Genomic DNA, 116,058 nt, shown 5'->3' with positions numbered 1-116,058 from the left:
ATTTATTGGTGTAAACCCCAAAAGCCCACAGAGCTACGCTTCGAGAACATTGATTAAGTGAGGGAATTATGCCAGTATCATTCAAATTCCCACCTGCAGAGTCTGATATCTGCACAGGGCAACATCAGAGCACAGCACAGCTACTCATCTCCATTTGGGAAATAAGCAATGCAGCAGTGAGGCAAAGGACTGCTGTGGGGGTCAGCCATTATAGAAATCAGAAAAGATGCGTGGAACACACTGAACCTCCTTCATGGTTGTGGAGCAGCAGGAAATGGCAGTAAACAAACTTTGTGCTCATACAGGCCTACGCACAGGGAGAGGAACGATTGAATTATGTAAACAAGACCATTATCTTCAAGTGAAGAGATGAAGCTACCGCCCATGCTATCAAAAGACCCAACATGGTTTTTAAGGGGAAAACATTAAGAATTAATACATCAAAAACACACAGTACTGCAAATTAGTCTGAAATATGCACAGTCCATACTTACAAAGCAATATTTGTCGAGATCATTAGAATGACACTATTAACACTCCTCTCAATTTACACTACTGTTCAAAAGTTTGGGTCTGTATAATTTTTTGGTTTTGTTTTTAAAAACGCTCACCAAGGTTTATCTGATCAAAAATACAGTAAAAATAGAGGTGTAACAACACACTCATGTCATGGTTCGATACTCCAAGGTATATCGTAAAAGGTTAACTTTTTTTTTACTGATTTTAGTTGATTAAAGTCCTAAACTGGTGATACAAGAATAAATGATTCATGATTCTAAATCTGAAAATACGGAATTATTTTAGATGAATATACTTCGCACTGTCATGGACTAGATATATTTAAAATAATGTTGGCCGCTGACCCACAAATATTCCCCCATTGCATTATTATACATTATATATAGTAGTTTAATGTAGTACTGACACTAAAAAAAACCATTTGGGGTGAACTGTACACAATACAGATTGTCACTATCCACAATACATATTGTTGCACTTTTGTATTGCGATATATTGTGACACGATATGTTGTTACACCGCTAGTAAAAACTGAAATTGTGAAATAGTATTACAAATTTATTTTAAGATACTTTAAAATGTAATTTATTTCAGTGACGCAAAGCTCATTTTTTCAGAAGTCATTACTCCAGTCTTGAGTCACATGATTCTTTAGAAATACTGCTTTCCTTTTTAGAATTGGTGCTCAAGAAATGTTTCTTATTATTATTGTTGAAAACTGCTTGATATTTTTGTGGAAACCATGATTTGTAATCAGGATATTTCAGGATACCAACATTTATTTGAAACATAAAATATTTTTTATAAATGTTTGTAATGTCATGATTTAATGCCTATTTGCTGAATGACCCTTAATATGTGTTGTGTTTGTGGCAAAAAAGTATTAAAAGATTGTTGCATAGATCTTGCATATTATTACAGTTTTAAAAAGGGGAAGGATTCGTGCTCGACTCACTAGTGATTCAGAGATGTGTGACTTAAACCCTGCTGATCCCTTTCCTAGATAGTATAATTTGTTTTTAAAAAAAGAGCTGCCCAGACAGTGTTGGGGGTGGAGTGTAGGGCAGCAAAGGGGGACAAAGAAGGATGGGGAAAAGAAAAGCCAAACCTTAGAGAGGAGGTGGAGTCATTAATTAGTAGGTCAAAGTAATTAACAGCAAGACACGGTTCGTTTAAAAAGAAAGTGTCCAAACCCAATGACATGATTTATTTCTGTCAAACAGTGAAACACGATTAAAATAATGGCAGGGTAATTACCATACAACCACTCTTAGCAAAATAAATTCTCAAGACATTGGTAAGCACACATGGGGAAAAAAACAAAAACAACTGCGCCCTTCCATTTAACCATCAAATAAATGCACTATCCACAATACATTATATTGTCCGTTTATATTACAAAACGCCTCACTGTCGAAACAAAGATATGAATTATGCAAAATAATTCAGTGTAAGCTGAAAACCTTATCTGAGGATCTTGATGAGGTTTTCTTCCCCATTAATGTCACTCCCACTGAATGGTCAGGTGTGACTTCTGTAATTCAGTGGGTTGTAAAACGAGGTTTCTGAGGAAAAAGTCCTTGAGAAGGCGAATCTTGAGCGGCTTCTGTTATGTTGAAGAACGCATGCAATATAAGGAATTGTGGAAGAAGAAAAATATGGTGTGGGTGCTGTCTATGATCAAACATTTGATTGAAGGCAGACCAGTTTTTGGAGGGCTGTTACAGGCCAGATCTGAAAAAAAATGACAATGAAAACCGAGTGTATGCAGGGTGTGCGTGAATCTGGGACAGTCTGTGTTGTGATCAGTGAATGTGTCTGCTCTCTCCTCTTGTCACCGTTTCATGTTGTTCAGACGCACGCTCTTCTCCAGCTCAAACTGCCGCTGGTCTACTCTCTCTAGGAAGTTCTTTCGCTCCACGTACCTACAGACACATGAAGCAGAGAGCAGAGACAGTGAGGACACCGAGATAATGGTGAAGAAAAATAAAGCACGCAAACAAGCACTTGGCATGAATGGCAATGACACAAACACTGGGTCTTGCTCTGTTTCTTGTGTCTGGGAGTTCAATGACTGCATTGCCTACTTTGAATATCATCTTTCCCATTGTGTATTGGAACGAAGCACAGCACCAGTGAGTGGGGACAGTGGGGTGTTGGTAAATGTCAGCCTTTTCTTTTCTTTTTGAGGCACTCAGGTGGTAAAGTGATTTCACACACATTTATTTCTTTTTTAGGCATGCTCCCTTCACAATGCTACTTCCTGTGGTTTGCAACTGTGAAGGACCACAGAACATTTTAGATGTCTTCCTTACCTGGCATACCCAGTTCAGCTTTTGTAATGTATTGTATTTATTTATTTATTTATTTAATAATAAAAAATAAAAATAAACCCATATACTCACCTTGATGTTGTTCCAAAACTGTGTGACATTAGTTCTTCTACAGACCACAAAGAAGATATTTTGAAGAATGCTTCTGTTTTTGTCCATACAATAAGTCAATGAGATCCAATTTCATTGTATAGAAAAAAAACACCATCATTTTTTTAAATATCTTATTTTGTGTTCCACAGAACAAATTAAGTCATTTAGGCAATGCAATAAAGGCAAGTTCAAAACAATTTGCCAAAATTAGTTTCTTACAGAAAAATAGTGGCTTTAGTGAACCTGCATCCATTAGATGTCAGAGGTTATACGTGCATATACACAGCCTCCCTCTTTTTTATCATTATAAGACTCGCTGGTACTCAAGGTAAAAGTTGAGGACAAAGAAAATAAAACAGGCCTTTCAGGCTGACATCATTTGGTTTTGTGGTTTTCCTCATAATAGTCTGGGTTCATGTTAAGCGGTTGGCTGATAATCAGCAGAGAAGGGCATCTCCTACACAAATTCTCCTAGACTTTACGTGAGGTCTAAATAAATTGTTCTGGAGAGCAGTGTGCACACTAGGAAAACCCTTAGAGCAGCCATGTGATACTACGGAGCAGAGACTGAACATTTTATTAGATATCATATCACGCTCCAACCAATGATGAAAAGACGACAGAGCAAAACCTGATTGCCTGTGTCTTATATGAAGTCCTAATGGGATCTCTGTGAAACACACACAAACACCCACATACTCAAAACACAATCTGGTTTGAGCTATATGGTGGTAGAGCTACATTTTCTTTCAAGTAAGCGTGAATTTAAATTTTACCTATTTCTAAATGCTTTTGATCTTATTGTGAACCACATGTTTAATTTATTTATTCATTTGTAAATGTTTTGCCCTCGTGATCATTAATCACAATATCATAACCAGACCTTTCCAGCTAAACAAAATACTTCTCTCTATGTGGGTCTCCTCCAATGATTTAGTCAGCTTAGACGCTGCCCCTGCAAGCTCATGTTCATATACCTCCATTTTCTGAATGCAATAGCCACATCTCGAAATCCAATCAACTGGTGACCTGTCCTTGCCCAACATTTTTCTTTTGCGATATTTGGTTTCTATTTGATTACTGGATTCTAAACAACATAGAAATGCTGCAATTTATCAAGACCTCAAAGCCAGAAAAGAGGGAGGAACACCCAGAAACACCTCTTACGAAGCCGCTCCCAAGTATAAGGGGCTTTCCTTCCCCAAACCGCGCCACACTACTTCCATGTGAGGATCTGCAGAGCAGTAGGTGCTACACATAGCCAGGAAAAGTCCATCCAGTGTTTATGAATAATACAATGTATCATACTGTTAATGAACACAGAATAGCCATCTCTGAAAGGGTAAATGTGTCTTTTTCTACTCAGGAAGTTTTGAAACCTAAACATTATAATATGTTTCAATAGTAGACTGAATATTTTATAATTATATTTTTTATTAAGAAACTTAACTATTTAAGTAAATAAATTATAGAATATTTATTTTTCATGGTTTGACCCATTTAAAAACGATGTTAGTTTTGGATTTACCCAATTAAATTCCGTAAACAATGTGCTTCAGGCCTGCAATGTTTGACAAGCACAATCTGTCACATGGCTGCTCCACTTCCCCTAAATCCCAGCAGAGGGTCACTCTCCCCAGTGTCTCAATCCCAGAATGCTCTGGAAGCTCTGATGCCAAACCAACCGTTAGCCTCCAGAGACTTGAGACCCTGGGTTTACCAACTGTGTGAGCTCTGACAGATCTGGGTGCATTTGTTGTCCTACATTTTGTGAAAAAAGAGAGAGAGTTCTGCGACCATCAGTCTCACACTGAAATCAGCCTTTACAGTCCTCTGGGCATACAGTTTGGCCTAGCGGCCTGTACACTATGCTCTTTTCCAGTATGCGCCTCCTCCACACCCTTCAGCAACCCTCCTCGAAAAACCACATCCCTCTCAGAGAAACAGAAATATGGAAACAGTGGCAGACCATAATTTCTCCTGCTTTATTTTTAAACCCCCAGGCCAGGTTTTTAATTTAGTAACTGTTCCACTCCCTACAACTGTCTGATGGAGAACAGTTCTTTTCATCTATGTATTATTGAAGAGGAGCATCAGGCTCAGTCTAAGGAATAGTTTAAATAGCCGGGTTTCCATTACAGATTTGCGCAACATTTGCAATAAACCACTTTTTTGCAAAATGACGGTGTTTCCATTAACCAAATATTAACTATTTTCCTCTCACAATAAGTTATTCCAAAAATAATGGCAACGGAGGTTGGAAGGTTTACGTATAAAGCACAAGCCATTAAATTGAATTAAATTAAATTTTAATTAAATTAATTTAAATTGCGCAATGTGAAGGTTAATGGAAATATGGCTATTGACAAATATTGGGGGTAATCACTTGTTTCAACCGAAATTCTTCAGTTTTGGCACATGTAATGAAATTCAATGGCATCCAAAACACAGACCCAATTCACTTTTATTGTATTGTAGTGATGTCCGGTTCGCGAACGAATCGTTCTTTTTAACCGGATCTTTATAGTGAACCGGTCGAACCAGTTCACCAAATCAAACTGAATCGTTCTGAACGGTTCGCGTCTCAAATCAGGGCTGATCCCACAAGTTACTATAGTTATTAACTTTCTGACATGAGTGACAGTCTCTCAAACTAGAAATAAAACTAACATCTTGAAATAGATGTTGTAACTTCAATCGTTAGCTGAAGTGAGACATGTTTTGCTGAGAGATCTGATGAGCTCACGAGCAGCCGATACTGAGCATGCGCGTGTAACCGAACGTAGCGGCTCTCGGATCCTCAGTTCAGCAGTACAGAATCGAAAACCGTTTCTGACGGACACGTTCGATACTGAGAACCGATGAGCTGCACATGCGTGTTCTTTGTTCAGAGGAACAAAATACAGGTTAAGTGTATAAAACTAGTCACGTTTTGGAAACATCATAACAAAGCTGTCTCATCACTGTATTATTTTAAAGTTTGGAAACAATGGATTGTAAAACGGTCAAATTAAACATTTATTTGTTTTATCAATAATGCATGGTATTTTCAGGAACAGCTTTTATCTTATTTAATTTCTAAGTCGATACACATTTTAAAATGTAATCAAAACAGTAGGTTTGATATAGACTATTCAGCTTGCAGCAGTTCGCGGCTCAGCACCCTAGCTCAGCACACACACACACACTGATACAGCGGTTCTCGAGTCAGATCGACAGGGTTGCAACGGATCACCAATACAGAATCGAGAACCGTTTCTATCGGACACGTTCGATCTTTCGGACATGTTCGATTCTGAGAACCTGTGAGCTGAGATACTGAGCATGCGTGATAGCGTCGTAACCGAACTGTTTCTCTCGGACTGGGACAGCTGATGCTGATAATACATGAACACGGCTGAACTGAGGATTTGTGTAAGTAGTATGTCAATGTAAGTTTATTTAGTCTGTGTGAAACATCAGTGTTTGCATGACAGTGACAGTCTCTCAAACTAGAAATAAAACTAATATAGATGTAAAGTAGATGTTGTAACAATCGATTCAGTTCGATTTGGTGAACTTGAGTGCTGTTGCAAAATATAAATGATGATGATGATGATGTCAATAATAATTATTACTATACTAAGTTTTGATTACAAATACTTTATAGGGATGTGTTTGAATGTATTTTCATCCCCCGGGATGATAGAAATGATGTCATTATGTAAAGACGTAAAAGAACCGGTGATCCGTTTTTTTAAACTGGATCATTGAAACGAACTGTCCGAAAGAACCGGTTCGCGGAAAAGAACCGAACTTCCCATCACTATTGAATTGACCAAAAGAAATAAAAATAATTCTAAATATATTTTGTGTGTTCTCCACATTTTTAAAAAAGTATTACAGGTTTTGACCAACGTGAAGAAAAGTAAATAAAGGGATAATTCACCCAAAACCAAAATATTAATCTCTAGTAAAGCAGAGATACATGATGTCATTGTATATCATTATCCCTTCAGGACAAGATGCAATGACTCTCCTCCCTCAACTCCCTACTTGTTTTTACACCTAACGCATCTGGGATCATTATATCCCAGAGGAATGTAGGATAGGTAACTAAGGTGACAGGTTAAGTATAATGGGGTACTCACAACTCAGAGGAAAACAAGACAACAACAACGTTGATGCACTACTGAGATAATCTTGAGCATGAAACCCAAAAGAGACCTTGCAATTACTCATCTCCAGAAACAAATGCATTCATGAAAAGCTTATTTAGCCAAAATATTTCCTTCTAAAAACTCACTATGAATGAAATCTAATAATGAGTATGGTGCAGAGAAACAAACTAAGTGTGTGTTACTCAGTTATGGTCTCGTTTAATTTCCGAAGCCTTCTGTAGTCTAAAAACTGATCTCTAGATTACTGGTACTACAGTCAGTCCTGACAGGGTAAGTATACTTAATCTATAAACTTTATTTTCAATCCCTTAAACATAATAATTTGTATCATTATGTTGTAATTTGCCAGAAAAGACCATGTATTTAGGCTTGTGGTAGTATCCCTGGGGACGAGCAAAAATTAGCTGGCTATGTAAAGAAACGGTCTATACAGGGTACTGTTCAATCTCAATCATCTCTATATGTACCTACTCTCCATTACAGCTGCTGTAAACTTTTTCACTGCTGACTTATTAATTATATATTTGAGATGAACGTGTTGTGTTAAGAAGATCGATGAAGGGGCATGTCTCTTGGATCAAACTGAAATCTTTGTTCAGAAACCATATCCTTAACATTGGGGAAGGGAGGGTGAGAAGTACATTTATAAAATGATTTTCCTCTGGCATCTTTTATTTATTACTATATGGAATGAAAAATAGTCTGTTCATGTGTTCAGAATCGTGTTTCTTGTTAGTCTTCTGCATATGAGCTCGTGTAGGAGAGATGTGGGCGAGAATGTGACCTCGCAGTGTCTGCTCGCACACTTCTGATTGGTCGATTAGGGATAAACCAAAACTCTATGAAGATACAGTGGAGTTCAAAAGAGTCCACTTGTGACAAAGCTTCTATAATTAGCATTTTCATATTAAAATGGGGGTTTTCCATTACAAATGATTTTTTTTCTGCACAAGAATTTGGCTAAAGTTTAATTAAAAGTTAACATGAATTTCAAAAGGTTCTAGTATGTAGTTTGTCATTTATTTGGTTCAACGACAGCAGCACTTGAGCTGCATGAACACTACAAACCTGATGGTCATGTTCTCCAACATGATCTAAGAATGATCCTATTTTGAGCTTCAGTGGAAGAACATCTGACTGTCTGTACAAAGAGTCACATGATATCACAAATGTACTTATCTGATCATTGAAAGAATCCTAAATATCTATAAACACTTTATGGGTTTTACATACTGGTTTTAAACCCACTCAGCTACACTCCGTTTCCAAACAGGAACTATGATGAAGCTGCTCTAATAAAAGCAAGAAGTCAATATTTCAAAATTGCACTTCCTGTAAACACTAGTTCAAGCGTTTTAACCCTTCTTTGTATGAGCTTTATGATACAGCTTTGCATCATCAGCTTTCGAGTAAAGCTGAAATCCTACTCCTCACCTCCTTCTCCTCCAGATAGCCATCACAGGCAAGATAAGCAGGCTTAAATGAAGTGCTATTGGCTTAGCTCCCACTCCATTCATTCTGCTGATGTACTGAATACTGATCCAAGACCAGTCAGGACAGGGCAGTGTTAATACACATTTGTTCTTTGCTCTTTTCATCAACAATATCGAAGATGAGAAAGAAAATGATGACGATAGCATATTTTTGATGAACACATCGTGTTGTTGAAAATATGATGAGAAAAAAATAAGTGCAATATATTAAGTGCACACGCATGTAACACAAACATGTAACCAATCCTGTCAACATGCAGGACGCAGCTTTTCTCCACTGATTTTCTAAGAGCTTTAAGGATGCTGATTTTTAGAAGGCAGCTGTCTGATTCTGAGATGGTGAATAGTGAACATGGTTTGTGTAACATCAGCAAAAATTAAATAAGACTTGTGAAGGTTTTGTACATCAATAACCTCAAGCATTCTGTCGCTATGTAATCGTTCATCGTAAAAAAATGCTTTAGCGATAGGTTGACTGCTTTTTTAACGCAGACAAGTATGGCTTTTTTTGCAACAACAAACTTTTGCCATTGCAAATGAATAAAATCTCTTATTTTTAATCTTTACAATAATAACAGCATCATGTAGTGCTAATGTTTTATTGTAATGGATGTTTTACACATGCTTCTGGAATTGACAAACGGCCCAACTGTTTATTCAGCAGTATAAAACTTCAGATCAGGTTTAAAACGTATTAAACGTGTAGAACGCCACACAGCAACCTCTCAGCATTGAACCAAGCAAAAAATCAATCGTAATCATTACAAAGAGTAAACATCAAGGGACTAACAAGGTTTAAGCGCATTCATTACAATAGCTTGTTTTCTCCCACGGCATAAACGGATATGACGTTTTTGTGGGCGTTCCCAGTAATGCGGACCATGCAGACTGGCGTATACAAGGCTGTAGAGTTACATTCAAACTAATTTTGTAAATGGAAAAGGCTGTTTTAGATTAGTAAAAAACATGTTTCTTCATGGAGTTCATTCCAACGACCAATGAGTGGTGAGCAGACCAGCACCCAACACATGAGCATGCATGCAGAAAACCAACAAGAGACAACACAGTTTTTTGTTGTTGTTGTTTTTGTTTGTTTTTAACAAAGAAACAGTTATGAACCATCTTATAATTTGGCCAGAACAGAATATACCAACTTTCTTGTACTTTACAAAATGTCTCTATAAGCTCATCCCTAGTCAACCGCAAAGGTCAGCATGTTAATCAGATGCATGTGCAGCATATGGTTTTACCCCAAATACATTCATTTCACTGTCCAGTTAACTTCAGTGAATAATTAATGAATTGTAATGTATGATAAAACTTGCAGTGAAATACTATATGCCAGCACGTTGTGGCTTTAAGCACTTAACACACTTAATGATATTTATTCAGCTCTGATGAAAATCTCAGAAGCTAGTGCGAGACACTAATGGGAGATAATATGAGATGATGTGTTTGTCTGGGTCACTAATGAGGCTTAAACATACCCTTCTTTGCCTCGATTATGGATTGCCAGCTCATCAGCAATGCCCTCCTCCGATTTAAAGGCATCCCAGTCCATCTTAGACTTCTCCAAAGTGCTCATCTTCTGCTTTTTGGTCCCGATGCGATTCAGGATGCTCCCCATGCCCGCTGGCCTCTTCACACTAGAGGGAGGAAGGTAATAAAACATTTTGGATCAGGATTTTCAAATATTATAAATGGCTGTTCTAACCAAAGGGGTTAAATTGTGTTTTTAAATAGACTGCTGGATTTTAAAGTGGAAACAGATCATCTGAATCAAAAAAATGTTTTTTAATAAATGCAGGAAGATTTACTAATGGACAGAAATGAAAGAGATAAGATATAAAAATAAAAAAAATAGCAATAATTAAATTGTAATAAATAATCTTTAGTGTCTTAATATTATCTAAGTCTTAATAGCGGGGGTAGAGGCAATCTTATGCTGGCGATAACATAGCTGGTATGTTTCTCGTAACATGCTGCTGGAACAAAGATGTGTTTTGAACGTTACTAAAGTCATCTTGACACTGAGGTTGCGCTCGGCTGCAGTAATGAAATGTTAAACGATCTGTGGAATGAAAGAGCTGGAGAGTCCAGATCTGTGGCCCTCCCTCCTATATGTGGGTGCCAGAGGGAGTGAGTGTACTAGGGGTCTGTAGGGGAATAAGGGCCGGCAATAGGACCATGGGGTGCATTAGAGGGTGCTGGGGTGTCCAAGGACAGACGGTTTCACGCTCAGGCGGGTCATAGGAGAAAGTCTGCCATGAGGAACGAGAAGGAAAATTGTGTGGATGTGCGTACAGGAAGATGGTACAACTGTTTTCAGAATACGAAATGAATGAAAATCTAAATTTTAAAAAATGTGGTAAGGAGGTGTTGCTATATCAGTTTAAAAATACAGAATAAAAATCACATCGTCATGTCATTAAAATTCCTTAGATAAATCAGTAACACAGCTTCAAGCTGAAAATGAATGCTGTGAACTTGTAATACTTCACGGCAGGATAAAAAGACTTCATTACTTTCTTAATGAACTGCAAGTCCCCGTTTCCTCACTGTGATCAAGTCGATTTAGCAGGACTTGTGTGTTCAACACACACCGTACATGCGCGCGCAGAGGAATGAGGCGACCCACAAACAGACACACATGACTAATATCTAAAGGTCTGACAAAATGCATCTGCCATCTGTGCGAACATGGTTAACATTATTCAAGGAGCAAAACAGGAAGGAGAAACGGAAAAAAGAAAAAAAGAGGAATGGAATTTTAACACATCTGCAGGTTTAGTGCAATGCCAGTTCAATTCCTAGAAGTAAAAAGGTGGTCAGGAAATCCTTCTTTATTACTACTATTTTTCACATTTTACAATAATAATACATTTAAACATAAAAAATGAACATGTTAAACAAAAAAATAATAAACAAATCAAACCTGTCAGCTCATTGCATTCTTTGAAATAATTTACTTTTATAGATGGAAAAATAGCCAATGTTTTATACATTATACATGAATATCATAATGTTTTAATACAACATTGTTTCATATAACAGCTGTTTCAGTGCAGTGCTTTTCACAAGGTTGTCGCCGTCTGGCCAGACAACACAAAAATAATGTTGGGGAGCAAAAAAGGCAGCGAAAAGTAAAAATCAATGATGGCAAAATCAATAATGTAATTATATTCCTTCCATTATAGCTGCATCCACAAACTTCCAAATTTCATATGGGGAGAGCTCGCCTGATTGCTGCCCGACTGAAGGCTTATTAAAGTCACAAATATTGGCATAAAAACAATCACAAAAAGATTTTAATATAACCAACTCAGCAATACTTATATGACACTGACTCTGAAATGCTGTAATGTTTATTTATGTGGAGGTTAGGCTCATTTCTTAAACTTGGCTGGCATCCAACGGTCTTTTCAGAGACTGATGAAAATTCAGTTTGAGTAAAAACTCAGCAAGATACAAAAAAAGCATCTTATTTTTAAAATATGTGTTTATTTTTGCCATGTACGTCTAGTTGTATTGGACAGTTTGGCACAGCAGTTTAACATTTTAAAAGTAGGAATTCAGAAATTACGAACAGTAGCACTGCCCACAGCAGAATCTCATTGGTCAAAAATTCTCCATGTATCTGAACAGACAAATTACTGTAGGTCAATCACTAGAAACCTGTTGCATCTTTAGGATACTGAAAAAAATGTAGTTCTAACAGTGAAAGTGTTAGCTGCAGCTTAACAGCTTAGTCAACAGAACCAGTATGTACACACAGAGAAGCAGGAACCCTGCTTAAACCTATCCTGACAGGGAATCAATATACAATCAGGGCTCAACTGATAGTCAATCCTGTGTGCCATGCAGCAGCGTCGATGTAAGTGAGGAACGTTGGGCTGGGAGCCAGACACGAGGACACAACGTTGGGGCGGAATGCTAAACGCAGACCCAAGGTGACTGTATCCTGCCTCATCACGCATAGTGCTCGAACAGAGAAAGATGAGAGATGATGTAACAGATATACATACAACACACTCACAGGCTAATCAAATTCAATATACTGGATTATACACCAATACAGGCACCTAAAATGCAAAATTGGCACTGAAGTCTAAAGGGAAACAGGATGTGCAGGGCAACACAGTAGCCCAGATGTCTGTGGATTCAGTTGTTTATTTGCAGTCAGAGTTCTCCCATGACAAAAAAAGTCTTGTTATCATCTCATTTAAAGGCACACACACAGAGTCAATGTGTCCCAGCGCTTTCTGTAAGCTGGAACGTTGCGATTCCTTTCAAGACAGGAAGTAGATTCCCCAACCTCATTATTTTGGTTCATGTCATCGTAAGTTCACGGAGTGGCTCATAAACTCACCATTGAACAGCAGTTGGTTGACAAGTCTCTCCATCGCCACTCTGAGTAATTACAGCCTTTGTGACATCATAAGAGAAGACACAACAGGCCATCATGGGAGACGGAGGCCAGCTAACCCAGAGCGCTTCATCTCTATTATCTCAGTAGCCTGCTTGCTCGTACTCATCTAATGGCCTTTTTCCGCCTGAGGCACGGACACTGGCCTAGTTGCAGACCAGCTATTTACGAGAGAGCGCAGGAGTGGGCCTGTGAACCGCAGCTATAAACCCCAAGCACACGTCCTCCATGAGACCCCAGTACAGCTTCACTGACCCACATTCTCTCAGACAAGCGGAAACTGAAAGAACAGCCAGAGGAAAGACTGCAGGGTTACACAATACACATAAAATCACACAGCGTTCACACATACATAACTCCACACGCCATATTTAAACGGCTAATGCTAATGTTTTCACTCGTATCCACACACTTCAAAATGTATACAATAAAAAAAAGTCACTCATGCGCATGTAAATACACAGCAAGGATACGATTTTAGTTGCTATTAAAAACTTCCAAAATCAACTGAACTCTTTTAGCAACATTTAGCTCATCATGAGGTCTATCATAACTGGAGATCTGTTAGCGTTTATCTCAGTGGTAACTGGTGTAAGGATTAATCTTTGATCAAGAGTTCAAAGATTAATCTTGGGCACTCGAAATACACTAGTCTCTTATGCTCCCCTAGGCTGCATTTAAACTAAAATAACCGTTTAAAATAAACTTTTTTTTCTATTCAAATGCGTTTTAAAATGCAAATTATTCCTGTGATTGCAAAGCTGAATTTTCAGCAGCCATTAATCCAGTCTTCGGTGTCACGTGATCCTTTACAAATCATTCTAATATTTGGTGCTCAAGAAACATTTATTATAATAAATGTTGAAACCAGATGTGCTGCTTAACATTTTTGTGGAAATTGTGACTTTTTCAGGATTATTTGATCAATAGAAAGAACAACAGACATTATAAATGTCTTTACAGTTGATTCATTGAATTGTCCTTGCTTAAAAGTAAGGCGAAGTTGACTACGCTTATCTAGATTTATTTAGTTTTTTCAGTGGCATTGCTTTAAATAATGAACTTAGAGACAGGGATTCAGGGTCAGCATTGTATAGCTCTTGCTATAACTGCTATAAGGGAAAGCTAAACCCGTTTCAGAGAAGTTGCATCTCTAATTCCTCTCTAATAAAGCACAGATGGTCAACATAAAACCACCAATTGTAACAAATTCACCACATTCAACTACAAATTTCAAGACAAATCCTGTCAAGGCTTCAGTTCGCCTTCTGTGAGCAATGCTACCATTATTACCCACGATCAACAGGTCTCCATTTGTTTGTGTGGACTACGATAGAGTTGCATATTAAAAAAGATAATTATTGAGGTATTTAATTGTTAAACAATAGTCAGTAAACCTAAAGGGGGGGGGGGGGAATGCTGTTTCATGCATACTGAGCTTTTTACACTGTTAAAGACTTGGATTCCCATCCTAAACATAGACAAAGTTTCAAAAACTAATGTTGGACGTTTGATGGAGTATTTCTGTGTTAAAAATACTCCTTCCGGTTTCTCACAAGTTTCGGAGAGTTTTTTTCGAGTATGGCTCAGCTTGACGTGAACAGAGCGGAAGGTCCTTGTATGGGCTGTACGGGCTCTTCTCCCGGTAGGGTGCGCGTGCACATGACTAGAGCGAGAGAGGAAATGCACACCCATAAACACTCTTTCAAGGTGCAGATCCAGTTGTCCGTGAACACTTCTGACGCGCCCTATGGTTGCGCCGCGCTTCACTTTATTCCTATGGGTGACATCAAGCGACTTCAACGCTTCAGCACAGCATTCTGGGAAGGCAGCGCTGCATTTGAACCGATTTGAACACAGAATGACGGGAAGCTTCACAACATCGCTTCAGTCGCATCGCAAAGTGGATCTCCACCGTTCACTGCTGTCAGGACTTTACCAAATCATACCAAAGAAGTGTGTTTTTGACGGAGCGGTCCCAGCGATAAAGGTTCGGTCCTGCTTTGGAAGCAGGCGGTGAGTAAAACTGCTTCAAATGTCTGTGCTGTTGGCTATCGTCGTGTGAGTAAACATCAGTAAACGACACGATCGCGTGTTTCGTCATTCAAATGCGCTAACGGACTCCATTTTTGTATAACGTATAACCAATGAGATCATGTATAACGTTACACTAGTCTGACGTGCAAAACCATTTTGCTTGCTACTGCTAAGGTTTAGTCGCATACAATAGTCCATAAACCGAATCATGTCCTCATATACCACGAGTAAACACACACAAATGTTGACAGGCCACTAAATACAGTACATACCACAGAGACGGACGTCCTGCTGTTGTTGCTTCCCCTGTTCAATTTATTTCAGCCTCCAAATGATTCTGGATCATATCTGTATTAGCTGAGATCGATAGCGATGGGCTTCTCCTTGCTTGAGGAAGTCACCACTTTGCGCTCGTCAGTCTTTAGCTCCGCCCACACGATACGCCTCCAGGCGCTCAGTTTTTCCCGGAAAGACTCGGTACAGCCTATATTTATTTTATAAATATAATAAAACTAAAGACTTTTCGGAGATATGAAGGATGCAATACTACTCTATAGGTACTCAAGATTGACATGAGATTGACTGAAACTGAGTGCCCCCCCCCCCCCTAAAAAAATTAGGAAAATGATTTAATGTAATATTTAATGATTTAATGCTTAGATTCAATGTACTACTGTTAGGCAAAGACAGAGATATTTAAATGTATGCTTCATTACAGCATCAAACTGTGTACTGCAGCATCACATTTGGCTGTTCCCTGTGAAGAGCACAACCTAAAGCCAAAAAAGCCCAATTTGTAAAACGAACCAGTGTGGAGTGGACCATGCAAATTCTACACTGTAATTTGCAAAAGCCTCATTTCCTGTGAAGGACGGTCACATACAAATGAAGTACTGCCGGAGAGATCAGGCATCAAGCTCTCTCTTGGTTTGTGTGTTTATTTTAAATATGGTATCTTCCCTACTCTATCAAATCCCTCTGGTTTTTTATGGTCCTATTTTCTTTCTGGTTTTGATCTTCAAAGAGCAGTTTAGGTTGGAATATGAGGCTCTGAGCATCTCTGCTCCGCCCCTAATACGATGAGCTACAGATTTACATCCTGTGAACAATGAGCAGCACACCTGCTCATAGACGACTAATGAACATACACTCGTACATGTAAACACACCTGCAGAGCTAAGACCTAGAGTTCAAAGACCTTTTATGCTCTAGGCCCCTGGCCCCTGTGATCAGCCACCTGGACTTAGTGACACTTAAAGCCCCACCTAGTCTCTAAGCTGTGATTTGTGCCTTTCATAAAAACAAACAAACTTGCAGTGTCTCAATGTTTGCTTAAAACACTCTTTCACATTTCTAAAATAAAAATTAAAAACTACTCTAAAGGCTACGGTACTTGCTGAAAGCCAGTAAAAAAAAAAAAAAAGTACAGAAAATTGTGTAGTATAAGAAAGACACAGAGGATATCAAAAATGTTTAATATTTGGAGCCGATTTTAAAAAGCACATTGGTTTTCATTTTTAACGCTTCTTATAGCAGTGAGAAGTGTTTCTGCAAGAGTTTATGTTCGGAAAGACCTGAAAGTCTGGTAGTGTGTGATGATGCAGTTTTTCTGTTCAGATCTTAAAATTTGTACCAAGAAATCTAAAATAAATCAAATCAAAAGTGTGTTTTTTGCCTTTTTGTATGAATATGCTAGTCATACTGTTATCTAACTAGATAGTGTGCTGAAACTGACAAATTTTACATTTAAAAGATATTTACATTCAAAACATACTGTATCTCTTTTCTGCCAATATGGATAAATGATTTTGATAATCACCCAGCACTTTAGCCTCTCATCAAATTTTCTGTCCAATCAAATGCGCTCTAGAATCTGAAGCATCCTGCACCCTACAATATAAATAGACCCTGAAGCTGTGGCGGAAATCAGTCAGTTGTTCGCACATTTACTATTTTTACATGGTGAATGTCACAGTGCGCTATATAGAGGATATGGAACGATTCAGACAGTGCTTGACATTGGTGCGAATGAAGTCTGCTTTCACATTAATGTCACACGAACTGCTTCAGCACGCACACAGTCTGATCCGGTCCAGAATATACGATAACACAGAGCAAATCTTATGCGTGAGTCGGAGCAGACCACAAAACGTTAGTACAGTCATGTTTGTGTAGCCTGACAAGGAACAATAGTAGTAAACAACTATTATAAATCGCACAAAGGGGCTTTCGCAGTAAAGGAACCACTAATAGCGGAAGTGCCAGCTTTTTGGCGTGTTCACACCGCAAGAACTGGAAATGATTTTAGTTCTAGGAACTCCTTTTTGGAGAACTAATTTAGGTGTGTTTGTTTAGAATATTTAACAAAATATATATCAGAGTTGATTGTGATGGGGTAAATTAAACATGATATACGGTGACATCACAATAGTGTTGGATTGTTGTACCTGAAGCTGCCTCTACATCCCTCAGTCAAAATCAAGGGAGCGAGGGTCTGTCTAAATTAACTTTCCTCGTCCACTTCACAAAGTGGAGCGCACTTTAAAATGGCGGCATGCTCAGGGAAGTTTGCATGTGCGTGTCTAGAAGTGGAGTGAAATGCAGCCCTGGTGCGAAAGCCCCTATCGTGCACCGGTGCTTAAGACAACCAGAGCAGATCTATGTGACGACATAGGAAATTATCAATTCAACTTGTCCAATGTTCACAATTTTAATTTAAATATGAAGATTAAACTACATTATAGAAAAAAGTTAAGCCTATGCCAATTTAGATATTGCAAATAAAGCAAATGTGCTCTCATTTAAAAATAAATCAAGAAAAGAAAAAAAACTAATTTTAAAGCCAGTGTATGTAACTTTGTGGCCAAAACTGGTACTGCAATCACTTTCACATTACTAGAGCGGTGTATTCCCTCTCCCCTCCCCCATGACCCAAGGTTGCCAGATTAGCTGCAGGATCCAGCAGGAACGTTTGTATCTGCAGCTGTGGTAACTAAAGCAGAGCTGGCAACCCGGATGCAGAAACACTACTGATTTCATGATTGGTCGATAGGTGGAGGGTGGAGCTTTATGCCAAAACACAACATGACAACATCAACATTAGTCGAGGGCAGTAACAAAAACTTTTAAATTACAATATTCTGACCAGACTACTGTTGTCAGTGATCTAAGTATTTGAAATTAACATGATTTCTTAATGTCTAGTGAAATATCAGGGCCATTTTTCATATCAGGGCCATGATTAATTTAAATACATTTCTTACATACAGTTCCTTTAAATTTAATTAAAGGGGGGGTGAAACACTCAGTTTCAGTCAATCTCATGTCAATCTTGAGTACCTATAGAGTAGTATTGCATCCTTCATATCTCCGAAAAGTCTTTAGTTTTATCATATTTATAAAAGAAATATAGGCTGTACAGAGTCTTTCCGGAAAAAACAGAGCACCTGGAGGCGTATCGTGTGGGCGGAGCTAAAGAATGATGAGCGCGCAAAGCGGTGACGTCCTCAAGCGTGGAGAAACCCATCTATCTCAGCTAATACAGATAATGATCCACAATCAAATCTGAGGCTGAAATAAATTGAACAGGAGAAACGGCAACATCAGGATGTCCATCTCTGTGGTATGTACTGTATTTAGGGGCCTTTGTGTGCAGTTTATGAGGACATGATTCGGTTTATGGACTATTGTATGTGACTAGACCTTAGAGGTAGCAAGCAAAACGGTTTTGCACGTCAGAGTCAGAATAGTGTAACGTTATACAGAACAACAATGGAGTAACCGTTAGCGCATTTGAATGACGAAGCACGCGATCGTATCGTTTACTGATGTTTACTCATGCGACGGTAGCCAATAGCAGAGACATTTGAAGTTGATTTACTCACCGGCATCTTCCAAAGCAGGACCGCTCTGTCAAAAACACTCTTCTTTGGTATGATTTGGTGAAGTCCTGTGACAGCAGTGACCGTGGAAATCCACTTTGCAACGCGACTGAAGCGATGCCTTGAAGCTTCCCGTCATTTCTGCGTTCAAATCGGTTCAAATGCAGCGCTGCCTTCCCGGAATGCTGTGCTGAAGCCGCTCAACGTCACCCATAGGAATAAAGTGGAGCACGGCGCGCCACATAAGTGTTCACGGACGACTGGATCTGCAGCTGAGAGACTGTTTACAGCGTGCATTTCCTCTCTCTCCCTCTAGTGACGCGCGCGCACCCTTCCGGGAGAAGAGCCCGTACAGCCCATACAAGGACCTTCCGCTCTATTTAACGTCAAATAGACCCATACTCGAAAAAAACTCGCCGAAACTTGTGAGAAACCGGAAGGAGTATTTTTAACACAGAAATACTCCATCAAACGTCCAACATTAGTTTTTGAAACTTTGTCTATGTTTAGGATGGGAATCCAAGTCTTTAACAGTGGAAAAAGCTCAGTATGCATGAAACAGCATTTCACCCCCCCTTTAAACATTTTGGCCTCATGTTTTTTATTTTATTTTTTACTTAAAGGGTTAGTTCACCCAAAAATGAAAATTCTGTCAATAATGTCGTTCGACACCCGTAAGTCCTCCGTTCATCTTCGGAACACAAATGAAGATATTTTTGTTGAAATGCGATGGCTCAGAAAGGCCTTCATTGACACCAATGTCATTTTCTCTCTTTAAAGACCCATAAAAGACACTAAAGACGTCGTTACAAAGCCCATCTCACTACAGTGGCTCTACAATCATTTTATGAAGCAAAGAGAATAGAATTTGTGCGCAAAAAAGAAAAATAACGACTTATATAGCGATGGGCCGATTTCAAAACAAAGCTTCGAACCGTTATAAACAAGTGTACCGAATCAGGATTCAGATCGCCAATGTCACAATTTCAACAGTTTGGCAATTTGACACACGATCCGCATCATGAATCGATAACGATAATTATTGACAGAAGTTTTTTTATTTTTGGGTGAACTAACCCTTTAAATATGCAATTTTGGTGTGCCTTCGAACCCAGGTTTGCAAATATACAGTGTAAAATATGTTAATCCAAAACTATTTACATTTAATGAATATTTATTTAAATTTTTTCAACCAATGAGAAACCAGTTCCTTCCGAAAGTAACACTGCAGATATTTTCAGGTACAGGTACATACTGCCCGTACAACAAAGTGTTGAACCCAATTGTGATTTCAACTTTGCTCTGCAGGAGAAAGATGCAAGGAAATAACACCTTACTCCTCAAGCACACACAGACGGGGTTTATTTTTGCATGCTCACTAGTTGCTGGGGAAACTATCTAAGAAACATATGTGTGGTTTGTCCTTCGAAGCTTCTCCGAGAGTCTGTGACATTTATGTGTGCACACAAGCCTGGCCTTGAGCTTTTGGAAAATAACCTTTAAATATTCTGTGGGTCTGGGCATATCAGTGTATATGTGCATCATGCATGTCAGGGGCATTTTCTCTGTGGAGAAAAGGGAGACAGTCTCCTCAAAAGAACTGGATGAAAAAATAATATATTACAAAAATAAAACAACGCAAATATTACAAAATGTGACCTTAAAAAGAGGTAAAAGTAACTAGTAACACTGTCCAACAGCGACACCCGCAGGTGAAGTTACAACGGGAAGCTTGCTTCTCCTGAGCCCATTGACTTTTAACAATGTACAGTTTCCAGACTGAGTTGCCGGGCGAAATCAAATCACCGGCAGATCAGGATGAGTTTACCCAGTCTAGGATATGATTGATTTGTACAATAAATCCAGGATCTTTTTGTGAATGCTCACAAATCAGCATGAATGAAGAAAATGGAATTAATGGGAAGACTACTTAAACTCAGTCACCTAAGCAGAGTTCACACTGCCCGATTTTAGCCCCGATTTTGACTCTCTGACAAATGCCCGAGATCATAGGCAAATTGGTGCTCATGCACGCGTGTGACAATCACGCAGTGTGAAGGATCAAAGACGCGATCAGAGAGAATTGCAGACAAGTCATCGACGCCCACGAGATATTAGACATGCTAAATATCTGGACCTGTCTGTGTCGGCTATTCAAACTCCTGCTGTGTGAAATGAGTTCCCAGTAAACACAGAACGTTCCTCTAACGTTCCCATATGGTTTGGTTATTTTTGTGGGGAACCAAATAAGAATGTTCTGGGAATGTTCTCTATTGGTTGTTTTTGTAACCTAAAGAGAACCTTCCCAGAACATTCCCTGCAGGTTATTTTGGGTTTTATTTTAAAACTTACAGAAAACCTTCCCAGAACGTTCCCTGCAGGTTAGTTTATAGATTACATTTTTTATAATATATATGCAGGGTATTTGTATATTTCGTTGCTGCATGCATCTGATCTGCACGGGTGCACGCGCTTTCTTCTGTCTTCTACAGAAAGAAGCGCACTTGCATAATTTAAAAATATTTTTATACTGTGTCATTTCGTGTTTACCGACTGACTGACATTAGTTTATCAATCTTTATTGATAAGTTAATAAGTTATATTGAATAAATATACGAGTGTAAATAGTGTCATCTCAGAGAGATTTTACACGTAATCAAAGAACATGATGTTAACCGAGAAATTTTTGTTTACTGACCAAAAGAGAGAAGTTGGCTACGTCCCGTTAATTCAGTTGTAAGAAATGAATGAAATGTTATCAGAGAGGGAGTTGTCGGCGATACTTCCTCTTGTACAGTCATGCAGTGTTAACCCCTCTGTCGCCGATCCATCATGCAGTGTGAACACAGCAGTGACTGAATGCTCCCCCAGACTGTCATGCAGTGTGAAAAGAGCAGTGACACGACGAGTTTGAAAATCATGCAGTCTGAACTAGGCTTTAGACATCACCACTTTATGTCCTGTCAAAAATCAAACTTGAAATTGCATGAAAACATAATTCATAATTTTTTAGTTAGCACATCTGCTTGGGGAAATAAAAGGCACATTTTTGTGTCTGTGTCTTAGACAAGATGTAGAGTAGAATCAGAAAGACTGGAATGCCGAAAATACATCCTCGGGATACAAACAAACTGGGCAATAAGGGTGATGATTTAGACAAACTCATTTAAAGTCTTGCACACTCCTAGTGCAGAATTATCTGTCTTTGCAGTACTCATACTACAGTGGCAGAGCCAGGATTTTTTTCTAGGGCTGGCCGGGCAGGAGCCAGCAACCATTCTGATATCTTTGTTATTTCAACATAAAAATTTGTTTAAAAAAACTTTTACTGACATATAGACTGATAAAATCTCATCTGACCGCAGATATTGAATCAGGGCAATGCGATTCTCTCGGAACCTAACAGAAGTGTCACCAGTTTCCTCACACGTCTTTCAAAATAACGATGGCATTGTAAAAACAGAGAATTACATTTTTTATTGTTTCTTTGACCACACAACAATGTATGTGACTCACTAAAAACAGTCTTGCAACCCACCAGTTGAGAAACATTGATGTAGTCTATTCACTGTTGTCCTGCTGAAGCTCATTCAGCACCTTTTCCGCACTCGTTTGACTTGCGCCTGTCGCTGAGACGATGTTGGAGTGCGCGTCTAACAAGTCTCACGTTTTTTGTGGCATTAAAGAGACGGTTCTGCATTTAAATCAACAAAAATTCTTGTCAAAAAAAACAAAAACATATGCACAGCAGTTGTGAGCGGGGTGGCCAAAGAGGTGGCCAAGCTTAGGCCGAGGGTGGCCGCAGCCCCCCCTGGCCACCCCCTAGCTCCACGGGACGACTATTATATTTACACAAACACAGGCAATACACAAAAAAACGTGAACACAAGAGTCGTGCCAAAACTGCTTCCAAGAGGCAAGCAGGTGTTCTAGGAGAGTTGCCAGGATTTCGTAGCAGTTTCGTAGCAGTTGATATCATGTTGCTAGGGGGTTCACTTCCTTGTTTTTTTCTAGAAAACTTGTATAAAATACAGACTGGCATGGGAAAAAAGTAACCAATGATGCCACAATCTCCAAAAATGCTCGTATAGAGAACTGTGTACAAACTAAATGTACAGACAACCTTGAAATCCCTCATAGTATCAACCCAGTACCTCGTACCACAATTTTGTTTTAAAAGTTTATAAAAGAGGCCAGAAATGTCATAGTCGGCCAATCAGATTAGAGCTTGCCAGATCAAGAAAATACTTTCTAATTCTGTCAGCGAATAGGCTGTAGGCAATGTGTTGGTTAAATCCATTTTAAGAAGCAATGTTAAAAGAATAATTTAAGATTAAGTCAGCACTGAGTGTGCAGTTTAGCTGTCACTCGTCTGTCTCTGCCCTGTGAACACAAGTCTGTCACACTTTGTTCACCTTACAAGTGTCCCAGTTCTAAGCTGTCAGTACATTTCCCATCTTCAGAGCCAACGCCTGCTCCCTGCTTTTAATTTCTTCCCTCACTCACGCACAGCTCCAATCCTCATTCTGCTCACTTATTAACATAAGAGGCAAGTTTGGTAGTTGCACAAATCCGTAAAGCTTTCCTTAGCTAATTATGGCCTTATTATATCTGCATAACCGATAAGAGTGAGTTACTATAATCACTTCCAGCCATTTTGCGTCTAACGAGCCTAATTTCCTTCCTGAAAGGGTTTTCTCTTTGTATTTCAAGGGAAATCGGTAGGGGCAGTGAAATGTGGAAGGGGGTCTGGAGTGGCCCCGAAAGTGACTTTCCCCATCTGTTTCCACAATATTGGAGTGGAGAGCATCAGCCAACTTTCCCCTCAACATTCAGACAATTGAGGTTCAGCAGCTGCACATCAGCGAGGACGGAAATACACTTCCTGGCATAAGCAGAGGAGCCGTCACAAACCATGGTTTGAAGATGAGGCCCGACGAGGGCTGAAGTGTTCTAGTTGTGTCTCATTGACAGGCTGAATGGAGGCTGATGGAGCTCTCAAGAACCACGGAAAAACAGGAGGGAGGTAAAGTGTCTAAACACCAAGGGCTGATTTGACATTTTAAAAGTGTCTGTGGTGAATTCCACCCAAAAAGTTAAGAAGTGCTTTGGATATTGAAGTAAACACTCTTAATATTTCATGTGTGATTCTGCATTCAGAGCTGAAGCTTGATTGTAGGTCATAGAAACAGTTTGAACACTTGAAGGGAATATTAAAAAAAGTTTTAAAGAAACATTGTTTGAATGTCTCATGGTGTCAATACAGTTTTTGGACAAATCAGCTCTGTAAAATTACCCATTCATAAAGGCAGTAGCTGCATCTGAAATCACACACTGTACAGTTAATTTGGTTTGAACTTTAATTCACAACCATTAAAAAAAAGTATGTTTTATACAGTACGTAGACGGATAGTACGAATGAGATTTGGACATAATACATCCGTCATGTTGTCGCTGTCACATGACCTGCCAGTGTCAGTTGCATCACTTCTTTGTCATTTACAATTCTTCTTAGGAAAGTAAAATGCCAATCGAATGCACACTTCAGAATCTTTGTGGAAGTAGTTAGCCTGACAAGCCAGACCCACATCAAGATGTTTGGTCTGGAAACTCACCATAGACAGGGCTCAATCCATGGGGGGGGGATAAACGGTTGTCTTTCAAACTCCCTCTGCACGTGATAGGATAGCGCTACAACCAACCAGAGCAACGAAGGTGAAACAGAGCTCGCTGACAGACTAAACATTCACCGTATCCGGTCGGCTAAACTCCGAACACATCTTCCCTTTTTAAGAATGACTTCTTGAAGTGCCGTTCTTTGTTCTTTTCTCAGAGAAAAGCTTAACTCCAAGTCTTCCAGAATCGCGGTCAAAGCTGATTCTAAAGACCGCCGCCGTTCGCCAGTTTCTGTGTTACTAGAAAAACGCAAACGCAACTCGGCCGTCGTCATTATGGCCCCGCCCGCCGACTCTATACACGATGTGATTGGCCCGTCCAGATTGAGAGGAATACAGCTCAGAAGGGTATTAAGAGTTCCTAGACGACACTTGCGGGCAGATTAAATTTGCTGCCGCTAGGGTGTGTCTAGATTTCTAGGCTAGGAAGTAATAGCTCCTTCAGGTATTTTTCGCCAACTGTTATTAGAATACTATTTTTGTACTGTTTTTCCACATACTTTATAATATAGCACTCACTTCAATGCTGAATGAATCATCCATTTTTGAACAAATGGCTTAACTCAATAGGTGCATCCCAATTCTTATTTGTGCATCCTCGTTTCCTTTCCTAGCTTCCTTTCCTCGCACCTTAGCTCTACCCCTTCAGGATGCGAGGAAAGGACGAGAGGACGGAGGAATTGAATCAAGTGAAATGATATCATCGCTCCCTTTAACGTCACTTCAAAGCGTCGTCAATTAATGATGCATCTACACCGCTGGATTCAGTCGGGATTCTTGAACATTAGAGATAACTATTTATAATGTGAGCTTCTGCCTCCACCAAATACCACATTTGTATTAACATTACCAGCTATTATTAACAACGAATTCCAGTTATTAACTGCTTTTTATTCGTTGTATAGTATTAGTTTCTATTTGTTTCTCTATTTGTTTCTTTCTTATAATTCTGCAACTGTCAGGTGTTATTTGACAAACATTTGTGTATTGTACATGTAAACATAATAATAACGCATAAACTGTGGCATGATACGAAGGGGGAGGAGAATTAATGCGTGCGTCACGTTTAGTCGATAAAACACTTCCGCAAAGGATACTCTAGTGTATCCACGCTCATGACTCCTCAGGAAGCCTCCTCACTCCTCAATTCTCACCTCCTTGCGGTGCAATTAGAGAATTGAGATCTCCTACAAGATGGCTGAGCTCCATCGGTTTCCGGGTCATAGGATGGAGGACGGAGGAGCGAGGAAACGAGGAGGGATATTGAGAAGCGCCCAATGAGTCCCTCATTAAGACAATGAATTGCAACCACCTACTGGTGGTTTTAGTTTTAAATTTAAAAGAGTATTTGATTTTCTTTTAATTAACAACACACACAACACTCAACAAAATATAATCTATTATTGCTATTGACAAATTCCCAGAAAACATTGAGCACTGCTTTGGATATTGAAGTAAACGCTCTTAATATTTAATGTGTGATTCTGCATTCAGAGCTGAAGCTTGATTGAAGGTCATTGCAATGGTTTAAACAATCAGAAATATTAGAAAGGTATAAATAAACATCAGCTGAACGTCTCAGGGTGTCGATACAACATCATCAGGTGCAACCGCAGTTTGCTGCCACAGATTTACCGCCTCCCGAGACGATGCCTTTCTGCAATCACTTGTTTAACATGCAGCCACTTGGGAGGATATCTGTTTTGGCAGGAGCACACACACTGACATACAGGAAACTGTGTGGCCCACTCTCTTTCGGGCCACGGCACATTTTTAGATGCCAGGGGAGTGAAGAGTGGCCTGGTTTTGTCAGAAGCATTAGCTGGGAGACAGAGCACAAAACAGCAGTGCTCTGATGTGTCCGGCGGTGAGGGGGGCGTAATATCGAACCCTCACTTCAGTTAACATGCATTCGTTATAGCGTGAGGACCGGCTGACACAGTGTCCAGCTGCGAGGAGATAGGGAACAGGTCATTTAAGGTCTGCTAATGAAATCTAAAGTGGCCTTCTCCATTTAGACCAGAGCAAGCTTCCCTCTGCTCACAGCGACCTTATTATGGGTGGATGGAATGGAGAAATATCTGAGCTGGTAACAGAAAGATTGTTGAACTCCATGCTGAGAGAGTCATTAGCTCAGTTGGTCAAAGCCAGTTTTCAAACTTTTTGGAGCACCAAATGTAATAATCCTTACCCCCTTTGTAAAATATAAAATGCAGCTTTATAAAAGTATATAATGATCCATGTACACTACCGGTCAAAATTTCAGAACGGTAAGATTTTTTTGAGCATCATTACTCCAGTCTTCAGTGTCACATGATCATTCAGAAATCATTCTAATATGCCGATTTACTGCTCAAGAAACATTTATGATTATTATATTTTCAATGTTGGAACAGTTCTTTAATTGAATAGAAAGTTCAAAAGAACAGTATTTATCTGAAATATAAAGCTTTTGCAACATTATAAATGTCCATACTGTCACTTGATAAATGCATTCATTTCTTTAAATGAATAAAATTCTTACAGACCCAAAACATTTAAATAGTAAAATGTTACAAAAGCTTTTATTTCAGATAAATACTGTTCTTTTGAACCTTCTATTCATCAAATTAAAATTTTACACAACGGTTTCAGCATTGATAATAATCACAAATGTTTCTTGAGCAGTAAATCATCATATTAGAACGATTTCTGAAGGATCACGTGACAGCTTAGCATCAATCTCTTAGTTTTACAATCTCTTTACGAACGTTTTGAAGCGTCACCATGGTAGTTGTGTAGCTGTCTATGAAGGGACAGAAAGCTCTCAGATTTCATCAAAAAGAAGATGAATGAAAGTCCTACAGGTTTGGAACAATAAAAGAATAAAAAATTTGGGGTGAACTATCCCTTTAAATATTGTGCAAATAGTTGTTTTGATATTGTTATAATTTTTCTACCCCCAATTAATTTTAGAAGTATAGAACGTTATAATAGTTTACACATCTAAGAGGATTTTGCTTCATATATATAAAACTAAAAATCTTTTTGTGATTACATTTTTTTTTTACTGTACGATAATATACAGGTGTGTATGTATATTTTTTTATATATATATATATATATATATATATATATATATATATATATATATATATATATATATATATATATATATATATATATAATTATTATTATTTTATTTTTTTACAATGATATTGTATGCATGTACATAATCTCACATTTTTAAAGGCCCCATAGCACTCACTGTTGGGGTCCCTCAGGCTTCTGTGTTAGAGCATGGTGTTAATGATGTTAGATTATGGATTTCATCAGGCAATATGATTTTGGTGATGTGGAATAGCTGAGGGCTGGTAATGTTTCTATATAAAGAGAGCATCGTGAGCCATCACCAGCAAGCAAGGCACTTAGCCCAGGTTTCTAAACACAGCCCACGACATGAGGCATTGATGCATTACAGTATGTGACATAAAACTAAAAGAATTATGATGGCTGAGATAACGTGGCATTTACCTGCTGTATGGATTATTATGAAACAGCCAAGTTTTATTCATTGGCATCTAAACAGAATCTGAGGAAGTAATTACTCACTCACTATACTGCCCTTTGCGTGGGAAAGACTGAGAACTAGAAAGCATGAAACAAAGAGGTTCAACTCATGCAAGTTTCACACTGCAATACACACGGGGTGGGGCTATTAATATTACTGCTCAGACCAAAACACTTCTCATTTTGTGTGAACTTTTACAGTATATCATCTAGAATAACAAGTTTTCTATTTAAGCAAACCGCATAAGAAACAGTTGTGGTACAGTTCCCTGCAGTTACACACACACACACACAAACACACAAACACACACACACACACACACACACACACACACAGTGTAAGAGCTGGTTTTGGTTGTTAAAAAGGCGAGACGCAAGTCAGTGGAACGGAAAAAAATTACCGGGTCTAGAGACGTGATATATATTTAAAGGTTGAACCTCGTTTAACTTGAGCACCACATTTTTAAAATGCCAAGTCATGTGTGAGAAACTACAAAAGATGCGAGACATTTAGTGTGAATTCATTAAAAAACAATGGAGCTAAACATAGCCCTAAAAAAAAAAACAATAATAATAAAGTTTGTCAAATTAAGGTTAGTCTCTAGTAACTAATTCACTTTTATATATAACATTTTAAATAAATATATACACACACCAAAGCTGCATTTATTTTATTGAAAATACAAAAAATAATATTGTGAAATATTATTAAAGTGTTAAATAATGGTTTCATATTGATTACGTTTTAAAATGTGAATTTTCAGCATCATTACTCCAGTCACATGATCCTTTAGAAATCATTCTAATATGATGATTTGCTGCTCAAGAAACATTTATTTTTATTATAATTTTGAAAACTTTTTTTCAGGATTCTTTGATGAATAGAAAGTTCAAAAGAACAGCATTTATTTGAAAGAGGATTGTAAGTGGAATCGTTTGTTAATTGAACGGAGTTTACTTGAATTGAAGGGAGGTTTTAAGTTTGTTCACACACATACACAGTGTACACATATGGCTTGACCCGGCAAAGACAGTGTGTGACTGTTCTGTAAAAATGAGGAGGAAAGTCCTATTTTTAGGGTTCTAGAAATGAGGATCTATAATTAGAAAAGCAGAGCTGTGACTGGTGCATGTGGAAATCATTAGTTTAAGTGGACATTCACACAGGTTTCCCAGAACCACTGTACGTTGTGTTACTCACTCAAGTACAGCATGCGGACGGGAAGCCAAGTGGAACAGAAACAGGAAGATAGAGGGCGGATTTCTCTCCGACTCCGTTAGCGCGTTGTGCAACTGGCACTGAAAAACGTACGGAAAAAAGCAAGCTTTCATTTCATTTCCGTAAAGTACAGATTTGTTTGTGTGTTTCTGAGCGATTACATGGAGCTCAGCCTCAACGTCAGTCAAGTTCTGTGATAAGACCACAGAGACACTAGACAATCAATCAAGCCATCACTGGAGCTCAGAACAAGCATCAGTAAATCTGTCTGGTTCTGTGATCGATAGCACTTAGACAACACAGAACTACACAGCGCTGCGCCACACTTGAACCACTAGCAGTGAGGTAACGTCAGTCTGTGGGGTCCACACAAACCGTGCTTACAAATTGTGTGTCCAAAAGGTCATCATTCACACATTAATGCAAACTTGCAGTGTCCAAATATTTCACCTGCAATGACAAATGAATTAAAAATTTTACAGGTCTTAGATATTTCTAATTTAAGTAATTCTAGTAATTCTAGCAATTTAAGCAAGAACGATTTCGCAAACTATTTATGCTAAATGTAGCTTCTTTATCAAATTGATAATACAAATAATAAACGCAATCAACTAAATTTTAAGATTATCAAAATAGTAGTTAGTTGCAGCTGTAGTTTTTTGGGTAGCACTTTACAAAAACATTATAAAAATTATTATTATTAAATATTATTATAAATTATAATAGCATTAAAGGTGCAGTGTGTAATATGTATAAGGATCTAGTGACATTTTATGTCATCAAAATACATCAGTGGTGTATAAAGACCTCACATAATGAACCGTTATGTTTGTATTACCTTAGAATGAGCCATTTCTATCTCCATACACCACGGGTCCCCTTATAGTGAAGTCTCCATTTGCACCGGCACATGCACTGGCATGTTTCATATGGAAGCCCTAAACGGTCAAACTGCTCTACAGTGCTAGCTGCTCTCTGGTGTCTCAGATATCTTTGTCCTGTGTAGGACACCATAGCTTCTCTATGTGCTTTGACAGGGAAGGGTGAGCGTTGGACGGTTGCAATTCATGCAAAATCTTTCATTTCTACATTCGCTTCCAATCAAACGATAAAAAAAACTCTTATGCTCACCAAGGCTGCATTTATTGGATAAAAAAATACAGTAAAAAAATATTAATGTTATAAAATCGTAAAATAAAATCGTGTTTTCTAATTGAATATTTTCTAAGCTGAATTTTCAGCATCATTACTCCAGTCTTCAGTGTCACATGATCATTCAGAAATCATTCTAATATGCCGATTTACTGCTCAAGAAACATTTATTACTGTCATCAATGTTGAACGATTTTTTTGTGGAAACTATGGATTTTTTATGCATTTTTTTAATGGATTCTTTGATAAATAAATGTTCTATGCTAAAAAAAATAGGGAAAAATTCCTCTGCCAATTTTCTGAATGGTAGTACTTTTTTATGTTCGTTAATGTATTATAAACATACATAACTTAACAGGTGAACAATATTATATTTGTGTATGCATATTATACTAGAATAATAAAAGCTGTAAAAGCCGTCGTTCATTGTCACTTTGTGGTACCTAATAGATTTAATAATATAACAACTTACTGTGAAGTGTTGCCATTTTCACAACTATGCTAACCTTTCTTACAAGAGAAGTAACAAAGTAAGATCTGCCTGAATGGAAAGGGGACAAAAATGCAGGAGAAGGAAGAAGCGTGTGTATTACTATGGTCAGCAGTTCTGTGTTGAGGCGCAGTATGACACTGTTAAGTAGAGAAACAGAGAGCCACTGTATATGTGTGTGTGTGTGTGTGTGTGTGTGTGTGTGTGTGTGTGTGTGTGTGTGTGTGTGTGTGTGTGTGTGTGTGTGTGTGAGTGTGAGTGTGAGTGTGAGAGAGAGAGAGAGAGAGAGAGAGAGAGAGAGAGAGAGAGAGAGAGAGAGAGAGAGAGAGAGAGAGACACAGTGCTGACTCAAGCCCTCTAACCTCACATCACACAAAAGAGGCTTAAAGGAAAAGGGAAGCGAGTGAATATTGGAGACAGGTACCCTTTGTGTTTAGGCTCTTCTGTGCCTAGTTTAAGCAGGAACCCTGCTGTGCTGGAGCGAAACAGCCACTGGAGTATGGAGAGGCTTGATTTAAAGTCACACTGACAGAGCAATGATATTCCAGCACTTAAAAGCCATCAAAATCTAAACCAGATACAGAATATAAAGTATTTTTAGCGTGGACATTAAGTGGACGTTTGGATGATAAAGGGATGAGAGAGGTGGGGTTCAAGCCGCTTTCCTGCTGCGCATGCCAACGCCCCATACTGTATATCCTGTGCAGGAAAAAAATATGACTTCCTGTTCAGCAAATATTCACAGTCTCAGAGGACAGACAAGAGCATCTGTCCAAAATAAACGTATGTAAGGAGCGTCGAAGACCCAGAGGAAGATCACAACAATGATTCAATCTTCCTTAAACGAACACAACCTCCATAGACGTCCTGTCTAGACTATAATGGCCATTTTTGATTGGTTTAGTGGAAAATTAGGGGAAAAACAACTCATATACACACACATCTGTGCCCACTGCGGCTGAAACATACTTGTGTGTTGCTGGTTTTCCCTACAGGCAGATATGGAATTAGAGGATCAGACTCGCTATCTCAGCTGTCAGAGATCAATGACACGTCTGACATCCCCTCTAGTCCTGCACGGCAAACACACACGGATGTCTCCATCCGTTCACCAGCACCAACCACGCTGAAGGAGATCACATCTAATTACTGTAATATAACAACATCAATAACAAAGAATTAATTATAGTCAAGCGCTAATGAGTTATTCACTTCTGCGTGAGTGAAACACAAAACAGAACCATTAAAAACCACTTTGTTTCATTAATTAACTGACACAATGGTTGTAAACTGTAATTTCACATGTACTGAGGAAGATCGGAACAACAAAACGCAGGACTAAAGGGCTGCACTGGGGTGGTACCTGGATCCAGAGGAGAGCGCTACGGATGGCCGTGGCTCAGATAACACCGACTGCTCTTCTATCCCTTCCAACGCCTTCTCCTCCTTCAGAAAACTCTTGGCCTCCCGTGAGTCTGCGTCCACCTCTTTGGTGACCCTGCGGACCACAACATGACATTTAATGCTCAAAATCAACACACTGTGTGTTTTAAAACAAATGACAAGATATACATTACTGTTCAAAAGATTGGGGTACTTTTTTATTGGAGAAATGAATACTTGTATTCAGCAAGATCGCATTGAATTGATCAAACATGACAGTAAAGCAATTTACAATGTAAAAAAAACCCATCGTATTTCAATAAGTTCTTTTGAACTTACCAAAACAAATCAGCATATTAGAATTATTTTTGAAGGATCATGTAACAAGACTGGAGTAATGATGCTGAAAATTCAGCTTTGCCATCACAAGAATAAATGACATTTTAAAATATATAAAAATAGAAAACAGCGTAATAATATTTTCACAATGTTACTGTTTTTACTGTATTTTTGATCAAGTTGAAAAAAAAGCATTAAAAAAAAGCATAAAGCAAAATATAAATTCAACATTTTCTTACATTATAACAGTTTATTCACTATAGTTAATAAAATAGTAATAAAATATGACAAGAACTCAAGATTTAAACAGTGTCAGAATAAATTAATCTTGATAATGTCAGATAACTTTGATAGAAAGGTATGTAATGGATCATAATCAACCAATCATGTTAGCAGTTAAATTTAAGTGCACAATTAGATAATACTAATTCAGGTCAACCAATTACCAAGCAATGCTTCATTTTGTTCAGTCTGTGGTGTAAAAGGTCACATTAGCAATTAAAAAACATGGTCAGGTCAAAGTGTCACATAGTCCACTGTATGAAGAATTTGTGCGTATAATATGTCACAGTTTACTTTATTTTGCTATTATCTCTTACGTAAAAGAACTATAGTGTCCTGCACCCACTAGTAAAAAATTATATCTGAGGTCTGAATATTTTTTGTTTATTGATATGTAAAGAAAAGTAAAGAAAAGCATTAAATAGAATATTTTCTGGTTGTCTAAAATAAATGGATCATGTCCATAGTTAAAGTGATCTGAATGAACGTCTGTATTCATTTGTTTTCACTTTTGGTTTAATATGTTGTGATTTGTGCAATTTTAAGTATCAAAAGTGTCCCAATGTTTTTGAGGCCACTGTACTCTTTTTATAGAACAAGTCTTATTATAAATCATGTCTTTCGTTCATCAAATGAGTTCAAAGCTTATCAGTGCTTTGTGCTTGGCGGGATGTGAATATTTTACTGGCTCAGCTTTGCGTGTGTGACTGGCTCATAAATACAATGTACTGGAATTAATTATTAAAAAAACCAGCAAGCAAGACAAGCTAAGATGTGATGACAGCATTGTGATTAACTGTGACAGCATTCACTGAAATGACCTAAATATTCCTGCACGTTCTGACTTTATTAATGACACGCACATACAATTAAATGAAACTACCTCTCACCACTTTGAAAGGAACATGTTTCTGAAGCATTGTGTCTAAAAAGCAATCGCAGCTAGGTGTTTAGAACATGTTCAGCTCTACATCTAATGAATGCATGCTGCCATCTGGTGGCCACATAAAAGACTCACAGTCACACAAGACCTTCTCACTTACCGAACTTCTTCTCCAGCAAAATCAAACACCTTGGTAATTGTGATTTTGGAAGATTCTTTCGGTTTTTCTTTCTGCTGCTGAGACGCTGTAGACGGTTTAATGGGCTTGTCTGTGCTGGCTGTAGATGTAGACTATAAGAGATACAAAAAATGATGCACATAGTTAAATAAAACGAAAGCACAAAAATTCTATAAAAATGTCATTTTTTGAAGAATGTAATGCATTCTGACTGTAGAAAAAGACTATCAAGACACTGAACCACATGCATAACACAAGCTAAATGTTTCATCAGCCCAAATTAATAACATTTTAATAAATAAATGGTAAGAAATGACACATGTCAGTACGAGAAAATTAAATAAACATGAAATAATACAATTGTAAAACCGTTTTTTTGCAAAGCTGTAAGCATGCATGCAGCATGAAATTGCATGCAATTCCCTATTCTAATGTTTTTCCAAGTGAAACTACTTCACAAAAAAAGGTAAAGAAAGTTGGGCGGGAATAGAAATTGTCCATCAGGTATTGATTGGATGGGTGGATGGCTGTGGTTTGCTATTGGTCAATCTAATGTGAGTGACAGGTTGTCCAACCCTTACACCAGTAAACATGTCATCAGAGAAGTGAAAAAATGTTGTTACAAGTGGAAGGGTAGGTTATTCTGATTAAAGATTACAAGAGCATATGAATTTTAAAAATGTGCAGCGATAAAGCATGTATAATACATACAGAAAAAGAAATGTCCATTTTCGATTTAATGATAAGACTTACAGGTTTTTCCAACACACACAAATAGCAATTTTCTCACAATTTACAAATAGTTGGAAACATTTGGGATATTGTAAGAATTCAACTGAATAAAACATATAACACTAGCCTAGTGGTTTTTGGATATTTTACTGAAAAAATGCTGCATAGTGCACCTTTATAGGAATAGCTCACCCAAAAATAAAAAATTCTGTCATTTACTCACCCTCAAGTTGTTCCAAACTTGTATGAATTTCGTTCTTCTGCTGAACACAAAAGAAGATATTTTGAAGAATATGAATAACCAAACATTTGATGGACCCTATTGACTTCTTCCATCAACTGTTTGATTACTGACAGAAATTATGACAGAATTTTAATTTTTGGGTGAACCATCCCTTTAAGTTTCTTAAGTTACCTGCTGAGAGCCTGCACTCGAAGCTGATGCTTTGGGTGGAGTGCCGACATCACTCAAAAAACTAGCCCAAAGATCATCTGCTTTCTTCTTCTGCTGATCTTCATTGTTCCCTTTGGCCTGAGCTACAAAATGATCTTCTTTTGGCTCATCTTCATCTTTCTGTTGGTCTGTCGAACCACCCTCGCCCTCTTCGACCAGTTTGAGGCCTCCTTTTTTCCTTTTTCTTTGGAAATAAGGGTAAAGTGAGAACATTTTACTTACGCCATTTAGTTGGGTTTAAAATATACGTCAGTAATATTATACCTCATAGGAATGTCTGTTTTAGTTTTCTTCTTTTTCTTCTTCACATCTCCGGACTTTTGCTCGTTGTTATCCTCCCCTTCCAGTGGGTCCTCCTTTACACATTCATTCATGTCATCCTCGCTCAGATTATCATCTGATTAATAAAAGGAAAAAATAAACCAATGTGAATGGATCATATTTATGACCTTAAGAAGAAATAAACATATACCAACTTAAGATGCATTTCTGTATTAAAACTAATTATTTGATTATTGATGCCATTATAGAATGGCATATTCGGATCAGGCTCTCTGTGGGACTTTTATATACATCTTGCCTGAATATACATGAATGGATCTAAATGAATCTGTCCAAGTCACTACGTTCAATGGTTGGATCTCCTCTACCCACTGAAGAGCCTTAATCCAGTGCTTCATTATGCAATTTATGGCATTTTTAAGATAAGGACTCCTGGACAGGACCATTAAAAGACCAGCAGGGGTTTTCATCCTGGTCATCACTGTCACAGCCAAATAAACATCTTTCAGAAAGGAGTAACGTATTAATCGTTGCTTGGATCTGATCACATAAAACACCTGAGATTTTTAAAGAGGGATATAAATTAATATAATAATTTATAATATAAACTCTAGATAATACTGAGATATGTAATTGTGTAGATAAGTAACATTATGTATGAATGAGCAGTAGCTAGGACACTTTTTTGCAATTGTGCTTGCATATAAGGTCAGGTCACTATCAAACATGTAAAATGTTTATATATCAAAACTGAAGCAGGCTGTGTGTACATATATAGAGCACAGACGACTTAGCTACAACTGTGCTCTTGCTCGTATACAGCCATGCTAACACGTCATGCTAAAATCTCTTACCAGAAGGAACATAGTCTTCATCCGCATTTGAGGAATAACCATCCGAGTCGTAGTCCGAATAATTCATCCTTATTTCTCTGTGTGGTGTGCTGTATCAGCTGCTAAATCAGATAAAGACACCGGGAACAATCAAAAGAAACACTGTGGCTAACCAGCTAGCTTTACTAGAGCCGAGCGTGTTAGCTTGCTAGCATCATCTGATCTATAAAAGACTCATCAGCCTCCAATCTCCCAACTTCAAATTCTTTGTTAGGTTGTACTAACCTTGTGCTAAAAAACTATGACAGAAAATATTTTTAAAAACATCAACAACATAAATAAAATAAAAAGAATAAACTATTATTAAAGATAATTAAAGGTAAATGTTATTATTATTATTATTATTATTATTATTATTATTATTATTATTAAAGGTCATTATTAAAAGTATTACAATAAAAAATGACTATATTTCTCCCCTGCTTATATTCGATTACTTTATTTATTTACAGTCCATGATACCAATCCAACAGTGACAGAATAAAAAAGAAAACGTATTAAAACCAACAACAAGGACCTTAGTCATTTTAAAAGGTAATCAAGGGGGAAATTGTATAAAAATATCGTTATTAAAATTAATAATAACAATATATAATATTCTGCCTGCCTGCCTGGCTGGCTATTTTTTAAACACTGCACAACTAAAAAAAAAAAATTCTTGCAAACGACAGTCACATTCTGTCCATATGATATGTGAATCATGTTTTATGGATACCGCGAAGGGACATGCGCTACAACCATACAGGCCCCGCCCACACCACAAGCCTGTCGCAAATCGCAGGGGACAGCTAGATAATCTCAAACCCGACACAGTTGTGGTCGTTAAAACCATACATTTAACGGTTTATCAAAAGTGTTACAGAGCGTCGGTAGTGCTTTTAGTTTAATGAAAGTAAATCCGCGCACTCAGCGCACTTCCGCAGTTGAAGTGGACGTTCATGCAGATGGATGAGCATCTGTGCTAAAAACAAACGCTCTGCTCTAGCCCACATTCCTTTTCTAATGCTGTTATTCGGATTTGACACTTTCTTCACGCATGATCGCAGTGTTGATCTTAAGAGAAATGCAGGACGTGGAGATAGGATTCGTCAAGCAGATCCTCAGTTTGAATTTGGTGCCGAGGAAAAATGCCACCAACTGCGGGAGGAACGACACCTCTCTGTGCGATTTCTCCGGTGAGTCTTCACGCAGTAGCCGACATTATTCATCAGTTCAGGCAGCTCATGTTTGCGCTGCTATAAGATACTACGATCATGTTGTATGATTTGCATTACAGTGAAAAGGTGCTCACGCTTTCAGACTGGTGATGGGTTAGCAACTATTGCTAGTGTGTTAGCTTGCCCGGCTAATGTTACTTGTGTTCGGTGTTTGTGTTTGCTGAAATGATAGTGTAACTGAAAGATGGACGTCTGTCTGTCTGTCTGTCTGTCTGTCTGTCTGTGTCATGTCATGTCATGTCGTCATGTCATGTCATAGAAACGCCACAGAGGTCCATTCTTTAAAATAGCCGGCTCATAAAATCTATTTGTTTTTAAAAACCGGACTAAAATGGTTGTGCTTTTGAGTCACTGGTTTATAGGAGTCATATGTTGAGTCATGATGTCTGTAAATCTGCATCCAGAAAGTATTGACTCAGCTCCACTGTTTTGTTACAGCCTCATTCCAAAATGGATTAAATTAATAATTTTCCTTAAAATTCTACTAACGATACCCCACAATGAACACGTGAAAGAAGTTAGTTAGAAATCTTTGCAGATTTATATATATATACCAATACCATCCACCATGTATATACCATTTGGCAGCCAATACCATGGTGGCAGCATCATGCTGTGGGGATGTTTTTCAGCGGCAGAAACTGGGAGACTAGTCAGGATCGAGTGAAAGAAGAATGCAGTAATGTACAGAGACATCCTTAATGAAAACCTGCTCCAAAACACTCTGGACCTCAGACTGGGGTGAAGGTTCATCTTTCAAAGGACAATGAACCTAAGCACACAGCCAAGATATCAAAAGAGTGGCTATGGGAAAACTCTGAATGGGCCAGCCAGAGCCCAGACTCGACCCCGACTGAATATCTCTTGAGAGATCTGAAAACGGCTGTGCACCGACGCTTCCCATTCAGCCTGATGGAGCTTGAGAGGTCCTGCAAAGAAGAATGGGAGAAACTGCCTAAAAATAGGTGTGCCAAGCTTATAGCACCATACTAAAAAAGACTTGAAGCTAAGGTGCTTCAACAAAATATTGAGCAACGGCTGTGAAATATATCCATCTATCTAACATTTATATTCTATTATTTGATTTATCTGTCTGTCAGTCAGTCTGTCTTACCGCGTCTTTCTAGCCATCTGTCTACCATTTCATTCATCCATCTATCGACCTGTCTGTCTATCTTCAAGTTGTGTGACAGAAATAATGGAGTTAAATATTTAATTTACAGGACTATAGGCTTGTAATATAACAAATGATGCTGCTTCACTAACTATCCGTCTTAATTTCCATGATGCCAGTCATTTAGATCTTTTCTTAGATTCTGTGGGAGATGTTTACATCACAGGCGTGGGAAGATTTGATAGACTCTGTTGGCTTTGAATGTGTTTCTTCATGCCACTGTGTGATGTCTTTCTTTTTTTCAGAGATGTGGTATGGGGTGTTCCTGTGGGCTGTTGTCTCCTCGTTGGTGTTCCACCTGCCTGCCGCCCTCCTTGCTCTGTCAACACTACGCAGACATAAGATGGCACGATTTTTCCCAATCGGCATCCTGCTCATGGCTATCATCGGCCCACTCTTTGGAGGGGTTCTCACTAGTATGTTGTTTTTTTGTCTAGTTACATCTGAACAATTTCATATGCAAAATGCGTAGATTAAATAGTCATTGAATATTTTACATACAGACTGCATATATAAATGGAAACATTTTCTTACAGGTGCAGCTATAGCAGGAGTCTATAAGGCGGCTGGGAAGAGTATGTTCTCCTTGGAGGCGTTGGTGTTTGGAGTGGGACAGTCGTTGTGTATTTTTATCATTTCCTTCTTCAGAGTGCTGGCGACCCTGTAGCACTGAGACATTGGCACACCAGGCTGCCGTCACGAGGAGAGGAAGCTGTTCAGTCACCTGGGCGTCATATGCAAAACATGGAGGCCTTACTTCCCAAACAGTCCCAACAGTTTCCTTTGATACAGAACAATGGTATTTTTTTTTCTCAGATGGATGATGAGTGCATTGAGTAACACAGGACTTTTAATTTGAAAATGAAACATTACGAGTTACCTTTAAAGCAGCGCTAGTCTTGCGTTACAGGTGGAGTCATCTTGCACATGTGTATTTCTTATTAGTTGATCATTATAGATGATATTTTGTTTAATTTTCCTTTCTTAAAGGGTTAGTTCATCCAAAAATGAAAGTTATGTCATTAATGACTCGTCCTAGTGACGTTCGACACCCGTAAGACCTCCGTTCATCGCCGAAACACAGTTTAAGATATTTTATATTTAGACCGAGAGCTTTCTGTTCCTCCTTTGAATGTATGCACACTATACTGTCCCATTCCAGAATGGTAATACAAACATCATCAAAGTAGTCCACATGTGACATCAGTTAGTTCATTAGAATCTCTTGAAGCATCGGAAATACATTTTGGTCCAAAAATAACAAAAGCTACAACTTTATTCAGCATTGTCTTCTCTTCCGTCTTTGTTTTTTCAATCTGCAAACAAAGATTTGAACGGTTATGAATCAGTGAATCGATCGAGATTTTGAGTTTGACACGCGATCCAAATCATGAATCAATACGCTGATTCATAACCGTTCGAATCTTTGTTCGCAGATTAAAACAAACACGAAAGAGAAGACAATGCTGAATAAAGTCGTAGTTTTTGTTATTTTTGGACCAAAATTTATTTTTGATGCTTTAAGAGATTCTAATTAACCAACGGATGTCACGAATGGACTACTTTGATGATGTTTTTATTCCCTTTCTGGACATGGACAGTATAGTGGGCATTCACTTTCATGAAGGAACAGAAAAGCTCTTGGACTAAATATAAAATATCTTAAACTGTGTCTGAAGATGAACGGAGGTCTTACGGGCGTGGAACGACATTAGAGTAAGTAACTATTACTTAGAAGAATGAAAGAACTTTCATTTTTGGGTGAACTATCCCTTTAACACTAACGTCTTTGATAAAGGTAAAGACTCATAAAATGTACATATACTAAAGCCCATTCCAGCTTGCTCTGAACTTACGCTTAAGAGGAACAACTTGCATTCACTTTGCACTGATTATATGAATCCTTTAGGCCAAAGGCTAGACATTTCAGTTTGTTTCTTTTCTTCACACTGTTTTCTATATTTCTTTGCCCTTGATTGGGGGCGTATTTGGAGAGATTACAGTTGAACACACTTGGCTGTGGACTTTGACATTGTAATCGTTTCAAAGCACAAGTGGCTTTTGTTGGTTAAATTTTATATTTGTGACCATTCAAAGTCTTTAAGAATTTGTTTTCCAAGTGGGCTCCAAGATTTGGCCTTCACATTGAATATTTCTGTATATATTAGTGATATAATGTTGCTTTGACACTTGTTTGCCCATAAGATTCTGTATGTGGCAGCCTCACCTCTTATGCCTAATATGCGAATGTAAACCATATTTCAGCTATATAGTCACTTAAATCTTCACCAAAGAAATGATAACACTAATCTACAGCTGTTATACGTTTCAGATACTGTTATTTTTAACGACTAAATCAAATCAAATTACTACAGAATGTACAGAATTATAAATAATATCAGAAACCCAGGTTTATGTGCAGAAGTATATAAAATAATATGCTCAAATTGCAAAGAAAAGTATACTCAGTCATATAGATGTTCTCCCTTATTCTCGTTCAGCAACTACAATAACAGCAAGAGGTGTTGAAAGGGATATGAATATGATCTTACAGTCACAGAGTCTTTAGACGAATCTGAGGAGTTATCAGCCTGACATCTAAACCAAATTTAGTTCTCAAATATCAGTTTTACATTTCTTCAGTATGAGCATTTGTAGACTTGTGTTCTCCCATATTACAAGCCCTCAGGAAGTTCTTGTGTTCTGGAAGTTTCTTTTACGATTGGAGCGCTAACATTCGTGGGACGCACTGAAAGCTATGCTTTATTCGTCTGAGCCTATGGTCTCTCAATTGCACAAATGGATTTATTTTTCTAAAGTCCAATCATTCATGGTGGAGTGACTGCTCATTGTTTTTGTGGTTTGTCTTTGATTGTATGGTCTTCTTGAGAAATTGGATTTGCTCTTTACGACGTGATACTTTCCATTTATTTTTTTTCTGGGCAAGTTTAATTTTCTTACTGTATAATAAGTGCCAATTGCTAGTATTTTCATGAAATAAAATGGTTTAGATTATAATAACTCCACCTTGTTTTGATATCGTAATTTGCTCTCTTTCTGTTTGGGATGTTATATGTTGGATAGGAGGATAAACGTGTGCCGTACATGAAAATAACAGCTGAACGAGTAGTAAAAGCAATTTGGTTTCATTCCAAATGGAGGGCGGTTTACTCATGCCACTCTCATCTGTGGTTTAGTGATGCTTCTGTGTTCTCCAGCACTTCCACACTCACAGATGGCTCTCCTGTGTTCCATTAACATTCACCGGCCAAATCTGCACAACCGCCACTTGCTGTGTACTAAAGAGAGTAATGTGCTGCAGAGCGATGACTCAAATCATGTGGGCTTTTCTGCTAACAGAGGCCCGGTTCTGGATTGGAATAAAAGGACATTGTAATATGAACAGTGAAAACACTATTTTTAAATAGAAAATAACCTTTTTGTGTTTGCTTTACACCAGCATCAGATTTGGAATTACTGATTTTGTGTTATCACTTTGCATAATTACCTTAAGGGGATAGTTAACCTAAAAAAGAATGTACTTACCCTCAAGCCATCCTAGATGATATTCTTATTTCAGACGAATATAATCAGAGTTATATTAAAAAATGTTCTGACTAGTCCAAGGTTTATAATGTCAGCCCAAAACTGGAAGCTCACAAAAGTGTATCCATCCATCATAAAAGTACTCCACATGGTTAAGGGGGTTAATAAAGGCCTTCTGAAGCAAATCGATGGGTTTGTAAGAAAAATATCCATATTTAACCTCCTGAGCCGTGTGGAGCAGTCTTATTACAGACAGATGCATTTTTATGGACTTGAAAAATGACCCAACAGTCACTGCCATTATAAAGCTTGGAAGAGCCAGTCCATTTTTAACTTGTTGGTCCAACACAATCCACATATGCTCAAATAGACTGAGATCTGGGGGATTTTGAGGCTAGAGGAACACCTTGAACTCTAAGTAGTTCCTCAAATCGTTTCTGAACTATGTGTGCACTGGTGCATTCTCCTGCTAAATGAGGCCATTTCCACCAGGGAACATCATTATCATAAAGTGGGGTGTACCTAGTCCACAACAATGTTTAGGTAGGAGGCACATGTCATATTTACGTCTTCATGAATGGCCGAACTCTTGGCTTCCAAGCAAAACATTGCCCAGAACATCAAACTCCATCCACCAGCTTGTCGTCATCCCACAGTGCATCCTGGTGCCGTCACTACCCCAGGTCAACGGCGCACACATACACAGCCTTCCACGTGATTTAAAAGAAAATGGGAGTCATTGGACCAGGTGACCTTCTTCCATTGCTCCAAGGTCCAGTTCTGACACTTGGTGGACAGGGGTCATCATATGCACACTGATTGGTCTTAGGCTATGCAGCAGCGTGCTGCACTGTGTGTTGTGACACATTCCTCCCCAAACCATCATTAAAATTTTGTGCCAGACCAGATGGGATAGCCTTCATTGCCCACATGCATCGATGAGCCTAGGGCGTCCTACACCATCACCGGTTTGTGGCTTGGGATCACTGTAAATTCTCACCACTGCTGACCAGGAGCAACCACACAAACGGTTGCCTTTTCGGAGAAACACAATTGCCTTGCCATATCAATTTGGCCCTTCTGAAAGTCGCTCTGATCTTTATTCCTGGCCATTTGTCCTGCATCCAACATGTTGATTACAAGAACTGATTGTTTCTTTACCATCTATTCTACCCAGACCTTAAAATGTGGCCTTCTTAGGAGATGATCAATGATATTTGCTTCACCTGTGACGGGTCAATGTTTTGTAAAACAAGGAGTCATCTATGATCTCAAAATACATGATTTAAAGTACCCTTCAGTTTTTTTTTTAAGCCATTGTAGAACGTGTAGAATGAACCCTTTCTACAATAAAATCTTGAATATATGTGATGTAATGCGAATGTTAAATCAGAAATGTTTTCTTCAAACATGCAGGGAGCTAAAATTTCTGTGCCAATAACAATTCATACAGATGGAGGTATGAACTGTTGTAGAGCTGGGGTGACTTCAGAATATTTCATACCTTCAGATTTACTCTCTTTTTACATGTTGTAATGTAGGCAAGTTTAATCAAACCACTGGTATTGCCAAGCGTCCTTTGATTCAAACCAAACTGAAGCTGTGTTGAGAAAGAAAAGAGGGATAAATCCATGAAAAAGTCAGGACTCATAATGACACAACAGAATTCACTTTTTAATCATTATTAACAAGTATAGGTATTGATTTACTCTTTTGTTTTTAAACGCATTTGTTCATAATTCATTCTTTTGTACATAATCTGGCGTGCAAGGCAAAGGTACACATAGAAAATAGATTTGCGCAGGGTCAGTCCATGTGTGTCTCAGGTGAGAGGGATTCAGTTCTTTGGTCTGATGTTTCTCCCTGCGTTGTGTGCTCCTCTGAGACTGTCTCCCTCCTCTCCTGGTTGGTCACTTGCTCGCTGGGCCCGGATGGGCTCTGCTCTGATTTGCTGTTTGTGACTGTTGTGCTGTCCGTCTGATCAGTGCTGTCCTCCTTCTCCCTCGATTTCACTGTGAATGCACACGAGGAACACGTAAGTAAGATGTCTAATTGAAGGACTGCACAAACCGTAGATATATAATGGTGTCGGAGTGGAGTTCATCTCTTCCTCCGCTCACCTTCCTCACCCTCTGGTAAATCCTCGGAGCAGGGCGTCAGTTCCCCCAAATTCCCTCGCTTTCCCCCCGGTGACCTCTGCCTTCTTGGCAGCGCAGCCTTTAGCTCTGAAAGAGGACATAATAACACCTGCCATCATTGAATGGGTACATACAGTCGATTTTTACTTTCAGAATGAAAAAAACTCAATTGCAAATGGAAAATAATTAGCTTGTGTTTTAAATGAAATAAAAAGATATGAAATCAACATTTTTGTGGCTTTGTTAGTCTACAACCTGTAGCTTTTAAGTCATCTACACTACTATCCAAATGTTTGGGGTCTACAATTTAAAAAAATAATAATAATAATACTTAAAGGGTTACTTCACCGCTTTTTCATATTAAACTATGTTATTCCCTTAACTAAAACGAGTTGATACATACCTCTCTCGTCTCAGTGCGTGCACTTAATCTCTCTGACGCGCGGTGATGATCTGATCAGTTCTCTAAGCCCAGTTCATTCACTATGGAACCAAACAGAGATCAAGTTAGAAGTACTAAACACCTCCATCTTTTCCCTATTTAAATACAGTTACACGAATAGTTGAACGATCAAGTATGGTGACAAAATAAAACGTGGTACTTCTCTAATCGGATTAAAAAGGAGAACTATAATGTATGGCAGATTAGCACTTCTGAGAGTACTTCGGCTCGGCGCAGTAAAAAGTCCCGGCCGAAACATCTTTCCTCACACCTCCCCCTCACTCTCTCATTTCTTTCCATAGGGAGATGTGAGGGAAGATGTTTCGGCCGGGACTTTTTACTGCGCCGAGCCAAAGTACTCTCAGAAGTGCTATTCCGCCATACATTATAGTTCTCCTTTTTAATCCGATTAGAAACGCGCCACGTTTTATTTTGTCACCATACTTGATCGTTCAACTACTCTTGTAACTGTATTTAAATAGGGGAAACGTGGAGGTGTTTGGTACTTCTAACTTGATCTCTGTTTGGTTCCATAGTGAATGAACTGGGCTTAGGGAGCTAAGCTTAATGCTATCAGTTTGTCACTGCGTGTCAGAGAGATTAAGTGCACGCACTAAGACGAGAGAGGTATGTATCAACTCGTTTAAGTTAAGGGAATAACATAGTTTAATATGAAAAGGCAGTGAAGTATCCCTTTAAGCCGCGGTCACACTAGACGTGTAGGATGCCAATTTTCTTTAGACACTGCAACGGTCGTCATATGACGTTACGTTTTGAAGCATCTTTTTATAAGCATTAATTCAACATATAACAAATGGTTATATACTTAAATGTAAAAAATACACAATATACTCGACTTTACTGCAAAAATATAGTTAAGCCAAGAGGTCCCACCATGACGAATCATTCTTCTTATGGTCATACGTCTTGACGTGATGCAAATTAGCAGATCAGAGTTCACCAAAATTTGAACTTTTGGAACGCAACGCATTGCAAAACTTTTCACATGAGGTTGAGTTTCCGGTCTGATGCATTCGCATGCGTGTGTATGGAAGTCATTGTAACGAAAAGTGTAGTGTGACCGCCCCTTTATTCAGCAGGAATGCATTAAATTGATCAACATAAGGTTACAAATAATTATTTTTCAAATAAATGCTGTTTTTTTTACTGTATCATGTTTGGAATTAAAGGGTAAGTTCACCCAAAAATGACGTTTATATCATTAATGACACACCCTAATGTTTTACCACACCCGTAAGACCTCCGTTCATCTTCGGAACACAGTTTAAAATATTTTATATTTAGTCTGAGAGTGTATGCAAGTGTAGACACTATACTGTCTATGTCCAGAAAGGGAATAAAAACATCATCAAAGTAGTCCAAATGTATCAGTTATTTAATTAGAATCTCTTGAAGCATCAAAAATACTTCTCTTCTGTGTTTGTTTTTTAATCCTCAAATAAAGATTCAAACGGTTATGAATCAGCGTATTGATTCATGATTCGGATCACATGTCAAACCGCCAGAATCATGTGACATTGGCGATCCCAATCACGAATCAATACACTGATTCAGAACCGTTCGAACCTTTATTTGAGGATTGAATAGAAACAAGGAAAAGAAGACAATGCTGAATAAAGTCGTAGTTTTTGTGATTTTTGGACCAAAATGTATTTCCGATGCTTCAAGAGATTCTAATGAACTAACTGATGTCACATATGGACTACTTTGATTATGTTTTTATTCCCTTTCGGGACATGGACAGAGTAGTGTGCATACACTTTCATTGAAGGAACAGAAAAGCTCTTGGACTAAATATAAAATATCTTAAACTGTGTCTGAAGATGAACGGAGGTCTTACGGGTGTCGAACAACATTAGGGTGAATCATTAATGACATATATTTCATTTTTGGGTGAACTTACCCTTTAACATTGGTAATAATACCAAATGTTTCTTGCGCAGGAAATCATCATATTAGACTGATGTCTGAAGGATCATGTGACACTGACAATTCAGCTGTTTTTTTTAATATTTTTTTATTAGTTTGTACTGTAGTTTTAATCAAATAAATGCATCCTTGGTGAGAATAAGAGATTCTTTCAAAGTCATTAACAAATCTTACCACACTAAACTTTTGAACAGTAGTGTTCACCTATATGCTAGTTGCCTCCAAAAAGTAGTTTGACATTACTTTTTTTTTTTGGGGGGGGGCATTTTTTTGGACATTACGGATAATAATACCTGCAACTGACTAGCAATAACATCATCAGATCTTCTTCAATGTGTAGTCAATGTCACACTGACAGTTAAATAAGCATTACATTATTATTCTTCAAACATCTCCCTTATATTACATGTGTGGAATTATTCAAAAACACAAAGTGGATGCAAGTGACATATTGTGAGTGACAGTTGTGAGACATCAGAGGCTCACCCTCAGGGTCAAGCATGGCGGCGTGTTGGAGGAGAGAATCCTCGTGGACAGACACGGCGCGGCGCTGGGGAGAGGGCTTCATGCGGGGCCGTGGAATAGGGAGGGTCTCTACGAGAGGAAATACGGTCAGACTGTGTCTGTTCTTATAAAAGACATTAATACAATGCCACACAATGTCTTTTATGCCTTTGAGTATACAGGACAGGGAGTAGGACTGACTGTGGGAATGGGTGGAATTGTGGAACATTACAGTCGGCATTCAAACCTGTGACCCTTTATGTCATGAGCGAGCGTATGAGCTGCAACAAAAGGTCCTTTACAACAGATTCACAAATATCTGCATCAGGATGTATGGATGTAGGGTGGAACAAAATGAAAATTAAAAAAACATGACAGGCCGCTCACTGTCCACAGAAAATACTGACACATACGCAACACTTGACACCGCCTGGGGATGTTCATCTTATCACATGATCACAATATTCATATTCTCACTTAGTGTGGTTATTGCACTAAGATAACATTTGGAGCGATAAAGATTATTTTGGACAAACACTCAAAAGAATGAATGCATTTTCATCAGGGCCCATTTGCTTCAGTCTCAGAAACATTGAATTACAAGACTGATGGGATAGGGCTAACTGAATTGTGTTTGGCTGAGCTCTGGAAGAGAAGAGCCGACAGACTCTGAGAGCGTTAAGATCAGCCAACGGGGGAGGTGTTGAATGAAAACAGACACTAGTTGAGTCATTATGTGGCCCTACTTTATTATTATAAATTAACAGTGATGGATATCATGAAGGCTGAGTGTGAGTGCACGCATGAGACAAAGTGAAAATCTATCTATCTATCTATCTATCTATCTATCTATCTATCTATCTATCTATCTATCTATCTATCTATCTATCTATCTATCTATCTATCTATCTATCTATCTATCTGTCTGTCTGTCTGTCTGTCTGTCTGTCTGTCTGTCTGTCTGTCTGTCTGTCTGTCTGTCTGTCTGTCTGTCTGTCTGTCATGTCATGTCATGGAGACGACCAAGAGGCCCATTCTTTAAAATAACCGGCTCATAAAATTGATTTGCTTTTAAAAACCGGACTACAGTGGTTGTGCCGTGTGCTTTTGATTCACTGGTTTATAGGAGTCATTTGTTTATGGACTGGGCTCGCATTTTACAGTAATTTTGCATGAAGGCCATGAGGATAACTCAATAAAAAAGAAATTTCTTGTTATATATAATTTTATATATACAGTTCATGGCCAGTTTAGGTCTAAAGGTAATGAAATTATATTTGGTTGTGAATTCACTTTTAATTTTTATTACCCATAGCCCTAAACAGTGAAAAGCGGTACAGGAAATAACATAAACGTAGTTGACATTATTTATGCGCAACATTTCAAATAATTTGTAAAGTCGCTATTAACTGATAATCTTGCCCTTTCTAAAATAAGATGGAGTGTGTTAAAGAGTTTGAAAGACTCCTTGAGGGTGAGAAAGTAGTAAGAGAATTTTCAGTTTTGGGTGAACTATCCCCTCCTTACAACGAGTTTTCATAAGCCCAATTTGTGAAAACTGGCCATCCAAAGCCTGCATGCTGCATCATCCCCACTAGACTGACAAGGAGGCAAACCTTCAGTGACAGATTGTGCTCTCTCTGCACGCTCTCTGATATCCGTGCTGAGAATCCTCCGTGGCGAAGGGGCTGGAGGCGTCTCTTTGCGGGGAGATGGGGTTGGAGGTTCCTCCTGGGGCTGGGACAGAGAGATGGTCTCGGACACCTCTGCCTGACCATCCTGAGCGGGGCTGGGGAGCTTGGGAGTGACCGTGGCTGTCCGTGCTGCCTCACTAGTGGGAAGAATTATGGGTTTCATGGCCGGTTTAGGGGGCAACGGGCCGATAGGGCGCTCTGGAAGTAGAGGCCTTTCTGTACGCTGGAAGTCTGTAACACTCTGGGTCACTCGGGTTGGTCGCCTGGTGTCTGGAGAAAATAGGAGGTTTAAAGTCAGCATGAAATCTATTTACTGAATGCTTTTTTTATATAAAAAAGATCATACATTGATCTTCTGTTGAAAACTACTAACTTCTCCATTCATTTAGTCTGCTTAAACTCCACCCTTTCTTATAACTGACTGTGAATTTACATTCAGATTTGTCTCAGCTCAATCAACATCTAATGGATATGGAATGTACATGTATGAAATATACATTTTCTTCACTCAGATGTACATCACAATACAAAAGATTTTTTTTGTGCAGTTTTATTGCAACTTTAACAGTCATTACTATGAAGAAAACGACTGAAGATGGGTGATTCTTACCCGATGAGGTGGACATTGTGCGAGGTTTCATAAATGTAGGCGGCGGCTCAGGTTTGTCAAGTATGGCCCCTAAAAAGAAAGCAAAGTGTACTGAATAATAGAAGAAATGGCTTGACAGACCCATGCAAAAATGCTTCACATAAACACGAAATACATGCTGAGCTGTGCAAATGCATTGAAAAGTAGCTTAAGGTAAAGGATTTCATGGCAGAACCTGCAGAAAATGAAATTTTCTCCTTTAAATTGGATTTAACACAATGCTTCAGTATAGTTCTTGCTGTTTGTTTGTTTGTTTCAATCATAAGATTATGTGCAGACATATGGTCTTTGGCTAGACCAGACAAACACATGTACTGTAGATATGGTATGTAGATAAATAACTTCACTATATTTTGCATCTCACAATCAGTGAATGGCCTAACCACACTGGAAGCACACAAATGCCACACCATCATGAGACTCTCTAGCAGTCACACCTGTGATTGTCAAAACTCAGATGTGCTGACGCAGCACTACCAATGCGGCAAATTCTCACATCCCAGCACAAGAGATGTGAGAAATGAGAAATGTGTCTTACCCTCAGAGTTAGCTTTCCTCAGCTCCTCATCCTTGCTCTGTAAGAGGATAACACTGGTTTAAATCAGATGCCTAGTGAAGTAAGTGTATAATCTCTAATTCACCCACACCCTTCATGTAAGCGATTATTTTGATAATGCGGTTTTAGCAAAGTAGGCGAATGTTACTGGGGGAAAGGTGTTTTTGCTTGATATGAGGCATTTATGCAGCCCCAAATCCAATAACAATAAATTATTTTTGACCATTAATAAGGTTTAAAAGGTCTTCGATTAATTTAGTTCCAAGGGGTATCCGTTTTCACAGTTGGACTGTTTGACAACAACATACTACTCAAAAAACACATTTCTAGCATCCCAGATGGACAATTGGAAGCATCCATGAAAGACACACTGACCTGGATATGCTTGGTGTCAGTAGGAGATGTTTTGGTGACTCCAATGCGGTGAAGCATAACATGGAGACGCTGTTCAAAGCTGGATGAGCTCTCCGATACATGTTTCTACACAGTGACCCGAAAAATTATAAATACATTACAACATTACAAATAGAACAAGAAAGATTTCAATAGTTATTTATTTAGGGGCTTTCAGAGCACTTTTAAGGAAGTGAGATCAGCCATAGATAGAACAACAGTCAATAGGAACCTCTAAAAATGACAGTGTCCTCTTTTCCAGAGGGCTTTCTGGGGTAGGAACCAACATCGACCAATCTATTTAATACCGACTCACTGTCTTCAGCATTAGCCGGTGGAAATCATATTACGAAACAGCATATGCTGCAAGAAAAATAATTGAATGATTGCACTTCTGACACATTTATATAGAGAGATTTAAAAAACAGTTTTACTTCTCAGATGTATTTATTTTGTTGTAAAGACAGGGTTTTTAGTTTTCTTTTGATTATTTTATATCTATTTTACTGAAAAACAAAACTAAAATAGAGATAAGACAATGACTTTTTAATCTGATACCATTTAGGTACTATCAAAGTATTTTTATTGTAAGATCTTAAAGGGTTAGATGACCCAAAACATTTAATTCTGTCATTAAATCTGCAGTAGGTATCTTTAGTAAAACAATTTTTTTTAAACATATTTGTTAAGCCTGTCATTATGTCCTGACAGTAGAATATGAGACAGATAATCTGAGAAAAAAAATCAAGCTCCTCTGGCTCCTCCCAGTGGTCCTATTGCCATTTACAGAAATACACAGCTCCCGGTATGAAATGACCAATCAGAGCTAGGTGGAGGGTCTTAGCAGTGCCAATCAGGCTCGTGTGCATGCTGATCGAAACCCCCTCTCATGCACAGCCCGAACAGGCGTGCTTGCTCTAGTAGTGACAACAATGAGAACAAATCATATGTGGATACTGGGAGCTGTACGATAAATCTTCATACTTTATAGGCCGGCAACACTGTGGAAGCGTGGTGTGTCCGTTTTTATTTCAGCTCCCATGTTAACAGGTTAGAGCTTGCACACTGCCTGCGTGACACGCGTCTCAGGCATGGTTTGAGAAAACGTGTGCATGCTATATATAGAAACAACGCCTATTTTTAAAGCAACACGCAAGCGTGTTTGAAGGGTTTCCAGGCAACATAGAATAGGAAAAGATGTTTATATGTAATTTTGACACGAATACATATTAACAAATTATATTATGATGTTTGAAAGTCTCTAAGGCCGGAGTTTCTGTTGCATGTGCGTGGCGTTTTCTATGCCTTTGCACACCAGGAGCATGTCTGTCGCTGTGTGTGTGAATTCCTCGTCGGAGCCCAATGACTCTAGCCGCATATCATACAGATAAAATATCACACACTGTGCAAAAACAACTATTGAAACCTACTTATTCAATGGCTTGTCATGTTGCTGAAATAATGTACTAGCAAACCTTATTTAGCATTACATATCGATAGAATAATTACTTGCATACTGTAACGTTAGTTACCGTTATATTGTCTTACTAACTATTTATTACTTATAGAAATAGTGCAACGCTTGTAATTTACATTACATGTATTGCAAAATACGTAATGTTTTGAGGGCCAAGTTTGTAGTCAAAGTATGGGCAGGTCATAGTCAATGTAAATCATATTGTTGATGTTTCATCCGTAGCAGTGAATGTGTCATAACTGTTTATCCGCTGTCAACTGTGGGCTTGCTGGTTTACTAACCTGCGGGTTCATGGCCGGCTCCGTTGTGATGGGTGAGGAGCTGTGGAGGGAGGGCTGTAGCGCAGCAGAGAGCAAGGGGGAGTGACCTGTGAGTTGTGCTTGTTCAAATTTTCAGGCTATGTCAACGTTTTCTAAAAACTCCCTACTGCAGCTTTAATTATTCACCTGTAAAATCTGTGAGCTTTTGGTCCCTCCATTGACAACCAACACAACTACCGTTTTCAAGCCCAAGAATGGTAGTAAAGACATAATTATCCTTGACTAGTGATTTAACCTTAGTTTAATGAAGTGACGCAAGTGCTTTGAATGCGCAAAAAAACATAATTTGCAGCTTTACTTACAAAATATTAATTCCCAGCGGGCCGTTGAAAAGCTTTCGGATTTCATGAAAAAAATCTTCATTTGTGTTCCGAAGATGAACTAAGGTCTTACAGGTTTGAAACGTCATGAGGATAATTAATTAATGACAGAATTGACCTTTTTGGGTGAACTAACCCTTTAAATGAACCCTTTTTACACAAAACTTACTCAAAATTAACTTTTCTGTGTTATATCTTGGCAATGCGATTAGTAGATGTTAGACATGTGCCGATATCAATTTTTCATGTTGTGATTAATTGCTAAAGCTTTTATCACGGTATACGATATTATCACGATATTGAAATAAGTTGCAAAAAAAAAAGTGTTGCCATAGCATAACAGCTTTAAGAACTATTTTTGTAATAACAAAAATAACTGAATGTTTAAATACAATAATGCACCAAAAATATGTACAGCTCTGGAAAAAAATTAAGAGACCACTTATCATTGAGAAATCAATGAGAAATCATGTTAAGTGGTCTCTTAATTTTTTTCCAGAGCTGTAAAAGTAAAATTTTCAAACAGATTAGAGTGCAAAGGAATTAGGCTATAAAGAACAACAGGGAACAAATTACAATAAGGTCTCATTATTTAATGCATTCACTAAGATTGAGCAATAGCTACATTTGGTACAGAAAGTATAATGTTTTTGGTAATGTTAGTTAAGAAATACTGATCATTGTTAGTTTTATCTTAGGTCCATTAAAAAAGTTTTGATTTTAATGTTATTAAACAGTAACTAAGAAATTAACATTACTTAGAATAATTAATTCTTTATAAGTATTTTTCATTGTCAGTTTGGTAATAATTAATTAACATGTTAAAGTCTCATTATGTCTCAAAGTTTTACTGAACAAAAACAAATAATCAGAACAGTTCTAATTATTAGGGCATGTTGTAGTCCAGATTAAAACATAAAAATGTTTAAATTTGAAAATAAATAGCCTATTAATTCATTGGTGCTGTGATGAACAACATTGAGATTACAAAAAACGAATTGCTGTTTTAAAAACTTCACTGGCTTGCTTTTGTTTGCTGGTTTCCGGGGTAATCGCGGCATTCTGCAGTTCATCAGCGCCCTCTGCTGTCACTGAGCGGCACTTCAGCAGCACGTCTCCTTCACTCGTTCTTGTGCTTCTCATTTACATCTGAGCGCGTCCCTTTGACGCAGAATACAGCGGTGTTGAGCATTTATACGGTTGATGGGCAAAGTATTCTTGAGTGCATTATAAAAAAATAATTAAGTGTTAATAAATCATTATTTACTTATTATTATATTATTGGATATTTTGAAGTGCCCACGATAACAATATCGTGCATATTCATCATCGTGATATACCGCATTATCGAAAATCGGCACATGTCTAGTAGACGTTAAAGGACAACTCCGGTGAGAAATGAACCTAGGGGTAATTAACAGATGGTTACCGAGTAGATCGTACTCTGGGATGCGTTTTAATGAAAATCTAATGTAAAGAGTTTTATCTTTAAAAACAGATTAGCTTATAACGCTAATCTGGGGCACAGGGTAGACACAGGGTGGTAAAATTAAATCGCTAGTTAATACCACTAACAAGGCTCAAAATAGCCTCACACTAACACGGTAGCATAATGAGGGTCCCTACATGCAAACCGAAGCATTGAGAACTTTGTAAGTGTACAAACAGTTTAATAAGAAGATAATTTATAAACATAGTCCCTTACGCGTTCACGGACAGGCACCATCTTGGAAAACAGTCTCGACTAATCGATCCACGAGCGCTGTTCTAAGTGAGCTGGTCGATAGGAATTAAGTTTGTGAAATGTAATAACATTGACATTTTTAGTTTTATTTATTTATTTTCTCTGTTGTGTTCAGTGTTTTCTTCTGGAAACAACGGACCATATGAGATTCCAATGCTGCGTCCCAATTCGCCTACTTATACTACGTCCTAAAAGTATGTACTCTTTTTGTAAGGAAAAAGTATATACTTTTGAGTGTGTAGCAGAAAAGTGTGCAAGCTTCGGGACATAATACTTCGCCCTCTTTAACGGACTCAGTCGCTTAGTTACGCGCATCCCGTCACCGTTTATCTGCCCTGTCAATCATCGTCAGATTCGTCACAGTTCAAATCCTTCACATTCAGTTTAATCTCCTACCGTATCGGAGAGAAATGAAGCCGCTCGTTGATCTGCCATTTGTGGGTCTTTAATGCAGAGACTCTCCTCCTGTGTTTGCAGTTTAAATATAATTATGATGCATTTAAAAGTGAATGGCCAAACGTGTCATTACAAAAGTTCACAATGCTGCTGCATGTGAAATATAATATGGACAACACTGAATAAATATATATGTGTCAGGTTAAATATTGATAGGGTCACTCAAAGCCCTTTATCTAAACTTCTCTACTTAACCGTCGAACTCACACATCTGTCATGTTTGTAGATTTTTAACGCTTTTTATCCGCGTTTGTAGTTCTAATCGAATCCTCGTCCAACTCGCAATGGGTTGTGGGCAATATCAGCCGTTAGAGTGCCCATCGATCCATACTGTGAATTCGGACCGGAAATAGTAAACCATCCGGGAATCTTTGGAATACTCTTTTCAACATACTACGATTTGGGACATACTAATTCTATTTTCGAGTACTATTTAGGATGGATAGTAAACGAATTGGGACGCAGGGCAAGTCACAGTTCATCACTTAGCAGAGCGCTCGTGGATCGATTAGTCGAGACTGTTTTCCAAGATGGTGCCTGTCCGTGAACGCGTAATGTACTATGTTTATAAAGTGTCTTTTTATTAAACTGTTTGTACTCTTACAAAGTTCTCAATGCTTCGGTTTGCATGTAGGGACCCTCATTATGCTACCGTGTTAGTGTGAGGCTATTTTGAGCCTTGTTAGTGGTATTAACTAGCGATTTAATTTCACTACTGTGTGCCCCATAGACTAGTGTTCTAAGCTAATCTGTTTTTAAAGATAAAACTCTTTACATTCGATTTCCATGAAAACGCATCCCAGAGAACGATCTACTCTGTAACCATCTGTTAATTACCCCTAGGTTCATTTCTCACTGGAGTTGTCCTTTAATCAGCCAATCAGTTATTAGTCTACTACACAACATATAAATAACCAAATATTGTCCAAGTAATTGGTCTAACCAATATATTGGCCTATCACTAAACTATCATCATTCATTTAACAGCTAGTCTTACCCTGAGCAGAACCACTGCTCAATTACCTTGGCATGCGTGGCTGTGCCATCCTGCTCTGGCAAGACCTCTGAGAGCAGGATGAGGGACTGTGATTTGCCCTCTCTTAGAGAGCGACGGATGGGTTTGGGCCTCCGCTCTCCATCTGGGGTGCGGCTTTTCTCCAGGGTCCGGCTTTTCTCCCGCTCTGAGGGTGACACACCAGGGACTGGGCTGGGGGTTTTGGTGGGAGTAGGAGGTGCAGCAGGGGACAGTATTGGGGCCTCTTCAGTTTTGCATGGGGATGAGGCAGGAGGTATGGGAGTGGATGCAGGTGGGATCAGTGCAGGTGTGGGAGCAGGTGAAGGAGCTCTGGGTGACATTTTGTCCTCATTAACTGGTGAAGTAGTTGTGGAATCTGTGATGGTAAGGATGGTGGTGGTAGCTGTGGTTGTGGTCGCCTTGACTACGATTTCCTCATCCAGTTTTTCTTTGTCCCTCTCCTTCTCCTTCTCTCGTTCCCTCTCTTTTTCTCTTTCCCTTTCCTTTTCTCGCTCTTTCTCTGCACGTGCTGCCTCCCGGAGTGGTCGGATGAGATCTGCTATTGAAGTCTTTTTGGCCTTGCCCTCGGGACCGCCGTCCCCCTTTGCCCCTCGACCTGCACGGACTTTCTTAAATGCGAAAAAGTCACCAAACTTCTTCTTAATGTTTTTGGAGGGGGCTGTGGTGGGGATGGGGGTTGTAGTGGAGGTGGTAGGAGGGGCAGTTGTGACACACGTGGGCTCTGCAGGTTGTGCTTTAATGAGGGGCTCCTCCCTCTGGTGCTTTCTGAACACGAGGAGAGGAGAGGCATGATGGGAAATGTCTTTTGACAACCGATAAGGATATTTTTTTGTTAGAGATCATGATTTAATCATTTGCCATCATTAATTCCAGTTCTATGAAAAATATCTGTGCGTTAACATTGTTTTGCATACTGCATACTTGAGTGTTTTTGCATGTGTTGTGTACTCACAGGGGGTCATCGGGGATGATTTTTTTGGTGAAGAACTCTTCTACACCTTCATCAACCCTCCCCATGTTCTCATTGGCCTCATTCTCGTTCTCAGCGGCCTGCTCCTGCACACATACAAACAAACAAAAGGTCATTCACTCAATCAAAATCGACTAAATGTTTTATCCGAATATGAAAAACTGTATTTTAGCCTAATGAAGTGAAAAGAGTAACATGATATATACAAGACCTGACCCTCAGACGACACACCCACAGATTGCCCATAACCGTTCACTGAGCATCTAATGCTCATTGTAGACAAAACTTCCCAGCACTTGTGAAAATACCAATCAGACTATAGAGAGCTAGCCAACTTCCAGGAGTATGGGGTGGACAAATTCCATGTCAGTAAGCAAAGATGCCAAAATGGTGTCTACAAAGTACTGAGTTGACATTGGGGAAGAATGCTAGATTTGACAAGTTCAAGGTTCATGGCATCAAACGTTTAGTTTGAAGTTCTTGGAAATAAATAAACTAGATTTTTTTAGAAACACCGTTACATAGTGTACCAGGTTATTTCAGCTTTTTTTTTTCAAAGGGGGGGTGAAATGCTGTTTCATGCATACTGAGCTTTTTACACTGTTAAAGCCTTGGATTCCCATCCTAAACATAGACAAAGTTTCAAAAACTCTCACAAAAACTCTCACAAGTTTCGGAGAGTTTTTTTCGAGTATGGGTCGGCTTGACGTGAACAGAGCGGAAGGTCCTTGTATGGGCCGTACGGGCTCTTCTCCCCGTAGGGTGCGGGTGCACGCGCGCGCGTGACTAGCGCGAGAGAGGAAATGCACGCCCATAAACACTCTCAGGTGCAGATCCAGTCATCCTTGAACACGTCTGACGCGCCCTATGGTTGCGCCAAGCTCCACTTTATTCCTATGGGTGACGTCGAGCGACTTCAACGCTTCAGCACAGCATTCCGGGAAGGCAGCGCTGCATTTGAACCGATTTGAACGCAGAAATGACGGGAAGCTTCACAACATCGCTTCAGTCACGTCGCAAAGTGGATCTCCACCGTTCACTGCTGTCAGGACTTTACCAAATCATACCAAAGAAGTGTGTTTTTGACGGAGCGGTCCCAGCGATAAAGGTTCGGTCCTGCTTTGGAAGCAGCCGGTGAGTAAAACTGCTTCAAATGTCTGTGCTGTTAGCTATCGTCACGTGAGTAAACATCAGTAAACGACACGATCGCGTGTTTCGTCATTCAAATGCACTAACGGACTCCATTGTTGTATAACGTATAACCAATGAGATCATCTATGTATAACGTTACACTAGTCTGACGTGCCAAACCATTTTGCCTGCTACTGCTAAGGTTTAGTCGAATACAATAGTCCATAAACCGAATCATGTCCTCATAAACTGCGAGTAAACACACACAAATGTTGACAGGCCACTAAATACAGCACATACCACAGAGACGGACGTCCTGCTGTTGTTGCTTCTCCTGTTCAATTTATTTCAGCCTTCGGATCTGATTCTGGATTATATATCTATTAGCTGAGATCGATAGCAATGGGCTTCTCCACGCTTGAGGACGTCACCGCTTTGTGCGCGCTCGTCATTCTTTAGCTCCGCCCACACGATACGCCCCCAGCCACTGGGTTTTTCCGGAAAGACTCGGTACAGCCTATATTTCTTTTATAAATATAATAAAACTAAAGACTTTTCGGAGATATGAAGGATGCAATACTACTCTATAGGTACTCAAGATTGACATGAGATTGACTGAAACTGAGTGTTTCACCCCCACTTTAAAGCACTATCTGCTGTCAGAGAGTAAATCTTTATTTTTTTATTCAGACCACCTGACGTTTACACTTAGGTCTGAACAGACAAATTGAATGTTAAAATCAGACTGAATTTCATGCTGAACATCATGTTGGTGTGAACAGGACTTTAGCCAGGAATGGACCAGACTTTATAACAACAGTTATAGGTCTGGCTCTGTAAGACTACTACAAGGACATGACTATCAACCAATCAGTGCCCTTTGATTTTTGTGTTAGGGTGAATGTTTAAACAAATGGTTGCAGATAACGGTGTACAGGAAAAGTTCATAGGGTGAGCTGTAAAGCACTTCTAAGCTTAAACACTAAATGTTTTTTTTACATTTCCACATTAAACATGGAATGATTCAGACTGTGTAATAAGTTAGAAGGGGTTTTGTTTGCAATAGATAAATTGCAAATCTGCCTATAGTGTCCCAAGAGAGAGCCAAACCCTGCCTCAATCTTTCTGTCTGCACCCCCCCCCCCCCCCCATCTAATATAATTACGCCCCTCAGATACAGCCTCATCACACACACACAGACACAAATGAGAGTAAGAGTGCTCTTACATGTTGCCACAGTAATAACACAATAGCCTCAAATATGGAAGTTGATTGTTGTAAGATTTTCCAATCCTGATTTTTAATGACATTACACCACACTGTGATTGTGATAATTGAGCAAAATGATTTTCATGATGGCAATCATTAATCTTTTATTATAACAATGCTACCTGTACGCTGAAATTGTACTGCTGATTGTTCTCAAAGGCTTCCGAATATGGGTTTGTGTTAATATTGTGAGGATTAAACTATCTTAATGTACATATCAGAACAGAATCTGGAGCACGATTCATTTTAAGTGTGAAAAGTGATTTGGTTCAAAAACAAATTGATACACGAAACAAGCCTTTCCAAAGGGGCCTCAAGATGAACAATAATTATTTAAAATAATAAATAATTAAAATAAGAGAGATTAATGACATCAGTCAAAAAAGAAAAGTTGTTCAAAGGCGGACCAATTTTCATAAAATATTACCAAAACTATATATAGATTTTAGTACTGTATAATATGCATTTTCATCACAACTCATTTTACCTTTCCATAATATGAAATATTTAACTGTAGTTAATAACGGTAAAAGTAGTCTCCAAATATCATGTGGCTGTAAAATAAGAGAGATTAATGACATCAATCAAAAAAGTAAAGTTGTTCAAAGGCAGACCAATTTTCATGAAATATTACCAAAAACATATATAGATTTTAGTACTGTATAATATGCACATATTAATCATTCACATTAAGACCACGGATGTGAATTAAGAAAGAAAACTGGGTCAACATTGATTTCGTGTTGACTTTTTAACTGTGCCAGATCAGTAGCTTAAAAACACTACACACACACACACACCAAAAGCACAGGGTGCGCGGTCTGTGTGTTTTGCCTGTTTCCTGCTGCTGCACAGACTGCGAGGCCTTCGGGCAGTTTGGGTACTGCAGAATGAGAAAGAAAGAAATATGGAGGGAGGGAGGAGAGAGAGAGAGAGAGAGAGAGAGAGAGAGAGAGAGAGAGAGAGAGAGAGAGAGAGAGAGAGAGAGAGAGAGAGACCACTGCAGAGCTATAGCAACCATATGCAAATGAGGCATTGCACGCCACATGAAAAATGGATTATAAATCATTTAGCACCTCTCGGCCAATGAGAAGGCAAAGCACTCATCACTCCATCTTCAAATAGAGGAGGAGAGCAGGCACCACATTGTGTGAGGCGGCACAAGGAGAGGTGTTTCCCACATATCTTAATAACACGCGATCATTTTCTCCAATAAAACACACTGCATGAACAGTGCTACCATAGAGCTCAGGTTTAATTATATACCAATAACAGAAAACACAGCTTTTGTGTGGTTCACATGGCCTGCTGGGTTTGTGAATGCCTAAACAATATTCAGGGTTCATATTTCTTCACATTCAGCCAACAATTCACATAAATCGGTATTAATTAATTCTATTAGCAATAACTTTAAAATAAAAACTCTTTCCTACATGAAATCAGATATGCTAATACCTGACGGGTTAAGCTGGTCTGAGTTTAAGTGACATGTTGCAGTAGGAAGCTGACCCACTGATCAAAGATCAGTCCTACTCAGATGTCATGACTCATGACTTTGTGTACATCACCGCGTCCGATTTTCGGTGATGGTTCCTTTTTGAAATTCAGTGGAAAGAAGAAGAGATACAGAGAGATGTAGTGAACACTGTGTTCTTTACCTCTCAGTTAAACTCTGAGATCAGCGTAAGCTGGAACAGGCCTGTCTAAAGGTGTCAGGTTGAGACAGTGATCCCAGAATTCCACAGCCTTCTGTCTAGGTTTCCTGGTGGCAAAGCTACAAGCTCTATGGAAGTGATTAAATGCAACATAGACGCTTTCCACAAATAGGGCCTAAAGACCTTAAATGGTCAGTTAAAACCACAGCTTAAAACCTTCAGAAAATGCTGATCAATCTGATATAAAATAAATATAAGCAGCTCATCAAATTTAGTCTGTCCTCCTTATGTTTGCTAAACATTTGTTGAAGGTATGAATAATAAGGTTTTATAACCCTGTTACCAAAATGTGGAATTTGCAACAGTTTAAACTTTATTGTGATTTAGCAATAAGTATTAAAGGTAGGGTAGGACATTTTTGGAGCTCTAAACTAGCTCTGAAAACGATAATTGAAAATGAGTGTGTGGAGGTAGGAAATATATATATATTGACAGGCGGGACCGAATACAATGATTGGATGAACATTTTATGGTCCTATGCCATCCACAGATAATATACAGATAAATACATTCTGACCACTTAGTGATTGCTATCAGGAGGTGAAAAAATGTGCAATCAGCATAACAAAAAATTATGGAACAAAGCGCCTAATCTGCCTTTTAATAAACATCCAAAAATTACAAAATTACAAAATAAATGTATTAAAAAAGCCCAAAAATGGTTAAATAGGGTTTCAAATGTAGACTCAAAACTGTTACTAAGCAGAGGCTAGTTAGTTTGTGGCCAAATATATAAATGTAATTACTTATAAATATTATCACAGTTTATTCGCTTTAGAAAATGTGAATAAAATATGACAAGAGCTTAAAAGTTATACTGTGTCAGAATAAATTGTGATGGATTACAATCAACCAATCAGCTGTTAAATTTAGGTACACAATTAGATAATACTAATTCAGGTCAACCAATGACCAAGCAGTGCTTGATTTGTTCAGTCTGTGGTGTAAAAGGTCACATTAGCAATTCAAGAAAAAACACTTAAGCAAAACATGGTCAGGTCAAAGTGTTCAAATTTGTATCAATTTTACAGGTAGTCCACTGTATGAAGTATTCTTTGGTATAATATGTCACTGTTTATTTTGCTATCATCTCTTACATAAATGAACTATAGTGTCTTGCACCCACTAGTAAAAAACACCAATCTGGTGTCTGAATAATTAGTGGTTTGACTGTATATCATCAAAGCATTATAGTGTTGGCTTTCTCCAGTTCTGAACGTGGCTACATATGAGCTGAAGTTTTATTCAGAATACATAAATGCACATAACTATAAATGTTTAGAACTTTAGAACTTATCCTGTGCTTTATAATCTATCCCATTTTGAGAAAAAAAGTCAAAATTGTGAAATAAGTCACAATTACATTTAAAAAAAATGATTCTGTTTTTATTTTATTTTATTTTTTTATTCAGTATCCAATTTCCAATCTAATTTTCATGGTAGGTCAATTTTATGTTAGCTAACAGTTTATCACTTTGGATCTTTGTATGTAATGTTTATGTAAAAAAAAATAGACACTAAAGTGTACTGTATTTGTGAAAAATGTAATGGAGTTGCCTTCTCCTGAAAAACCTTAAGAATTTCATTCCAAAATCCGGATATCAAATTGTGGAACACACTGTTTGTGTTTATGGGTGTGTAAAACTGCGCAGAGGTAATAAAAGAAATGCTTATGCAGCCATCATAAAGGCAGGAGAACAGGGAATTTAAAAGGGATATAGGGACATTGCTAAAACTCACAGAGCCCCGGACACATTTTTTAGGGGGGTTATAGATCGCCTTTCCAGACCAATGAGTAGGCAGCACCATAGAGGCACCCCTCATCACAGGGTCTGGTTGTCCCCCACTGCTGAAAGCCCTGCAGGGACATACAGGAAAAAAGCACACACACATATACTGGACCATCAGAGCATTATCTCTTCTCCAGTCACATGAGCTTCTCCCTGAGGCACCACCTGTCATTGGGTTTCCACCAGCCAAGGAGTATGACCGGCCGTCACACAATATGGACACACACCCTCGCCAACAGATCACGCTGACAAGAATAAACATATAACACACACTCATTCAGGTGATCAGAGGAAATGACAGGAGTGTTTTCAACCCTCAATGCTCATGTCTGTGATAACAGTGGCACCAAACTCTCCAGAGAGTGTCTGTTCTGAAAAAAAGCTGCCTGCAAAATGACCTCACATATACAACTACATAATGTTCATAAGAATAAAGGCATATAACTATAATGATAAAGATATTGGATAAAAAAAAATCCTACATTTAAAAGACTATCATAGTCCATACCACGATTATAACAGCACAGAGCAGCCTCTTTGGAATCACTTTCAGAGCGCAGCTGATGAATGATAAAACCATCAATAACCAATCAGAATCCAGCCTGCTTTAAAGAGTGCTAGTATTTAAAGTGGCAGACGACAGAACTGCAACACACACTAAAATGACCGTTAACATGGGTTGGGTGTGGACGCTTACAGTTATCTTTTCATTATAGTTATTGTTTTTGGTGTGTACAGGCCTTAACTGTGTGAAAATACACACTCTAATAACTGTTCATATAGTGACTGGTAGGATACAATGGGGCTTAAGGTGCACTGGGGTAAAAGGTGTCTTTGATTTTATTTTCCTCTAAACCTGAGGAAACTTCCACTTTCCAAAACATCCCCTTTTCAAGATGCTCTTGGAAATTTGGCTGATCCTTGACACAATCACGGCTACTTTGATCTAATATTTGATGGTTTTTAAAATGTTGTAGATTTAAGTAGTACATGCCGCTAAATGATTGAATATATTTTGAGACAAAGGTCATCTTAATTTTTTTCAGTTTTGTTTAAAAATTAAAGCAACAGTTTCTTAATTAAAGTATGGTATTTGGGTAGCCTAGAACTCTAGACACACCCATCGGCAGCAAATCTAATCTGCCACAAGTGTCGTCTAGCAACTCTCAATACACTTCTGAGCTGTAAACGCCAAACTCTGGTCGGGCCAATCACATCGTGTAGAGTCGGTGGGCGGGGCTTAAAGGTGCACTATGCAACTTTTCGTGCACCGGAGGGCACCTATTCTAAATGGCTCGCGAGTACTGGGACTTTTATTATGACGGGACAGGACACAGTCGCCATGCGCCTGCACTTCCGCTTTTTCCGGTCAAGTAAACAGCTATTTTTATCATATCAGATACATTTAAGGGGCCAAGGGCTTCGGCCATCCGTCCACTCTCTTCCCTGAACTGAAATGAAGTAGTGGGCTGTTCTTTCCACATGATTGACATCAGGTTCAAGTACGCCAGGTTGGCTGGTGGTTATGTTGCCCGCACACCGCCTCCCATGGCCTGGTATTACGATACCTGTCTGGCCGGGGCTAGCAATGCTACTGCTAATTAAGGTTGATATCTCTGGAGCACTATAACTTGACATTTTTTTAATGACATCATCACCCTTATTTCTTCTCATTCTTTTGATGCGTGTAGGTTATTTTTTGGATATTTTTACCTCAATTTTTACACAGGGCACCTTTAACATAATGACGCCCAAGTTGCGCTTGCGTGCTACAAGTAAACACAGAAACTGGTGAACGGCGGTCTTTCGAATCAGCTTTGACCGCGACTCTGGAAGACTTGGAGTTAAGCTTTTCTCTGAGAAAAGATCAAAGAACGGCACTGAAGTCATTCTTAAGAAGGGAAGATGTGTTCGGAGTTTTGCCGACCGGATACGGCGAAAGTTTAATCTTTCAACAAGCTGTGATTTACCTTCATTGCTCTGGTTGGTTGTAGCGCTATCCTATCGCGTGCAGAGGGAGTTTGAAAGACAACCGTATATCCCGCCTCTCGGATTGAGCTGTCAATGGTGAGTTTCCAGACCAAACATCTTGATGTGGGTCTAGCTTGTCAGGCTAGTATTTGGGGTGAATATTAATCACAATAATAATCACACAATAATCAACATGATGATACATTTCTGGCTGACTTTTCCATTTCTTGACATGACATGGTTAGATTCAGATTGTAAATATCATATCAAGTTGGGTGAGATAATAACTTTAAAATAATTACATTTGAAAATACGATATTAATCATTCATGTAATAAAATATAATTATTTGTTACTATTGTAAATCTATATTCAGTTATTATGGGATATCCTTTAATGCTTTCAGAATCTTTACTTTTTAAAAGAATTTTGTTTCTGTATTTTCAAAATATATATTTTTATGTCAACAGTTAAATGACAGTATATTTATTGAACAAAATTGAATTGTTTTATTTATCAAAATAACCAGAAAATAGTACAAACTTTGCTAAAGGGATTGTTTTGAATAAGTATTAATTTATACATTATTCAAAACCTATTATTTCTGCTAAAGCATTTAAATACTGTTGAGTCTTTTACCCCTGTTAGGTGAAAGGCCCCCCTCGCCACCTCATACATTAATACGATTTAAGAACACTTTTATGATTTTTTTTTAAACAAACATTTGTGTTGCTCTATCAGTGTTCACATTTTTCCACAATCATACACTATGGGAGAAGTGAAAAGCAAATATTTTTCATAAAATGTGCCTCATTGAACTCTACTCATCAACAGGCAATCATGACAACATTCAGTATTATACATACCGATCATCATGACAACACAGAAACAGCTACAGGTCTCTTAAGACAATGACATAATATAACAGTATAGTATATAAAAATGACTGCCAAATGACTTTATAGATCATCCTATAATTTACCACCCACACATACAAACAACACTAAAATAAGCACGCACAAAATGTTTACATATCTAAGGACAGCAGATGTAAGATGCAAATACTATGATATCACCATGGCTTTTTTTGGACATTAATTTGAAGTTACTGTGGTATTCTCAGACACAACCTGGAGCACAATGGTAAAAGAATATGGTGATCCACATTTTATAGTACATTGCCGATGTATTATGATGGTAATACCATGTTTTTATTTGCATACCTGGGTTAACTTAAAAAATTAAGGTGTAATCATATGTACACTGAATCACATTATTATGGTATTAGTAATGTCAAAGGGGTGTAATGCAATGTACATATGATTACACCTTTATTTATCATAGTAGCTCAAGGTATGTCAAAAAATGCCATGTTATTATCGTATTACCTGGATTTGCGTGGACATTACTATAATAATAACATCATTTTTTTTACATACCTTGGGAATCGGGATACTATGATAAATAAAGGTGGTAATCATATGTATATGGTAACACAGTACTGTTATATTAACATGCTTTTTGTTGGCACTACTGTACTATGACATTGTTAGAAATTTGTATTGATCAAAGATGCTTGAAATCACAGTTGCCACAAAAATATTAAGCAGCACAACCGTTTTTCACACTAATAATAAAAATGGTAAATATTAAACACAAAATCGATATATAATGACACTGAAGACTGAAAAATTAGCTTTGCCATCATAGGAATACATTATATTTTAAAATATATTAAAATAAATAATATTTATTTTAAATGACAACAATATTCCACAATATTACTGTTTTAACTGTATTACTGATCAAATAAATGCAGTCTTGCTGGGCATAGAAGACATTCAAAAACATTAAAAGATTTTTTTTAAATCGTACAGATCCCAAATTTTTGAGCAGTAGTGTATATATCGTTGTACCATGGTATTTTTTGTAAGTTAATGAGATATGAATACACTGTGGTATTAATATCTGATGCCATCTCTGCAGCATGATAACATAATTGCACTTTTTTTGCAATGAAATTGCCAAAAGAGATAAAATGACCAAAGTTCTCTGGAAAATTAAGAATACATGGTTCAAATGACCCGATAGTGTAGTTTTTAACACACCTGTGATTATATAATACCTTACTTGCCACAATCACAATGTGAGGGCACAATAGCACCTGTATCACACAGCATCAGAGAAAAACACATCACACCCCACAATGGAGGCATCAATAAACAGACCACATGCCATAGGACAGCATTAGACACACAACAGTGTAAAGGCATGTGTGTGTGAGCAGCTACAATTCAGAACACTGTAAAGCTCATCACTATGGCAACCATTTATCAAATGGCCATTCACAGGATGTACAAGTGGATACACACAGATATGAGAAAAAAATACATCATCTGCCTTTCTTTTCTGTCCATCTCACACTCACGTAATGAAGACACCGCAGTGAGGATATAATATCTCATATTAGTCTCGACTCAACAGGAAAGACGTGATGGACTCAACAGAATCGCAGTGCAACCACACACGGTTGTTGCAGCATCAGCAGCGGCAGAAATACATCGAATGACACATGCCAACCTAAATATCGCATCTCATTTAAACACACAATCAGTTTTTCCTATGTACAATGCCTAGGTAAATCTGTACAACCGAATAGATTGAACAGATTCTGATCCCACACCCTGGGAATGCCACGAACAGAGGGATCCTCCATTCCTGGTGACAGAAAAGAGGGTGCGAAAAGAAAGGGTGAAACCCTCCTTGATCTGGGAACATTAATAATTGAGATGCTACAGCAGTCACACCAAGCTCAAACGGCAATAATCAGTGGACAGATACTGTGCCCCTTACTGACAGCATACACATACCGCCCAGCTGAGCTTCACAAACACGACGGCACACACACACACTGCCTGAAAATGGCAGTGGAGGATACACACCCAAAAAAATCTCAACCCACCACAGTGGCATCCGCTCCCTGAGCACCGCAAATTGTGAGCGATAGAGAGGAAAAAATGAGAAGATGTAGTGGAGGAGACGGTGGGAGAGTGCGGATGAATCAACCTGAGCAGTGCCATCAGAGAGCAGCCTCCCTCCCCCTCTCTCTCCACCAGCAGCGTCCCCATCTCAGCCTCTCAAAACCCTTCCCATGCTCCTTTCTTCTCGGTTCCCGACCCTCCCGGGCGGCCGTGTTCCCGTCTTACCTGCGGCTTGCTGGGAGGCTGCCTGTTTCGACGGTTGGGTCTGGGCCTGGAGCGGGTGTAGTGCCTCAGTGTGTGGCCTTCGATGGGCAGGTCCATAGGGGGCTGAGGAGGTGCAGGCTCCGAGCGCCGGGGCTCTCTGTTGCTAAGAGCGGCAGCAGCAGCAGCGGGAGCGGCAGCAGCATCCGCCTCTCTCCCTGAGTAGGAGGGGCTTCCTGGCTTCAGCTGGCCTGCCACGGTGACTGACAGCCCCGTCGCCAACGACAACGACAGGGCCCGCCTCCTCTCCTCCGTTCCTACCCTGGAGACCTGAGGCCCTCCCCCTCCTCTCTCCTCTACCTCCTGCTGGGGATGTGTGGCCGCACGCGCCTGCTGTTCCCCTTCCACATCTAACAAACCTGCAGAGGGAGAGAGGGAGGAAGGAAATAAGGGACAAGAGAGGGAGATAGTGAGGGAGGGGTGAGACTGAAGCCTGTATGATGCGTGTATCTACATAGAGAGGAAGAAACAGATCAAGATAGATCCAGAATGAAGGAGGGAGCGACGGATCTGCAGATATGCAGCAGAGGATATGAGAGGAAGCATAAAAGAACAGCGAAAAAAGGCAGGAAAATGCAAGGGGGAAGATAAAGCTGGGTATCACGAAAGGTTTGGGATATCCACATGACAGATGCAGGCTGCCGGGGAATCTCACAAAAACATGTCTAGAAATCTCAAAATCAATAAGCAATTAAAAAAGTATAATTTATTTATAATTATAGTTTGCAGATAGGAAATCAAGTCTACCAATCTAATTTAAGAAGATTACGGATTTTGGCACTGCGACGTTTCTTTTGTGACAATTAAGCATTTCCCCCACAAATTTTTACTATAGTACTTTTCCGATTCTTCATTATTCTCAGTGGTGATTTTTATTATTGTAATATTTTTATTACATAATATTACGATAAACACTGTTATACATCAACTAGACAGTAAAAAACAAATACTACCAAAACTGTTACAAGTACAACATACAAGTTTAAATATCTATTCAGTTATATAATAATAACACCAACACCCCAGTATAGTGATTGGGATCTATACTATACTGTCAAAAGAGCACAGTCCTTCGGATGAGACGTTAAACCGAGGTCCTGACTGACTGTGGTCGTTAAAAAACCCAGACAACCCCGACACCCTGGCCAAATTTGCCCATTGGCCCCTGTCCATCATGGCCTCCTAATAATCCCTATACTGATTGGCTTAATCACTCGGTCTCCTCTCCACCAATCAGCTGGAGTGTGGTGAGCGTTCTGCCGCAATATGGCTGCCGTCGCATTATCCAGGTGGATGCTGCACATTGGTGGTGGTTGAGGAGATTCCCCGTCTATGTAATTTGTTACATCTATAAAGCGCTTTTCTAGGCACTCAAAGCGCTATATAAATGTAACAAATTATTATTAAAACTACACTGTGTGATATTTTCCCCCATCTAGTGGTGAAAAGGTATATGACCATCCAGTGAATACTAGTTTCTGTTCCTCTCAATTCTGATTTCGTTTTAACTCCTACAGTGGCCGATTTAGTCCAAGATTAACATGGCAATCCCCCTCTTCACATTCGACACGGTGCCATCGAGTGTTAAAACGCGAAAGGCCAAGCTTGAATTTATGGGTATGTCCCTCTTTGGCTAATGTACTTTCAAGATGGAGGGGCAACATGGCGACCGGCATTCGAGCCCCTCAACCGTATGTATTTTCAATGGCATATTATAAACTTACGAGAATACTTTATTACTTGAAAGAAGTAAATATACATTAATGAGCACATATATTTTTGAAAGAACTAAGTGTTTTTAGCTAAGAATAAACTAAAAAAGTTACACAGTGTAGCTTTAATTATATTCAGTGGGTACAGAAAGTATTCAGACCCCATTATATTTCTCACTCTTCTTTGTTATATTGCAGCCATTTGCTAAAATCATTTACCTCGAGAAAACGAACACATTTTTTATTCAGACCCTTTGCTGTGACACTCATATATTTAACTCAGGTGCTGTCCATTTCTTCTGATCATCCTTGAGATGGTTCAACGCCTTCATTTGAGCCCAGCTGTGTTTGATTATACTGATTGGACTTAATTAGGAAAGCCACACACCTGTCTATCATGAGGTCAAAGGAACTGCCTGAAGAGCAATATAGGCTGCAATATAACAAAGAGTGAAAATTGTAAGGGGGTCTGAATACTTTCCGTACCCACTGTGTATATATATATATATATATATATATATATATATATATATATATATATATATATATATATATATATATATATATATATATATATATATATATATATATATATATATATATATATATATATATATATATATATATATAGCTCTGGAAAAAATTAAGAGACCACTTAACATTGAGAAATCAATGTTGAGAGGTCTCTTAATTTTTTCCAGAGCTGTATATAATTTATATACACTCAAGAGAGGTTAGCCTCTTAAGCAAGGCTACATTTATTTGATCAGATATACAGTAAAAACTGAATTGTGAAATATTACAATAAAAAACTACTTTTACTATTTATACATACTTATTTATACTATTTATACTTATGCAGCAGCCATTGCCAAATGATCCTCCAGAAATCATTCTAATATCCTGATGTGGTGTCCTTATTATTATCCATGTGGAAACAGTTGTGCTGCTTAATATGTTTGAGGAATTTTCTTTTGTGGTTATTTGATGAATAGACAGTGTAAAAGAACAGCATTTATTTAAAAAAAGAAATCTATCTGCAAAATATCTTTGCTGTCACTTTTGATCTTTAAAAAAAACTAAACATGAGTTAGGTTTTTTTATTACAGTAATGATAATAATAAATGCAAAAAATAACAAATAACAAAATTCATAATTTCTTCATCCAATTTATCATGGGGTGAAATGTGACTGGAATGAGTAAAAGAGGACAGGTACACACAAAAGAGCAGAGGAAGAGAAGGGTGTGGGACTGGGGGAGGGGTTGTGTCATGGTTGTATGCGGGTGGCCCCCCTCCCTTGTCTGAGGGGCTCAGTGGTGTGAGAGTAACAGGGCTATGCTCCAGTTAGCTGCTGCTAGCAGTGTGTTACACAGCTGATATAGTAGAGACAGGGTGGGACCTCCCAAAATCAAACCCCCCACTTTCGCTCACACACACAAACCAATTAGACAGGGAGGGGAAATCCCATGAGAGGGGGATCCTGCTCTCACAGCCAGGACTTCAAACAACAAAGCACGCTTTTGATGTCACATGTGCACCTACTACTACAGTAAATACTGAATCACATACACACTCAAACTCAGATGATCACACATTGGGCTCATTAAATCAGTTTACGTGTGCTATGGTAAAGGTTGCTGGTGAATGGGATCTGCATGACCATATCCTTTTAACTGTCACCCCCCTTTTTGAGCATAGATCTGCACCTAAATGGTTGTAATTAATAAATGTTTTGGAACTCTTGTTAGAAAAGACACTCAGCAGATTATTGCAGAAGTGAGAGCAATTAAAAATGGGTTTCACTTTATTTTGATGGTCCAATTAACACAATCTATTTACTATAAGTAACATTACACCTACACGTCTACTAACTCTCATTAAAGTGTTAGTAGAGTATTAGTAGATTGGCAGGGGTTAGAATAACTTTACACGTACTTGCAAAGTTACTTATAGTCAGTAGAATGTCTGATGGGGGAGCATCACAATAAAGAGTAAGCAGATATTAACCAGACAGTCTACTAATACACTACTTTACAGAGTTAGCTGACACGTAGTTGTACAGTTACTTAGTCAACAGAATATTCAAAAGGGTCACCAAAATAGGGTAAAACAGTTTTAGAAATTTACAGTTACTGTAAAGCAAATGCTGAACTAAACATTCTACTAAGCATTTTTTTATTTAATACAAATATATATATTTTACAAAATAATTTGGACTCTAAAACAGCTATAAAATCTAAGTTGTACATCTAACCAAGTTAGAGGTTACCTAAAACTAACCCCCAATTTAATGTTAATATCACAAAAATTCAGGCCGCTAAAATGTGTTACAGTGCCATTTCATGGAAATGTAATGTCCAATTTCATGAACTTTGAGTGTTTAAGCATTCAAATGATGACTAATTTATGATGATTACTAAAATATATGATAAGGAAAAGTCAAGGGTCCTGCTACCGGGACACTGACAGTACATTTGATCGTTTGTGTGTATATCATGCTGGTTTTGTTCAGATAAGAGCAATGACAAGACTTGAACCCCGCCTGTTCTGACATCTTTGATGACTGCATAATTAAACAGACCTCTGACCTCAACAGATGTGGTGTGCAGTAGCAGTTTTTTTTGTGTTTTTTTTTACAGCCAATCAGCTTTTAAGTAATATACAGCTGTGGCATCACCAGCAAAAGCTACACCCAATCACATTTGATTTAGGAGTGCAAAAGCAAAGACAAATGGGAAAGAGGGAGAGAAGCACTTGTCGGCATCGAGACACAAGGGACTTACTTTTGATGGAAGGGGCGGGACGGATGCTACGGGAGTGGAAGCTGTTCCTCCAGATGACGGGGACGTACTATGAAAAGGAAAACTGCAATCAAACTCTCACTTCACATTACTGCAACAACTTATATTTATAAAGGAGTTCAAAGCGCCCTTGAGCTCGGGAAAGGCACTATATAAATTAAACATTATTATTATTATTAAATTCTAAAACAGATAAACTCTAAATTCTGATTGGATGAGTCGCGTTGAGGCCACAGTTGATATAACTATATATTATTAGGCCACTAAATATTATTGAGTAGTGCTGTTACTGTGCCATGGTAACTGTAAACACTAATATTAACCATAATGTTTTAATATTATTTTACCATTTTCTAAAACAATAATACACACAAGGCTGTGTTACGTTGCAATTTTTAAAATACTTAGTGCTTTATAATCTACTTGCACTAGCATTCAAAGATTTGTTTCTTATTTTTAAAATAAATCTCTTATGTTGCAAGGTTGTATACTTGATTAAAAAACTGTAATATTGAGAAATAATATTTCATTTTCTTTTAATTCTTCTATTTTAATAAATTGTAAATTAATTGTATCCCTGTTATGACAAAGCTAAATAGCTAAATACTAACCAACTAAATAATAACTGCCATTAATCCAGTCTTTAGTGTCGCATGATCCTTCAGAATATTTTGAATGTATTGATTTGGTTCTCAAGAACATTTCTTATAATTATCAATGTTGAAAATGGTTGCTTACTATTTTGTGGAATCTGTCATTTTTTCAGGATTCTTAGATGAATAGAAAGTTCTAAAGTTGAATTAAATTACCACATGTGATTTTTTTTCTTTCAAAATTAACAAAATTAATGAGTCAATACATCATCAATCCTTCTTCCAAAACATGTTTTGTCTTACCCTGATTCACTATGCTAAACCTATTATAAGTGTTTATATTTCAGACCTGACCTGACGTGTCACATGTGTCCCTCTCCTATATGTGTTTAGAGAAAAGTCTCTCCAGCTACTTGGAAGCATGTCTGGTGTGGGAGTGCCATAGGTTAGTTGTCACACCAAGCAAAAAGGTTGATACGGAGCATGTTAAATCTAAAATCTACTGGGAATCACCCGTTTAAAAAAAAAAAAAAATATATATATATATATATATATATATATATATATATATATACACACACGAGACTCTGCTGGCAAAATGAGAACGTGACAGTACTTTAACTACTTGGACAGTACTTCAAGAACCAATAATGGCTTGGCTTTTCAGAGGTGGCAAGAACAGAAGGATTAAAAATTTTGTAAAGGTAAAGTGGAGATTGTGTTTTTATTACTCAACAGGAGAGTAAGGTATTAACAGATAAATTGCCATATGTAGCTCTCTAATAAAGTTCATTGTAAAGCATTATCTATTGTGATGGATCATTTCATTACGGTGCTGGAATTTATTTTCAAGGAAGTACAGTGTCTATTAATGGGTAAAGCTACCGTAACATCTTCAGCTAGTCTGCATTAAGATCCTTTCCATCTAAACTGGTTATATCTCTTAAGCCTAGTAGTGAATGATTTATGAGCAGTAGAATAACCATATTCATCTGCACAGTCAGGCAGAGCCAAATCACAATCAAAATAATGTTCTTCCACAAAATACATGCAGGACGCCTACGTTTACTTCACTATATTTCACTTAAATCCTAATGTAATCATGACGAACTATATATTGTTGGAAAGGTCTAACACTTCTGAAGAGATATGTGTCCATTGTTTTATGATAAAAATTACATGATGACAGAAAAATAGTAATTTATGACGAGAGTGCCCCTCAACAAAAAAAACCTACATCATAACAGCAGTTGCAACCTTTAACTACTCTGTAATAAATCTTTTCTTATCTTGACAAAACACAATTTCTTGACAAAACACGTCATTTGAAAGGTCTGAGTCTCAATGTTCCATATTTGGTGACTGTTTTATGATGGAAGTGATATTTGGACAGAAATTTACAGGAAAATACATCAAATAAACAATCAATGGAAATTGAATGACACCCGGTGGCTGTTTTTGGTATAGCACCTAAATAAAATCTCATGGGGACTTCAATTTTTGTGATATCAACTTCAAATTTGGAACACAATTTGGTTAGACATTTGGCTTTGATTTCATAGTAATTTTAGAGTAAAACATTTTTTGCAAAATATTTATTTTATATAAAATAAATAATATTTAGTACTGTATTTTTCATTTTCAATAAATTTAAACTTCCATAACTTTTCAATAATTTAATATTTTAAAATTCACATCAGCAATAATCTGCTGATTGTCATCTTTAAATCAAGACCAAACTTACATATATATTCCAAAGCATTCATGAATTACAGCCCTTTAAGTTTGGATAGTGCATTTTCATGACTATTCTCAAAAAGGGGGGTAACAGTTAAGGGGTTAATAGAATTATACATTTCTTTCAAAAAAATAATCCTGTCCCCAAACTTTTGCGAGATAGTGTATGTTAGTCATGAGTAAGCGGCAGATCATAATATCATAATGCTAAAATCGAATCGAGCAGAAAAGCTCTGTCCTCACATCATCTGTAGGGAATTCATGCTCCATCACTCTGAGCTGAGGAACATTGGCCTTGATATTGGTGGACTGGGAAAACTCCCTCATATGCTTGTCCTGAAAGCAAGGGAGATATATGCTACATGTCATACATGCACACACACAATTCTCATGTGCACAATATATACAATCGTAAATGCAAACACTTACCAGCTTCTCCTGAGCCACCGACAAATCCTGAAGAACTTCATCAATTATACTTTCCACCAGTGAGACACTGACAGATAGTTTCAGTTCACTGAGAAAGAGAGACAGAGAGGAAAGCACAGAGTAATATATATATTATATATTAGTTAAGAGTTTAAAATTGTATATAGTGACGTGCCTCCCACCTGAGCTTGTTTTTGATGCTGTTCTCTGCCTCTTGCATTGTGTTTTGAATGAAGCGTGCAGCCTGACGCGTCTTCTTGGTCACGCGATCTGCCAGTTGCTCGCTGACACTTGACCTCTGGACGACTCTGGGGCAGATAAGCTGGGAAGACTGCAGCATTGCCGTAGCCAGTTCCTGCACAAACCAACAAAAAAAATCTGATTTCTACTAAATGAATTACAGTGACCTCCATTAAAGCAATCCGTATAACATAACAGACTCGAACAGACAGTTTTGTATGCAAACAAACACCCAAAAAATATGAATAAACTTCACCTGGATTTCCTCAGTGATCTCACTCGTCAAGGCTGTAGCTGCGTCATTGAGGATGCATTTCAGCATGCGACCACTAGAGGGAGCTCTGCCCAATTCATAGAGTCCTGTAAAAGACTGAGAGGCGAGGCCAAACGTCAAACATCACAAGTCAGGGTATCATTACATTGCTATCAAAATTGAAAACAGAAAAATATAACTGTCGTTACTACTCATCATATGTGTATTAATATTTTATGTTACATATTCTACAACTTTAAGATGTAAAGCTTAATCCTTTTTTTTATTATATAAAAACATTTCTGAAATCTGGTGTACCCTGTTAAGTACACAAATTTCGCAAAAAGTTCAAATAGTACCGCATAACAGGAATGACTTGTACACTAGCTACTGTTAAAAGCTTGGGGAGATTTCTTTTTAAAAAGAATAAATTAGTACTATGAAGAACTATTTCTTGAGCACTAAATCAGCATATTAGAATGATTTCTGAAGGGTCATGTGCCACTGAAGACTGGAGTAATGATGCTAAAATTTCGTTATTTCAAATATGAATACTATTTCATAATATTTATGTTTTTACTGTTAGAGTTTGCATCAAATAAATGCAGTCTTGGTGACCACTAAACATTCAAAAAATCTCAGCGATTCCAAGCTTTTGAGCGGCAGAGTATAAAATGATCAGATTTTGAATCTGTAATATTGCAAACCATATAGATGTGTAATCTCTTACACTAATGGCTGTCTTTGCATGTTGAAGCGCTTCCTCTGCAAGCAAAATGTCCGTCTGCACCTCTTGTATATTATAGCAGGTTAAGGGATGCACACTTTCCTGCAGTTTGTTACAGAGATCCTGCACTAACTGAGTACAAAGAAAAAGAGACAGACACATTCTCATTAGTATGTATTACAGTCTACTATATCATAGGCTGTAATAATTAAAGTGGCATAGAGGAAGAATATATCCAGGCAAACCTGTTCAGAGCGAGTGGTCTTCAATCCGTGCTGCAGGTGACACATTTCCTCACCCGTTGCACACTGTCTCTGATTGTTCCTGCATAAAAAAGACTGGATCTATACATACGAATACAAAAAGAGTCAGTTATATCTTATCACCATCTGTTCTTTCAGATTTCTAAAGTAGTGCAAGTGAGAACTAACTTTTTGTAAAGCCTCCTCCGTCTTCTCTGGGTTGTTTCGACTGGCTTGAAGAATATCACTCACAGGAATGGGCATGTTCTGTAGTGTCAAGTTCCTATTTGAACACACAAAGAAAGAAGAAATACACATTTTTTAACAAATACAAGTCATTGAGAAAAAACTATAGGTCTGGAGGTTCCTCTCACTTTTCCATGGCATTGGCCACATCCATAAATCCACCAGCAGTCACATTGTTCCGGTCCCAAACAAGCGTTCTGTCAGAAAACAAGGCACAACAAGTACATTTTATAATAAGGTTTCATTTGCTAACATTATTTCTACAGCATTCATTAGTCTTAGCTAATGTTAATCTTAAGGGGTTAGTTCAGCCAAAAATTTAAATTAGCCAATAATTTACTCTCCCTCAAGCCATCCTGGGTTTATATAACTTTCTTCTTTCAGCCACACAAGAAGTTATATAAAAAATATACTGGCTCTTCCAAGCTTTATAATGGGAGTAAATGATACCTTAGATTTTGAAGCCCAAAAAGCCCATCCATCAATCATTAAAATAAATATAGGCCTTCTGAAGAGAGGTGATGCATTTTTGTAAGAAAAATATCCATATTTATTACTTTATAAACTGGCTTCTGGTAATGGTCGTATGCGAGTCTTGTTACGGCGGTGACATCTGTCATCTGACACATGACGTATTGATGAACGTGGAAGTGCAGAGGATAGAGCAAAACACGGGTCACTTAAACTTAAGCTACTCCTACATCCTATGCTATACATCGGCTCAGAGGTTGCTGGAACTCGACTTGTGTACGGCCGTTACCGGAAGCCAGTGATTACAGTTTATAAAGTTATAAATCTGGATATTTTTCTCATAAAAATGCATTGTTTCACTTCAGAAGGTCTTTATTAACCTGGAGTCATATGCATTTTTTTTTTAAGAAAGTCTTATACATCTAGGATGATGAGTAAATTATGGGATCATTTGCATTTTTAAGATTAAAAGTTGTATCTAGTTAATGCACAGCTTTAGTTATTGCACAACTAACATGAATATGAACATTCTTATTAAGTAACAGTAACAAAGGTTAATTTACATGTACTCATTGATAGTTTATGTTAGTTAACGCATTGACTAATGTCAACAAATGAGACCTTATTGTAAAGTGGACGGCAAACATTATTTTGTATAAAACTGTAGATCCTGAAAAAAGATTCCTGTCAGACATAGTCCTTACCCCATCTCTAACATTCACCTAACTATAAATTCTGTCTGGTTGATAGGAACAATGATCCAGGAACATGTCCAATTCAGCAAAAAATCTGCAAGTCACCATGTGTGCATGTGAAATTACTTTAGTTTGGTGTTGATCATGAGGGCCTTTGCTAGCATCTTTGCTCCTGTGTCTCCTATACAATTTCCACTGATATCAATCTTGGACAGGCTGGCATTGCTTCCCAGGCTGTTGATGAGGATGGTGGTGCCCGTTTTCAACTTTGAGTCACATACAGAGAGAGACTCCAGTGGCTAAAAAGTGTGAAAAGGAAAGTGAAAGGTAAGACAGCTATCATACATTTTCTTTATCAAGTTCAATTGATCTCATTCTCATGTTATGGAGTCATTAACCATTGGCTGTAAGTCTCATTAAGATCATGTCTCTTCCTTTAAGAGCAGGTTGGGTCGTGAGCGTGAGAGGCTAGCGCTTATTCTTTGGAGAGCAAAAATGCTCTTATTAATGTGGATGAAGTTATATAAAGTTGAGAGTTTGTTTTAATGAGACCTATCTTTGAGTCAGAGCTGCTTGTGTAATTACTGAGCCCAGGCGTGCCTTGATGAAGCGGGATTCTGGGTAATTAAAATTCAAGGCTTGCTGGAGGAATGAGGGGGGGTGTCTCTATGGACCTTCTCTCTTTATTGGTGGTACTAGTATTACAGGCGTAAAAACACACAGAGGCACACATTCAATTCTCTACTGTGAATTCAGCCAAAGACAGCAGCTCTTCCTACTCTCAATAGGTCACATAGATGAACATTCTGGTGCACGCATTTATGGTGGATGGGGGACGTGATCCAATTTTGCAGTAATTCTTATATAATTTGGGAGAGGTTGGCTGTATATGATATGATTGATATGATATAATATGATATATGATATGATATATGACTGAGGCCGGATTCTAATAGAATAATGGAAAGTGTGTGTGTTTGTGTGTAGCGTTTCTGATGTTATAAATGATGTACTCACACACTCCTCCTCCTGAATTAGCTGTACAAGGCGGTGTAACACATCTGTAAGAGCTCTGAGAGAAAAGGGAAATATGCCTCACATAAATGAAAGGAAAGGGTAGAATAGGTGGAGAGAGTGAGAAGGTGGAAAGGACTGACTAAAAGGTGGATCAATAACATTTTGAAGGAAATCTGGAATTTCAGCTCCACTAACACTACTACGTAGAAATGTAACTGGTTTCCTAAACAATCCCCTACCAAGCAATCAAAAAAATAAATAACACACATCATCTAAAAAAAACTTGAATAATCAACACCTAAACTACATGGCACTTACCTAGACTTCATGGCAAAATTGCGCCCAATTGAAAGGTGTCGAATAGAGTGACTGCGACCAATGGAGAGAATTAAAGTAACCATATTGCTTTCAAAACCTGAGAGAGAGAGAAAAATCAAATGATTCATTATTTGTTTTTATTACTGATATTGATTTACGGTAGTCATGTTAGCCTTTCTATGACGTCCGCCACACTTAACCACACAATTAGACATGCCTCCTCATGCCGTAACTATTTCACTTTTACGTGTCAAGCAGAGGTAAAGCAATCGCCTTTTTTCCCAGTCGTAATGTTTTATCTATTCCTTTTAGGATAATTGGTTGAGTAAGCTTTTAACAATTAATGAATACATCCTGGAAAGAGTTTGGAACAGAACACGTTCAAGGTGCTAGTATCTAATAAAAAAGTACTGGTATTTATTAAATACTTACTAGTACCTAATAAGTCCATACGTATATCTAATAATAAGTACTTGTATCTAATTAATATGTACTTGTATTTAATGAATAAGCACTAGTTGTCAGGGTTCTGCCCTGACAGCCTTGTCTGTGTTGTCTTTGTTTAATGTTTCTATGTTTGTGTTGTTTCTAAGCACATGGCTCTGTCTTTCTTTGTGTTTGCCATGTGTTCCTTGTCTTGCCTCCTTGTTTCCTGTTACCACGCTCCCTTGTTTTGGCCAGTCCTCATTTCACTAATTATGCTCACCTGATCCTCATGTGCTTATCCCTATATATTAAGCTCCTTCACTCTCAGAAAAAAAGGTACAGTGCTGTCACTAGGGCGGTACCCTTAGGTGCAAAAGTGAAAAGGTACATCTTTGTACCTTAGTAATCCCTAAATCATCGTTTCTCAACCAGTGGGTCGAGACCCACTAGTGGGTCATGGATCATTCTATAGGGGATCGCGAGACTTTCTATGCAGTCTCCTATTTTCGAATTTCGTATGTTGAATCATTATTGCCGTAACTTTCTAACGCAAATTCTAAACTGTCCTATTACAATACTGCATCACTGCCACGAACGACTCTTATTAAACAAGGTCCTACTCTCTTTACGCAAGCGTTTTACCCCGTTGCTTGGTAACGACAGCGTGCTCGAGATGCCAGAATTCCTTCTGGATTCAAACCAGACACGAATATCCAGAACTCGCAGATCGCGCAATGAAGTTTCTCTTGCCATTCAGAACCACCTATCTTTGTGAGTCGGGATTTTCAACAGTAACTGCAATGAAAACAAAAAGCAGGAATAGACTGACAACAGCTAGTTTGAGTGCAACACTACGAGTGGGCCTTTCCCCAATTCCACCGCGTCTGGATATCGTTTCAGAGCAGCAGTCTCAAATGTCACAATGTGAGTAAAAATAAATAAATCAGCTTGCCTCAGTCTGCCTAATTATTGGGGGAAAAAAGTGTTTTCGTGAAATGAATGGTAAAACTTTACAATATGGTTCATAACATGAACTAATAATGAACTGCACTTTCAATATTTACTAATGCATTATTAAAATCTTGTTAACATTAGTTAATGCACTGTGAACTAACATGAACAAACCACGAACAGCTGAATTTTTATATACTAGCCTAGGTCTAAAATGTGTTATTTATTTCCAGCCGTAGTGGGTCGTATGACTGGCATACAAAACAAAAAGTGGGTCGCAGTAGGCAAAAGGTTGAGAAACCCTGCCCTAAATGGTACATAATAGTACCTTATAAGGTACATATCAGTACTTTAGGAGTGCATTTTAGTACCTTAAAGGTACATAGTGCCTTTTGGTTTTGTACCTTAGGGTACCGCTCCAGTGACAGCAATGTACCTTTTTTTCTGACAGTGTTCCCTCTTATCTTTGCTGGTTTGTTGCTTTATGTGCGTTTGTTGTATGCATGCAGTTATCTTACTATCTTTCAGCTAGCACTAGATTTAGCTTCCCTAGTCTGATTATATAATTATTGTTTGATTCTAGTTTTTCTTTGTTCCTGAATTTAGTCTAGTTCTTGTCTTTATTTTTGGTCTAGTCTCCCTAGACTTATTTTTAGTGCTGTCCTTCATTTTTACTTAGTTTCTCTCGTTTCCTGTAAGAGTGCAGTCTTGTTTTATTTCCTTTTTGTAAAAAAAAAAAAAAGGAAATGGCAGGGGGTGGCATCTCTTTGTCAACAGGGCCAGGAAGTGCGGTCCTTCGCCCAGATTTTTCTGGACTGTGGCTAAGGGCCTTGTGTATGATGATGCAGCCATCAAGGATGCTTTCAACATCAGTCTAGATGACCCCCTACCACAGTGGGAAATGGAACAACCTTAGGCTCCTAGATTTCTGGAACTTCTCCAATTACTTGCATCACCACAAAGACTGGCAGATTGTTCCTCTTTTGAATCCTACTGAGATACGTAGGTTGAGAAGGAAGACGGAGGTTCAGATTGCTGCATCTGTCTCTGTTTCCACCAAGTCAGTTCCAGTCATTCCTACCAGTCCAGAGCCAGTCGAGCACACTGCAGTCATTCCAGAGCCAGTCGAGCCCACTGCGGTCATTCCAGAGACAGTCGAGCCCACTGCGGTCATTCCAGAGCCAGTCGAGCCCACTGCGGTCATTCCAGAGACAGTCGAGCCCACTGCGGTCATTCCAGAGCCATTCGAGTCCACTCCTGCTAGTCCAGAGACAGTCGAGCCCACTGCGGTCATTCCAGAGCCATTCGAGTCAGCTTCTGCTAGTCCAGAGTCAGTCGAGTCAGCTTCTGCTAGTCCAGAGCCAGTCGAGTCCGCTCCTGCTAGTCCAGAGCCAGTCGAGTCAGCTTCTGCTAGTCCAGAGCCAGTCGAGTCCGCTCCTGCTAGTCCAGAGCCAGTCGAGTCCGCTCCTGCTAGTCCAGAGCCAGTCGAGTCCGCTCCTGCTAGTCCAGAGCCAGTCGAGTCCGCTTCTGCTAGTCCAGAGCCAGTCGAGTCCACTCCTGCTAGTCCAGAGACAGTCGAGTCCGCTCCTGCTAGTCCAGAGACAGTCGAGTCCGCTCCTGCTAGTCCAGAGACAGTCGAGTCCGCTCCTGCTAGTCCAGAGACAGTCGAGTCCGCTCCTGCTAGTCCAGAGCCAGTCGAGTCCGCTCCTGCTAGTCCAGAGACAGTCGAGTCCGCTCCTGCTAGTCCAGAGCCAGTCGAGTCCGCTCCTGCTAGTCCAGAGCCAGTCGAGTCCGCTCCTGCTAGTCCAGAGACAGTCGAGTCCGCTCCTGCTAGTCCAGAGACAGTCGAGTCCACTCCTGCTAGTCCAGAGCCAGTCGAGTCCGCTTCTGCTAGTCCAGAGCCAGTCGAGTCCACTCCTGCTAGTCCAGAGCCAGTCGAGTCCGCTTCTGCTAGTCCAGAGACAGTCGAGTCCGCTTCTGCTAGTCCAGAGACAGTCGAGTCCGCTCCTGCTAGTCCAGAGACAGTCGAGTCCGCTCCTGCTAGTCCAGAGCCAGTCGAGTCCGCTCCTGCTAGTCCAGAGCCAGTCGAGTCCGCTCCTGCTAGTCCAGAGACAGTCGAGTCCGCTCCTGCTAGTCCAGAGACAGTCGAGTCCACTCCTGCTAGTCCAGAGCCAGTCGAGTCCGCTTCTGCTAGTCCAGAGCCAGTCGAGTCCACTCCTGCTAGTCCAGAGCCAGTCGAGTCCGCTTCTGCTAGTCCAGAGACAGTCGAGTCCGCTTCTGCTAGTCCAGAGACAGTCGAGTCCGCTTCTGCTAGTCCAGAGACAGTCGAGTCCGCTCCTGCTAGTCCAGAGCCAGTCGAGTCCGCTCCTGCTAGTCCAGAGACAGTCGAGTCTGCTCATGCTAGTCGAGATGTATGCAGTTCTCTTACTACCTGTCAGTTATTACTAGATTTAGCTTCCCTAGTCTGATTATATCATTTTTGTTTAATTCTTGTTTTTCTTTGTTCCTGAATTTAGTCTAGTTCTTGTCTTTATTTTTGGTCTAGTCTCCCTAGACTTATTTTAAGTTCTTTCCTGCTTTTTCTAGCTTCACTTTCACAGTTGTCTGCTATTTCTTGTTGTCTTGTCTAGAGTCTTGTGTGTGTCTTGTTGTGGCATCTTTCCCCTGCCCATGTCACTTACTTGTCGTGCCCTGTCTTCAGTCTTGTTAATAAAGTATAATTTATTGTTCATTATGCGCCTCGGTCCACCCTTATTCAGCAGCCCTTGACACTAGTCTCTATTAAATTCATAGATAATATAAGTACTAGTATATAATAAGTTCTAGTATTTAATGAATAAGTACTAGTATCTAATTAATATGTACTTGTATCTAATGAATAATTACTAGTACCTAATGAATAAGTACCCATATCTAATAATACAGTAAGTACTAGTAACTAGTACCTAATGAATAAGTGCTCACATCTAATAATACAGTAAGTACTAGTAACTAGTACCTAATGAATAAGTACCCATATCTAATAATACAGTAAGTACTAGTAACTAGTACCTAATGAATAAGTGCTCACATCTAATAATACAGTAAGTACTAGTAACTAGTACCTAATGAATAAGTACCCATATCTAATAATACAGTAAGTACTAGTAACTAGTACCTAATGAATAAGTACTCACATCTAATAATACAGTAAGTACTAGTAACTAGTACCTAATGAATAAGTACCCATATCTAATAATACAGTAAGTACTAGTAACTAGTACCTAATGAATAAGTACCCATATCTAATAATACAGTAAGTACTAGTCATTAATACCTAATGAATAAGTACTTGTACCAAATAAATTAGTTCTAGTATCTAATGAATAAGTAAGAAATAAGTACTAGAAGAATGAAAATAGCGTAAGAAAATAGAACGTTTTAAAGGTCAAATATAAAAACAGCTTGCCAAAGAGAGACAATGCAGCAGATTGGTTGGTCTTGTTAAAAACATTTTTTTAAAAGTTGTGCTTATTTTAATATGGCATTAAAATGGTATTTTGAAAAAGCAGCTCTCATGCACAAGACCCAAAACAATGAAGTTGTCTAACAGATGTTTATACAGAAGAACTATTTAAAAAGCCACACAATGGAACTCAAAAATGCATTCTATGTGAACCCTCCTAAATAAAATGCTTTAAGTTCACCTATCATGCTCTCAGCTCTTGATATCCCACATATAGACTGCTTAACGTAAATACTCGAAATGACCAACAGGCAGAAAATGCATTTCAGTGATATATTGAAGGAAATATGATTATTTTATGCATACTATTCCATACATTTCCATAAATCGCTTTCATATAATCACTACAAGTGTAAAATGATTTCCAGTGCTCCAGTCATAAATGTTTTCACCTCATAAATCAAATATTTCTTTCACTTATTTCACACTGACACCAGCCTCTCTCTCTCTCTCTCTCTCTCTCTCTCTCTCTCTCTCTCTCTCTCTCTCTCTCTCTCTCTCTCTCTCTCTCTCTCTCTCTCTCTCTCTCTCTCTCTCTCTCTCTCTCTCTCTCTCTCTCTCTCTCTCTCTCTCTCTCTCTCTCTCTCTGATTTTCACAAGCTCTGTCTTGAAAAGCAACACTAATTGCTTCGAGAACCATCGAAAACATCCAAAATATCTATAAAATATCTAGTTCAGCATACAATGAACTAAGGAATATTCCGGGTTAAATACAAGATAAGCTCTATCATCAGCATCTGTGGCATGCTGTTGATTACCATAGACAATGAATTTCACTTCTCTCAGTTTTAAAAAGCAAAGGAAAAGGTGTACAGTCATAAAAACATTTACAATTGACGTATATTGTACAAATGTTCCAGAGGGCTTAAAAACAAATGTGAAGCTTGCACTTTTGTTAACACATTTACATGAAATATTTGTTAAAATATGTAATATTTGAACTTTTTAAGTGTCACTATTGTCAAGAAAATATGTGTAGATATTTAATGTTTAATGTATTGTTAAGTTTTCTATGTTTAAATCCATTCCATATATTTTACATAAAGAATCTATGCCAAAAAAATGCAGTAAATGTCTACAAATATAATCAGGTCTTCTTACAGACGTACACAACGCCACATTTACTTCTCTCTTATTTAATGAAAAGAAAAGGTTTTCTGAGAGGCACAGGGCAAATGCACACACACAGCGAGTCAGATTAATTTATGCCTCTATAAGTCAGATATGATTTATAACCCGTTGTAAGGAGAGACCCTGTAACCCCTCTAGTGCTGTTGTGAAAAAGACCGTCAGTATAATAAATCTGACAGAAATAAAGAGGACGGTATAAAGGGGGGTTAATAAAGTGCTGGGTCCATAAATGAGAATAAAATAGGAGACTGTACCGTTGTCAGACAGATCCAGACTGCGGATGGCCTTGGCCTCGAAGATGTGTTCCTGAATCACCTGAGCTCCAGCTGACCTCAGCTACACCACAACATCACACACACAATTTTAAGACAAGATTTATACAATACTTTGATGTGCGTGTCAGTATGTGTACCTCACAGCAGCTGATGTCAAGCTCCAGCTCAGATAGATGAGTGTTGGTGGCCAAGCCCTGTAGTAACAATCTAAACAACATTAACACGGGGTGTTAATAATGATAAAGAAAAATACACAACCGTTTAGAAGTTTTAGAGGTACGTTTTTTTTAGATGGATTAAATTGATAAAAAGGGTTAGAAAATACATTTTTAATGTTAATATATATAGTTAATAAATAAATGCTGTTCTTTTGAACTTCTGAAGGGTGTGGATTTTGCTGCTTTAATATACATATATCCTAATGAAATTTACAGAAAATTGGGACTAAACAGCTCAATTCATATGGATTAGTTTTATGATCTCTTTATTAACTTTTTGAAGCGTCAAATTCGTAGTTGCGAAGCTGTCTATAGAGGGACAGAAAGCTCTCAGATTTCATCAAGAAAATCTTCATTTGCATTCCAAAGACAAACGAAAGTCTTACGAGTTGGTGAGGGTGAGTAATTAATGAAAGAAATTTTATTTTTGGCTGAAACATCCCTTTAAGTCCTGTCACAGGGGATGCATTTAAGCTTATAACACATACAGTACATTCATGTTAATACTGGAACAAAGCCCATACCTGAGAGCCTCTGGAGGTAGTTTAGTTCCAGCCAATCCCACGTATTTTAACACAGTGCTCTTGCTAAAGAAATCCCTCACACTGCGAGTGACCTCTCGCACTTTCCTAGAACAGCCACACAGATCAGTATGTGCATGCTGCCTGTATAGAGATGATTACACATCATAATGTCACTTTTGATGGCTCACCTATGAGAAAAGGTGTTCCTGGAGAGGTTGAGGTAGCTCAAAGTAGTGCAACAGCCGACGGACAGAGACACAAACAGCTAGAGAGAAATAGAAAGAGAAAGGTCAGGGGTACTTTACCGAAGTGAAAAAATCATGTTTAATTTGGTAAACAAACGACCCAGCTTTTGTGTACAATCGGTCTGATTCCTAGTCTCAAGGACTAATATTAGATGAATATCATATATGTCAGCGTTTAACTTCTCTAATTCATTTCACACCACAAAATGAGCAATCAAATAAAATGTACAATATAACTGATGGGACTAACTGTGTCTAGGGGGCAGTCTGTGTAGCTCAGGTCCAGGTGAGAAACTGCATTTGGAGCAGTCAGGAACTTAAAGAGGCTCTAGAAGAGAAACAGACAAGAATGCGATTTCAAAGGTATCCTGTTCCAAGAATTCACTCTTTTTTGCTAAATTTTACAATGATGCCAATGAATAAAACCTATGTAACAAAAAACATGCAGCGATGTGAATCCTCTCTACAAATACAAGACATGGCTTATATACGCACAAATATTTAATGGCAGCAAACAAAGTTTATAGTCCTTCATAAAAAAAGGTAATGTACTGAAACAGATCCTTTATACAGAAGATCCCACCAGCTCTCTAAAACTCACCACAGCCTCTTCTGTGGCCAGGCAGCCGATGTTTCCGCTCAGATCTAGGTGGGTCAGGGTGTTGCAGAGGGAAGTACTTTGATGAAGAACTTCAACCAGACAGCCGAGGCCTGGGGTAACAGGAAGACACTAAATTAGTAATCAAAATGACTTAAAGGACAAGAGGATTACAAAAGAAGTAAGAGATAAAAACTGCACCTTTTGGGGACATGGAGACCTTGGAGAGGTACAGCTGACTGAGGCCATGGGACAATTTGCCCAAACTCTGACTGAGCGCAATCACACCTGAGTGCAGGTAAACAGAAATATCATAACATCAGAAGATTGTAAACAGACCGAAACCTAATATCAGATTACAGAGCATATGTGCATCAGAACCTTTATCCTCTATAGCATTGACAGACAGGTTGATGACATGAACAACAGAGGAAGAACTGTCCCGAAGAGCGGAAGCCATCTTGTAAGCAAAATCCCTGCATTGTGGATTCAAAAAAAGTTACTCCAATGTAACGCTCAGAAATTGAGTAAATGTGTTTAACTTTTCATAAGTGCAGGGGCTTTGATTCAGCTCACATTTTGAGTCCGCTGGCCTCCAGACTGACCTCCTCCAGAGCACAGGATCGGGCTATTATATAGAGGACCTGCTCCTGCACATCAGGGGTCTGAAAACAAAGAGCAGAGGTTCTCAATGTTTTTGGAGGCAGACACACAAAGGGCCCCATCACACAGTGGTTTCAGCCCGACGAAGTTATCAGTTCACATTCAGCGCCACATTGTTTAAATAGCAAATGCACTCGTGGCCATCTGTTCGCCCATGGGCGTGCTGATCTGAAAACAAGATGTGTTCAGGCGCATTGTTGGTGAATTGCAATTTTGACCTAGCCTGGATGCCAGCCAAACTTAGCCCCGACCACAAATTTTTTAGGGCGGGCAGTTCGGTCTGGCCTCGATCCAGTAATTATCTATTACCAATGAAATCATCAGGGCGGGCTTTAGACGATGGCGGACAGATGATATACAGTAACGTAATCATGCACGTCATCAAAGGGGCTTGGATTATATTTGTTTGAATCCTAAACGGAGAGCTTGTTTGTATCTGCATTCACCTTCACTATTTCTCTCAAAAATGATGATCATGGTAGGTAAGTACTCTGTGTATCATTAAATTCTTTTATTTTTTTACAACTCCGGCAAAGATCGTTTATTCCTCTGGGGAAAAAAAGGTGTTTGGGGGGTAAAATGTGTGTTATTTTGGTAAGGTTGCCTGCTAAAATTCGCACTCATGGGTCTATATATCACATAATAGTCACTTCAACCCACGGACATAGGAAACAATTTGTGGAAAAAAACGCAGACTTGACAATGAGCTCTGTTGACATTTGACAATGCGTTGATTTGTTGCTCTGATTGGTTGTAGGTCTATCCAATTGAGGTCTTTCCTGGTTCGGTTGAAACACGCCCCATAATCACAGCCCAATGGAGCAGTTTCAGACTCATATTCTGACTAGAATTGAGTATGACCACATCAGGCTAATTTTGACCAACAAAAACTGCAGTATTTTTTGTGTGTTTTGTGTTAGTAATATGCGCCTATAGGCAGGTGCACAACGCTCGAACACACAAAGGGATACGCAGCAGCACACAAACATTTATAAATATTAAATAAAAGGATTTCACTTTAAAGGATTGCAAGTGTTCAGTCTTTCCGCTATGTAAATAGCAAATCCTCCATAGTGCAAGCACAACTGGCTTTTAAAGGGAATGGGAGATCATAGAGTCTGATTGGTTTATTGTGTGTTACGCTCAAAACACACCCATGCATCCATGACTCATTAAGACACTAGGTACAACCTTTCTGGACCATGTGCCCGACCACCGACCGTTTTTTCCATCATTAAACTAGCAAAAGTGGTTTTGTACATCCCCTAAATGCACATGCAGCATATAAACGTTTAATGTGAAGAATTGTGATCTGTGCAGCCACAAAAAAAAAAATAATACAAATAAAGAAAGAAATAGGCTTTTTTGATTGATTTGAGAAAGTGGCTTCAGCTACAATTTCTTGTTCTACCCATTCTTCAATCTCCTCTCTGTTTCTCTCCATCTAATAAATATAGCCTACTGTATCACGCAAGATCAAAGTCACCCGTGAGCATGTCTTCTGCTGTTGTTATGGTCAGACAGCATTTTATTATTTGGGAAGTAGCCTATATCTGACCTTTCCACAGCCAGGAGCGAGAGGAGATGGAGGTCTTTGCATCACTGAATAAGCCAAAACTAAACAAGAGCAACAATTCTGCTCCAGGTTAAAGGTAGGTTAGGCAATGTTTTTCATAAACACTTTCTGTTGTACTGGTTGAAACTCTCTACACATTCTGATAGCAATCAATAATTGAAGTGGTCTAAATATTAAAATCCCCCTTTGGTGAAAATCAAGTTTTAATGTTGTTTATGTGTATGTTGTATCTTAATTAGCTTTAAGACAAACCATGTCCAAATTCATGTCAACACCATTGGTGAGTATTTTCTCTTTAAAACTGCAGTGATCTCAAAAACACGGCTTGGTGGAAACGTTTCTGACATCACAAACTACCTTGTAACCAATCACATCAATGAGTGGGCAGGGTTTAGCATATTATTAACTATGACTGCTCTGAAGCAGGGGAGTCTCAAGAGAGCCCAGGTTATCCCAGTATATTTTTCTGTTGATATGAAAAATTGTGTAGATTTATTAATATAGCAGGAGAATTGTGTATATTACGATGTCATGATGAACAACTTGCCTTTGTCCAGTAATGGTCAGAGTTGTTCAAAGCGTTTCTAAGGATGTTGATTGTTAGAAGGCAGCTGAGATTGAGAATGGGGAACATGGTTTGTGTAACATTAGCAACACATCATTAGCTGTTTGATAACATAGTCAAGAAAAAGGCTAAGGATCTTTCACGTCCTCAGACTTAGAATTATGCGTTTCTTTGGCAACACTATCAATGCCGAAATGAATCTACAGCAGCCAGGTGGTACAAGTCAGAGTTTAGTTATTTACGTTCATTATAATGTTATGTGCTATGTAATTTAATATGCCCCTATTAACCTTTTTGGAATATTAATGTGTAATGTAGCTGTCTGTGAACATAAACAACCTGCAAAGTTGTGAAGCCGAAGGATAAATAAAGTTATTGGCTCTGAAAAGAAAGAATCTACCCTGAAACACCTAAAGGAGTCTACTTTGTTCTATGTTCTACATTGTCCACCCGCGAACAGCTTAAGTTCCCCTTAAACGCTGTGGCTAGCTGCTGGTTCCTGTTGTCTACATGTAGAGAAGGTTTTTTTTCTGCTCTGCAAAACCAAATTCTCTTTGAAAACCCTTCCAAAGGATGAGGATGTGAAGAGTCAGTGGTTAAAATGACCACAGTGATACAACAGCAGTATAACCTTCTCACGATTGCTTCTCAAATCTCTGTGAGGTCTAAATGGGATTTACAAAATTCTTATCCATTACAGATGGGACAGTACCCACTTTATTTGGACTAACTTGCTCCTCAGAATCATAACCTCTAAATATGATTAATTATTGATGTACCGGTATATATTTTCTAGTTTTCAAAATGTGTGGCTAACCACTAACTCACGTTATTACTGTCTGAAATAGTTCTGATAATCAGCTGTATGCCCATTATTACCTAAACTGTGTCCATTAATGGATATTATCTGTTGTTCTTACAACATTGAGTAAAGATAAACGATGTAGCAAGATTGGTTTTTACAAACTTTAATGTTACATCAGACATTCATGTTAGTGCTGGGCTGACATATGCGCGCTGTTGATACAATTCCCACGTGCAACGCAATAAATAAAAAAATATACACATTGGTTTGTTTGTGGACATAAACTTGTTAATGCTGATGGTGAGGTATTACAGTTGCAACATTTCATAATGTATGACAAACTGAGTAGCGTATTAATGAGAAATATCCTGCTCAAGTGGTCCTTGCAATGGCGGTTCGGTTTGAATAACGAGTTCTTACAATATTCCGTCATCATCAAACTCATGCTCGTAAAATGAATGAGATTTTTACTGTTTTTACAGTGTGTATAATCTCGGAGCTTTAAGAAGCATCCGGAGCTGAAAAACTGTATTGTTTCTGATGAGCACTGTAAGTAGTAGACCAATCACAACAGTCTGGTGCAACTGACCAATCGGAGCAGAGTAGGTTCGCGGAAAGTAGGGATATAGAGAGACTGATTGATCGGATGAGTCGGATGAGAAGCATTGAAAAATGTGGTGTTGTGCAATGTATATTAAGAGAAAATTAAAGTGTTTTTTGACCTTTGATGCATGTAAACCTGTTGTAGGAGAACTCAGGAACCTTTAAATAGCAAAACAGGGGGACTTTAATGCTCTGCCTTTGCACGTTCATGTTTTAGAGGAGGTGTGGTTTGAAAAGCTCTTTAAAAGGAGGATGGAATCTTATGCTTTCAAAAAAATATCCTACCCTACCTTTAACAGCTTTCTTCATAAGTATTCATGATTATTGGCCCAGTAATTTTAATACATACCAGTTTGAAGTCCTTGCTGCATATCTTGGTAAACCACTGATTGAAGGACAGAGCGCCCACTGTTAAAGCCAAGTCCCTGTTCACATTTTAACAGGTTATTATTATAAAAAAAAAAAAAAAAAAAAAAAAAAAATTATATATATATAAACTATTTTTTATATTAAAAGGGTATGAATTAAATCAATTTATATATTTAAAATACTCTCTTTCAAAAGTTTGGGGTCAGTTTTTATTCAATTATTCAATTTATTCAATTAATAGTTTCTTCAGCAAGGATACATTAAATAAAATCAAAAGTGACAGTAAAGATTTTAATATGGTAACAAAGTGTATGTTTCAAATAAATGCTGGTCTTTTTAACTTTCCATTTAAAGAATCAAAGTATCCTGTTTCCACAAAACAAATTAGGCAGCACAACTGCAACATTGAAAATAAGAAGAATTGTTTCTTGAGCCCCAAATCTGCACATTAGAATATCATGCTGAAAATTCAGCTTTGCCATCACATGAATACATTACTATTTATTCATTAAAATAGAAAACAGTTATTTTAATTAGTAATAATATTTATTAACTTTACTATTTAACTGTTTTTGATGTAGCCTTGATGAGAATAAGATACTTTTTTTCAATAACAAAAAATCTTACTGAGCCCAAACGTTTGAAAGGTATTGTATATTAAAGTTTTACATATTCAAAAGTAAATATATATTTAGATATTAGAAATGATGCATTGTTTTTTAGTCTATACTTTTTTTACCTGCTGTCTAAATGACTGAAGTCTACGAGGTTGAAGACCCGACAGTTCTGAACATGGTAGATATTATCAACATCCTAGAAACAAAAGCAACAAGTTCTTAAAACCATGCTTAGTAAGCCGTAGTCATTTTGATTTGTGTTACAACCACAGACCCACTGAACTTCCACACAGCATGGGAACTCATTGAAGTCACACAACGCTGCATAGGTGTCCGAAAAGCCTCCTGTAAGGGGCCAAAGAGCATAAAGAAATCACACAAAAGCACTTTGATATCGGAGTAATATCTAGATGTGATTGTCAACAGTCATCTGACCACATGGTCCAACTGATCCATTCACATGTTCTTCAACTCTGGATGTAAGACTATATAACCGCTCCTGAAGATCAGGAGGGATTTTCTTCAGCAACTTCCTGAAAGCAAGAAAAAGATGGAAGGGGATAAAGGAAGTGTATGATCGGTGTAAGCACATCAGCCAACACAAATTCTTTCTTTAGATTTCCAGTCAGTGAAATGATAATATATTATACACATGATGATTACATTGGAACTTGATGTAATTAGATAACCAGTAGTTTAAAGGTCATGCTTGTTCCGTCTGTGGGCAGATAAATCTGTTAAAAGATCAAACTTTCCAGAAGAAGTGAGTCAAATTGGTAAAGACCCTATGGTTTAAGGTATCAGAGATCATCCTTGTTTTTTTGTTGTTGTTTTTTACAATGATTGATGAAATCAGTGGTGCTGCTTCAGGACCCAGATTTTACACCAGATATCCAATACACAAACTACAATATGGTCAGCACAAGCGTGTAAATAATTGTTGCAAGTGAACTCATATTCAATATACACTTCATGGCAAAATAGTTTTATATTAAGACTCTTTGAGAAATGAGGTTTTATATTAGACTCTTTGAGAAATGAGGTGATTGTGCAATGTATATTACGAAAAAAATGTACATGTTTTTTTTGTTAACCTTGGATGAAGCAAGCCTATTATAGGAGACATCCGAAACAAAATTAGGAACCTTTAAATAGCACAATAGGGGCCATAATAAAGTGTGTGTAGTCTGGGTCATTTCATTTTTATTTATTGGTCAGAAATCAGAGTTGAAAAAACACACTTCTTTGTTTCTAATTATATTTACACTACAATTATCTAAGCAATTTTAAAAGAAAAATATAAATATTTTTTTAAACTACAGCTAAATTGTTAACTTTAAGCGATCTATTTTTAACAAGACAGTTAAAAAAAAGAATTGCCTTAAAATGTATAGAGAAACGTTCACATTATATTTAACAATATTTTAAAGCCATATGCTTATTTTTAAGGTAAATGATTGCTCAAAAAATGTATTATTAGAAATAATATGAATTGAATTTAAGATTTTAAAAAGACAACTCCATAATTTATGGATAAAAAAAAGAGGATGAGGTCAGGCCATGCTTCCATGAGCTGGTTTGGACACATCGAATTTGACGTCAATAACAATTTTTAATAAGCCTTGTTTTGCGGTCCTAACTATGCATGGTTATTTGGTCAGCTGCATTGCACTTTTTTGCATATTAACATTTTTGAAGCACAATTCACGACTGGATCAGATCATATTTTTCCTTAAAAGCATTGAAATCTGTAACGAATGAATGAAATGCTTTATGTTTAGCTGTGATCCTCTGTGATGTTTCTCCGATCACTCACCCTGGCGATGAATCAGGAAAGATCTTCTTGAGTGAGGCGGTGACATGGCTGACCACAGATTCCAGGTCTCTTAGTGACATCAGGTTAAGAGAGTAGCTCTGCCTGTCTGTATCAATAACCACCTCACAAACACAAACACAATGTAAGGAATGATATATTATGATTATTATTTGGTTGTCTGATTTAAAGAGGATGTTGTTGTTTTTTAGATAAACAGTACTGAACCCCCATTACGTGCCCCCAACCACTTGACATTTGTAGCAGTTTAAAAACCACAGGCTTTACTCATCCAAAAAAAAAAAACATCAGGGTTGAAAAATGACCTCAACTTCCCTGTGTTTTTGAAACTACATCATGTTTACATTAAACTATAAATATGTTAGCAACTTACACAGAAAAAGAACCCAAAAGGCAGCAGCTATTTGCTATTAGAACGTACTATCCGTTAAAAAAGTATGTTCAATATAGTATGAATACGGGTAGTATGAATGGAGCTCGGTGTCATGAGAAATCCTGTCCCCCTGTGAAATAGTGTCCGCTTAGGACACACAGAGCGATTCTTTGGGCTGAAAGACCTTTTAATGGTTAATCTGAGCCTGATTACAATTCTTACAAAATTGTGTTTTGATATTTGTCGTTTAAATTGTGTTAAAATAGTCTCTAATGTCTTGCAAATCATTTTTGTTTTTCATATACTAGTATATAACCAAAGCTATAAGTAGTGAAATAAAGCATATCTGGTTCTTAATGCTTGTTTTTTTTTAGTTAGCGTATGTTCTAGCATAGGATACAGCTACCCGATTAGCTTAGTTTATACACCACGGTTGCACTTAGCCTGCCCTACATCTTAAAAGCCCTAGCCCCACTTAATTGTTAAATTACAATTATTTACATTAGGCCTATAGGTACATTACTATGTTACGATTTTGTATTGGTATTATTTTACTTAATCAATTTAAATAAATTACAATATGTTAGGCATGTTATTGCTCCCATTATAGCAATCATTTACATATTTAAAATAAATGTTGTTTGTGTGTACTTTGTATGACAATGAATTCATTGTTTATTTTTAAACAATTGCTTGTCCAGAACCATGTATAACAGCTTTTGATCGCGATAACAGCTTTTGATCAGGCATTTAAAACAGCTACCACATTGGGTCCTAAGTGGACACTATTTCACAGGGGGACAGGATTTCTCATGACACCGGACGTACTACATGCGCCATGATGGAATTGTCATGTGACAGACGCTGCCATAACAGCGCGAAAATTTAAAGAGTCCATTCCACTGACTGCACCAACTTCAGAGTGAATGCACATGCGCAATTCTAAACGCAGAAGTCAGAACACTGCCTGTTTCTATAGCAACCGGAGTTTCTAACGGCAGCAGAAATAAATAAATTAAATTAAATTAATTAGATTAAATAACTCAACGATTGGCTCTTTCAGCATTGGCGTTGCAATTTCTCCCATTCAAAAATAATCGGAGTGTGTCTTCCTATGTATATGAAGACTTTGGTGAAAATAGCAATATATTTTCTGTACACTTAGTGACAACAGCAGCATGTTCTTACTGATAAGCTATTTACATTATAAAAGTTGCAGTTCTTTGCAATAAGTACAAATAGATGTTAGATGCTATTTATACATATGCCTATATATTTGCAGATACTATTTACACTTTTTGTACATAGTATTGTTGTAGATTAACAGGATGCAATAATAACAGTGTAAATTATTATATTTATTAAAGTTAAATGGATGATGACTTATTGGGACAAAAAAGCCCTACCACTAACCCTACCCAACACACACTTTGTCATTAAAGACTTTTTTATTGAAAAAAAAAAACATCTTTCCAATCTGATATGTGATGAGAAAAGGGAGAAGAGCGAGCTTGATAAAAGATGGATTCGAACTCGGGTCGATCATGTTCAAAAGCTACTTTCACACGCCATACGCTGCCACTGAAAATGTTTATTGACGCATGTCTTTTTTAATCTTGTGTGGCAAAACCAGTGTAGCCTTTGCTAGACAATTTGAACCCTTGATATACTACAGTAAAAAAAAAAAATTGTTAATAGACCCTTTTCACATTTTTGGGGTTCTTCGAAGCGAAGGAAATCACAGCTGGGTAAACTTCTATAGTGGTGAATGGGACCTGCAAGAAATCTCGGTTTTGTACTCCCATTTACTTAAATCCCAAAAGAAAACATCTATGATAATAAAGTAAAAAAGTATATATCACTTGTTTTTTTGTTTTTAAATGAAAATATGAAAACCGATACTAGATTTATGAAGTTGATAACTGTAGAAACTAGGGGTTGCTCACACATTAAACTGAAAAGTTCTTAGTAACTAAAAGCCACAACATCACTATTTATAGAGAGATGCTACCAGATAGGCCAAGAGTGAATTCACACCTAAAGTCTCACTAATGCATTCATACAAATGTAATCTTTAGCCTACTTTGCAATGTTCTCTGTATCTGATTTAGATTTAGAAATGGGTGAGAAATATAATGACCCAAGGACAGATAATAAGATAATAAGAAGCTGTTATGTATATGCCATAGTTGTGCATTCGAGTCTCAGGTTTTTTTTCCCTTTTCTTCTATTGATGCTCAAAACAATAAAAAAATAAAAACAAAATATACAAACAAACAAATAAAAAAAGTCTCAGGTCAAGGTTCAGACTTATTTGGTCATTAATAACCTCAACTTTAAAAAAAAAAATCTGTCGTCGCTCAACCACTAGAAGAAACGTTTTTTTGTTTTTGTTTTTTTTAACATTTAATGCATGTATTTGCATTTTTTTTATAATTATAAAGCATTATCATTTACAGAAAGAAAAAAAAACATTTAACAATATTATTGTGATCAGCATGTTGTTTTTTGAGACATTGTATTCTACTTGCATTCTGCAAGGATGCATTACATTGATCAAAAATGACGGAGATCTTTTGCAACTTCAAAGTTATTCATCAGAGGAAACTGTAAAGATGAAGTATGGCTGTTTTCAACATTAATAGATAATAAATGCTTCTTGAGCACCAAATCAGTATATTAGAGTGATTGAAAATTCATTAAAACTGTCAGCTTTGCCACCACAGGAATACATTACTTTTTAAAGTATATTAAAACAGAAAACCATTATTTTCAATTGTAATATTTTTCTTGGTGAGGATAAGATACTGTTTTTAATATAAATAAATAGCTTACTGCATATTTAGGCAGAATAAGGTCAAATATTGTTAAACATGTTTTAATTATAAAAACATCTGGATTGAACTTAAGTAATGAATTGCATAATTTATGGGGAAAATACATTGGTGTATTTGTATTATATCACAGCTGTCCATACTACATTAACAAGCAGCTTCACATGGAATATCATCATTGTGGTGTGTTGTAGCCGTAGATCTCTTACCTTCTCAATACTGTCGATGAAAATGGCATGGATCTCTAGATAACTAAAGGAACTCTCCACCTGCAGCAAGAGACAGGACACATACTCTGACATGTAGATGCAGCAAATAACACTGGAAATACAGTGACTCACAAGTTAACACAGAAGAGAATGTGGGGGGGGGGGGGGGGGGGGGGTCATGGAGGCTGGGTCATTTATTGAAACTCAAACACAGAAGTTGAGCTTTGGAGTGAGTATTTTTTTTCCACAGGAACTAGTATCGACTCATGCACTTTCAGTATCCAACTGCTCTCCATTAAGAGCTAATAGCCCTTTTTTCACAAATCAACATTTACAATCAGCTCTTAAAGGTGTACTTCATTCCATCTTGTCCAAAATCCTCAAACCAAGCTGTTTGTACTGTCAGCAGCAGTCATACGCATGAAACAAATATCAAGTGTAATGGAGCTCTACTAAGAAATATTCCAGCCTTCAGCACTTTGAGTTAATACTGGACTACTGACCCTCCTGTTTCTAACCTACTGCTTGTTTTATCAGCTGCATATTTTCAGGACACAGTGTCAATTCACAGGTTCAAGGTTATTTTCAATCTGTATTTTTTTGGCTCTCTGACAATTTCCTTTTTCCATCAGAATGATAGACACATGCATTTCACATTCCTGATTTTCTGAATACGAAGTCTAACATGATTTCTGAATGTTGAATGCTATATTGGTACTGAAATAAGTGCTATGTGGTCATGTAAAATTACTTTGAATTTTAAGCATTATATTTTAAAATACCCCATACATTTTAAAAAGCCTGTTTTGACACACATTGGGCTCAAACCATAGAGGGACACTTAAAGGGATAGTTCAGTCAAAAATGAACATTCTGTCATCATTTACTCACCTTCAAATTGTTCCAAACCTGTTTCTGTCATCTGTTTAACACAAAAGAAGATATGTGTTTAATACTATGGAAGTCAATGTCTACTGTCACCTTTTTGGGGGTACCCATATTCTTCCAAATATCTTCTTTTATGCTCAACAGAAGAATTTGGGTTTGGAACTAGAGGGTGATTAGACAGAATTTGACAGAATTTTTATTTTTGAGTGAACTATCGTTTTAAGCAGTGCCGCCGCTCCCAGCATGCGCATCACGCGCTGTGTGTAGGGCACCAAGTGCTGAGAATTTTCTCTCAGCACCCCCACTTTATATTACTGTTTTCAGGCTACATTTTGAACCCTTTTTGACATTTTTCAGACAATTAGTAGCTCAGTTACTACTGAATGTTCAGGTTTTAACCAGGCTAACATTTTACACTATATTACCAAACGTTTTGTGACGCCTGCCTTTACATGCACATGAACTTTAATGACATCCTATTCTTAAGCCGTAGGGTTTAATATGGAGTTGGTCCACGGGTTTAATATGGAGTTGGTCCACGGGTTTAATATGGAGTTGGTCCACCTTTGGATCTATAACAGCTTCAACTCTTCTGAGAAGGTTTTCCACAAGGTTTAGGAGTGTGTTTATGGGAATTTTTGACCATTCTTCTAGAATCGCATTTGTAAGGTCAGGCATGGGTGTGGTACAAGGAGGTCTGACTCGCAGTCTCTGCTCTACTTGAAGCCAAAGGTGTTCTATCGGGTTGAGGTAAGGACTCTGTGCAGGCCAGTCAAGTTCCTCCACACCAAACTCACCCATTCATGTCTTTATGGACCTTACTTTATGCACTGGTGCAGAGTCGTGTTGGATAAGGCAGGGACCATACCCAAACTGTTCCCACAAATTTGGGAGCATGAAATTGTCCAAATTGCATTGGTCTGCTGAAGCTTTAAGAGTTAAAAACAACCCCAGAACGAAATGCCCCTCCACCAAACTTGGCACAATGCAGTCAGGCAAGTACCATTCTCCTGGCAACCGCCACCCCAGACTCGTCCATCGGATTGCCAGAGAAGTGTGATTCGTCACTCTAGAGAACAGCTCTACACTGCTCTAGAGTCCAGTGGCGGCGTGCTTTACAACACTGCATCCGATGCTTTGCATTGCACTTGGTTGTGTAAGACCTGGATGCAGCTGATTGGCTGATTTATGAAGCTCTCTACGCACTGTTTGTGAGCTAATCTGAAGGCCACACAAAGTTTGGAGGTCTGTAACTATTGACTCTACAGAAAGTTGCACTTTGCACATTGTGCGTCTCAGCATAAGCTGACCCTGCTCTGTGATTTTACATGGTCTACCACTTCGTGGCTGAGATGCTGTTGTTCCCGATTGCTTACACTTTAATAACACTAACAGATAACGTAGAATATTCAGTACTGAGGAAATTTCATGAATGGACTTATTGCACAGATGGCAACCTATCCTGGTACCACTCTTGAATTCACTGAGCGCCTGAGAGCGACTCGTTCTTTTACAAATGTTTGCAGTAGTGTCTACATGCCTAGGTGCTTGATTTTATACACCTGTGGCCATGTAAGTGAAAGTCGTTTAATCGACAGCATTACTTGATTTGATATTTTCTATCTAATGTAGTGACTTTTAGAAAATTTTAAGTGTGACTTGGGGGTCCACATACTTTTTGGGATCACTGTGAACTGAAACTATAAAAACAAAAAGTGTAAGACAGCAGTGTAGAAAACATTAGATAAGTCTTTATGCATGTTTTGGTCTTTGATAACCGTCTATAATATAGAAACATAGACATATATCTAAAAGTAGAGGAACGAACATCTCCCCAGTTAAACTGATTGCTACAGCCCCGGTCTGATATCTGTGTGCTCTGATACAGGAGCAAATGATACCGTTTCCCACCTTCACTGGCTGCTTGCTGAGGAATACATGAGCTCTCCATTGAGACATCACCTGTCAAAGAACAAACACACAACAGAACAGTGTAAATGAGTCTAGTGCCATCTGCTGGTACACAAAAAGAGCTCATAACAGGCTTGCTACTTCCTTTCAGTTGTACTCTCAAATCTGTTTTCAGTTTTTGTGGTTCAGCAACCTACCTAAAATTTTTGATTTTGGTCAGAATTTTGTAAGAATACTGTTTGCCAAAACAAAAAAATATTGTTGCCTTTTCGGTGCTTACTCGTTCACATTAAACAGAGAGAAGCATTGTATTGTTCGTCTCTGTAAAAGTTAATTTATCATTGAAGTGCTGAATGATAAATGAACAGTTTCACAAACGAACAATACAGTGCTGACTGTGCAGGCAGATCCTCTGCAGAGCATGAGACATGCACATTTCATCAGCTCTGCACCATGAGCAGTTTTTTTATTGTGTGGAGAAAGATGAACATCACATTCTACAGTGAAGTAATTCGGTATTACTAACGAGACTAGGAGAATCTAAAGCTTTCAAATTAATGTATGACTGATCATGTGACTGTGTACAGACAAGATGCTCTTTTTTATTTCATTCTCAAATCCTACTGGAGAACTCAGTCATCAGGGTTTAAACAAACTTATGGAGTTCATGCAGCTCGAGTGCTGCTTTTATTAAAGCAAAATATTTGTTGTTTGATTAACAATGTTAATAAGAGTTTTCATTTTTATATACTTTAAAATATTGTTTATTTCTGTGAAGCAAAGTTGATTTTTCAAGAGCCAATTTTTCAGTCTTCTTCAATGTCACATGAACCTTTATAAATCATTCTAATATGCTGATTTATGTTGGGAAACAGTTGTGCTGCCTAATATTGTTATATACTGTGATACATTTTTCAGGATTCTTTTATACATAAAAAATACATTGTTCAAAAGTTTTCTTCTTTTTTGAAAGAAATGTATACTATTATTTAGCAAGTTAAATTGATAGTAAAGATTTATATTGTTTTAGACGATTTATATTTTGAATACATTTGTTCAAATTAACTTTTCATTAATGAATCCTGGAAAAGCTTATAAAAATATATATTTTAAATTGTAATATTTCACAATATTACTCTTTTTTATGTATTTCCAATCAAATAAATGTAGGCTTGATGAGAATTAGAGACTTCTTTCAAAATAAGCATATATTCAATATTACAAAAATTGTGAGGGTGAGGCTGACATACCAAAATTCTGCTCTCTGCTCGTCCCTTGCATGGGTTGAGATACACCAAACTCATGAACTGAACCCTTTGAGGCTTCAGATACTGAGTTATGCCTTCTGTAAATCAATCACAGAACCATTTATGCAGAATTGCATATCACTAAAACAAAATACTCTGTACAAGAACCTTACCTTTGAGGCAAAATGGGACCTCTGTGAGCGCCGCCATAATGTCTGTTCACTATGTCGGTGGTGACAGGGTGAAGACGGGCCAGCACTGGCAGCTCTTGTGTGTTACACTCATGTAACACACATCCTGCTGCTTTATGATTCATACTTATGGGGGAAAACCACAGGTTGAGAGTATAGTTCTGAGACAGGATGTGACACCTGAACTGCATGAAGTGCACCCTATCGCAGTCACTTCATGTGCAGTTTCATACACAACATAATCCTTTCAACAACAACGTTTGTACGTAAAGCTTCAGTCAGTGGTGCATGTGATAATGGTGATACCTATTGTTTTCTGTCAGTTTTACAGTTTGTATAGAAATCAAAAGGTGTATTGTGACCCTTACTTTTAATGCTGTATATTGATGACTATGATAAAGAAAATACATTTAATCATTTAGCAGACGCTTTGATCCAAAGCGACTTACAAAAAAGGGGAGAGCAATAGAAGCAACGGAACAAACAAGACCAACAACCTGTAAGAATTCTCAGCTAAAATAAAACATTTTTAAAACAGGAAATCTTTGTACTCAGTATCTCCCTTTAGTGGAACAACATTCACTAGGAAATTGTGACGACCCTACTAAAACTACTCTTACTAGATAACATACTGGTAATCCAACATAAAAAAATAAACTTTCTTCTGCAAAATGTATTAACATTTCATCTTCTTGAAAGATTCATATATTAAAAAAAAAATGTAGATTGAGCATATACCTATATTTAAATGTTTCTCATGTAAAGAAAAAAAAAATTATCTGCGTTTCTTTCATGCAATGAAAATCATGCAACTGTTCAAGTGGAATAATAGACAAATATTGATTTAGGACAATATTTTTTTTTTATTAGCTGTACAGCAATACATTCTCCACACCATCATACCTTATAGGCCCTCTATAACCCACCCAGCCATAATAAAATGTCTTTATAAGGTTGGTTTTCTGATCGTTGTAAAATTCAAACAGTACAGCTAGGTTAAAAAAAAACGAGAGCAAAAAAGCATCAACCTAGAATTAAGAGCTTAAAAAAAGAAAGCAATTTAAATGCAATTATGTTGGAGGAAAACTTCATTCTGAAACTGAAAAACAAATAATCAGAAATAAGGACATTGCTCTTTTGAACAAGTGACAACTTTTTACAAATATCCCATCCAAGCTTCCTCTTCTAGAAACATTTCGTATCAAAATAGCTTCCTCGAACACTCATTAAACTTCTTAAATTAAATGTGGTCTGAAAAACCTATTGTAAACTTTAAGTCTCCTTCCAGAATCCCATGAAATCAACAACTCGGGTCACATACAGTTTAATATTAGGGGTGGTTGTCAGGAACACGACCACATCAAAACGGATCAAAATGATTGGAGTCATGCACGTTGCTGTACCAGTCCAGTTCTTTCCCTTTTCCTCCTTTTACAAAAGCTAGAACAAAATCCATCAAGGAAGCCTATTCGTCAGGTGGAACAATATTAAAGCCACGCTCTGATAAGATTAAGCAACCCCTCCCCATAAAGCGAGTTGAGCAGACTCAAATGCAACGATTCAAGCTACAGAAGGACAGAAAGAAAAGGGGTTATGCAGCCTACATGATTGTTCAGGCTTTTATTTTCCCCATAAGTATTTGTAAGCTTTCAGTGGCATGTTTCCAAACAACTACTGTTAAAAGCCATTGCCCTAGCATTCAAGGTCATCAATTCACTAGAAAAAGATTAAAATGTTCATAATAAAACAGAAAATAAAAATTATTTACAAGCAAGACTAGCCAAGATTACCTTTTTTGTACAAATTTATCAACCGCAGGTTCTTTTTTTAAACACATGGATGGATGGATGTCATCGTCCCCGGCTTGATAATTATGCGGCTACATTTCTACGCTCTCTAACATTATCATCTGCGACCAGTGAAAGAGCACATGAGGAACAAACAGCGAATAGAAGTCATCATAAATGTCAAACATTGAGAGGATTTTCTTGGACAGGGGGTAAAAACACCCATTTCTACAGCAGTGACAGCGATTCTAGATATCAAGGCTTGACCAGGCACAAAATGATAGTTTCTCAATATTGCCATGGTAATGTCAGATTTGAATTGACAAAAGAAGACAGAAGGTTAGCTGGCTAAAGAAAAAAAAGTCTAGGTGCATGTATCATATCATGTAATGTCAGAGACATTCCTGCTCTCAAAAATCATCTTGCCTCTCCACGTACAAAGTACACAGCAAAAAAAATTCAGCAGTTGAACTACTGGTGTGATAGAAACAGTAGAAAAGCGCAGCTTTGTGATCATCATGAGAAGACAAGAACTTTTTTATAGGAAAAGGAAGCGGAACAATGGAGTCTTTAAGAAATTTGATGCAGGAGATGACAATTTAGCGTGGAATATGGAGTTGAGGGAGAAAAGAAAAAAACGTTGTGAGCGCATGTGTGTGTAAATATATCTATATATATATATAATGAGGGGACACATGGGGATGTGCATTTATGCAAGCATGTGTGATCAGCCTGTGTGTGCGCACGTATCCCCAGATCACCGGTCCATCATGCTAAGGATCATTTCAGGAGTAAGATCACCATTAGGTGCAGCTTCAGGGACTGCTAGCTGCACTGTTTCTACACCAGCCTCGACTGCCTCCACTTCCTCCACCACTGGCTGGGCAGCTACAGTTGCATCAGAGCCCTCAGGCTCCTTCTTCACAATGATGTTCTCAATGGCCCCTGTGCTTTCATCCTCCACCTGGATAATGGCAGCAGCTGCAATGAGAAGCAGAGAGGGTCATTTAGTTTATGTAGATTTTTGAATAGATTTTGATTGGTTTGTCTTGATACAGAGAAACATACACATTACCTGTGGTTGATTTGGCGACTAACTTTGTAGGAGAAGCCTTGGGTGTGTTCTTGGGGGGTCTGCCCCGTTTCCTCTTGACAGGAGGTTCAGCTGGTGCAGGGATGGGAACACTGGGTGGAGCCTGTTCCACATCCATCTGTTCATCATCAAGAAGCTCATCCTCATCCTCTTCATCAATGTCATCAAGGTCAGGTTCTCCATGCTCATCTGAATATTCAGGCAATAGTTAAAGCTTTCATAAAACCATTTAGAGAAATTATTCACATTCAGCACAAATCATATGCATTCCATTCTGATAACCCACGGGTTAAAACAAGTTCAGATACTCAGAATTTGTTCAACTACTAAAGTCACCCCAGCATAGCAGCAAAACTAGAGCCAAGCTACTCACCGCTATCATCGTCATCATCCTTTCTAGAGCGCATCTTCCTCTTTCTGCCACCACGAGCCCTTTTGGGTGGAGATCCATTCTCTCCATCACCAGAATCCATACCGTTGCAGTTCTCTGCATGCCTGGCCATGGTATTCTGTTAAAAGACATTCAATTTGTTAAACACATTTAATGCATCCAGTGGAACCATGAAATTCATCTGACCTCTTTGAAATGTATCATACCCTGCGAGTGAAGGTCTTGCCACACTTGGTGCAAACAAAGGATGTAGGTACAAAGTTGGGATCATGGTAGCGCCTAAAGTGCATATCCAGAAGCTGTTTCTGTCTGAAAGTCTTCTCACATTGGCTGCAGGCATATGGCTTCTCCCCAGTATGGGTGCGCTTGTGCATGACCATGTGACGCTCCTGTTAGCAAGGAAAACAGAGTAAATTAAATAGTGTCAAACAAGGTAAATAACAAATGCTTATGCTGAACTATTAAAACTATTTCATGAGCTGTCTGACCTGACGGCACGCATAGTCGCACTGGTCACATTTGAAGCGTTTCTCATTTTTGTGGGACTTCTGATGCTGAATGAGAGCGTAGCGCTCATGGAACACCGCATCACAGTAACGACACTTCCTGCCCTGCTCAATGTAGGAATGCTGCTTACGAAGGTGCACACCTGCAATGGGCACAATTTTTTTTTAAAAAAAGTAAACTTTAATACACAAGTATGTTCAAAGCTGGCATTGCTATTAAAAACCTTGCCATAATTAGCCACCAAAAATTACAAATTGTTAAATTAAATTTTACCGAGATCACTCTTGCGAGCAATAACTGTGTCGCAGTGGGGGCAGTGAAATTTTGCCACATTTTCTGTGTGCTTCTGCAGAATGTGCATCTTCATGGTACCACTCTGGGTAAAACGTGCATGACAGATATAGCACTCATAGGGCTTCTCTCCTGTATGACAGACAAAAAAAAATGTTTTTACTAAAATTCAAGTCATTTCTTTTAAGTTTGCAATAATCTAAGAGATAAGTGCTGCTGACCTGAGTGGGTCCTCATATGTCTCTTCAGCTTATAGGTATCTCTGCTGGCATAGCTGCACAGACTGCACTGGAACGGACGTTCTCCAGTGTGGGAGCGAATGTGCCGTTTTAGCTTGCTAACCTGAAATATGTTCAGGCTTAGTACAATTCAGCAAATCAAAAAGGGCATGCATTTTTCCACAAAATCTAATTATGACAATATCAGACCAACCTCTACACTGGCATAGTCACACATGGAGCACTTGAATGGTTTTTCATGAGTGTGCTTGTAGCGTCTGTGTCGCACCAGCTCTCCACTGGTGACGAAGGCCATGTCACAGTCAGTGCACTTATGTGGTCTGGTGCCTGTCAGAAAGAATAAAAAGGTTTGTTCAATTTCTAATACACACTAGAGCATTTATTATCCTTTCCAATAATTGACTGATTGATCGGAGACCATGTACCTGTGTGAGTGTTGAGATGGTTCCTCAGCAACGTCACAGTCCTGAAGGCTCGTCCACAAAGATGGCACTTGTGAGGCCTCTCATCCGTGTGGCTCTTCATGTGGCGATCCAGGTTGGAACGGCGCGGACAGGTGTAACTGCACAGCTCACACTGGAATGTTTTCTTAACACCTGTACACAGCAGTGAAAATCTAGTGATTTAGAAGACCCAACACAGATCTGCAATTGTGATATTTTAATACAAGAATATGTTCATTCTGCATGCAGAGCACAATCTTACCTTTCTTCTTGATTTTGGTTGGTTTAGGTGGCTTCATATTACCCACAACTTTTTCAGCATTCACTTCAGAGAGCAGTCCCTCTTGCTGCTCCTCCTCAAAGTCATACACAGACACGTCCATGTCTTTATCGCCCTCTGTGTTGTAGCGTAACTTGCTTTTCTTAGTCTTCTTTGCCTTTTTAACAGGGGGTGTGTAATCTGGATCTTTAGACCAGGTGGGGTCTTCATTTTGGACTTCAGCCATCTCCTCCTCCTCCTGCTGTGGAGGTTGATCCTCTTGGGCCTGGAGCTCATCTTGCTCCACAGTTTCTACTTCTCCATTTGCACCCACCTTGACCACCTGTAAGAAAAGATTTAACATTTAGATTCCCAAGACAGGCAGAGCACACTGCATTGAAAACCGTAGCCTGTTCTAAACAGAAATTATGGCCAACCTGGAAGCCCTCAGGCAATGGCAGGGTGTGACAGATGACCGGCTCCCCATCTTTAGGCATGGCAGTGGCATCAACCAGTGTCCCTTGCAGCTCTTCCACAGTGGCGGCAGTGACGGGCACAGCAGAAACAGGCACCTGCACTAGCTGCAGCTCTCCCAAGCCTAACTGCTGCTCCTCCATGTTCACCACCTGCAGGGTGATGATCTGTGTGTCGTCAACAGTTGTGACTGTGGCTTCATGGGCAGCACCAGCCATGCCAACAGGTGCTCCAACAGCAGCCTCCATGACTTCGGTCTTCATTTGGAGCAGGGCAGGATCCAGGGAGTCCATCACCATCATCTCAACACTGCTGTTGACATTAACTACACTCTCGACCAACTGCTGCTGGGCCTCCACCACAGGCTCGCCTTCAACCTGGACTTGCTCTAAACCAGCAGCCTGCAGCAATTCAGCTCCCACTTCCTCATCTTCTCGCCGTCTTTGGTATGTCTTGCATTCCTTGGCCTTGAAAGCATCCCCAGCATCTTCCACCACTGCCTCAGTCGGTCCCCCTTCCATGGGTAATACCTATGGCAAATAAAAGTGAAGTTAGAACACAACACTAGACGAAAGATACTAAAGTTTTCCTACCTGACTGCAATCTGATGCGTTTACTTACATACACACACTGAGACAGGCTGCTATCAACCTTGCAAATGGTGAACAAAAGAGTTGAGTTGGCACTTCCATAGGTTTCCATGATTTTGGTGTTTGTATAGAGTACTGTGAGTTTACCTGCATCAAAAAGGAATACTTCATCTCTCTACCCCTGCCTCCACCACTTTCTGTCTCCGGTGAACGTGCTACCTGTCTCAACTCTGCTTCTTACTACCTAACTCAACCTGTTGGGATGCAAAAAAAATCAATCCATCAATGTGCAAAATCAAACATACTTTCAGTTTATACTTACAGCTTTCTTTTCTGGATCACTCTTTTGGGTTCATATATTGTATACACACACTAATACACAACCAACCAAACGCTTATTTTCATAACTCATTAGAACTAATACCATACATAACCTCGTAAAACTCGCGACTTGAACGCGAGTTATTAAACCAAAACCACGTTTTGCACTCTTGATTCTGAGCCAGAAAGCATCATCTGAACCGATTCGCTTCTACTTCCTCATGATCGCGCGCAATTGGCCACCAACCCATTAAACCGACAAAACGGTGTAAATGTGTCCCACTATTCTTACCTTCACAGTTCACACGTTTAAAAACACCCATATGATTTCCCACAGCAAGAGGGCATTCTGCGATGGTTAATCGTGTTTTTGTACCACTACCAGTCGGGTTGTAGAGGGAGCTCTCTACAGTTTTATCCCTTCAGTCGTTTGTTGCTTGAGGTTAGTCTTTCAACAAGAGTGAGCGGTCGCACCGAGATCGACGACTGCGGCGATTCGGCTATTTTCAGGCGAAAAACTCTGGGAATCGAGGCTCGGTTTTGCTCATCGGAAATGGCTATCGCTATAGTTTAGCAAAGGCATCTTCCTCGTTTGATTTTAATCTGCGCAATACGGTTGTATCGGCGGCAGAACAGATGCTGAATCATCAAAGGCGCATTTATTTTTTTATCTGCTATAGGCGTAAACTCCGTCATTTTGGATTCCAGGATTGATAAGGACCAAATAGGGAACTAAGGCCTTCGTGATGGGACTTTATTATCGCCGAACCCGGTCAATGTTTCATCGTCTCGGTTTTGAATTTAACTGTTCGAGGAGGGGCGCGAACAGGGCGATAGGCGCAAGCTAAAATGTATTTTACGGCTTAAAATAACACACACTACGAGTAAAACTTCGCCGACTTGACGTTTGTGAATTTATGTGCTTGTTCTTAACTGTTTGGTACATGCATGGCTGGAAATTGGTTAACTTTAAGATGCGTATTAGCTGGTTGGCTAAGTGCGCGTGCAGAAACGGCGGGTTTCTAAAGACAGGAAACAAAGAGAAGAAACAGAAAATGGACGCCTGGCCTAAAGATTGAAGCAAACATCCTGATGTTAAATAATGGCATCGTGGTGAAATGCCGTCTGATATAGTTTCAATAGTGCTTAATAATCGGGCTGAAGCCCGAACTTCTGGGTTATAAATGTTTTTTGCTAAATTTTCGATAACGATAGAGGGAGACAAACACCCCCCGCCAGCCGCCTGGACTGGGAGCCCCATCGTGACACCTAGAGGCCGATTAAAGCTCCTGCAAAACTCCCCCCTTTCGGAAAAGTAGCGCTGTTTTACCTGCGTTTGGTGATTTACTCTCGCGTTGAATTCGACAGAAAGCCCAGGGTTTGTTCTTCCTTTAGTACGAGACGGAGTAAAATTGCGTCCTTCACCTCCGGCGGTTTTAATCCTCTCCCGCTTTTGCAGAGTAGGCTCCGCACAAAATGGCGGCCCTTAGCGGCTGTTGCGCATGCGCGTCACGCAGGGGGGCGGTGGCGAGGGGGAGGGCTGTAAACAAAAGCAGTGTGCGGATTGGCCGTATGGGGCGCTACTTTTGAATTACGGGATGTGGGCTTTTTTTAGACGTTAAGTCAAATTTTTATCAAAGTATTCAACATCTGACCCTCTTATTACAATATGATAACTTATTAGAAGAGAATATAATAGCTAACAGTGTTCCCACACTCCAAATTGGACATACAAGTGTGATATTTATTTTAAATACATTTTTAAAAGATCGTTTTTTATAGTGTATGTATATAATTATATATATCACAATCTTTTAAAAAATGTATTTTTTAAAAGATCATTGTATACAATACAATTATAGGTATAAATATAAACCTATAGGCCTACTATACAATTATTGTACTCTAAAGATATATATATATATATATATGATATATATATATATATATATATATATATATATATATATATATATATATATATATATATATATATATATATATATTAGTACAATAATTCAATGGTCTTATTGTGGGAACCCTGGTTTAATCAATACACTATTGAAATCGACTCTGCTGTTATGTAATGCTGTGCTTTGATTGGTTGATTCCTTTATTATTGATTTTGTCCTCTTGATCATGTGTGTACACAGTTCAAATTTTCTTTGTGACATAGTAGTCCGACACGTTTTGGTGTTCATAATTTTAATAGTTTCCTTTACAGTTGATGTCAACAATATCCTTGTCAGACAATATACATATTTAGAGTAAATAAAAAAAATCAAAGTAAATCAGTTTTTTAATGCTGCACAATCTGTAGATAATAATGAAAAATATATTTAAATCTGTTCTGCAGTTTGCAATCCTAAACCACAGTCTTGAGTTTTAAATAAAGTCTATCTATCTCATTCTCTTGTTCCCCATACTAATTTGAGGCACTTATACACTGAAGAGGCGTTCATATTGTCATATTGAAGTCTGGAACAGATTGAACTAGAAAATAATATTATGTAAAAAACCAAACAAACCATCCCTGGTTCTAACCCAGAACCTTTCAGTCTAGCAGCACTGGAGACATGCTCTGAGTTAAACATGATCTATGGTCATTCTAAAGATCACAAGCACGAGGAAGTTGTCAGAACCTATTGCAAAAGGCAAGATTCACCACCGTTTACAGCTTTCACTCATAATAATGATGACATCTTCAAAAATTAACAGCTCCACCACTTTTACAGCAGATATTACATTGCCAGTGGGTTAAATGTGAAGTGCATGGTGAATCAAATCAGATCTGCATTTGCTATTGAGCATTTCAACTAAATTACACAACATAAAACATTTACATTTCCAATGGGATATAGATATATATTCTGTATCAGTAAAGAAATTGACAGGATGGAATGGCACTGTTACACTTTTATGGCAACACGGTCCCTATGAAAGTTTGGGATTAAAAAGGAAATACTTCCCAAGATCCCCATCCTACTTTTTGAGGTGTGAACCCCCTCAGCTATCAACATACATTCTCCAATCAATATGTACACACACATAAGCACTCTTCACAAAGTGGTCAATCATATTCTCCATGTACTCTGCAGGTAGTCACTGCCTACTTTTATCAATAAAGTGAAAATAACACTTTATCTCCCATCACTATCAGTCATCACTTGTATTGCTGAATAGTGTCCAGCTTCCATGAATCATGAAGTCCACACCATTGGGGCAAAACTTAAGGCAGCAAAACATTGTTTATAATGAATGAATGAATGAATATTTTATTTAAGTGTCATGCACTCATGGTGCCCAGCCCACATGGACTTATATGACACTATCCAATCATTTGGAAAGATGACCGTCAAAATTATATACATACAATAAAAAACAATATAATAAGCCCCAACATCCTGACATACTCACAACTAAATTACCTCCTGTCAGGGTACAAAGTCTTTTGTCGTAATGTCCATGCCTTCTCAACAAAGTTTGCCAGACAAAAAATTTCATTTTCAAACAACCAAAACATAATTTCACCTTCAGGCAACCAAAACAAATCTGGATTTTTCTGTTGCATCAAATTATACAAACCAATTCTTAAATTATTATACAGTGGGCAATAAAACATAAAATGAAATTCATCCTCCACCACACATAAATCACATACAGAACATAACCTGTCCTCCTCTGGGAGTCCCTTAAAGCGCCCCACTTCCACCTCTAGGGGCAGCACACCAGCTCTAAGCTGAGCACATAGAGACCTCTGTCTTCTTTTCAAATTATATTTGACATAAGATTCAGTAAAGAAATTTTCCTTAAACTGCACATAACTTCTTAATTTAGGCTTCCGTAGTATCTCTAATTTCCACTGTTCTTTATAAGTATCAAATAATATTTGTCTAATATTGGTGATCTTGCACTTTATACTATTCAAAAACAATTGTTGTAAATTTACTACTGAGAAGATCTCAAGGACCTCCCTGGACCAGGGATGTCCGTGAGCTCTATCCCAGTTAAACACTTTTCGTGTGAGTCTTTCCTCAGGTAAACACACAAGGCGGTTCCATAGCCTAAGGACTTCTGCTCTTTGTGTGACCACACAAGGCTCCCAGCCCATGTCACCCTCTATGGCCGTCCTAGCAGTAAATCTATGTACTCCAAGATAATATCTCATAGCTCTACTTTGGACCATATTACATTCTGGAGCATCTTCAAAGCCCCATACTCCAGCAGCATAGAACAGCACAGGTCTAACAATTGAATCATACAATTTAGTAAATGTGTCAAAACTCAGCTCAGGGCAAACCTTCATCTTATTAACCACGGCTCCAAGTGCCCTCCCAGCAGACTCTGATAACACTCGTCTGCCTTCTGAAAAATTCACATTTTCATGAAAAACAAAACCAAGATACTTATAAGTAACAGAATACATCAGTAATGTTTGTCCGAAATAGAATTCATAATTACTCTGAGGTACAAAAGGCTTTCTAAAGTGGACTATTTGTGTTTTATCTCCATTAATGGCAAGTCTCCATTTGTTACACCATTTATACATAATATCCAACATCTTCTGTAGTTTTGCCTCCTCGTCAGCAATCAAAACAATATCATCAGCGTACAATAGTATGTTGACATTCAGATCATCCATGTCTATACCCAAGTTAGCGCTCTTTATTTCTTGAGCTAAGTCATTCACATAGATTGCAAAAAGAGTTGGCGAGAGGACGTCTCCTTGTTTCACTCCAAATGGAGTACGAAACCAACCTGTCCTTAGCTCATTCACCTGTACACAGGCTAATGGAGCCTTGTACAGGGCTTTAATGGATTTATAAAAATGACCATCAATGCCACACATAATTAACTTATATTCCAAAAGGTCTCTGTTTATCCAATCAAAAGCTTTTTTAAAATCAACAAAACAAACAAAAGTACTTTTACCTTCCTGCAGTCTTGCTCTCACCACTGTGGACAAAACATAAATGTGGTCGATACACGCTCTATTTTTCCTAAATCCATTCTGCTCATCCACCAAGATTTTATTAATTTCTAAAAATTCACAAAGCCGGTTGTTGAGGATACCAGAGAACACTTTATAAACTGTACTTATCAAACTGATGCCTCTGTAATTCAGGGGGTCTCTTGGATCAGCTTGAGAAGACTTGGGGATAGGCTGGATAATAGACTTATACCACACTGATGGTATAAAACCACTTTGAAAACAATATTTAAATAAACAAAACAAAATCCTTAACAACTTAGGACATTTAAGGACCTCATTAGACAATTCATCCACACCAACAGCTTTATATGGTTTAGTCTTTTCAATAACAATCTGCACCTCCTCCAAAGTAATCTCACGATTTAAAACATCATTAATAAAGGGCAGAAATGGACGTTTATGTTCAAATAACATTTTAGATCTGAAAGTATTTACTAAAAACTCATCATCAAACTGCTGGGTGGCGTTGCATGCATACAAGTTACTATAATCTGTCTCCCATCTACTCATCACTTGCTCTGTTGTAAATATAGATTCCCCTGTGTCTATGACAATCTCATGTGGAATTAGCTTTTTCCTTTTCGGTCCAAGCTTATTAATTTCTCTCCAGAACAGCTGTGAATTGTTACTCTGCAGATACTGTTGTAGCTGAAGAGCTTTTCCTCTCCTAAAGCGTCTTTTATAAAATCTCAATGTTTTATCAAAATTATTCTGACGGTTTTTAAATACAGCAAATAGATCTCTTTTCAAAATCTGTTCTTTGCAATGTAAATATTTTTTCTCTGCCATACGAAGATTTAGCCACATACTCTGTAGTTCATTATTCCAATAGGGTTGTTTAATTTTGTATGTCTTTTTATTGCCTCTTCTACTCGATTTGGGTCTATATTTAGCAATTTCTCCATGTAAAGTCCCACAAAGCCGGTCATAGCAATGATTCACATTTTCTTGTGTTTTTTCCCCATTCTCTAATTGGTCTGCAATGTCATTCAGAGCTTTATAGCAGACCTCAGACTCCAGAAAATTATCATGCAACATTCTCATTGGACTTTTACTTTTCAAACCAATATATATGCTTTTTATAAAGCCTGCATCTTGTGTTTTAAAACGTAAATATAACACAGAATGATCAGGGAGCCTACTTCTATCATCTATCAGGTTGATCACCTGCTGCTCATTTTTTCCTACTAGGCCCAAAGGGGTGAAAACTTTAAATTCTACACAGGTATTTAAATCTACATGTGGCGTCACAATATAATCAACCACTGCTTTACCTCTGACAGATATAGAAGTAAAATTATCATTTTCTGGGGTTACTCTTCCATTCAAAACACAACATTTAGAATCTTTAAGAAATTCAATAAACGTTCCCCCATGTTTATTTGAGCTTGTGCCCAACACCACCCTTGAGGGAATATCATCATCCTCAACATAATCTTTGAGGTGCGCGATGCGACTATTTAAATCTCCACAAATATAAACAGAGTCAGCATCAGTCGCATATATTAATGAAAGTAAATGTGCAAAGAAAGGATCCGCATTACGACCCCATGTCGAGGTTTCAGGGGACAAATAACAAGAGATTACCATAAACGAATATCGTGACACATCATGCTCAAAGCGTAAACACAGTAATCCCTCATAAGTCTTGTCAGTTCTCATTGAAAAATTATCCAAAATAGTGTTTTTAACAAAAACACCCACACCACCAGAGCCTTTAACAGCTCTTTTATGCACAGCGCGGTTATGCCCAATCCAGGTAAAGCCATCAAGCTCAGGTACAAAATTATATAGATGAGTCTCGTTTAAAGAGATTATATCTGGCTCCAGCGAAAGGAGAAGATGCGCTCTAAGTTTACAGTTATTTGGCGTCCATCCATTTACGTTCCAATGAACCAAAACAAAGTCGGTACTTACAGGCTGGGCATAATCTCGTCACACCCGTGGCCCTCTTTCCACATCATTCTCCGAACGTTTAATCAGCCTCCCGTTACCCGCCAAATAGTAATCCTTTGCCGATGGGATCTCTCGAAGGAGAGTTCGCAGATTGAAATCCATGAGCCGCTCAGCGTGCGATTTCGCAGACGATACATACACTCTTCGGTAGTTGTCGTGATCCTTAAGCTTAGACTTCCTACGAAGCACAGCCACTTTGTCCTGTACTGTCTTGAGCTCCGCTTTCACCAGCCCTGGTTGTCGACCTCTCGGCCTTACGCGCTCCACGGCCACCAGCTTTGGCACCGGGTCACAGCGCAGACCCTCACGCAACAACTCTTTAACTTTGGCCTCCACGTCTTCTCCTTCCACTTGCGGCAGCCCGACAATAACCAATGAGACGTCTGGATCAAAGGGCTTGCCCCTCACCTCCCTTGTATTCATTTTTTTCTCAATGCTTTCCATTCTAGAACTTAAAATACTGACTTCCAAATCCAAGTTGTTGCGCATTTCGTTGACCACCTTCTCCAGCTCACTT

The 116,058-nt window shown here is 38.3% G+C and overlaps 4 protein-coding genes across 11 annotated transcripts; 1 reads left to right on the top strand and 3 right to left on the bottom strand.

Moving 5' to 3' along the window:
- Positions 1-1,686: 1,686 nt before the first annotated feature.
- cfdp1 (craniofacial development protein 1) lies at positions 1,687-36,632 on the bottom strand. Its single transcript, XM_067418882.1, has 8 exons — positions 36,415-36,632; positions 35,543-35,675; positions 35,240-35,462; positions 34,075-34,205; positions 32,391-32,525; positions 10,086-10,244; positions 2,358-2,444; positions 1,687-2,253 (listed from the first exon to the last, which is right to left on the bottom strand). The coding sequence occupies exons 1-8, from the start codon at positions 36,479-36,481 to the stop codon at positions 2,241-2,243; spliced, it is 948 nt and encodes a 315-aa protein (XP_067274983.1). The 5' UTR covers positions 36,482-36,632; the 3' UTR covers positions 1,687-2,240.
- A 542-nt stretch (positions 36,633-37,174) lies between these two features.
- tmem170a (transmembrane protein 170A) lies at positions 37,175-40,088 on the top strand. Its single transcript, XM_067419812.1, has 3 exons — positions 37,175-37,628; positions 39,090-39,260; positions 39,381-40,088. Exons 1-3 carry the CDS (start codon positions 37,490-37,492, stop codon positions 39,509-39,511), a joined length of 441 nt encoding a protein of 146 aa, XP_067275913.1. The 5' UTR covers positions 37,175-37,489; the 3' UTR covers positions 39,512-40,088.
- A 3,955-nt stretch (positions 40,089-44,043) lies between these two features.
- Positions 44,044-102,231, bottom strand: carmil2 (capping protein regulator and myosin 1 linker 2). 4 transcript variants are annotated; one of them, XM_067418892.1, is made up of 40 exons: positions 102,180-102,231; positions 102,010-102,104; positions 100,760-100,810; positions 97,961-98,020; positions 94,527-94,648; positions 93,146-93,243; positions 92,985-93,055; positions 92,833-92,906; positions 92,074-92,149; positions 88,089-88,177; positions 87,894-87,988; positions 87,714-87,800; positions 87,516-87,625; positions 87,165-87,242; positions 86,858-86,934; positions 86,670-86,774; positions 86,065-86,134; positions 85,907-85,988; positions 79,640-79,736; positions 79,322-79,376; positions 78,431-78,603; positions 77,267-77,335; positions 77,082-77,175; positions 76,896-76,994; positions 76,654-76,782; positions 75,927-76,040; positions 75,613-75,785; positions 75,431-75,518; positions 75,245-75,337; positions 72,654-72,720; positions 68,121-68,515; positions 57,022-57,125; positions 56,057-56,834; positions 50,699-50,803; positions 50,306-50,342; positions 49,729-49,797; positions 49,041-49,388; positions 47,407-47,514; positions 44,511-44,615; positions 44,044-44,402 (listed from the first exon to the last, which is right to left on the bottom strand). In XM_067418892.1, exons 1-40 carry the CDS (start codon positions 102,214-102,216, stop codon positions 44,197-44,199), a joined length of 4,983 nt encoding a protein of 1,660 aa, XP_067274993.1. In that variant the 5' UTR covers positions 102,217-102,231; the 3' UTR covers positions 44,044-44,196. The 4 variants fall into 4 exon arrangements, with proteins under 4 accessions (XP_067274993.1, XP_067274994.1, XP_067274995.1 ...); XM_067418893.1 differs by having other exon boundaries at positions 44,520-44,615; XM_067418894.1 differs by lacking the exon at positions 47,407-47,514.
- An 809-nt stretch (positions 102,232-103,040) lies between these two features.
- On the bottom strand, positions 103,041-110,079 carry ctcf (CCCTC-binding factor (zinc finger protein)). 5 transcript variants are annotated; one of them, XM_067418877.1, is made up of 14 exons: positions 109,923-110,079; positions 108,419-108,525; positions 108,303-108,332; positions 107,645-108,211; positions 107,211-107,550; positions 106,931-107,101; positions 106,699-106,832; positions 106,488-106,608; positions 106,249-106,398; positions 105,957-106,117; positions 105,675-105,857; positions 105,451-105,586; positions 105,060-105,266; positions 103,041-104,965 (listed from the first exon to the last, which is right to left on the bottom strand). In XM_067418877.1, the coding sequence occupies exons 2-14, from the start codon at positions 108,440-108,442 to the stop codon at positions 104,742-104,744; spliced, it is 2,448 nt and encodes an 815-aa protein (XP_067274978.1). In that variant the 5' UTR covers positions 108,443-108,525; positions 109,923-110,079; the 3' UTR covers positions 103,041-104,741. The 5 variants fall into 5 exon arrangements, with proteins under 5 accessions (XP_067274978.1, XP_067274979.1, XP_067274980.1 ...); XM_067418878.1 differs by lacking the exon at positions 108,303-108,332; XM_067418879.1 differs by lacking the exons at positions 108,303-108,332; positions 108,419-108,525 and having other exon boundaries at positions 109,923-110,078.
- Between the last annotated feature and the right edge of the window lie 5,979 nt (positions 110,080-116,058).

This window comes from Pseudorasbora parva, chromosome 16 (assembly GCF_024679245.1).
Source record: "Pseudorasbora parva isolate DD20220531a chromosome 16, ASM2467924v1, whole genome shotgun sequence".
NCBI classification, from domain to species: Eukaryota; Metazoa; Chordata; class Actinopteri; order Cypriniformes; family Gobionidae; genus Pseudorasbora; species Pseudorasbora parva.
Note: the sequence above shows the minus strand (reverse complement) of the source record. Positions and strands in the feature narration are given on the sequence as shown.

Bases quoted from the DNA above. Each gene is read 5' to 3' on its own strand.
- cfdp1 (XM_067418882.1), bottom strand. From the start codon at position 36,481: ATGAATTATTCGGACTACGACTCGGATGGTTATTCCTCAAATGCGGAT. The intron at 32,526-34,074 runs GTAAGTGAGAAG...TGTGGTCCGCAG, and splicing joins TTTGCTGGAGAAGAAGTTCG to GGTCACCAAAGAGGTGGACG. The intron at 2,445-10,085 runs GTATGTTTAAGC...ATGTGTCTGTAG, and splicing joins CATAATCGAGGCAAAGAAGG to GTACGTGGAGCGAAAGAACT.
- tmem170a (XM_067419812.1), top strand. From the start codon at position 37,490: ATGATCGCAGTGTTGATCTTAAGAGAAATGCAGGACGTGGAGATAGGA. The intron at 37,629-39,089 runs GTGAGTCTTCAC...TCTTTTTTTCAG, and splicing joins CTCTCTGTGCGATTTCTCCG to AGATGTGGTATGGGGTGTTC. The intron at 39,261-39,380 runs GTATGTTGTTTT...ATTTTCTTACAG, and splicing joins CTTTGGAGGGGTTCTCACTA to GTGCAGCTATAGCAGGAGTC.
- carmil2 (XM_067418892.1), bottom strand. From the start codon at position 102,216: ATGGCGGCGCTCACAGAGGTCCCATTTTGCCTCAAAG. The intron at 86,935-87,164 runs GTTAGTCCCATC...ATTTCTCTCTAG, and splicing joins CAGACTGCCCCCTAGACACA to CTGTTTGTGTCTCTGTCCGT. The intron at 75,519-75,612 runs GTGGGAGGCACG...TCTCTTTCTCAG, and splicing joins AGCATCAAAAACAAGCTCAG to TGAACTGAAACTATCTGTCA.
- ctcf (XM_067418876.1), bottom strand. From the start codon at position 108,383: ATGGAAACCTATGGAAGTGCCAACTCAACTCTTTTGTTCACCATTTGC. The intron at 106,609-106,698 runs GTTGGTCTGATA...AACATATTTCAG, and splicing joins GTGACTATGCCAGTGTAGAG to GTTAGCAAGCTAAAACGGCA. The intron at 105,267-105,450 runs GTGAGTAGCTTG...CTGAATATTCAG, and splicing joins GGATGATGACGATGATAGCG to ATGAGCATGGAGAACCTGAC.